This window comes from Phodopus roborovskii, unplaced genomic scaffold (assembly GCF_943737965.1).
Source record: "Phodopus roborovskii unplaced genomic scaffold, PHOROB, whole genome shotgun sequence".
In the NCBI taxonomy this organism is placed as follows: Eukaryota; Metazoa; Chordata; class Mammalia; order Rodentia; family Cricetidae; genus Phodopus; species Phodopus roborovskii.
In genome coordinates this window covers 30,794,783-30,938,961 of record NW_026126433.1, presented here as the reverse complement: position 1 = coordinate 30,938,961, position 144,179 = coordinate 30,794,783, and the positions used below count along the sequence as shown (strand labels likewise).

At 36.0% G+C, this 144,179-nt stretch overlaps 1 protein-coding gene and 1 non-coding gene across 3 annotated transcripts; both read right to left on the bottom strand.

Annotated features, from left to right (window-relative positions):
- Window positions 1-28,073: 28,073 nt before the first annotated feature.
- On the bottom strand, window positions 28,074-143,590 carry Cop1 (COP1 E3 ubiquitin ligase). Of its 2 annotated transcripts, none has more exons than XM_051186062.1 (20): window positions 142,896-143,590; window positions 137,568-137,627; window positions 131,013-131,113; window positions 125,632-125,696; window positions 124,819-124,938; window positions 122,514-122,582; window positions 107,439-107,498; window positions 106,091-106,167; window positions 105,748-105,805; window positions 96,602-96,716; window positions 92,395-92,530; window positions 70,051-70,194; window positions 66,623-66,731; window positions 66,235-66,316; window positions 58,214-58,330; window positions 49,884-50,001; window positions 47,908-48,032; window positions 46,473-46,633; window positions 30,424-30,468; window positions 28,074-28,580 (listed from the first exon to the last, which is right to left on the bottom strand). In XM_051186062.1, the coding sequence occupies exons 1-20, from the start codon at window positions 143,324-143,326 to the stop codon at window positions 28,563-28,565; spliced, it is 2,211 nt and encodes a 736-aa protein (XP_051042019.1). In that variant the 5' UTR covers window positions 143,327-143,590; the 3' UTR covers window positions 28,074-28,562. The 2 variants fall into 2 exon arrangements, with proteins under 2 accessions (XP_051042019.1, XP_051042018.1); XM_051186061.1 differs by having other exon boundaries at window positions 28,075-28,580; window positions 125,620-125,696.
- LOC127223786 (small Cajal body-specific RNA 3) lies at window positions 41,934-42,073 on the bottom strand. Its single transcript, XR_007834665.1, has one exon. It is a non-coding gene; the product is annotated as a small Cajal body-specific RNA 3 (non-coding RNA).
- Window positions 143,591-144,179: the final 589 nt, after the last annotated feature.

The window sequence follows — 144,179 nt, the reverse complement described above, 5'->3', positions numbered from 1 at the left end:
TTGGGGCAACTTTTCATTGCAGTGGTGGAGGCAAATAAACCCACAGTGTCCTGCTGTCCAGCAGAAGGGGTAAAATGTAAGTGATGGAGACATGAGTAGGGTGGCACTATGAAAACGTTTGTCAATAAAGAAGGAATGGGAACCACAAACAAGCCAGACTATTGCCAAGGCTATTGATTGCCCTCCACAAACTGATAGTAAGGCTCTGTTGTTGAAGATGACACCTACACAACTCATTAAACACAGAGAAATCAAACTGGTGCCTATCTAGAGCCTATGAACTAATATTCATGGTACTGGAAGGTACTCTGCACACTACCAAAGGAGAAACATAAACACCTACCCAGCTCCAAACCCTCTTATCTACAAGTGGGGATAGAAGACACCAAGGAAACAAAGCCTTCTAGATACATCAGGGCTGAAAGGAACTCACAGAGACAGAAGCAGCATGCACAGAGCCTGAGACTGGGTCCCAAGACTGGAAGGGGAAATGGACACAATCCCCCATTCTTTACCTAAAAGCTAACTCCAGTTGATAACTGCTGGCAAAGAAAAATTAGAGTTTTTGCTAATGGAGTCTCACAGGTTTTACAAAGCACTCTTAAGGGCAGTATATGGCACTTAAGTGCTGGCCCAGCAGTATATGGCTAACACAAGGTGAACTCTATGGTATTTGGAAGATTCTTTGTTTCACAGGTTTTATCAGGGCATTTTGTTTTAAGTCTTACAGGTCTTTTGTGTATATATTATGGTTTCCAGTGTTGTATTTTTATGGAATTTACATGTATGCAAATGTGTGTATTTCTGTGTCTATATATGTTCTTGACTTTTCTTTGGCTCTTTTTCTCTTGTTAGTATTTTTTTCCTCTTCTAGTTTGTTTTATCTTATTTTATTGTTATTTTTTAGATGCCTGTTTGTTTTCTAGCAGGAGAAAGGAAGGATATGGATTTGGATGGAAGAAAAAGTGATGAGGACTTATCTTCACATAGATCTAACAAGTGGTAAAAGGGAAGGCAGATGTAGAGAGACCAGGTGACACCTTAGGACCATACCCTCTATGGTTTTGACAATACAAACCAATTATTAATTTTGGTCACATCTATGGTCTTAAAATACCCAACAGGATAGTACAAGACTAAAATGATTTTTGTTTGTTTAACAGCTCAAGGGATTACATTGTACAACAGTTTAGGGAAATCACAATCAATAGATTTCCTGTATCCATCCTCATTCCTAACCAGAGTTCACACACCGCAGCAGTGTTCTTGTAGGTGTAGGACCCATGTTCTCCTAATGGTTTTCTTTTCTTCCCCAGTACCCATTACTGTACTTGACACTCAGAAGATAGCCAAGAAAGTTGTTGGAATGAGAGCATGTGTCCTCTCGGATCAAAGGATGAGAAGCAGAATGCCAGAGGGCTGTAGCTCTGGATTCTCCCATGCTCTCTGTGCCTTGGACCCTAGCACAATGTGGCAGGGGCCATGAGAGGAATTTCTTATCACACAACCACCAAGTTTGTTTCCCCATTTGTGCACACACAGAGGCAGGAATACACTAACATGTGTTTGCTCATGTGCCCCCCCACACACACACAAATGCACACACTTGTTTCAGAAAATCATTCACTAACTGACATGACCAGTAGTATCTTGAAGATCAGCCAGGCCATTTTACAGATGACAATGGACAGTCATTCATTAAAAATCATTAGAGGACATTATCCTCAAATAATGACAGTTTCTGGAAGAGCAGAGCAACACAGCCTGCCCTCCAGGGATGGGGATGAGTAGCAGAGAAGCATGCTGGTGAGCTCCATTTGCAAGGACTGTATGTATCTTTGTTCATAGATTATAGCCTTCATCTGATGTGGTGGTTTATGATGGGGTCATTAGGGGCTAAATAGTTCAAGTGAGTGGAGGCTTTGCAAGTGAGTTAAAAACAAACCACCACCATATCACTCTCATTTCAGCCTAGATAGGTGAATGCCCACCTATCCTGGGTTTTCTAAAGGGTCTCTGATTGCTTCACTCCTGGCTTTGCAACCAGAGTCCCCACACAGGCTCTGAGGACCACCTGGATCTGCCTTCCACTTCTCAGCCTGGCATTACCCAAGCAGCACCTTTTTTTGTCTCCAGCCTACTTCCTATGCTTCTAAGACTGGAAGGTCCCATTATGAGGCCACACACACACACACACACACACACACACAGAGAGAGAGAGAGAGAGAGAGAGAGAGAGAGAGAGAGAAGAGCATTCAGTCATCCATCTACCCCAATCCCCTACATGCCTGTCTAGCTCATTAGGCAGAATAGCAGATTACCAGCAATAATAGTGATCGGTTATATAGAATAGCCTGAGTGATCTTCTGACTTCCTCTCATGCAGAAAGGGGCATGTCTGAAATAGTTCATAATTTTTAAAAAGAGTTGCTTGAGCTTTTATTAGTAGATGTTCATTTGTGACATAGTTCACAAACTTAATGCCTCCTAAAGTGGTTGAGAAAGTTGTAAAGAATTTCTGTATCCTGGGGACAAACAGGATACAGTGGAGCTACATTAAGATATTTAAATACAAACATTCAAACACTAGGTGTTGGTAACAAAAAGAATAAATAGTGCTGCCTTGGGGAATGAACAATTTACCAATGAAGGTGTGAAAGTTCAGTGAGGGATGTCTCCTCTCCCACAGTGTACAATTCAAGTTAAGTATTACTAGAACTGTAGAATAACAAATCACCAAAGCCTTCTTAAAGGCTGAAAATCAAAGTACTTTTTGGATCACAACTCTGGATTTCCAAGATGCATATATTGTCTTTTTGTTTGTCTAGGTGTGAGCTCCTTGCAGGCAGGACTGCGGAGTGTACATTTTTCTCCTGCCCTCTGTGGTTTGATGACTAAGCCTATGAAATAAACCTGAGTGTAAAACTGATGGGAGAAAAGATATGTCAACCCATGTACATGGGGCCACCCCATGAAGGAGAAGCAAATATTCACAATCCAGAGAGGTCTATGGATTCCTCTGGAGAGCAGAGGAAAATATGAGCCAGAGGGAACAGAAAGTGACTTCTGATCAGGATAATCCAGCCTTTTGAAGAGGTGACAGTCTGTGACAAAGTCTGTCTAGGCATTTCTACCTCCAACCTTTGCTCCTATGATGGATTTTCTTCAGTGAGATGAGCAATCCAGGGAGGAGCTGCAATACCCTTGAGCTCCACTTGGAGGAGGGTCTGGCTTCAGGCAGATCAGCAAATCAGAGGAGTCCTCTATGTACACTGCTGCTTCCCAAGTGCCCTCTGGCTATAGCCACCACACCAAATCATTCTTTGAAATGTCATTTTGTTGGGATAGGCTAGGATGTAGGGGATTAGGAGAGGAAAAATAATCTCCAAGAGGCAACTTAAACCCTCAGCCAGCACCCCTCAAAGTGCTTAGTTAAAAAACAAACCCCAAGAGCAGCTGGGGTCCATATTACACTCTCTGCAAAGTTTAGTGGTAGACTAATAACACTAAACATAATTAACTACACTTTTCAGAGGAAGTGAACCGGCAGAAGTCCAGTGCGGTGTGAGGTGAAGGTGGACAGAAACTGCCGAAGGGAGAAAGACACATCAGGGGTGGGGGAAGAGGCCTGGGGGGAAGGGAACAGAGAATCTATAAAACAAGTTTTGTTTAGAGAAATACCATAATGAAATCCATGATCTTGTAGTTCAGTCAAAAATATATTAACAAGAGGGGATAGCAGAACACAAGTGATATGGAGAGAATAATAGGAACTAAAGGTTTAGGTGGATGGGGACGGGTAGGTGAAGGAAAGGAGAGGCAAATGGGTTAAACAAAACTAAGAGTATAGAAAGAACATTATGAGATTACACTAGTTTTAAAGCTAATTAAAAGTATAATTTTTAAAAGGGGGTTTGAAGAGAAGTACTCCACATTAGTGAACAATGATGCTCCCAGAAGACATAGGTTATTAAATGAAAATCTCATTGCCAGACACAGGCTATCTCCCTATGAGTTATTAGTCAGACGGCATCCAGAGAAAAGAAAAAACAATACAGCCTATTGCACTGGTCTTGGTTGCTCACCATAACTAGAAGGTAAGGCCTTACTTTTGAAGATATTATACACTGGTTGCAGGTCATAGAGAAATCTGTCTTGAATTGGCCAGGATATTCTCCCTGTTGGCTAGTTTTCATAGTGCCAGAAGATGCTATACAGGCTGTTGGGGGGGGGGCATCAATGGTCTTAACCAGCCTAGGGCCCCACATACCACAATACTGACCTGCCAAGCAAGAAGTGCTCATGGGTGCTGTAGTGACTCATGATTGTGGGGTAAACAACTACTTCCTTGATTAGATTTAAAGCCTGTTCCACAGGAGGGAATTCATTCCTGGTGCTGTAAACGTGCTCAGAATTCCAGGATAGGGAGGTCCTAGGTCCTAGGGGAGGATACATTGATGTTATTTTTCTTTACTGTCATGTTATCAGTCTTCTAAATATTTGTGCTAATATCCATGGATTTGTGCTTCTCCCAACCTTAGTCAGTGAGGCTTCTTACATAGTTGGTAATGGTTAGTGCAGTGTTTAAGGTGCTGAGAATGAGTGACTATGACTCCTCAGCCATAGATTGGTTGTTGCATCTCTGCCCCCTTCCAAGACTCAAGGAGCATCAAGGAAGAGGGGGTGGAAAGAATATAAGAGCCAAAAGATGGGAAGGGGTGTTGTGAATACTGTCTTCTGGACATGGTATACAGGAATCACAGCAGCTGGAAGTCTATGCGAGACGTCTACAAGATCAAGACAATTAAAATTCTTGCATGGAGGCTGGAGAGAAGATGACTCAACAGTTAAGAACACACTCTGCTCTTTCAGAGGACCTGGGTTCAATTTCCAGATCTCACATGGTGACTAACTCCAGTCCCAGGAGAATCTGTTGCCACTCTTCTGACTTCTGCTGGCATCAGGCATACAAGTAGTACACGGACATGCATGCAGATAAATACTCATACATAGAAATAAATTTTAATTTCAGCATGGAGGAGATGAAGAATCCTGAGGCCCCACTCCTATCTGGGTCAGTTGATGATTTCTAGGTGGAGGGAGAATCATCTTTCTTTAAGAGAGGGAACACTGTTCACTTCCACACCCCTCAGTGGATGGCCACACATCCATGTATATAAGGACACCACTAATTCTATACATTAAAAATTAATAGTAAATAAGGGGGTTGGAGAGATCATTTAATGGTTAAGATCCCTGGTTTCTCTTATAGAAAGACAAGGGCTCAATTCTCAGCACCCACAGGGAAGCTCACAACTGGTAAATCCAGTTCCAAAGGATCTGATGCCCTCTTCTGACTTCCATGGCACCAAGCATGTATGTGGTACATAGACATGAATGTGATCAAACATTCATACACATGAAATAAAATAAAATATTTAAAAAATAAATACAGAGGATTGAAGTTAGAAGAAAGATGTGAGGGTTTGAATCTAGAAGGAGTTGGAGGAGGGAGAGTATGGGGGACATTGTATACAGGGATGAAAATTTTAAGTAATAACTACAAATAACTTTTTAAAGAGAAAAAGTGTAGCTAAGCAAGCAAACAGAACAAACTCAGTTGTCTTCTCCCTGGTTGGCCTGGGGAGATGGAGTACAATTCCACACTGAAGGCTCAGGTCATACAGAGAAGAATGCAGTTTTCACACCTACCTTGACAAAGCCTTAAGGAACAAAGAGGCGGGACAGCCACTTCATGATTTTCTCCAGGGTTGACTCTGCAGCTGTGTCTGCATAGCTGGAGTAAAGCTCTGATGGTGTTTCCTGTGCTCTGGCTCCACCTTTGGGAAGGGGCTCTAGGGCAGACCTTCTTACACTTTCTCTTCCTGTGACTCCTTTCCACCCAAGAAGTTCTTGTGTGATCTTGGGTATGACAGGTATATGAATACATAGATACAAACCGAATGCTTACTCTCAACATTAGCAATAAAAAGATTCTAAGACAGTTCTTTGACATATATGTCTTTTCATCCTTATTAAAGATAAAAGCAATTTTTTTTACCAATGAGGTGAATGTGTTTTAATATTTTGACAAAGAATTAATCATTGGTGCAGAAAATGTGCTTTGTATAAACATGTAGTGCAAAGGGGCAAAAATATGTTTGCAGCCATTTCAGAAATTTTGTCATAGGCCCAGACCAAAACTATTTAATGAGTTTTTATTTTAAAAAAATACAGTCAGCATTTTAAAAATTTTGAAACAGCATCTGACTCCATAGTCAAGGCTGTCCTGGAGCTCACTAAGTATCCTAAACTGACCTCAGACTTACTGTGATCCCCCTGCCTCAGTTTCCCAAGTGCTGAGATTATAGACAAACTTAGTGGATTCTGAAGTCAAACGTTCTAACACTGTACAATTTAAAGATTGACTAGCTGGACACCTGCATGGTAAGACATGACGGTGGGAAAAAATAAACTACTTTTTATAATTAAATCACTATGTTTCTATACGAGCTGTAAAGTATTTGTATAGTTAAAATAAACACACCATAATCTTGTGTGTGATCTGAGGTGTCTCAGCCTGGATTCATTATATGGCATGGTGCAAATGCACAGTGCATATTGTGTTTAGTACCTTGACTTTAGTGGAGTTGTGTGATGCAACATGGGTGATCACAGCCTGAAACACCTCAGATTCATTATGAATTCGACTTTGATTTATTTTTTATCTTCTTTCAGTCAGAAACTGTTTACTGTTTCTACAACCCCATGGAGTTGACTAATGTGGGGCCTACCATGGGCACTGCTATCCCTGGGGAAGTAGTCTTGGGGTGTGTAAGACAGCAGGCCGAGCAAGCCACTAGGAACAAACCAATAAGCTGCATTGCTTCATGGTCTTTGCTCAGTCCCTGCTGCCAGGTTCCTGTGCTGGCTTCCTTTCATGATGGACCATGATCAGGATGTGGAAGCCAAATAAACCTTTTGTCCCCAAATTGGTTGCTTTTGGTCATGGTGTTTTATTGCTGAGCATTAACTAAAAGATACTCTATAGCATATTTTGCATTATTAATTTTTTTACGGTGTTAGTGATCAACGGCAACCTGAGGCTTTGCACATTCTAGACAAATCATTCCATCACTTATGCTTCCAGCACTCCTAAGCTCTACACAGAGGTCCTTGAGGGTCTGAGAAGCAGGACTAAAAAGTCATTGCCAGGGTGGCTGCTTGGGCCAAACCTCACAAAAAGGACAGATACCCAATGCTGTGAGCACTACAGCCCCACTGGATTGCCAGGTGGCCATTCAATGCAAGCATCAAGGAACGGACAGAGAGAATTCCTGACTATCTCAGGAACCTCAGCTGAGCTTGGTCCCTTCTGACCATGGGGCCTTCTCTAGTCACTGTCCTTCCTTCCACTTCATTCATTCATTCATTCATTCATTCATTCATCTGTGTCCAATGCTGCCTTCATTTCTCCAGCCTCCAATATTCTGAACCTCATACTTATTTATAGCATGCTTAGGATACATCTCACTCATATTTGGTTCCAGAATAAACTCTGTTTTGTGAGGTGAATCTTTGCTCACAATATCCGTGAATGAACATATAGAGTCGTGTCCTTTCTACTCTTAGGAATGCACTATCAGCCAGTGCCTCATGGGTGGCACTAGACATATGGCACTGTTCCCATGTCCACCAAGGCACAGAGTTGTCCTATTTTTCTGCATTTGTATATAAAATGTAGTCAGCAGCTGCTTGTAAAATTGGGCAACTCACCTCCTGACAAACCACTGTTCCATACAGTGTGCCATGACTTAGGGTAGAGCACAGTCTGATTTCAAGCATCATGCCCAATGACACAGACTCCTGTTATCCCAAACAACATGTTCCATTGTAGAAACAGTTCCATGAAGTTTTTGTGCTAACAGAAAAAAGGAAATCAGAAGTCATGGCATTTTAAACATCAGGTAGGTGGGGAACATCAAATTAGAGAAGTCTCTGTTCTAAATAGGCCTTAGATGATGTCCTTTAGTGACATTTGTAGCCACTGGTCTGGTGAGCACATGGGACATGTTTATATATTTCAAATGATTTATTGAATAATCACAAAGATATTAAGTCACACAGAGCCAGAGATTCTCTTCTCTTGAATAGAAAATGTTTTTCCTTTATGGGCTATTATTGTTACCTTAACATTCCATCTTCTGAAGAGAGAACCCTAAAATCATTTAAGGGCCAGATCGGAGATCAGAGCTATTAATCATGCCTGGCATACCCACCTCTGGCAAAGGCAAGGCTGCCAACAGGCCCAAAGGCATTTTTGGCCCTTAGACATTAAAAAGAAAACAAGCAAGCAAACAACGATAATAAAATCCAAACAAACACTGCTTACTTTTTCTTTGACGTCTTTTACCCTAAACTGCCTAGATAATTTCTACTTCTTGTTTTCATCATGACCCCTCAGTCAATGCTTTCCCATCTATTTTTGTGGAAACTGACTTCAACTCTGACCTCCTAATGTTGTAAAGTATCCACCAGAGAAGATCATTTGGACATGGCTTTAAGTCAATAGAAAGTCTTTATTAGTCCAGAGACTATATTGGGCGTTTGGGACCCAAGTGTAGTCCCAAGCCTTTCTCAGTACATGTTTTTAAAACCAAAAACTATATCTTGTGTTTACATACCTCAGTTAATAAGAACAGCTAACCAGGAGTGGAACTACAGAAGCCAAAAATCAAGGTCAGTACATTTAGGGAGCTTCCATAACTATGGACTCTGATGGATTATGTCTTTGTTCTCATTTTGGCAGGTTCTCATTTTGCTGTCTACGTGCTGAGTTTCAAGGCATGAGCGGTACTTCCATCATGGCATTAGTTGTGGCAAGGTCTGGGGGCTCATTAAACTGAGGAAGACATGACAGGCTGAGGCTCCTGCCAGCAACTAGACAGGGGCAGACTACCACAGGCTGGGATAGGTGACAACCTGGAATTCTCAATAGGAAAATGTTACCCTAGAAGCAGCTGATTATTTAGCTCATTTTCTGGAATTTCCAGAACCTGATCTGGTGCTGGGTGCTAAGCCCACAGTGGCTGTGAACTCGTTTCACATGGTATGGCAAGGATTACATGGTAATAATAGTCCTTCTAGGCGGCTGTGTTTAGGAAGGATAGTTAGAGACACTTCACAGTAAATACTGGTTATGAGTCCAGACTTAGGGACCACATTGACTTAGTTCCTCTTTAAGGAGATGAGGGCACATACTTTACAGAGCTTTTTGAATTACAGTGTAATATGCACACAAAGAATTGAGCATGACCCAGTTACACATTGTGCAACTTAATTAAGGCCTCACACTCTGAACAAATCTGATTCATCTGTGATTTTTTTTTTTGTTGCAGCTGTTTTGGGGAATTAAATAAAAATAATGCATACAGAACATTCAACACATGCTTGGCATGTAGCTAATCTCAGTAAATATTAATGATTATGTAAATGTAAGGCTTTGCCCTCTGTCTGAAGTATAGGGCATAGGCCCCAGATCCATACCTTGTAACTAGCCCGCTATTCACCTCTCTAGTTTTAGAATGCTGAAACAGGAGAAGAGGAAGCCTGGTAGTTGCTTATTTGCCTGAATCAGAGCAAATGTTCTTTAAAGGTCTCTGCAAATACCTGTTTGTTCTTCAAGCCTCAAGGCTCTGTCACTCCTGAAGAGCACAATCAGCCCATGAGTGCTCTCTTATTCTGCAATGGATTAAACTGTGGCCATGGCAGGCACTTGATGCTTAGCTATAGGAAGCAGCCTGTATCCAGACTCCTAAAGCTGTTCAGGCTAGACCAATGTCAGCAGCTGCACACTTGTACAGGACCCAAAAAGGTTAGCAGAGTTCACGAACCACCCAGAACTAAGGCTGAAGCTCAACACGTGGCTAAAGCTGAGCCGCTGAGCTCCCACAGTCTATAAATAACCCTACCTAACTTATTCGTCTTGGGCTTCTGTGTAGCCACCATCTCTCTCACTTCCCCTTCAAAGGGGAAGTGTGCATGGTCAGGAGAAGGAGGTGTTAGGGGAGATGAGGGAAAACATGTTCTGTTCTTTTTCATAAAGGGAGGGGACAGGACTTGAATTCAGACACGAGCATGCTGCTTGCTGAGTAGAGGCATACACAAATCTTCTGAAGCTCTGTGAGAGTTCATGTGTGGGGCAACATGTGCAGGAATAAATGTATGCCTGCCATGCCCGTGCAGCCAGAGTACCGGAGCTTGGTGGAGGGTGTTGGGATTGAAACACTTAACAGACCACCACAAGAAGTTAAGATGAAGTTTCTGCCCTTTATTACAGAGAGTAATAATAGGCTTATATACCCAAGCCAGGGGATGGGCTAAGCATAGGAGGAAATCATGCACCACCCACACCTGGGGTCAAGACACGAGCACTGCACACCAGAAAGTTATGAGAACAACCTTGTTTGATCAACCTTGAGAGCATGGGAGTTCTGCAGCTGGGTGGAGAGGAACAGAGCTGTAAGGGACAAGTACTTAAATTTCCCAACAGTTCCTCCCGTTTTATTTTTTCAATCCCTGTCTTAGGTCACCTGGGGAACAAATACCTTACCCATCATGGGGAAATGCTCTCATCATTCCTTGTCTTAGACGGCATTGATCCGCTAGAAGTTGCCCGTCATTGGTTATTGCTTCTCCAGCATCTGTAGCCATACCTAGGCTGATTCAGGTTATACTGCCAAGGCCATGAGTGCCTGTTGGGTGACACTTGCCTGTCTATTGTACTGGTTGCAGAATCCAGATGCAGGTACGGATACCCAGGACCCTGAGTAGGGATAACGCAATAGACCCCAAACAGTGCTGTACCCATTCCCCAACATGGGACACGAAATTTCACCAATCACTAGCTTTTACAGGATCCACATGAGTGGCATTAATCACCTTAATAGCATGGCTCAACTGGGTAGTGAAATTGACAAAGGTAACATTCCAGCAGAAGCATTAACAACATTTCCAGGAGTCACACAAACAGAATGATAGTAAGACAATTGTTGATGAATCTCTAAAATCCCCTTTTCAGTCACTTTTCTCTGTAAACAATATTTGGGAATTTGGGTGTCGTTCTTTCAAAACTGTCATGGCACTGTCATGGGGACTCCTAAGAAGATGCAGAAATCCTGGCTGTAGTCTGCAAGGCTGCCTTGTCCCAGCTGTTTTGAATGTTGGATCACCTGGGACACTGTTTCAGGTGTTCTTGCTTGATCAAACCATGTTAGTTTGGAAGGAATCCACAGCTTTTCATTTTCTGTGGAAACAAAAATAGAAATCCTTTTCCCCAGTAACCTGTCCTTGGACTTAAAATTTGAAGTCAAGACATTTTTAAAATATATAAATTGGATTAATTTAGCAGCATTGATAATCAAGTGTATTGTAGCAATTGAGTAATTCAAAGTCAATGCAATAGCATACAGTATCCAGACCCTTTGTGTGCTTTCCATCTTCACATGGCTTTTTTATTATTCTATTTCTTTTACTTTTATTTTTTAATTTTTTGAGACAGGGTTTCTCTGTGTTACTTGTGCTGCCCTGGAATTTATTCTGTACACCAGGTTCACCTCGAAATCACAGAGATCTGCTTGTCTCTGTCTCCTGAGCACTGGAATTAAAGGCGTGTGCCATCACACCCAGCTCCTCTTTTGTACGTACTTTGTTTACCCCAGTACTCTCCTGCCAGCTACAGAGCGACCCCGTCCACCATTCCTCACTTTCCAGATCTTGGTGGAACCTCCACTTCGCACACCCTCGAGGCCAGAGTACCATGCTTAGTAGAGGGTAAAATGAAGAGGAAGCTGTTACCCTTTATTACAGAGAGTAATAGGCTTATGTACCCAAGCCATGGGATGGGCTAAGCATAGGATGAAATCATGCACCACCCACACCTGGGGTCAAGACACGGGCACTGCACACCAGAAAGTTATAAGAACAACCTTGTTTGATCAACCTTGAGAGCACCGGAGTTCTGCAGCTGGGTGGGGAGGAATAGAGCTGTAAGGGACAAGTACTTAAATTTCCCAACATATACCAGCTATGAGATCTGCATAACTAACTGGGATTCAGAACCCCAAGAACCATGTGGCAAAGTTTAAGTTCTGCTGTGATGGTGGTGGTGGTGCAGGGAAGGTGGGGGCATGCTATGGAACAGTAGAAGGTGTTTAACTTGGGCCAAGCCTATTAATAGAAAACTGTACCTGGTTGGAACTGGGGTTTTCCTAGCGTGTATCTGAGAGTCCACTGTGTGTCAGGTGGTAAAGGCTCAAATGTGGGTGAGAGTGGCAGCGGTCCAATTGTGGAGTTAAGGAGCACATTTTATGAGGATCTTGAAAATAATGCCATGAAAAGCAAGTATCTGAACAACAGGGAGAGAGAAGACAAATACCTGCCAGGTGAAGGTGAATAAGTGGTCATGTCCCTTTTTTCTATAGGACCTTTCTTTGCCTGATAATTGAGAGGAAATAAAAGATAGCATGCATGGGTTTTGATTGTAGAAACATTATTATTTTTCCACACAGACCCAATCACATAGAACCTCATGAGGAAAGGCAAGAGGCATTGGGTCTGCAGCAACTCTCTAAGGAGGTGTGGCAAGAAAGCCATCAGCCAAGACTTGGAACTATGGAAACTTTGGGTGACCTGGTTCACTCCAAGAAAGATGAAATGCCTAATGTGAAGGATGAACAAAAGGAGCTCACCAAGATTGTTTTGTGAAATTAGCATAACCTGGATACTGACAGAACAGAGTACAGAACAGCACATTCCTCAAATTCAGACTAGCACATTGCTTCTGGGTCATCTATGGTTTGGATGGCTGTGATAATTAATCCCAACTGTGAAGTAGAAACTATCTAGAACTACCTGGGAGATAGACCTCTGGACATGCTTATAGGGAGAATAACTTGATTAGGTTAATTTAGATAGGAAGACCAGCCATGTTGAGTATCACTGTTCCCTGGGCTGAGATTTTGGGCTATATAAAAAGAGAAGGAGAAGGAAGAGAAGGAGGAGGAGATGGAGGAAAAGGAGGAGGAGAAGAAGAAAAGATCTAAACACACCATCAATGCCTCTCTGCTTCATGATTATAGATGCAATGCAACCAGCTGCCTCAAACTCCCGATGCTGTCTGTGATTTTTCCATCACGGTGGACTGCAAAATAATTCTTTTTCCTATATGTGCTTTTGTCATGGTATCTTATCACAGCAACAGAAAGTAACCAAGAAAATAGCATTGGATAGGGTAGAGACAAGAGATAGGGTGTCTGTAAAATAAGATATGGTTGACTGGTTTTGACACCACCCTATATGCTATCTAGAGGATTCACACTATTTTCATGGAAAAATATAAGATACAGTGACACTTGAGAACAGAGTTGTTAATGCCTTGGAAGAGTGCTGGTAAAATGGAATTAAGCACAAAATCTTCCCCAGTAGAGAAATTATCTTTGCAAAAGTAATAAGAAAGCAAGACTTTGATGGTTGGTCAAATAACAATTTCACCAAGTGTGTCACACATATCAGACAGTCTAGTAGGGGATTGCCAGGACAGAGAAGTGTCCTGTCCTCCATGTAGCCAAGCAGGTGCAACCCACTGCATTAATGTTCTCAAGTAAACCAGCTCTAGTTTTAAAGAATGAACACTTGGCCACCTATAAGCACAGAGCTTGTCCTAACTTGATTTTGGTGGTTGAGGACACATGTTTTATTTTCTCCAGAGGATTCAGAAGCTTCCTACAGTTTTTATGGTGGGAATTGTGTTGCATATTGAGCGGAGTGCCCACTGAAGGTAGGCTGGCTTTTGTTGGCCTTTTTTGTTTGTTTGGTTGTTGTTAGGTTTTTGTTTTGTTTTGTTTTTTCCTACTGTGATAAATATTCTAGAGGGGAAATAGTGTGAAGGTTTATTTTAGCTCATAGTTTTTTTAGTGATTGTAATCCAAACTGGCTGTATCCTTTGCTTTGAATCCAAATCAAGGCAAAATAACATGGCAACAGGAGGGGTAGTAGGAGAGGCTGGCCATCTCGTATCCAGAAAGCAGAGAGCAACTGAATGGAAAGCCATATTTCAAGGAAACATCCCAAAGAACTACTTCCTCCAACTATATCCTACTTCCTTCTTTCTACCAATTCCCAATAATGCCACCATACTGTAAATCCATCAAGGAATCAATCTGTTGATTAGGTCAGAGCCGTGAGCATCCAACCACTTCTCAAACGCCCATCATGTGACAGCCAAGTCTTTAAAATATGCATTTCAGATTCAAGCCATAATAGTCTCTTAGCTTTCCAGCATGATCCTTAAGATAACTGGAATAAGTACTGCTGTGCTAGAATGGACTAAGCAGTCATAAGAACAATGACACACTTCTCTTTCTAGTTTGATTTGATGCCAATTAGCCACTTTGGATACTTAAGTTTTGGGTCTTTTGTGAGAACCATAATCTAGTCCTGTGGCGTTGGCTTGGCATGGAAGCCATGATTCCAGTGACCTGTCTTTGTCTCTGATAGCTATGAAGGTCATCTGCAGCACTTGAAAGGGTCCCTCTTGGCAAGGTGACAGCATTCTTTTCTCAGTAAAACTTTCAGGTAGGCAAAGTCTCCCTATGGCTAAGTATGGCTGGCTTCCTCTGGCCGTTCTTTCAGACCTTTATAAAGTATAGATTTAAGACTCAGTGTTTCTATTGGAAAAGACCCCTTCACATACTGAACAAAATTATGAGAACATTTAGTTATGTCTGACAAGCTATGATTGCATTCAAATTCATAGGCCTGCCAAATGTAAGTTCCAAAGAAAAGAGCATAGGGTTCATCCTAATTCTATTTACATACTTACTTATTTACTTACTTATTTCAGTGCCAAGGATCAAACCCAGGTGCGAAGTGAACACTTTAAGCCCTGATACATGCTATTCTATTTTTTAATAGGTATACTGGTTAAGCACTTGGTCAGTTTCTGTTTCTGTTTATATTATTCACTTTCCCCATTTTGGTTCACTTTTTCTACTTGTCCAAAAGATTGAGTTTGTGTGCCAATATTTTCAGAAATTCTAGACAATAGCATAGTGAGAACTGTGTACAGGGTGAGAACATTCTCCATTGCTGAGCTCAGCTCCTGAAAGGGAACACCTTCCAGTTGCACGGATGTCACACACACAATCCTCACATTTCTTCTGCAGACATTCCTTCTTTGACATCAAATGTCACAGGTCCCTGGCAGGCCAATAGAAAGAGCTTCCTGGACTGACCTTGGAGTAGCCTGAAGAAGATTCTGCTAGCAGACTCCATTTGTTGATATTTTTATAATTATTCATTCTTCCTCCCTCCGCCTTCCCTCCATCCCTCCTCCTACACTCTCTCCCTTCCTCCCTCCTCTTCTTTTCCTCCTTCCCTCCTTCCCACCCTTCCTCCCTCTATCTCTCAAGTGCTGCCATCACAGATATGCACTACTATATTTGGCTTTGTTCTATTGCTTGTACAAGGCATGTTTTTGCAAGTGACCAAATGCTTGTTTTGTTTGAAATTGAGCTTTCAAGTTTGGAGACTACTGCATTTTTGTGACAGCTTTTGTAGTAATGCCAGAGTATCTGACCAGGTAGTTCAAGGACCCCAAAGGACTCTAACAAGGCAGCTATCAACTTAATAGGAGGTTTTAGCATTCTTGTCTACCAGCCCTTTTTCAAATTAAAAAATAAATGCCCTATTGTATGATAATCGCCAAACACAAATTTGCAATCAAAGTACATAGATTGAGGAACCACAGCTCTAGTAACCAGTGTTAACTCAGCTATTTGTGCCAATTTCATTCTGGTTAAAGAACCAATCTATACAATGTCAGAAGTCATTGTACAGATTAAGGTTTGTGTTGGCCACTGTTATCTTGGGTGAATAACCCATCAGGTGCGAACCCAGCATCTTCTATTATTATTGTACAACCACGATCATCTGTTTAATGAGGCTTGGGAGCTTATATCTCTAAGTATGATATTAAGATTGGATAACATTGTGTGTTGATAGTTAGCTCAAAACTGCACTGAGAAATGGTGGGTTATGTAATTGTCAGAATGCTGGCACTGCAGGTCAAGCTTGTCAATAAGTGTCTGAAAATGAGAATAAAGGCCTGTTTGACAAGATGCTAGGCCATGCCATCTCTGAACCACAGGGATGAACGGTGGTATTCCCAGCACTCATCACTGTGGTATCTACAACTGAAAACCAGCCACTAGTCAGTAATCCAGTGCTGACTTTCAAGTCAACATGCCACCTTTGTTTTCATGACAAGAAAAGTAGAAAGGCTTTCAGAATGCCCAAATGAAGGTGAGGCTGTTTAATTGTATCAGATCCTAAGGACCAAAGCAGAAGGTCTGCAAAATTACACAGTAGCATGTCAGAGATCACTGGAGGATCTGCACACTGGGCAGCAGTTCAGATTTGTTGTCTAATACCATCTAATCCCCAATTACCTGGGTCGTAAGGTTTGTTTGTTTGTTTTTTGTATTTGGCCATTTTATGTGCAAAATCAGCTGACTCCTGGAATGCTGCACTGTGTAGCCTCCAGATAGCAGTAGATGCCCTAATATTTTATTTCAGCTTGGCAATGCTGCAATTTGTCTAATGAGGCTTTACAACCAGGCAAAAGAAGGAATCGTAATAAGGCCAGAACATCAATTTTTGCATTGCATTTGTGTGTGTGTGTGTGTGTGTGTGTGTGTGTGTGTGTGTGTGTGTGTCTGAGACTCCCAGTAAATTGCCATTCATATTGTATGACCGTACATTCCTCTGGTGGAACAAATTTCCTATAAATGACTAGAGAAAGTAGTAGGCACATCTGGAAACTCTCAAGTTCTATGCTGCAAATATTGACCTCTTTCATAAGTAAAAACAAATAAAAATTCAGACTCAGCTACTAGAGGGACAGGATTAAAAAGTAGATGACTGACTACAGAGAAATATCAGGTGGCTGTACCTGGGTCAGACTGTTGAAGGGTTAGTGGATAAAGTACTTGATGGGATAATAAATATGTCTATTTTTCCAATAGCTTATGAAGATTTATGTCTTTCTTCTTTACTGAATTTTTTTACACAATATTTTAATATTACACAATAATATTAAATGTCTATTTTCTACATTATTCCTTGTCTTCTCAGCTCTTATATAATCAGCTTCATTCTTTGTAGTTGAGCTCTTGATAAAGAACTCAGAGGCCATGGCTTGTCTTTCTTGTAAGTGGTTATTGGTCTTACATCTTTACTTAATCTAGTGTCATCAGTTTGTAGGGTCCTGAACAATATGGTAATTTATGAAATTTTAATTAATGGCTAGTTTTATTTTTGAGTGCTTTGCTGGCTTGGTGTGATTGACACTTTTTGGCATACCCCTATCTTTTCTGGATGGTACACAGTAAATAATTCAGGTCCTGCTTTCAGGGAACCAACTCTAGGAATACATCCCTTGAAAAACAGAATATGGTTGCCCAGCAAAGTCATAGGAGCATTAGGGGAAATTAGAGATCACACCCCTCAGTTCCACACAGCACCTACCTCTATGGGATCAAAGAGGATCAACTGGAAACACAGCTTCTACTGATGGTTGGCCAGATTTGGGGAGGGGGGAATTTCCTAAAGAACTTCACGATAAGCAATGCCAATGTCTACCAGGAAAGACAATGCTAGGCAAGGCTGAGTGTAAGTCATAAAAGTTTTACCACTTCCCAAAATGACTTCATCAGGCTGTTAATTTTGAGTTCCTTGCTAAGTGTTCTCTAGCTGTGTGTTTCTTCTTGCTGGGCTTTCCTAACTGCTTGTTTCTGAAATCACATCCTCCAGCCTCTTTCTACAGATTTCCCTCCAGTGTTCTGGTATTTGTAATGACACACAGTTCTCTTCTTTTGCTGTCTTCAGTCTTGCCAGGGTAGGGCTTATTCTCTTAGAAAATACACAGCAGGTGTATTTATTGTTGCCTGTCGGTCTCTAACTTACTTCTAAACTTAATAGTTGTTCCAAGTCTGTCCTTGCAGTCCTAAACTGTTCCCTCAATCTGGGCTTGGATAGTTGGAAAGAGGACCAGATAAAGTTATCAAGTCTACAGCATGATTTTTACCTGCCCTGGACATATGCTAGCTAACACGGAGAAGCCCCAAGTAGCTGCTGGCAGAAAGTTCTCAAGGGCTGCTGTTAGCACTGGCTCTCAATGGATCTCTGAAGCAGTGTGGTGTTGACTCCTTTTAATCCCTTCTATAGTAGGTGGTGAGCTAGTTTGTGACAAGCTTGGTTAGCAAACAAGTGAAATCTTTGGGCTGTAGAACTCTCTCAAAGGCTAGCACATATCCCTGTGTGTACATTGTAATTTGGAAACAACGATTCTAGCACTGATGCTCAAAAGAGAGGACTGACAGCACTTTTTAGTTAGTTTGTCCTGTCTTAACCTTAGTATCTGGGGAGAGCAAAATAAACTTCACATGTCTTCATAGCAGTTCATTTTGAAAATCCGAGCCAGATGCCAACTGAAGCTAGACACTTAGCTTCCTAGAGGAATTGGAGTAGGCATGCCATGTTCTGTGAGGTTTGTTTCAGGCTCCCAGTTCTTTTAGAAAGTGTGGATGAGTTAAGAGACAGGAGATGGGCTTACATGGTTATTGTAGGTATTCACTACATCTGAAAAGACAAAAAAACTGAAAGAAGGGTTTGTGGATAAAGTGGAAATGGAGGAAGAAGTCTTTTTTTTTTTTTCAATTTCAAAAGGGAGGAGGCTCTTTACTCTTAGTTTGTATGTCCTATTACACTAGAGAAATAGTTGTTCTTCCTGTTTTCCTCTCTGTGAATGAATGAATCAGGATCAGAGTCTGAGTTCTCAAACGGATCTAAAGGGATGATCTATGTAGGCCTCAACTTCAGTTGAATGCAGAATCTTTTAGACCCTTAGTTGGCCAGTTATCTCTGATGATATTCAAGGATAGAGATGTTCGTAACCACAGGAGTTCCTTTCAGTGTTGTAACAGCATGATAGGTTCTGAATACTTTCTTTTGATATTTTAAGTATCCAAAGTTATCAACAGATAGGTAACTTGTAATCAGTCATAAGATATCTCCTAGTCTTTTGGCAGTAACTACTTTCTTGGTACCTGTTCAAGTAGTCAATTTAAAATAGCAGATGAGCCAATTTTTAAAACCCACTGAAATTCCATATCCTTTATACAACCCACTTAACAATTCAGTAAATATGTCTTTTAAACAATCTATGTGTGATCTTGGCTTTTTCTTTTTTGTTTGTTTTTTTAGACAAGGTTTCTCTGTATTGCCTCTCCTGAAACTAGCTCTGCAGACCAGGCTGACCTCAAATTCACAGAACTCCACCTGCCTCTGCCTCCCGAGTGCTGGGATTAAAGGCATGCACCACCACCGCCCAGCCTTTTTCACTCATTTATAAACATCACAATGCTTACTTTTTAGAGTTCTTATATTATACACAGATTATCTTTCATGTGTGTACATCTGCCTAAAGCTTCATGAAGGGATCATGCTTTCTGCCTCTTGGTACTTTCTACAATTTCCAGTCCAGTATCTAGAATGTAGTCAAGGTTAGGTGTATTAATTATTTTTGCATAGCTGTGACAAAATGCTTAGGAAATAGTAGGATAAAGGGTTTGTTTTGGTCCATGTTTTCAGGGGATTTAGTACATAGCTCTTGGCTCTAGGACTATGGTAAAGCAGTGTCATGAAGTAGGAGCATGTGGGGCAGGCAGTTCACTTCCAAGCAGACAAGAAGCAGAGTGCCGAGAGAACCAGCCATAAGCTTCAAAGGCATGCCCCCCCCCGCCCCCGATCTATTTTTTCCAAGTAGGCTCCACGTCTCCAAATTTCTGTTCCCTAAAATGGCACCACTATCTATGGATAAAGGATTCAACACATGAACCTATTGGGTACAGTTTCTACTGAAATCATGACTCTAGGCTTAGTGGGAAGGGGGAAAAGTGATGCTACAGATTCTAGTTCACTCTTGGAAAACAAAACAAACCGCCCTAACAATTAGAACCTTCCTCTAAAAATATTCCCGGAACCAATGTCTCTCAAGGAACTATTAGTAGTTAGAAAGAGTCTGAAAGACTACTATTCATTGTATCACATGGGAATTTCTAAAATCAAATAGGATAATTGGTTCACTGGTGGCTTTCAATAAAGTTTGGGATTGGTCTTTGTTAATCCAAAAGGTAAGAAGGGGATTACCTACTGAGATATTGTGAGATTGAAGTCACAAGGGCTGGTTTGTCTACTCAAATTCTTAACCCTATTATCCCACCCTTCAGAGACATGGAATTAATATCAAGGTTCCCTTGAGATTCAGATTGCCATGCATAGTTAAATGAACACTGGTAGCCACTAGACTGTCTAACTTACCAAGAAGAGGTGTGAGAGGGACACACTTCTGTTGCAATGCTATCAGACCACTAGAAGCACACAGGAGTGGAAAGGTAAGGACACTTCCCATGGATCCAAACTCTAGGTTCCAGTTGTGGCTTCAGGGTGAGTAATGCTAAGAGTTTCCCTGACAATCAAACTCTTCTTTCATATAGCTAAAATTTGTCTCCCCTTTTTCATTCTAGTCTTGCTACTGGTGATCAATGTGGGTGCTGCCGCTTTTCAGTCCATCACCACTGAGTGTGTGGAAAAGGAGCATGTGAGAAATGGCATTTTCCTAAAGTATCTTTTGATTGTAGCTATGAAGACGGCTCTGAGAGGTTAGTCCACACAGATATAGGCTCATAACATGCCAAGAACATAAGATGTGCTGGTTAGTTTTATGTCAACTCGACACAAGCCAGACTCCTTTTAAAAGAGGGAATCTCAATTGATAAAATGCCCCCACCAGATTGTGGTACATTTTCTTGGTGGACAGTGTGGGAGTGTCTTACTCAATGTGGGTAGTGTTACCCGGGGCTGTTGGTCCTGGGTTCTATAAGAAAGCAGTCTAAGCAAGCCATGAGAGCAAGTCAGTAAATAGTTCTCTATGGTCTGACTTCAGGTTTCTGCCTTGAGCTCCTGCCCTCACTTCCCTGGTACAAACTGTAAGGTGATATAAGTCCTTTGCTCTCCATGTTGCTCTTGGTCATGGTGTTTTATCACAACAATGGAAGTCCCAAGATACAATGAATAAAGCCATTCCATAGTTCTGGAATAGCTGCTCTAACTTTCGACTTTCCACTTTGAAAAAGTAGCTTGACACTTTATTCTTCATAAGAACAAACTGAAGTGGTTAAAGTTTTGATACACAAGTGCGAATGTTGCCCAGTGTTCATGGAGTGCTTTTCAATTTTCAAAACTGCCAGCAGCCTTCCCAGAGAAAATACATTACTGCCTGCACAGAAAAGTGCTGAAGTTCAGTAGCACACAGGCAGCACAGCCTATGCTAGGAATAGAAGGATGCCTTTTTCCAGGAAGCCACAGAGCTGAAGCATCTCCTGGGACAGGCCCATGCAGAATTAGGAAGTACAAGTGATGATTTAAGAAAAATATATACACGTTCACTAAAGTCTCCCCAAATGAAAAATATAGGGGAAAGTGGGATAATCTAACAGTGGTTAATTTAGGGGAAAGTAAGGTATGTTGATTCAAAATTTCATTGAGTAAATTTACAAAGCATTTTAAACACTGTCATAAAATGAGTGTGAATCATTCATAGGATTCAGTCATAGCAAGGAAACATTAGGTTCCAAGTCTTTCTTAAGTGCTAAGTGCTCAAGAAACATTTCATGCTCAGGAAAAGAATTTCAATACTAGAGTAAGAGGGGAAAGAAGGGGGTGGGGTGGGGTAGGAAGCCAGCCTTGAAAAATATTCTGCTCCCACATATTCATCTTTAGTGAATATCATCTCAGCCCCTGAATTCTGAGGTCTGTTAGTGGGCATACCTTTCAAAGTACATCCACCTAACAAAATACCCCACTGTCTACCAAGCTTCAGCAGGAAGTACACCTAAGCAAAGGATACCAATACTATACATGTGTACTTCTGTGGGAACTAAGCATTACCCATGAAGGCTTTCCTATGGTAGAAATGTTCCATTATGGAAAGAGTATCATTTTACAGAAATATTTTTGTGTCCCCCCAAATAATGAGATACTCAGTGGAGATTATGTTTTCCTGCACTGCTCTGTAGTCAGCACCTAGAACAGAGGTCAGCAAGCTATATCATGGAAGCCAAATACAGTTTGTAGCTTTTTGTATGGATCATAAGTAAGTTTTACATATTTTAATGTCTGATAAGTATAAATTCTGTGATCCAATATAAAATGAATTCCAGTCTGATTTTATTGGAACACAACTAAATTTGTTTGCTTACATTTGTCTAGGGATGCTTTTACATGTTACAACAGCAACACCAAGCAGACTTTGGAGCCCATGAAGTCTAAAATAGTTGGCCATTTACTGAGATTGCTGACTCCTGGCACAGAACACATTGTGTCAGACAGTAGATACTAAGGTCTTTATTGGATGAAGGAACCCACCAGAACCAACAGTAGCATGGCTATATCTTGTTTTATAAGCAACTGCCATGTCCATTACAGACTTCTTGCTGAGGTGCCACCCAAAAGAGAATTAGGGATAGACAGAAAATATGATCCCCATCCTCTGGCAGCCCACTATTCACAAGGGCATAAACTTTACATACACATTGGTATACACACCAACCACCTAGACCGATGACATACTGCCTATGAGTAGAACTCAATAAAAGAAACTAAATTTTACCTCACTTTTTCTGGAATGAAATGTTCTTTATGTTACATAAAACCAAGTATTAATATTTACATTTTGAGCTAAGCAAGATTGTTCTTGCTTAGCCTCTTTCAAAAGTCTTGGGGCTGAAACAACTGCTTAGCAGTTGAGAACAGTGGTTGGTCTACTGGAGGTGGACCTGCTTTTAGTTCCCAGCATCGACATGGAGGGTCACAACTGTCATTCCAGTTCTAGAGGATTTTATGCCTTCTTCTGGCCTCCACAGACATGTATGCAGACAATCCTCCGTGCAGATAAAATTTACTAATAAACTTTAAAAATGGAAGTTTCCCTTGTTTCTTAAAAAGAAAAAGAAAAAAGAAAAAAGGAAGAAAGAAAATCTAAGATCAGAGTAGGCAGTAACAGCACAGGGGCAAACGTCAGTGTGTATGAGGAAACACTGAAATGTCTATCAGGCCAAATTTGGGAGCCCGAACTTTGATTTTGTGGGTCCTCCTCCTCACTTCCAACTCCAGAGCTTTCAGTTTGAAGGAATACAAAGTTTGATTCTAAAACTGATAAAATACAAATGATACAGAGAAGTGTCAGGCCAAAGACATACACAAATTGGAAGGGTCTCGATTCTCTAGTTGAGGATGTAACAACTGCAGGTAGTATACTGTCATTCATATTTGAGTTAAAACCTAAAACATAAGGATGACTATGGACTTTGTATATAGTAATCTTGCTAAGAGTGATTGCAAGTTTCACTCCCAGGAAGGAAAATTTGCAAATAGGGATACACTTTATTAGCCCCATGGCTTTTGCTGCTTCTTTTCAAAGTCACAGATGGACAGTTGCTGATTTCCTCTGCAATTCATTGTGCATGTAGGCTGTAACTCCCATTGCTCTGTTGCATTCTGCTTTGTCTATGATAATCTTCATACTAAAACAACAAAACCCAAAAACTTTAAATTGTTTTGTTTTAGATGTGGTGTGAGTTTGTATGCATGTGAATGTGTACAGGAATACATGTGCATGCATGTGTGTATAGGTACTCAGGTGGGTGTATGACAGAGGATGCTACGCACACTCCTTGTTTTTCATTTTCTTTACTTAGGTAGGGTGTTGCTAACCCCAGAGTTTGCCATAGATAGCCAGGTTTCCCTGGGGAACCTCGTGTCTGCCTACCAATTAGGGTCACAGGCTGGGTGCTATACTGACAGCTGTTGGTGGGTTCTGAGGGTTTAAACTTTGGTTCTCACATTTGTGAGGTAAGCATTGTTTCCTAACAAGCCAATTCCCCAACCTAAAACTCTAAACACTGATTTTTAAAAAAACAAACAGACAAACAAAAAACCAAGTTTAATGTGGACATGATACTAGAACCCTTTATATCATGTACCCAGTGTGGCTTACTTATATCTCATATTATGATGGCAATTTGTTATAATCAGTACACCAGTATAGAACTATTTATATCACATAAAATTCATACTTGCTTTGTGTTGTAGGATATTGGATGACACTGTGTGAAGATGTGTTGCTGTTTTACCTTACCTGCCTAAGGCACCTTCTGATTGGTTTAATAAAGAACTGAATGACCAACAGGAAGGCAGAAGAGGATAGGCAGAACTTCTGGGCAGGAACACTGGGAAGAATCTGAGAGGCAGGGGATTCACCAGAGAGCCATGGAGGTAGTCTGACATGTGGTACTGAGGAGAGCTAACAAGTCACATGGCAGAATGTGTAATATAAACACGTTAATTTAAGTTTTAAGAGCTAATTGGGAACAAACCTATGCTAAGGCAAAGCTTTTATAATTTAATAATTTTCTGTGCCATTATTTAACACTTCATAGGAAGTCCTGTTACAGATTTGAATTTTCCTGTATTTTTATGTAATGTTCCTTTCAGTTTCAGAATACCATCCAAGACAGCACAGAACATTTACCCAGTCTCTTTATTCACCTTGTAGATGTGACAGTTTCTTTGACTCTGCTTTGATGGTTCTGACAGTTTGAGAGTGACTGTCAGTTATTTAGTAAGATATGACTCAAGGAGGGCTTATCTGATGTCTTTCTCATTCACATTATGACTACAGAGTAAACGCACCATTTCATTTATATTCTATCAACAGCATATACTATCAACATGACATCTTTGATGTTGGACTTGATTAGATGATTAAAGTAGTCTTGTGAGAGTCTCCATTGTAGTAACTTTTATCTCCTTAACCACAATATACTTCTGGGGAGGAAATCATACTCAAATAATATCTTGAGGCAGTATATTCACAAACTGGAATTCTGCTTCTTCTTTTTTACTGACAGCAACATGGCTTCACCATTTATTCCATACATGTGATTGCATCTCAGTGTTTACTGTTATTCACTTGTTCCAGTTTTGGCCCAGAGTTCCATTTCCTTAAAATCCACTCCCCTTAAATTCTTACGACTTTTACTTGCATTTTAAGATTCATCTGGGATTTTTATCTCTTGAGACAGAAATTCCTGACAACTACCTCTCCTCAATCCTTCATCTTCCACCAGGTTAGGTTGTATGCTTTCCCACAGAACACACAAAAGTTCATGTCTGTCATATTTTCTGCCTAGGTACCTGTCTGTCTCAGTGGACAATATGCTACAATAAGTTATTCAGGAATGTAGGACAATTTTCACAGAAAGCAGAAGCTCAACAGGTGTCTCTGGAAATGAGTCCACATTCATCTAACATCCAACAGAAGATGCATAGATGCCACCACACTAACTGTTCTGTGAGGAAGTGCAAGGCATTACTACTACAAGTCATGTAACACAATGAGCTCAGGGGAAGCTTAGCTAAAAGTTCATGAGCACAGTGAATCCAAGTGATTCACTGCTGACTTGGCATAACACAATCCCCTGATGAAATAAACTCGCTAGGGTAAGTTCTTTTCATTAAAATCAACTCCAATAGCTAATTTTGAGGTAGCAAATTTTATCTTTAATTCAAGCTCCTGTTAACTTTCAAATAGTTTCCTAAGTTTTTGTCTCCACTGATTCATTTACCATAAATCGGATCACATCATTCTCATCAATTGCTTTATAACAAAATCCAAAATCTCAAACATGTCCTAAAAATATCAGAGTTGGGCAACTCTATTCAAACTCATCCTGTATTCTCTCCTCCTTGCCTGGTAACAGTCCAGAAAAACAAATCTTTCTAAAAGTTGTAGCTGAGTCCCATAATTTTCCCCACCCCAGTTTCTTGAGATGGGATTTCATTTCAGGTAGTCCAGGCTTGCCTAGAATTTGCTATGAAGCTAAGGATGATCCTGAATTCCTAATCTTCCTGCCTCCACCTCCCAAATGCTAAGATGACAGGAGTGTGTCACCATATTTGGCATCAGTCTCTTAATATTTTGAATACTTGGTAGGCCAATCTTTTAACAAGAACTTTATAAAACAATTCAAATTTTAATGTTCCCTGTGCATGAACTTATGCATAGAAATGTATGCTTGGGAATAAAGACAAGCTCTGTGAGAAACCCTACAAAACCACTGAAATGAAGATTAAAGTTAAACATATCTTGGCAATTTATTCTTAAGATTTTTAAAAATATACATGTGTTCTCTCATCATAATTTGTATTGTATTTTTACAAGGAATAGCATTATTATTTAGATCTTGATGCCCTACAGAGGCAAACTCAAATTTAGAAAGCTTTATAATTTTCAAGAAAAAAAAATGAAGGGGCTAAGGATGTAGTTCAGATGAGAAAGGTATAAAGCCTTAGGTTTTATTCCCCAGGACTTAAAACTAGGAAGGATGCCATATGATTTTAACCCAGCACCCAGAGGGGATGTGGGATTTTCAGAAGCTAAAAGTTACTTGTGACTACAGAGTGAAATTGTTTGGTCTAGGCTTCATCGTAACTCATATTCCCTGGTACTGTGGTAATAAGTAGTTGTGAGAAGTGTTTGGTTCCTTGGAATCAATGGGTGTTCTACAAGAAGAGCAGTGCTCTTGGTCACTGAGCCATCTCTCTAGCCCCCAGATAGTAGTAGTCTTTTCTCTTAGACTTGGGGTTAAAGATTTAGCAGGTTTTAAATATCAGAAATCATGTAAGATGCAATTCTCTTGAAGCTGTGAAACTAATAAATTTCACCGTTTGAGGAAAAGTCATTTGACAATAAAGCCTTGCCTAAACTAGTGTAAGATTCATTTTCCTCTTTACTAACCAATCATATAATGTGAACACGCATGCCCTGCTGTAGAACTGTGTGTTGGATCATGGAATACCGCTGTAGTTATGTTGGGGATGCTATTTAATATAGTTACATGTATCCAGTGAATTTTCTGATATCCAAAAGATTCTAAATTCCAAGAGGTACTTGACTTCAGTAATTTCACAGAAAAAAAATGTAAGCTTACTTAGGCTTTAGTTACCTTTAGCTGAGGAATCTACTGGGAGGAGTGTATTCTTCATGCATATCTGTATCTAACAAGCTTTTCTACAAGTGTTTTATGAAATGTGTGGACAATTTTGCTTGAACCATTGTTGCTGAAAAGTATTCAGACTTTGAGTAGTTCTCCATGTTACTTTTGCTCAACCCAATGGTCTGCAATGTGAAAATGATTTATAAACTAACTAGACAAATTAGGAGGTCACATGGCTTGAAAACTAGGGGTACCAGAGCATACAGATTTAATTCTAAGTCAGGGGCTTGCAGATAAAGAGCTGCAGGTAGAGAATGGGAACTCCACCTATTTTCCAGTCATGCTCATTTGTCCACACACCTATGGCTATTTTCCTGCTGCACTGGTGGAGATCAGTAGTTGTAACAGAGACCACATGACCAGCAAAGCCAAAACTATTTCCTATCTGTCCCTTTACAGAAAAGATCAGCTGACCGGTACAATTTGACAGGTCAGTTAGAACAAAAGCTGACTTGGCTTTATCTCAGGCTTACTGCTGACAAAGCATGCAGTTGTAAGGACTTCCCTTTCTACCACATCTCAGTAAGTCAAACTCTTAGATCTTTGACCAGATATGGAGGACCCAAAAGATCGGATGATGATAATCTCATCAGCATGTACAGAAAGGAATTCTTACTCTTTTTTTTTTTTTTTTTTTTTTTTTTAATGTAAACCTTAATCTCACTGGAAGGAATCCATTCATTTTACCTTTTGTTCATGTTAATACGTGCAATTCTGAAGGGGTTGGGAAAAAACAACTTTAAAATTACATTTTTTCTTTCTTTTAAAATATGATTTATTTTCACTTTAATGCGTGAACGTTTTGCCTGGATGTCTGTGTGTGCACCACATGCATAGTTGGTGCTCCAAGAGGCCAGACGAAGATGTCAGATCTCCCACTGGAGTTACAGGTAGCTTCAAGGTGCTGGGAACAGATCTTTGTAGGAGCAGCCAGTGCTCTTATTCACTGAGCCTCTCCCCAGCCAGAACATTCTCTACAGCCCACATGTGCAGTAGATTCTCACCACGCCTGATAAAGGCATTCCCAGCTCAGTTGTGGCTCAATATACTTTTATTATTTTTTATTTATTTTTATTTAAAAGAATTTGTTTCCCTATCACAAAAATTAGCCACACAGCCAACAGCAAAGTTCATAGTTACACTGATGGCGGAGAATTCTCTGGGTATTCCCAATGTCCCAATGGCGTAAAAGGAAAAGATACTCAGAACAAATCTAAAACCCAGGATGACTTTGGAAAGACATCACATGCCATTTCCTTTCTTTTCTCATCATCAGGTGCAGATGGCTTTCAGGAGGATCAAACACGATTTGACTTCAGGAAACCCTTTACACCAACTCTAGCACCTAATGGGTGAAACACAAGAAGAGTTTTGAGAGCAGTTTTAAAACAAAGAGTTTAATGACACTTTACTGTATGCACTACTGGAAAACCAAATAAAAATACCTACTAACTGGTATAATGCCAAAGAACTGAAGGAACAAGATCATTCCTTCTTTCAATTCAAGCACTGTATGAAAAATTTCAAATTAGTTATTGTACCAATTGGGAGCCTTTAAGGTAAGAAACTCATGGGTACAAATGGGCTGAGGTGAAGCATGCACAGAATATATTTGGAGCATCAGTTTATAACTTAATACATTCTCAAGGAAAAGTATTGTTTAGGATTTTAATATTTCTTTTAATAAGCACTCAGTCGACAATACTAAGGCAAATCTAGAGATCAAAATACTTGGCTAGAATTTTAATGTTAAGTTATTATCATGCCATTAAAGTAACCTGTGATGGTGTTAAAATCAAATGTGAGGAAACAAGAAAGGAAATGGCTAAAAAAGGACTGAGAACATAAAGGTGTCTGTGAGACTGTCAAGGACTGTTCTATGGACACTTTAATTTTAGGAGATAAAGACCTTAAAGATGTAACCCTTCATCTTTTGCTTGAACTTCACAATGCTTTTTTGTATGTACACCGTAGTACATTAGGTAGAGTCCTCTAGACATGACAAGCCAATGCTGAAAAAAAAATCTTGTTTGGTTCTAAGAGTCTATGGGATTCTACTGTAGCCTTGGAGTTACTATAGGGATGCTAATATTTCCATTTGCTCCCTATGTCTGGGCTGCTGATTAAGGTGTTCCATTTTCACTCCATGCCTTGATAAGAGGCTATGAAACTGAGATTAGCTACTTCAATCAAATTCCAAGACCTAATGTCTTGCTCGAGGCCTCCAGAAAAGAACTAATGTTGATCAGTGCAAAGGCCTAGTTTTTATTAAAGTTGTGGCTCCTCTTTAGAAAAGTATTACAAAGACTACCTGCCTGAGAAAAGCGACTGTCATATGAATCAGCCTGACCAGCTACTGGTGCAATTCTGTTTTGAGTTTGTTGGATTTACTCCTTCGATGCTTCAGGCAACTGTGCATTTATGACTTAAAGGATATAGACACTTCATAAAAAAACTGCTTTCTGAAGTTTCCAGAAGATTATATAGAAAGAAGAGGTTCTCTCTGAGAACGTGTTAGCCATACGTTTTTAAAAACTTCCATCCAAACAAGGTCTTGTTTAGAAAAAGTTCACTGCTTAGCTCAGCATTTATTTACATAAATAATACATTATGCCCAAAAGCTAAATACTAAGTTATAATTAATGAAAATTTGATTTTCTTGAACCAGAAACTAAAAATGAAAGCACATGGAAAACTGTAAGTCGTGACTCAGACTATGCTCTCTGGTTCATATAGACTTTCAGATTATAGAACACTAAAATTTCCTCTCTATCCTGACTACCTACCACCTTAGCAAGGAGAGATAAAAAAAAAAAAAAAAAAAAAAAAAAAAAAACTATCTTTTTTATCAAAGAGAAGAAAGAGAAACATGAGGAAGAAGTAGAGGTGAAGGCAGCAAACACATAAACACTCATGTCCTGCCACAGATAGACTGTCTACTGAATACCCTGTGTATGGCTGTGCTGGTCCCATCTGACAATTTATCAATCGATTTAGCCCTCATCTCCAAACAAGCATGATCATTTCCATAACTATGAGCTACCTATTTCTTTCAATGTCAATTAAGTCATTTCTGAGGACTGATACCCCTAATTTAAAATGATTGTGAAGGCTCATATTTCCAAGAACCTGCTGCAGTTTAAAAAAATGGATCTGAGTTTAAAATGGGGGATTATGGAATGTCTTACCTTAATTGTACCCTGGCTGTTAGCAGCAATCAGCACATTGGACTCCTAGCAAAAACAATAAGAGAGTTAGGAACAGAAGAATTTCTAGAGGGCAGTTGAAGAATAAGTTCTTCTTCACCTTTCTTCCCCTACTTCACCCTAAATACCAAGGGAATTTAAAGTGCTTTTAGCATATATAAAGGTAATCTGAGAAAAAGTAAGCATCTTGTTTCTCTAGAACAGTCTCCATTATTGAGTCTTTACCATAAAATACAAATGTCAATAGAGTACAAATCTCCATTGGTAGATATCTACAACCAGGGAAATAGGACACAGGAATATTCATCTTACAGACGGAAGCTCCTTTCATTTTCTTCCAGTAAGACAGTCCACTAGTTAACCTGTGTGTTAGTAACAGTTTTACAATAACCTCAATGAGAATTTATGTCACAAAGTACTTACATGTTTTAAGCTTTGGGGTGGGGGAGGGACCCTATTTTGTTTGGGAAGCATAAAAGAGTAGGAAGAAAAACAATTTCAGGGGTCAGACAAATCTCCAGAGAGCATGGAGCACTAGAACGCGGAGATACATGGAAGTCTTGTTCACAAGGACAGACAGCTAAGAGGTGGACAGATTTAAGACTATAATACAAACCTAGACTAATAGACAAAATCTAAATGACAGGTATGAGAAAACAGATAAAATTGCCATGCTTTACTGAAGACTGGGATCTACCTGAATATCCTTTACTTAAAGCTTCCTGACCAAAATGTAAGTAGAAATAAACCTTCAATCTGTGTAAGAATGTCACAGTGGTCAAGCTGAGTGATTACTTTAGTTTCCTTGAAATGACACAAGAAATTTGTGTCTTATAAATATATATTTCTTTTTTAAGCTTTCCTTTATTTTTAGAGAAAGCTGTCTGAAAACTAATCATTTTGTTACTACCCCTTTCTTTGTTTTGTTTTTTTTGAGACAGATTTTCTCTATGTAGCTTTGGAGTCTGTCCAGAAACTCGCTCTGTAGACCAGATTGGCCTCAAACTCAGAGATCCACCTGCCTCTGCCTCCCAAGTGCTGGGATTAAAGGCATTATGTCACCACTTTGTTACTACTTTTGCATGAGCAAATAAATAATCTGTTCTATTGTCAAAGATTATTCAGAGAATTAATGTCATAGATTCCATGGTCATACTTATATCAAGAGGAATGAGATGTGAGAATGAGCATTGCTAATCTATTGCTAGTTGGATGTTTTTTCTTGCAATGGTAAGATAAAGAATGAGGACTAACAGTTATTTCAGACATTTTCTTTGGGTGATTACACACTGGGACTTTAATACAGTATCTATGCTTTCACACTGAGTATTTGAAGTGAAAGGACCAGGAAGCAAATGAGATTTATCTACTCTTTCATTTATTTCAATTAGAAAGATTAAAGTAGGCAGACTTTCTTTACCTGCCTCAGAAAACACTGAAACAAAAGCTGTGTGTGTGATACCAAAGAGTACCTTTAGAGTACCAGGCTTGCAAAGGTAAGAAGAAATAAAGCAAAAAATAACTCCAATCAATTGGTTGCTAGTTAAGAAGGGATAAGACTCCATACTTTCCAAGAAGGCTACTGCTAGAAACAGGTACCATACATAAGGTGCTATGGAAACATGATACAGAACAAAATAAAAGTTTGTAGATCTAGCATCAGTTCTTTCCTTCATTTTGGTTCTAGTGACTTATTAATGTAAAGTGGGAAGGCAGAAGGTGAAAATGAGGACTGACTTTGCAGCTAGCACAGAACCCTTTCCTGCCAATGCACTGAGACTACAAATTGTGTAATTCAATCATCTGATTCCTAGGGGAAGAAACATGGGAAAGTATGACATATACAGATCGGGTATTCTTATCTGTAACAAACTCAAATATAAAAATATAATTCCTTGGGCTGGAGAGATGGCTCAGAGGTTAGGAGCACTAGCTGCTCCTCAAGAAGTCCCGAGTTCAATTCCCAGCAACCACACTGTGGCTCACATTTATAATCTGATGCCCTTTGCAGGGCAAAACATTGTATACATAATAAATAAATGCATCTTATAAAAATAAAAATACCATTCCTTATATTTCTGTACATCTTATACACATAGCCTTTTAGTGTGCCTGCATTTATATTGTAACCTGTAACATAAAATTATTAAATTTTCTACCTGTGGTAGCATGTTATTGAAAAATTTTATCATTTGCATTAGGATCCTACAATACAGAATTTTAGAGTCAATGTATAAATAAGGCAATTTATCTAATGGCCACACAAGAGGAGTGTGAAGTCTGCAGCACACTAGATCACAGAATAAGATAACTGATAACTACCTGTCGTGCACAAGCACATCTTGTTTGCGATCTTAGGACTATCATTTATAGATGATGTAACTGTTGTAACTAGAAGTTACACCTCTGTCTGTGGAGACAGATAAATATACAACCTATTAAAAATGAACTGAGTAGCTCAAATAGTCTTTCAGGATTGGCATATACAAAGCCCAGTTTCCTAAGAATTCTTATACACACTCAAAACTATTCAAAGTAGAAAAAAATGAAATTTAAAGAGCAACATCATCACATCTTAATAACCCTTCCTCTAAAGACCATACAAAGGAGTGATTTAGTACTAGATTTTTTTCTTTCAATCTAACAGAAAAATAAAACCAGAAACTTTACTTCTGTTATTAGAGGTTATTACTTAAAAGCTATGAACAAGCCAAGCCATATTTGCATTTTGGATAACTGGCATTTGCTCACTGTAATTATATTCTTGCTAGGTGGAACTTTTTACTTGTTAAGTAAAAATGAGAGAAATTCTCATTATTATTATTATTATTATTTTAATGAGTAGTTTACTGAAAAACTCTCCTCAAAGATAGCTAATACATTGTGCCCACTTTTTCTCCATCTGAAGATTAAGAAAATACCATAAAAAACTTAGCATGGCATTTTATAAAAAACAGAAATCACATATACCAAATTTGTCATATAGCCAATGCAGTATTGTCTCTATAATAATGTTTAACAAAACCATTGTTAAAATCCTGAGTAATCTGATAAAAAATAAATATCTGCTTAGCTTAAGTTTAAGAATTTGTTCCTAGAGAGATATAATTATTTGAAATGTGAATACATTTTATTATGTAATAGGCACATATGTAAGCACAGACACATACATACAATATGCATAAACAAACACAAGTATTATTTCTGGCCAGGATACAGTAAACAAGTGGGATTTGTTCTCCTACTGTGAACAAAATATATATGGCACAATTGGAGTATAGATAATATTATACTCTAATCCCAGAGAAAAGAAACCAATACTTTGAGTTTCCAATACCCTGGGTCTTTCTGATAAAGAGGAATCTAAATATAGCACAGAGAAATCTAAGAAGATGGGGGCTCACTGAATTGGGAAAACAAAGATTGATGTTCAGGGTACCAAGAGGATGGGATGACCCACAAATGGACTAGAATTTGTATGCAAAATATCACAAAGGAGGAAACTGTAAAGAAGCAGTGCTTCAGTAACTTGCCTCAGTGTTGGTTTCCTTTGATTCTACATATGAATAATAAACTTTTATTTTATAGTGAAACACAGGGTCAGGAAAATAACAGTAATTTTAAAAAGCAAAACTACTGCTAATCCATATTATCAAATCCCAGAGTTCACTAAGTTCAAAGTTTTGAACAGCATACAGAAAAACGACAGCACACTGAACAATCCCATTTTTCTGTATTTAAGTTTTACTAGGGCACAGCTATGCTTATTTATTCACATTTGTCTCCAGCTTCCCTTGAATGTAGTGGCAGAGTCCTGGCCTACAAAGTCTGAAACATTGGCTTTCCAGTTCTTTATAGAGAGGTGTTAACTGTCTCTTTAGATTTAAAGCTTAAAGAAAAAGAAAAGATCAACAGAATCAAGGTCACCTGAAAAAAATTTAACTTTCTAATAAAACAAATTGCAACACTTAAAAGAACTTAAGAAAAACATGCATTATATACAACAGAAGAAAAGCACAGAAACAAATAGACACAGTAATGACTAGGACAATGAAAATGGGAACATTAAAAGTTGGATGTCATAATTACATTCAAGTAGACAAGAGAAACACAGAAGTCTAAGAACCAAAAGAAACATACAGTATTGGAAATGGGAAAACTCCTGGAAGAACACAACAGTGAAGATAAGGCAAAAAGGAGAAGGAGCACTAACTGTGGCAAGACAGAAACAAACAATTATAACCAAGTCCAGGGGAAAGCTGGTGAAAATCCAGAGATCAGCATTTCACTGCACATGTATAACTGGAATCCCAAGTACAGAAGGGGAACATATGAAGATATGTGACAAGAAATTTGTATTATTTGAAAGCAAAGATAAAAGATAAGCTAATATCAGGAATGAAGGAAGATATATAACTAGATATTCCAGGCACTAAAATAATAAATCATTATGAATAACTTATGCCAATAAGATCGACAAGTAATAACATTAATAAATTATATGCAAAATACAAAATAGCTCCATATGGCAGAAGGAAAAGATGGTGACTAAGGAGTGAGGAACATTTTCAAACTCAGTTTATGACTGAAACAAAACCACGGAAAAGTTTTGGAAATAAAATGAGCCAATTGTCTTTATAAGTAGATTTTAAAAATCTTAAAAATATCACTAGTAAGGGAATTAATCTCTATATAAAAGAAGATATTAGGGGCCTGGGATAGCTCAACAGGGGATGGTGCTTGGCTTCAGGAACCTGAGGCCCTGAGCACTGTTTCTGAACCCAACATTTTAGAACAGAACTCCCACAAGTTGTACTTGCTACAATCTGAATGTGAAATCAAAGTACAATTTTAAAAAAACTTAAAATGTAATAAAAATGTAAAAGCGACATTACATATAGGTAGGACTTATCCCAGCATTAACTTGGTTTCTAATATTGACAAATCAATGATAGGCCAGGGTCTAGTTCTCTGACAGACTACAGGAAGCTTATTAGCATTTACTCAAGACCTGGGCTCAAATCCAGGCATAAAAAAAAAAAAAAAAAATTCTAAAATAAAGAATACAATTCATTACACTGAGAGAAAAATACATTTAATACAAAATTCATCTGAATTTATCGCTAACAATAAAAATTTTATTCAAGGTGGTAAATTATCTGTGAATAAACATGTAAGTTATGAAAGCACCACACCTCACATACCAAAAACAATAAATCAGAAAAAAGCAAAACTACCCTCACTTGCAAATTACTTGTCTATCTATATAGAAAATCCTAATGTATATTAATAAACTTTATCTACTGGAACTATTATGTTGACTCTTGCAGTGTACAACATCATTTACAAGAAAATCTGTTTTTCTACAAATGAGTTAGCATTTACAAAATCTTACTTAAAGAAGCACCTAAAACAATTATTCACTTACAGATAAAGACCTATTATTAAAAATTATGAAATAATTCTGTGAGTTTCTTAAAATCAACCTACATATATCTATGTGTATGGGTCAGATAATATTTAAAGTATTAGTTATTTTTTAAATGAGCTGAAATTCTACAGACTTTTAAAGTAGAAATTTAAAGGTTGATCCTAGCATGTCACCAAGAAGAGGAACTGTAACAGATAGTAAAATGGAAAGCACAGAAACAGGTCACTATGTGATCGTGCAAATTTTCAAAAGAACTTGGCAAGAATAATTAATATTACAAAGAGTACTGAAACAACCATTGTTTACTGCTCCATTGTTAGTGTGAACCTAGAAGAATAGATCCTAAAAACGAGGTGTATTAAAGTCTCACACAATGACCAACTTTATTCAGAGCATCAGACAATTGATATTCAAGGTTACAATCATATGATAGGCAACATGTAGCAGGCACAGAGGCACATAAACAAATAACAAGAGCCAGCTGCAATGAATAATCAAAAGTAAATTCACTGTTAACTGCTATGCATAGATGGGCACCAAAGCACATTCCAAGAACAATTTCTTGATTTTAAAGAAACTGAGGCCACAGGACTTATTTTTTTTTTTTTTTCTTTTTTCTCACAAGCCCCAGAATTCCCCTCACATGACTCCATTCTTAGACTGTGTTGTGACAAACTATATTTATGGAAAACAATTGTATGTCTGCTGAAATCATATGATTGAAAAACCTTTCAATCTTTACATCGTATCACCCTAGAAATTAATTATAATGAATCAAACTCATAAATGTACAAAAAAGGAAAAAAAAACACACCAAAATATAGGAATAATAAAAGAAGAAACAGAAAAACAATGGTTGAGTTTGAAAATATTAGAATGCACCCCCCCCCCCACACACACACAGTGGCTGGTAAGTGGATCACACCCCAGTACAAGTTCATACATCCAAGAATATATGGGCAGCACAAACTGGACTTGATGGGTTAAAAAAAATAAAACAAGAAGAGGGCACCAAAGTTGGATGGCTAGAGTATGGGGTCGGGGTGGAGCTGAGTGGAGCTGGAGGAGAAGAGATTATGATCAAAACACACTGCACAAAATTCTCAAACAACTAATAGAAAAACGATTTTATATACTGAGTTTAAAAGAGGACAACTTGAACCATAATTTATGACTATCCTCATAAAAATGTTGACAAACTTATCAACATTTAAAATAGCTTAAATACTTATCCGAATCAATAAATTAAACTAATAATGCCAAATGTGGGCAAGGATAATGAACAAGCAAGTGATCATGAATGAAATCAAGAATGAAAAAATTATACAATAACTTTGGAAAAAGATTTTAAAGTTTTTTTACAAAGTTAACTGCAAACCTATCCTATGATATAGCAATTCTACCCTGTAGATGTGTATGTAAAAGAAAGAATACTAAACCATATAGTTATTCTTCAAAACAGTTCACACGAGAAATAGGCTTTATATGCAAAATGGGTGAACACATACATAACTTTTGGAATAGTTATAAATCAAAATGTTGCTTAGATTAAAAAACAAAAACTATATATACAAGGAATGACAACAATAAAACAGGCTGAAGAAGCCAAACAAAGAGAAAGAATACACATAATTTGTTAATTCTATTATAGGAAATAAGGAAACCAAAAGTCAGGAATCAGCTTGTGGAAACTAATAAATACATCAATATTGGCTTCTATCTTATTGAACTAGTCATCTTGTCATGTACCTAGGAGAAATGGATCTTAGGAAAGCATTTAACAAGTACAAGAGAGCCTCAACTCTCTTCACTACATATAGACATCTTCTAAATTTTATGCATCTATACATAGTCATTTCAAATCACACAAAGGCACACATGTACAGGCCTTGCAAAATTTCCTTCCATGTATTGACTGCTTTCAATAAAAGAAAGGGTCTGGCTAGAGAAGTGGTAGGAAGTGGCATTCCTCAGTGTACATAATTTTGCTGGGCTAAATGTTCTGTTCTGTGAGATCTGGGAGAATGGAGTTTCTTCATCCAAAGGGAGTAAGACTATCCCATTACATTCCAATCACTTACTTCCTTCCCACTTAACATGTCCTTGCTTAAGATCATCTAGGATAATATTAAATGATGATGGTTATTATTTGACTGACAGGATGAACCATTATACCTGTTTCCTTTTTTTTTTTTTTTAATTCAAACAAATATCTAGTCTCTTAACAGACCTAACAAAGAGTTAGGAAAGAGTTTACATTGTTGATCAAAGGGACTTTTAGTTTCAGTTGATTTGCTATAGCTTCATTTCTGAGATTAAACTTTGTAATTAAGAGCCTTCTGTCTGTGGATTGTGGGTAGTGTGGGTAGCTGACCAGAGATTTAATTTAGGCCATTTCTCAGTAAATCGGGAAATTGACATTTCGGTTGGACTGGTTTGCCAGTAAGCCCTTGGGATCTGGGTACACTCATGCTTGTATAGGAAGCACTTTACCCAATGAGTCATCTCTTCAGCTCAAAATGAGACTTTTCAGAATCATCAATGAAAATATTTAACAGTCATATTTTTTTTTCTTTTTATTTTCTCTGTATGGTTCCTGCCATGTCTGTGCACCATGTGTGTGCATTGCCTGAGGAAGCCAGAAAAGGCATTGAATGTCCTAGAACTGAAGTTACAGATATTTGGTAACCACCATGTAAGTGCTGGGAAGGGAATCAAAGCTGTGTCATCTGAAGAGCAACCAGTGTTCTTACCTGCTCAATCACCTCTCCATCCCGTTTTTTTTTTTTTTTTTTTTGTTTTGTTTTGTTTTGTTTTAAATAATCATTTAAAAAAAAAAATAAGAATCTTTTTCTGTACATACATCTCATTATAAGTGCTGAATATTTCCTAGTAACTTTATTGGCAGATATGAAAAAGTATAGTAATTACTTAGATGAAAATAATGCATGAATCTGAACCTCAAATCTTTATGTTATTCTAATGAAGTTATAAATAAACACATAAAACATCATATATGAAAATCAGCATTAAAAACTGGCATGAGTGATTATCCATGGGAAAATGGTCATTTAACACACAGAGGTTGGTCTAGGAATACTTTATATTTTTTATAGGATTTCTTCTAAGAAGTTTCAACATTCTGAAAAAAAATTTCAAAAATGTGTTCAATCAGTTCAAAATAGCCAAAACTTGTATGACTGTTATTTTAGTGCATTTCCCTGCCTCTGTCCTGGGAACTGAACTCAGGGCCTGTGTTTGCTAAGTAAACTCTTATCACAGGGCTCAGTCACATGCCTGTTATTTTTAAACATGTCTATGCAGTCAGATGAATATAAACATATACTGTCAGGGAAAGAAAAGTTCTATCCAAACCAGAACCCACCTTCACTAGAATCAACAGTTTCTCTCCTTTCCTTCCTGTTCTCCATTTACTCCTGTTAAGATTTAACCTTCAGATTTGGGTCCTCAAAGTTCCTTATGTTCACGATAAGAATGTTACTAATAAGCTGTCCTTAGTGGTGACCAGTAAGAAGTTTAAAAGACACAGGTCCCAATCAAATATATAAAAACTACATATTATACATTATTATCTCCAGATTTAGCATGTTGTTAGTCCTTGGCCACCAAAGTAGTTATAGCCAATCTTAAAGCATAACAATATAGACAGGTTGTGTAATCAATGATATTGGCACAGTGTGCAATATCATGGGGATAAGCTGGTTCTTATAATTATCCCCTGGTTAGACAGATTTTATCTAATAGCTTTTAGGGAGGTTTGTGGACGAGAAAAATCAAAAGAGGCATATATCGTGTAAAAAGTGTGAAGATATATGTACACATGCAGTTATACACAGAAACAAACTGATGGCATGCAGCTAGCTGATACAAAAAAAGACATTCTAAAGGGTTTAAATAATAAAGGAATAACAAATGTCCTGACCTTGTTTGAATCATATCTCTGATATAGTTCTGTAAACATAAATTTAAGATAGTTGGTTACAAACTATATGCCTTTTCTTTGACCTTTACCTATGCAATATTTATGTCACTCTTTTAGTCAGGTCATTTATAGAAAAGGATTTTGGATCTAGATTAGAATTTATTATGCTAAAAATCAAGGAAAATAAATATACTGACTAGAAAACTTCAATATTGCTCTCTGAAATGAAGAACAAACTACACTATTGAAGATGGAATTTCTGTTCTGCCCAGTCCCGCAGCCGTTTAGTCCCAAATAAATACAGAGGCTTTTATAAATTATAAAGTTTTGGCCAATGTGTCAGGCTTCTTATTGGCTAGCTGTCTCTTAATTATTAACCCATTTCTATTTAACTATGTATTGTCATGAGGCTGTGGCTTCCCTGTAATGCTCTGGCATGTTACTCCTTTGGTTGTTACATGGTGTCTATAAAGGCTCCTCCCTGCTTTTCTCATCCCAGAATTCTCCTAGTCTGGTAGCCCCGTCTGTACTTTCTGCCTGGCTCCTGGCCAATCAACATTTATTCATCAACCAATAAGAGAAACATACATTCACAGCATTCAGAAGGACATCCCTGTCAGACTATGGATTCTTAACGGGCCTAGAAAAAAAAAAAAAAAAATCAGCAAACTGTTTCAACAAATGCCTCATGCAAACTTTGCTCAAAGAAACAAATATGGGAAGTTCAGAACCACAAACAAGGATCTTTCCACAATTAATTACAAATAAAACCAGCTGGGGCTGCTCACAGCTGGGGTTGCTCATACAACACTCTGGTGTTATGGGCCACTCCTTTCCTCCTGCCTTTCTCCCCCAAAACAGAATAAAACAACCAAGACTTCAAACTTTCTTTATAGACTCAAAGAGTATATAACTATATTTTTGCTTTTTTATTCAACATAGGGATTCACTCTAGCCCAGGCTGGCATTAGACTAATGACAATTCTCCTGCATTGGCTTTTCAAATGCTTGGATTACTGATTCACCATGTGTAGCAAGACATCATTTTTTAATAAAAGAACTTCATGAAAGTTACTTTCAATAGCTCCTTTGCATATAAAATGTTGATTAAATAGCTGATAACTTTGGGTTGATTAATCCAATCTAATCCCTAGAATAATAGTAATTCTACATACAATATACATCCTATTTGTAAGTTCTTCAAATAAATAAGCCAATTGTAACATCTATTTTCAAAAACCATCAACTAACCTGTAATCCCTGTACTTGAATAACAGAGGCAGTAGTTCAAGGCTAATGTGAGTGACAAGAAACCTTGCTTCAAAGAGAATTTAAAAAAAGTGGGGGGAGGGCAAAACATGTCCAAACAAATTTCATAAAATGCTTCAAAATGGCTGAACTATCTTTACTTGGTTTCCTTTTTTGTTTGCTTCTATAATCTAGTACACTCAATTTGCTGAAGGGTCCAGGAATAGAAATGTAGGTTCCAAAAATAGGAATATAGAAATAGAAAATTGTAAGTCTAAAGGAAATGGTAGCTGACAGTCACCAGCCCTGTCAACATATAGGGATTAACTTTTAACAATGAGTTTCTTTGCTTTATGACTGAGAGCCCTGTCTGCAACTAAAGGTTAGTTTCACCCCCACCCCCGCTGCAACTTTTAATAACACTTTGTATATGAATTTCAGTTTCAGGCAGTGTCAGGAAAGTGCAGAGTTTCTGTAAACACCATTAGAGATGCAAGCAAGAAACAAAAGACTAATACAAACACTAATTTAGCTGAAAACCTTGTTAGTGGGAACTGTAAAAAGCAATTTGTATCTAAGCTTTACCTTGAGATTGTAAAAATTCTTTTGTCCATACCTATAAAAGAGAAGCTCAGAAACCGTCCCAATTGATTGCCAGTTTCAGAAGCCTGAACTCTTAACTATGGTCCCAACTTTTGTGCTTTTTCTTTAATGGTGATTTTCTTTTAATTTTGTCTTTGGAATAAAGCTTGCTTCTGCTTTCATAGACTATGGTGGTCTCTCCCCATTTTTGCACACTCATGGTCCCAACAAGCAGAGATATTTGAACAAAATAATAAGGAAAACAACATTGAGAGTGTAATTTAGAAAGTTGTATGGAGGGGAACGATCAGACTTAGCCAGCTGTCCTAAGTCAGAGAGAGACCTCCATGTTCATGTAGGATTGCTGCCTTCTGCAGACAAAAGATATTTTCTCTTTTGTCTACGTGGTTGACTATGCAGCTTCCACTTTTAGTGTGTTTTATTATTAATATTATATCTGGGAAAGTCTTTTATATTCTAATTTTCTTTATGTACTTTTATATTATTTCAATTTCTAACTGCTTTCTCATTTAGATACACCTTTAATACACTGAAACATGCTAAATGAAAAGAAAAATCAGGATCTCAGTAACAGAAAAGAACCATTAAAAAGGAATATTTTTCAAACAAAGGCAAAGTGGTTTCTAGTCAGGGAGAAAAACTCTTTAAAAGTACATACAGGAAAGGAGAATGGAGAGACACAGACATACACTCACCCCCACCACAGTCACTCCAATGTCAAATGGCGCACATCACTTAACTATCCTTGCTACTAAAGGTATCTACAGACACCTTAAAGTTCATCACAGCCAAAATCTCATACCTGACAATATCCTGAATAAGCTTGAGAACACTACATTCATAATAATACTATGACAAGGAAAATGATTGTATATTGCTGATGAATATAAAAAATTTCTTAGAGAACTATGCTTATTTTAAAAAATTGTCTTATTTATTTATATGCATATATATTTTGCCTGAGTGTTTATGTGTGCCATGTGCCTGCAGAGGACAGAAGAACATGTTGGTTTCTGCAACAGGATATACAGGCAGTTGTAAGCTGCTATGTGGATATTGGAAATTGAATCTGGTCCTCTGCAAGAGCTGTGTTTTTACTTGCTGTTCCGGGACAAAAATGTTTTTACTTTATTTTAAAATCTCTGCTTTTGGCTAAGCTTGTACTGAAACTTTCACTAGAAATTCACTTTCATATGAAACTAAATGGATGATTACTCCTATGAATTAAGAGGCTAAATTATCCTTGGTGAATAAAGATACTTTTGCCATTAAATGATTACACATGGAATGAGGAGTAGAATACAAATAGCAAAATTAGGAAGTGGCATCAGGAGACAGGGTTTAAGACCCAGCAGCACATAAATGGGAAGAAATATCTAAGGGACATCTTCAATTTTTCTAATATGTACTTTAGCATAAATAATACAAAAAGTGCCTTAAAGCTCTTAATAGTCAATCTGTAGGAAATGAATGTTAAAAATTAGAAGGCTGTGCAACGACATCAAGACAGCTAGAAAGGTCACACTTCTATTTTATAGCCCCCCCCCTCCCAGCTCCAGATAACTGTAAATTCATGACATTATGTAAGCATATCTGTTAAGTATTTTAGAGAACAGAATTCACAGGCAAACCTGGAGAGCTGGGAGCCTGTGAGGACAGATTTGAAGCATTTGCTTATACTAGCGTGGAAACAGCTGAATATGACAGTATGTTTAAGGAAATACTAATGGTAGCATGTGGGCCAACTTGAGCTGGTTCTGGAGCTGCAGGCATTAAAGAGAGAGGGCTGTGTATTCTCTTGTCGGCTTTCTTCTATGACCCTTATGTCAGGGGACAAAAGGAAGAAGAGTGAGAAATCTTTCTATGTGCTGTTGTTTTGGGGAAGACAAACACTGCTAAAATGACACTCAGGCATTCTTTCCCCAATTTTCCTACAGAATAGAAAGAACAGTCTACAGAGAAAGAGTTGGTAGAGTGCAAAAACTGTAGTCTGAAGGCACTGATGCAAACATCCTACAGCTGGGAAACTTCCTTTGGCTTCATGGCATGCATGTGTGACAGTTGGCTCAGCACTACATTTTGAAGAAAGTTGAGATGTCCAGGAAACTGAAGTCTAAGCATATCAAATCCTCTAGCTTTGCTTGCTTAGTTGTGTTTTTACTTTTTAAGACACATGTTCCTAGTAGCTCTACTACAGGAACCACCTTTGAAAATGGAACACTTATACTTTACAGTTGTTTAAAAACAAACAGGCCACTTTGGTTTCTTATTAACGGGATGAAACTATTCCCTTCACTTGGGTCTAGGGAAATGTCTAATGGAGAACTTTTGACACCAGAACACAAAAAACTCTGCCTTCAGATTGTGCTAACAGGGTCATTTCTTGAATGTGTGTCTTAGGAAAAGGCAGGCCATTTAACTATGTATACATAGATTATGAATTGCTTCACTTGAAAAATGCAAGCAATCAACCACTGACAACCTCCAATTCATGTTTTGCCTCAAATCACCAACATACTTCTTAAATACCCAAGGCCTATCACCTTTAGTGAGGCAGAGTTGAGCTTGGAATATCCCTGCACTGAGAAGGCAGAGGTGGGAAGATCTCTGAATCTGAGGCCAGGCTGTTCTACAGATCTGAATTTTAGGACAGGCAAGTTTAAGCAGTAAATGAAACCACTGAAAACTGTAAGTTGGTGAAGATGTAAATTAAAAGAAGAAGCCATGTTCCAGCTCCAGGAAGCAGCAGAGCTTGGCATCTTTGGCCACGTGGTCCTGCCTTTAGAATCAAGGATGGAAGAAAGGGGTTATAGAATCTCCTTCCTACACCAAGGAAAGTCACTGAGGCCAGACATGTGTCAGGGATATCCCTGAATGGAGGCCTAGACAGGCCACCGTGTGAAGCTGTGAAGGCAGGAGAGGCTGACCAAGTCAGGGGACCAACAAGTTAGGCAGACAGAGCTTAGTGAGAAGTTTTATTAGAAAGGGAAAGGAAGGGGGAAGGAAAGAGAAAATGAAACACAGAGACAGAGAGGGCAGAAGAAGACAGGAAAAGTCCTGTCTGCCCCAGGGGAACAGCTGGGAAACAGCCTAGGTGGGCAGGGGTCTTTCTTTTAAAGGGGTGTTTTACACCTTTGTGCAGACTATGTAGTCATGGAACCCTGGGCTGAGTGCATTCTGTTAGGTGACATAATTAGGCCAGCATAATGCCTGAACCCTTACAGTCTCTTTATAGCAATAAAATCCTAAGACAACTAAGTGATTTAAAACATTTTTTTTTATCTAATAATTTACAAGTTTAATTTAAAAAAATCTGACATAATACTACAGAGCTTAAACCTACATAGATCATTTTCTTCTCTTATCCTTATTCCATAAATACATTTTTATTTTCTTTAAAATTCACTACTTTACTTGGTAAAGCTTCTAGTTCACAACTTAAGACATACTTCAGCTTAGGCCTACACATTTGCATGAATATCATTCTGTTCCCTTTCCATGTTTGGCCCTCCTGAAAGACGTTCTAGGGTGACAACATATACAAAGTTGTTTCCAATAACATACCCACCATCTAAATCATTCTTAAAGATGTATTTGAGACTCACACACACTTGTTAGACCTTTCAGAAATATGAACAAGTGGTGGGCAAATTATTAATTTGCTTCTTTGTTCATCACAGATTTGCTTAGATGTCTCACTGTGAAAATTATGTCCCATTAAGAAAACTCTCTTGATGTGTCCAGGTTTTCAACATTTTAAGAACCTTTTTGAGGACTGCAAAGGGTTCTGCTGTTCAGGGTTCTTCTTTGTTCTGCAATGTCCTGTTTTAATGCCTCTTTTTTCAGTCATGTTTAGCAAATGACATTAATTTCTGAAATCTAGGATAAACTGAGATTACTACCATACACAGAGCTTGCACCAACAAACACATAATCATGTAATGCATAAGACTGCATGTACTATATTATAACTTTCCTAATTCTACATAGTGAGAATGCTTATACAAATTACAGCCTATTATTATTATCAAACCTGGAAATTGAGTCATAAAGTTTTAAAAAAGACACCAATATTGATTACATCAAATGAAACTGCACATGGAACTCAAATACTTTAAATTATTTGTCAGACTAAAATTAGGGGCTACTATTTAGTGAAAGAATTAATTTTTAACATGTACAAGGCCCAGAGATCAATTCACAGACCCTAAACACAAGCTACAATAACAAAATACTCCTGCTCCCTAATCAAGCACCTGAAAAGCTTAAAAAGAAAAAGATGACACTAACAACTGTATGCTTAAATCAAAATAGTAAAAAAATGGAAAAGTCTTTACTCTAAAATGTATAAGGAAATAAAAAATTTGAGGGTATGATTTTTATGATCCAACAGTAGAACTTTTTTTTGTAAATAAATTCTGTAGAGTAATTCTACCCTGAATAGTATTGAATTAAGAATACATCAGCCAAGCCCCTTTTTTGAACAGATACTGAATGTGATCATTAAGGAGAGTAAGACAGATGGTACTCTGGAGGAATTTCTAGTCTTTAAAAAGAGATGATTGAAGTATGCACATATGTGCTAGGTATATGAGAGATTCATCATCAAGACATTGCTTCACTGGTAATGTTTCAATTAGTATCTAAAACACCCATTTTTTCTGTTGATAAAATGCCAGACAAAAAGAGAAAACACCTACCATTTACCTAGCTATACCTTAAAATCTAAAACATAAAGAACAATCAATGCTATGTATTCATAAACATTATGAAGTGCCATTGTTAAAAATATACATGAAAACTTACCCCATCTGATAGTGCCCGCCAACACACAGCACTGACAAATTCATTTGTATCATCTTCTTTCCGGTCTTTGTCCAGAACACTCTTGACTGTATCAAATTTAAATGTCAGCAAAGTCTTAGAAAGTCCTTTATAGTACAGGTAGAGGGAGTTGTTCTCACTTCCTGAAAAGAAAAAATAAAGGCACATTTTTAAATGGGAGAACCTGAAATTAGAATACATACATACATACACACACACACTCTCTCTCTCACTTGGGGCAGTCTTCCTATGTAGCCCCAGATTGTCCTTAAACTCACAACTATCTTCCTCTGCTTCTCAAATGCTGGGATCATAAGTGTATGATACCACAGTCAGCTAGAATACCATTCTTTCTATAACCCTTACACTCTGTGCTAGAAACTGAATCTAAGGCCTTTGGCTATAGTGAACTATATTTCTAGCTCTAGTTCCGGAACACAACACTTAGTAATTATTAGTCCAAGTTTTAGCAAAGAGACTATCTTTTATGTTCAAACTAGAAAGACAAGATCACAAGACCAATTAATTAGGAACTATTTGAGAAGGGATTTTTAACAAAACTATGTGATATAAAAATGTTTATAGTTCTAAAACTAAAATGTTTTAAATTAAAAAAAAAAAAGAACACCTCCATAGCAGAGGTCTATACATTCAAAAAGTTGTTATAAACAAGAGTCTTGAACTACATTTTGAAATGTAGTTACAATTTACAGAGGAAAATAAAAGTTGTAGTACTTAACAAAGACCAATCTGAATAGCATAAACAACTCAATTCTCCATTTCCCCATACAGCATGACCCTATCAGATGAGAAGTCAAACTGACACATTTCAGAGTCTTCCAAGGATAATTGAGCAGGTTATCTACTTTGGTGGCACTCAAGTTCATACATTAGGAGATAATACAATTTACTGAATAAGGGGCATATCATTTAAAAGTGTTAACAAAAGTTCATTAACTCTGTTAGATCATTTGAATAATAATAAATTGATTTTTCCACTTCTGATTTAAATTTTTATGTATTATATTTAATAAAAAAACAACACTAACATATTCATCCAACCCAAACACACTGCTTAATGAAAAGGATACTAGGCAGGGTGAAATGGATATGAGGCTTCTGAAAAGGTATCTTCTGAAACACTAGTAGCAGAAATTACTAGTTTCTAAACTCTATATAATAACATAGTTATGGCATGTTTAAAATTACTAGAAAGCAATTAAAAATCTTTGGCATTACTATGAATATAGGGCATGTATGCAGAAAAGAAAAACTAATGATCTCCAGTATGACTGGTGGAAAGAATTCCGTCCTAAGCATCAAATGATGCTACCTTCTGAGAGCACAATCAGTTTTTCACTGAAAACTATCATGACATGTCTTTGCAAAGTTTCTTTAAGAATATAATTTCACTTACCACAAGCTATATAATCTCCATTGGAAGCAAGTCCTACAAAGTTTTTTTCATTAATATGACCCTTGAAGGAACGCAAACAATATGGTTTCCCCACATTCCACAGTTTTAGTTGGCTGTCTGTTGAGCTGAGATAAACACAAACAGGAGTAAATTTTAGATTTCTCGGTATGAAACTCATCACTACTAGAAATTAAAAAGCAATCCAGTTTTGTGGTTAAGAATGCAGACTTTGGTGCCTGTGTGTCTGAGTCTTGTGTTCTCGTTGGCTTCAATGTTTCAACAGTTAAATATGATATATGATGATCTACTTTACAGAATTAAATGTACCCAACACTTAAAACCAAATTCACTTAACTTGCTTTCAATAATGCTTGGGATATAGGAAGTATAAGCAGTAACAATACTAATAGAAATGTTGCATCATCAATAAATAATGACTTTTTGCAATAAAAGATACTTTTATTTTGGGGAGACACTCATTTTTTTTGTGTTGCTGGTATAGCAGACATAAACTATTTTCCTGCCATCCCTACATAAGAGATATGGTTGGAAAGTACATACATAGTGTATTTTGCTGAAAGAGTATATGGATCTCATTTCTTACCCAAAACTTATTTTATTTAAATAAAACCCACTGGTAGTTTTTTAATAGACATTTTTAGGAAAGCTATTATTTTGCAAACTGCTTTCCTGTACTGAACTGCATCCTTTATACTTTTTGTTAAGGAACTGAGTCTATATTTATACTTAATGAGCAGACACTATGATACAGATTTTTCCACATATTATTTTATTTAAAGGTTTAAAAACTTAGTGTTACATTAGCTCCATTTGGAAATGAGGAAACTGAAACTAAGATTCAGAAGGTTATAATTCTATATAGCCACGATCCAAACTATTTTATTTGAGCTCTTTTAGAAATGTGCTTTTAATTTAATCTGTTTTATTCCACAGTATAGCAATGATTGTCCTTTTATGTTTCAGTTTAAAGTATACTTCATTTAAGTCATTTACTACTTATTATAGTTAGCCTAAGGATGGAATACTCTTTAACTACCACTCAATTTAAGCTTGTGAACTCTTAACCCAAGTAACTCCCTTGGAAAGCTCAGTTATGAATAATTTTTCTCCTCTTTTGAAACTGAACTAAAATCACCTTGCCAAATCACCAAATTCACACTTAGAGCCATCAGTGTGAAGGTGGGATGCAAATTTCAAGGCACTGGCATAAGCATTCTTCTAAGAGAGACAAAGAACTAAGTAAAAAGAGAAGAGAGCAAGAAACCAAGTTTGAGAAGAGATACATGCACACATGTGTGTATAACTTAAGAATGGATATTTGCTAGGTCATAAGAGAATATGGAATTACCCATGTTATTAGAAAAGTTATGTAGTTTCACAATGGAATTCACTTTATATGACTGAGATTTTATTACCATCAAAAGAATAACTAAAAGATTTTACAAAGGACATTTGCTTATTATAAACAGACACACTTAAAATTACCTTTAAAACACATTTTACTGTGAAACTGATGTTAGTATAAAATCAACCAATTATTTAAAATGAAAAGTCATCCTAATACTACATTGAAAGCTGACATATAAATAAAACAAGCTGACATATAAATAAAACATACTGGTTGACTTTAATCAAATAAATTATTTTTCTTTCTATTTCATCAACCATGCAGGTTAACTTTTTGGGAGAAGCAGTAACAGAAATCAAATTTGAAGCTCCAATGTTAATTAACTTAATAGAGCACTTAAGAGGGCCTATCAGAAAATAATATAATATTTTATTCACAAGTAACATAAAAATGAACAATGAAGGTAAGATTCATGCATTTTAATAGAAGATATGGAAATCTTTTATTTGAGAAACATGATATAATTCAAAGTCATTCTTTGCATATACCTACAACATCAATGATGAGACCTCTACTAAGCTCGCCCTCCAAGGGGAGTAATACTCACGCAGAGACAATTTCTTCACCACTAACAAACTTGGCATATGAGACTGCTTTTCTGTGTCCCTTGAATACCATTATTGGCTGTTTAGTGTTACGGAGATCGTAGTAGTGAACACAGTGATCTAAAATAAAACAAAGAAAAATGTAGTAATTGAAGGAAAGGGAGGCAAAACAACTGAACTGGACTTGGTGATTTCATCAAAGCAAAGTGGTGGCTGAGTAAGAGCGATCCTCTAACTTACTAATATTATTTTGAAGGCCTGTTTATGAAAACTACCCTCACAAGAGGTAAGGTGCCCAAGAGAGAGAGCTCAGTATCTTTTTCAAGACAAACCGAAGCAGTCTATAAAACACAAAGGCAACAATAAAAAGAAAAGAGCTGTCCACAAACTCTTCCTATCTCTAAGTAACACAGCATAAAAAGAATTCACTAGCTATGGAAGAAAAAATAAAATAGTTTTAGACCTAAAATTTAGAGCCCAGTATTAGGTCATGAAGATGCAATTCAGTGTCTGACAGAGCCCTAACCATAAACTTGATTCCCCAAGCCAGTCCTCAAGTATCAAAACTTTGGGTGAAGCTGGCCTGGAATCAACAAGCTGCCTAGTCTACCACCTCTTCCCTGACTCTGGATAATGCAGTGCTCCATCCCCTGGGGCTAGCGGGAAAAACCACACAACACTACTAGGCCACTGAGACCCAGCAAGCATTTTGTCTTTAAAAGAAAAGAAGAAAAAAAAAAAAAAAAACAAACAAACAAAAACAAAAAAGCATCTGAACTCACCTTGGTGCTAGGAAGGAAGGGACCTGTGCCACAGAAAAAATAATCTGTACTCTGACCAGCATCATCAGTGTCTGACTTAGCTACCTGAGGCTCCAAGTATATCAGAACAGCAGATAGGCACACCACCAGGATCCTATGTCCAGTCTTGTGGGCTTTAAAAATAACTCTATACTGAGTGTGTTCCTGAACCCAGTGCCCAACAGAACATGAACAGAGCCATTATAACTTGGAATTAAAGTACTTGCCAACTCAGTGCCTAAGAACATAGGTTCTAGTTTGTCTATGATCACTATATAGAGGAAAAGATAGGTGTCTTCGCAGAGGCTGTAGGTTGAGGAAGAGGCACCTGGAACTACCAGAAAGAGGCTCCTGCAATGAACTTTTTCTAGTTAGTTACTCTTCCTGTATCTTCCATAGCACATATACAGGCGAAGGAAAGAGAAAATCTTTGTTTTGGGGGACTCTTTCTAGTACTGAAACAGCAGCACTGAATGTACACTCAGGAAAAATAATAGCTTATTGAAAATACCTGGGAGGATAAATACAATGCCAAATCACAATGCTCAATCTTTTCATGTAAACACATTACTGGATGTGAATATGCACCAACAACATTCATGGAACTGTCAGAGAGTGAAAACAGTTGGTAGATATGGATACTCAGATGATCTTACTTACATAGCTGTAGGCAGGTAATTAAAGGACAGAGCAACCAAACAATAATGATACGGTGTAACTACATTCTACTGACCCGAGGCTTTCTACAACTCTAAAGTTAAGCACAGTTTAAAACTGAAAAAAATATAAAGATATTCCACACAAATGGAATTAAAAAATAAAAATAACTACATTTATGTAAGAGACTAAATCAAAGCATCGAAAAGGGCAGGTGGGCCACTATATAAAGGGGCCAAATTAAAGAGGAAATGATTCTTAGCACCAATGTACCCATTATCAAAGCAAACAAACAAATAAGGAAAACAGTAGGTTTGAGGAGAGATTTCAATACAGTAACAGAGGAGTACAATGCTGGCTTTCAGCCACAGACAGGAAATCCATAATTATTAATACTCTGGATCTGAATACTCATCTATAGCATGTGCCCTCCACCACGAGGAAGTATGGGTTCTTTTTGATAACATATGGAGGATTGTCTAAGATAATATGGTTGGACATGGGAAAAAAAGTCTCAGTACATTTTAAAATACTGAGATATTGAATATCCACTATGGTTTTCAATTGAGAGTTGAATAAAACAAGATATCAGTAACAAAATTTTGAACATTATGTATAATTAATGGTAGTTAACAACTTTGAACAACCAATGTAATGAAGAAATTAAAAAGAAAAACTTAAATTTCTCAAAACAAAAAATTAAAATACAATATGCCTACACTGTGAGAATACAGCAAAAACAGTAGAAAGGGAAATTATGGCAATAAATGCACACTTCAAAAAAGCAGAGCAAATAAGTGCTGCTCTTCTAGAGGACCTGAATTTGTTTCTCAGCACACAGATAACATGGTTCCTGGCCACTAGTAAGCCCTGCTCCAAGAGATCTGATGCCCTCTTCTGGTCTTAATGAGCTCATATAAACATGACATACATTCAGAAAGATACAGAAACAAAACAAAACAAAAAAAGCAACAATAATAGAAACCCTAGAAAGTGAGGACAGCTCAGTTGGGGTAAAGGAATTTGCCACCAAGCCTGACAACATGGATTTGGACTCTAAAATTCAGGAGGTGGAGGGAACTGATTAGGGCAAGTAGTTCTCTGACTTCTACTTGTATATTCCACATTACAGACACACACATACATGTGTATACAAATTAAGTAAGTAAACATAAAAAGGGTCAGAAAGGTCTCAGAAAACAACCTATCACTGCACTTTAAAGAATTAGATGAACAAATTAAGCCGATTTCTCCAATTAGAAGAAATAGAGATCAGAACAGAAACAAGTGTGTGTGTGTGTGTGTGTGTGTGTGTGTGTGTGTGAGAGAGAGAGAGAGAGAGAGAGAGAGAGAGATACATGAAACAAGTAGGCAACTTTCCAAAAAAGCTATAGAAAAATCAATTAACTCTTTAGTTAGACTAAGAAAAAAGAGAAGACTCAAAATAGAAAGGAGAAAATGAAATATCACCAACATCACAAGAACAGACACCCACATACCAACAATTTAAATGACCTAGATGCAATGTACATATTCCTGGACACATGAATATTACCAAGACTGAATTATGAACAGGAAACCTAACAGATTGTGGTGACATCTTGCTTATACAAATAAGATTGTGTGAAGATCAGAGGATGGAGTTTGCCACTAGCTAACCATAGAGGTCTGGAAGTCTGTACAGACAAACAGGAAGTGAGATGGTTGAGCAGAGAAGGGTTATAAGCTGGAAGAAACAGTAACTCCCTTTCTTTTCCACTGGGAAGCTAATGAAGTAAAGGTAGCTGTGGCTTGCTCCTTCTCCTCTGATCTCTCAGCATTTTTCTCTGTATTTGATTCTGGGTTTTTTATTATTTAGACAATTAAGAAGCCCATTTACAACAGATCAATAATAAATAACAAAAAAATCAGTAATATAAGGTCTCCTATAAAAGTCCAGCTTCACTGCTGAATTCAATCCAACATTTAAAGAATGTAAGTTCCCAAAATATTAAACAAGCAACTCTTCCAAACTAATCCCACAAGATTAGAATTATTCTCACCAAAATCAGACAGGACAACAAAGAATCAAAACCTCAGATCAATATCCTTGATAAGCACTCATCAACTAAATCCAATAGCACATTAAGAATGTTATTCACTATCATTAGTTATCATCACCCAGAAATGGAAACATGACTCACATAGACAGATCAATGAAGATGAAACTCTATAAAGTGAAGTATAAAAAAGTAGATAACATATTGATATAATTCAATAGGTCTTTATGATAACACTAAATAAAGAAGGCAGAAAAGAAATATAGTTCAACATAACAAATGCCATACATATGAAACCAACAGCAGGATCAGTAGAAGAGAATTTATCTATATACAGAAGGTATTAAGAGTACCCTGGGAAGCCTTATTCATAGAGTACCCTGATCCCACCAAGATGATGTACAAGTCACAGTGACAGGATCTAGAAAGAGCTACTCAAAATGCATCCATATCCAAGAAGTAAAGAACAATAAACATGCTAGTGTGTGCTTTCTCCAGGTATCAACATAACCCAGGGTCCTCTGTCTAGGGAGCAGTCCTTCCCATAGTCAAGATGGGTCTTCTCACATCCATTAATGCAACAGGCAATCTTACCCAGGCATGTCCAGAGGTTCAGCTTAAAAAGAATAGGAGCTTAGTGCCATTATAATTTGGTAGAGAGAGTACATACCTGTTAACAAACAAAACCCAGGTTCCTAAGAAAACAATTCCTAAGAAAACACAAACTTGGTATGGAAGTATATGCCTGCGATCACATCATTTGGATAACAAAGACAAAAAAATTACTGAAATTTTCAGCTACACAGCAAGTTCCAAGACTAGGCTAGAATATTAGGTTCTATCTAAAAAGATGAATGGGGGTTATATGTAACCAAAATATGACCTAATAACAAGTTCAGCTAACTAGTGTTCTCTCTCTCTCTCTACACACACACACACACACTTTGTGTGCATTGGTGTTTTGCCTGGGTGTAAGTTTCGGGGGGGTGTGTCAGGATTCCTAGAACAGAAGTCACACACAGTTGTAAGCTGCCACATGGGTGCAGGGAATCAAACCCAGGTTCTGTGGAAAAACAGTCAGTACTCTTTTTGCACTGAGCCTTATCTTCAGACCGCAGATAACTAGTTATTAACACAGGAATTGATGCATGACCTCTTGTTCAACACTCATATGGTAAGCTAAACTGTGAAACAAAATAAATCCTTCCTTAAGATGCTTTTGACAAGAATATTTTATAATGACAGAAAAAATATTTGACAGTATTTCTATATGGCCTACCCTCTCCTACCAACTTTTACCACTTCCTGACATCCTAAACTTCAATGGTGTGGATATAAAACTCATTTTATCTCCAGGAGCCATTTGTTGTTTCCAATTTTGGGCTACATGGAATAAAGCTTCCTTGAGTGTCTCTGTTCAACTGATTTTGTGTTTGTAATTCCAATACCACAGTGTCTTATTAGTTCACTTTATCTCTATAGTAAGACTCAAGGGAGGGGCGTGGATGTTTCTCAAAAGTGGCTTTTACTACAGAAGCTAACAATCAAATTATATAACATCTATAAAGATGTTACTGAACTTTTCTTTTCACTGAACAGTTCTTTTCACTGAACTTGTGATAAACACAGACAAATCAGTCTGCAGAGAATTAATATCTCTGGCACAGTCACTATTCATTAGTATAGTATACATTTCCATTATTTAATGCTTATTAGTATTGTCAATGAACCCTGTCCTAAAGCAAAGTCTGAATGTTGTAAATCCATAGAGAAATTTCCTTGGGCCATTTTTAGTTCCCTTAATAGCCAATCCCTGGTCACTTGAGTCTGACCAAACAAACTATCAAAGTAAAATACCTTGGATGTTATTAACAGACCACTACACCCCACCAATCCTAAAAACCAAAATGTCATCAGATAGCATCTGAACCCAATAGCAGCTATTTCTCCATTTGTCTGTAACTTTCCTGGCCTGATGTTTTCACCAATGTAGTTGAAAAATACCTTAATATATAATTTTTTTGTTTTGTTCTACATTTATAAAAATGCCACAAAACTGCAACTATGTTGGAACTTGGTATTTGGGGCAAACTCAGTGTGTCAGGACCATGGTAACTCTTATTGGGTTTCAAATATACATTCTCTCTCTCTCTCTCTCTCTCTCTTTTTTTTTTTTTTTTTGGTTGTTGTTACTTCATTTACTTAGTATTTTGACTAAGTATGAAATTCTGGGATAACATACTTTTCCTAACTTTTAAGTACTTATTTTTGTGGTGATGCCACTAATTTCTTGGTCTCATGTACTTGTTGACACCAAGTCAGCTGTTAATTTTTACCGTGTTCTGGACGTATTTTTGTCAGTATCAAAGTTTTTGCTTTTAATAGTAAGCATTATACCAACCTGTAAATGAATGATGCTGACCACATGGTAAACGCTAATTTTTTTCCTATTTTCTATTATGAGCATATTTAATACTATACTTTATCTTCTAGCAAATTAAACAATGCAAAAAAGGAATTCACAATTTGTTTTAGTTTGTATAAAGTACCACCCTATACAAATATATATCCCAAGATATATACAATAAAACAATTACGGAAATTAGAAGAGACAAATATAAAATTGATTTATAGTCACAGGAGAGCTAAAGAAAAAAAATGACTTACACATTTAAAACTACAAATATTAAGAAGATAATAAGCATGGCAAATAATTAAAAGGAGGGGAACAATATTAGAGAAATACAGCTTGAGGATATGACTGCAATACTAGGAATAAAATCAGGTTTCATTGGAATAATTCTATCTATTATGCTCAAGCCAAGGCTATTCAACAAAAACAAACAATTCTGAATGAGAAAAGCATAACTCTTGATGCTAACAGATTAAACCAAGATCTAGTGAATTGATGCTGAAAGACACTGAATAAAATATTAGATGTGTGCTGAATGAAACAAACAGCAGTAAAATTAATGTATTTAATTTCAACAGACTAGTATATAAAAATAGATGTTCTAAGTAACAAAACAATTACAGCCCATACAACTAAATGAAATGGACAGGGACCAAAGTCACTAGTAATCACAGCACTTTCCTTGGCTTTTTACTGAGGTACAGACAGCAATGAATCACTGCAAAAGAAGTACACCTAACATTTTTGGCTGATGTAACTGAACAACTACAAAAAGCTACTATATTTACAAAGAAAAATAAATATAATGTCTATTGGCAAGGCAAATAGCATAAGTTTCTGTCCATATTTGTAAAAAGTAGTACAACAGAGAGCTGAACTACTATTGTACTTAAAATCACAACAAAATTATATATATATATATATATATATCTCACACGCACACGCGCGCGCGCGCGCACACACACACACACACACACACACACACACACACACACACACGAATGAAAGCTGATCAGAAAAATTCCAGACCCTATAGGAAGCAAACTATAAAATTTCACTTACAAAAATCAATCCAAATCAAAGTAAATACATTACATGGAATTATATGGAGACATATACAATAAAATGCTTCCAAAACTATTAAACATGTGTAACTATAACTAATTATTATTAATTACTTTTATAATAATTTTGATGATCTGGAAAAATATGAACATTAAAGCTTACATAGAAAAGTAAACAAGAAAATTAGGTATGAAAAGCAATGAGAATTTATACCAGAGAAAAATATTCGAAGATGTATACATCTAGCATGTACAAATTAAGCATCAATAAGAGAATCTAATGATAAGTAATAGCCAATGGCTAAAGATAACTTGTAATACAAGTTAGTCAACTTGCTCAAGATAACACTTATGGTTAAAGAAAAAAAACAGTAAATAAACAGGGAAGTGAGAGATTTATAGAAACAAATAGCACTAGTAATGACAAGCTTTAAAACATGCTTTCTTTGCTTCAATGTTATTGTTCTCATTACAGGGTGCCAGCTTACCTTTAAAAAATAGGAAAAATAGGAAGGAACTTTCACGTTAAATTATGTATTTACTTTTTTTTTGGGGGGGGGGTTTCAAGACAAGGTTTCTCTGTATTGCTTTGAAGCCTGCTCTGGAACTAGCTCTATAGACCAGGCTGTCTTCGAACTCACAGAAATCTGCCTGTCTCTACCTCCTGCTGGGATTAAAGGCATGCATCACCAACACCTGGCTTAGGTATTTACTTTTTAAGTAAGGAGTCAAGAAGGAAAAAAAAATAAAACCACCAAAACAAAATTAAGAATAGGATGAGCATGTGACTTATTCTGCAATTCATGGCCCTCTCAAAATGAAAACAGCTACTACTAGTAATGTGACAGTGTAACAAGTGTAAAATAGAACTGCAAAATACTTCAAATGATTTGTTGCTATGGCCAGAGCATGGGAGGGAGGGAGGGAGGGAGGGAGGGAGAGAGGCAGGCTACATAGCATGTACTTCATGATAAATGATTGGCATGTTCATTCCCCTTAGGTGAGTGCTTTATGCACAGCAAGAATTGAATAAAGTCAGAGGAATTAATAGGCTTCTTTAAAACTTCCTAATCCTCTAAAGTACAGTTGTTTATTAAACACTATTCTGTTAGTCTCTTAAGAAAAATATATGCAAACTTCAGCACACAGCAAAAATACACATGCCCTCTCTATTATTAAAGATACGTGAAAGAATAATACATTTAGGTACAACGAGAAATGAGTAATAATGATATACATCTCATTAAAACATAACAATAAGAAAAAAATTAAGATTACAAAGGTAGTTAATTCATTTTCAAATGTACTTCTAGACACAAGAATAAACTGAAAGAAGAGAAATCTACTTTTACTTCTTACCTGCACAGCCAAAAGCCAAATGGTATCTGGAGGAGGGGCTGAATTTCACACAGCACACATTAGCCTTTGCCTCAATGCTTGCCACAGAATTGTCTAAATTGGTAGACCACAGCTTCACTAAGGTAATGAGGATGAAAACAAAGAAACAATACACTGAGCAAATGTTTCTTTAACTTGACAAGTGTTATCAGTAACTTTTGTTTCAACACGAAACATTTTTATTAAAAAAATTTAAGTTGAATAGCCATGTAGCAGAACAATTCTTAAATCTGAGAGCATACTTTCAGTGTTAAAATCAACAGATATGAGCAGTGATTTCACAAAGATAGGTAACAAAACAAGCATTCCAGAGCTAGATGGTGGGTCCAATATATATGAATTAATTTCAATATTCTATAGTGAAGTTAAGAACACATATTTTGATAAAAATCATACATTTTCACATGAAAGAAATTATGTTAAGATAAAAGCATCTCCTAAAACACTTCAGAACTTCAAATGTAGATAGATCTGGGCTGGTGTCAATCTCTATCAAAGAAGCAACTTCTTTACTTTGGAAAGTAATCAATGGAGAGGTGCATAACTGGTCAGATACCGAGACTCAGAGGTGAGCAGTAAGTGGGACATTTATATTACCTTCACCCTTACCCTCACCCCCAATGTCAACACTACAAGGAAGGCTTAGGGAACACCTTCGAAGAAGAAAGAACGTAAGTGCTGACAGATGGGGAGGAGTGCTGTGAAATGCTGACCTCTGGCCATGGAAGGCATGGTAGCACAATCATGTGGTTACCCACACAAAACCTGTAACAGTAAACTAGCCAAATTCTCGTATGGATATGATAGATGATCTCTTTGCCCTGGCCCATATTGAAGAGCAATAGGAGTGGATAGTTGCAGGGAAAGGAAGAATCACTATTGGTACTGTTAGGTCTACCATGCTCCAGTGTGTGGCTTCATATCCATAAGCATGCATGCAACTAGACTTAGTAGGTTATCAAAAGAGCAGAGATGTGATGGCTCACACGTTTAACCACAGTGCTTGGAAGGCACAGGCAGGCAGATCTCTCTGAGTTCAAGCCCAGCCTATTTTCATAGTTTCAGGCCAGCTAGGGCTACTTTTGTCACACACAAATGCTTGCACGTATGCACGCACGCACACTCTACCAACAATAACAACAGATATGAAGTGGGAGGAGGGGGGGTGTTGTGGGGAATATGTTGTTGGCAGTTGGAAGGGAGAAATGGGGGAAGGGATATGTACATGTATGAAAACATTTTAAATTAAGAAAAATTAAGGATATTTATAGAGTAATAGTTTCCAATAAATAATTTCATGATTATTTTAAAATTTATGTAAATTTTAGTTTTCTGTGGTTTAAGGAGACATAAATAATAAAAATGAAAACCCCTGGTTATATTTTAAAGTTCTTTCTTTATATATGATATAGTCTATTCTAGTGGAATAACTAGAATTTATGATTAATTTGGAATCCAACTAGAGCACAGCTGATCTTAAGCAGAAAATGGAGCTGTTATTTTATAAAAGCATCAAAGCAAATAAGATTTTAAACAATGAAAATATATGAGAACAAATATAATTCACAAAACAGAATTTTAAGGCACAAGTTGCCATCCTGGTTGAATATTAGAATAAATATCAAGCATTAAAAGTAGGGGGAAAGTTTTACTAACTGTCTTTATCCATCTTTTGATCTGTTTCAATGTCTATTCCAGGAACATTTCTCAGATGGTACCCAGATAACAGAGATTTTGTTTTTACTTTTAAAAAAATGTCCCCAAGTGATTCCAACATGTATTTGGAGTTGTCTGAAGACTACTGACAAAGTTACCTCTCAAAAGGAGTAACTAAAAATGGTTTGCAGAAAATTCAAGTAGAAATCACAATTTGTAATTATCTTGCTCCAGTAAGAATGATTATAAAAAGGATAGAAGGTAAAAAATGTTGGCTGGGCTGTGGAGAAAGGAACTACCATGATTCAGTAACCCCAATACTAGGTATATATCCAATAAAAGTAAAATGTATTTACTGAGAAACCTGCACTCACACATTTACTGCAACACTTTATAATGGTCAAGATATAGAAATAAGCTATTTGTTCATCAGATACTCTAGTCTATCCACTTGGCAGAGATGCAGATTAATGCATCTTTCAACTCTCATCTGAAAAGCTTCTATTAGCTGCAAAGGTGATTAACAAAGAGAACCACACTAGCCGAGGTGCAGAGAAAAAGAACCATCAGAATACTCAGCCCAAAATGGAACATCAATACTCCATCTTCTCCTCAGAATGCTTAAGTAAGAGGAGGCACAAAGACTGTAAGACCCAGAAATGTGAATGAATACAGGAAAAAGAGTGTCCTCCAGATACAACCAAGAACGCTGTATTATGAATTCACAGCAGTTATGATTGTATACAAAGCCCCATGCAATCCCACCATGGAAAGGGGAGGTGGACATGAAGTTCCACCCTTAGAGTAAGAGCTACTGGCGATTAAGAGAGTGTCAGTCTTCTTTGAGTGTAGGTAAACTAAGCTCCACTGGAAGATCAGATAACCATGAATATACAGACTGTACAAGATGAGACTTGCTGAAAAAAGAAAAAGAAGACACAAAGTTGGGTAAGGAGGTGGAGGTATATCTGGAAGAAGTCAAATAAGTTGGTGAATATAACAAACTTATTGTATGAAATTCTCAAAAACCTAAAAATTAACATAAAAAAACAAGACTCAAAGCCATTAAATCAACACAGGTATGTATCTACATATGTTTTCCTTTGGCTCTAATAAAGAATGTAAAATGACTGCTGGGAAAAATCATATAGTAATGAAGGAGGATTAAAAACAAACTTATTATGAATTTTATCTGGTTATCTCTGAGGAACAAATTTGTTATATAACATTAAGTATTCTATACCAGTTTTATTTTTTATGTTATTGGGTAAAGGAATGGTTTTCCTCTAGTATCATCTGATTCTTCAGCTCAATCAAAATTAATAAAAATTTTAAAAGCCCATTACCCTGCAAAATGAAGCTTATTATCTAGTAATCTGTAATATTTAAGCTAATCAATTCCGTAAATTTGGTTTTTAAAACAGTATTTAAAAAACAGAATACATACTATATTTACATAATAAAACAGAAAAAAATACTCTTGAATAAAACTGACAATGCTGTTTACCAAAACTACCATAAAACCTAACCTCTCATAAGAGACATAGGGATTATTTTGAAAATAATCCAGGGTTTCTGTGATCACTGTTTTTAATAAGCTTTACAAGAACAGGCTCATGCTCTTGATTTGTACTTTCCACAGCTGGCATTACACTGCAGCAATAGGGGGGATTATGTACAGCTTACAATATTCACTATGTGAACTTTCAGAGGAGAAAAGTTAAATCAATGACAAGGTATTGTCAAACTAAGAGGAACACAGATGAGTGTCACAAAGGTGCCATTAATTCACAGGCATGTTTTGTTTCCATTAAGTGTTACCTGTTTATAGAGCAAAATACATTAAAACGTTTACTTTGATGAACAAAAAGAATCTATGGAAAATTTTAGAAAAATTGAACTATACAAGGGAGTCAGTGAACTACAAAATAGTAATAACTCAATCTGAAGAATAAAAACACTGACAAGAAAATAGTTTAAAAGACTCATAAAATAAAATGGAAAGGTAAAGTATTATTACAAATAGCTATAACGAAGAAATTTCTGCTGGGTGGTGGTGGTACACGCCTTTAGTCCCAGCACTCAGGAGGCAGGGGCAGGCAGATCTCTGTGACTTCGAGACCAACCTGGTGTACAAGAGCTTTGGACAGCCTCCAAAGCCACAGGGAAACCCTGTCTTGAATCCCCACCACCACCACCATCACCCCCCCCCCAAAAAAAAAAAAAAAAAAAAAAAACAGAAAAGAAAAAAATAGAAGAGATTTCTGATTCATATTCAATGGTGTAGTTCTCTGAAGACTACTAAGAGGCTTAAAGAATGGTATTATGTATTAATAAAGGGGTCATTCACCAACTTGTACCAAACTTCAATTGGCTTTTGCTCTTGTGGTAACAGTTTCAAAATAAATGAAGGCAATCACCTCTACTTTATGTGACATACCAAGACTCAACTATTTTTTAAGGTTTATTTTATTAAATTATGTGTAGGTATATACATGGGCCTGGGTGAATATAAGTACACGAAATGAATGTAGGAGCCTGTGGATACTAGAAAAAGATATCCTATCCCCTGGAACTAAAATAACAGATGCTTCTGGATTGTCATATGGGTGCTTAGAACCAAATATAACCCTCTGCAAGAGAAGCAAATACTCTTGCAGAGTATTTGTTGAGTCATCTCTCTAGTCCAATTATGTTTTAATACTGCATATAACTTGGGGTTTTGCTTTCAAATAACCAAGCAGAGTCATTCAGCCCCATATACTTTAAATTTCCCCATCTTCTGCCCTAGAATACACAGAGATTAATGAAGTATGTACATCAAGACTGCTTTGTAGTTTCTTATAGAGTCACTGGCATGCTACCCTCCTAGGCAATTACTGCAGGTTCTACTGGCATATGTGAGACTTCAAAAAGAGATTATTTGACACAATGCAAAAAAATTTATTGACTTATTACTGAAAAGTAGAAAAAATTATCTAACAATTGTAGTTACTTCTTTGAATAATAAAAATGAGACACATTTTTATTTTCAGCTAGCTGCTTTTAGTTCACGTTGAGGCCAGAGTCGTTAGAGCCTCTGGAAATATCCCCTGAGCACTTAACCCCTTAACCCCTGAGCCATCTCCAGAAACAATGCCTGTCAATTCAAAGATTTATTTTTATATCTATCTTCATATAAATAAAAAGCCTATGGTTTGCAAGAAGAAATGAAAGAAAAACTATTACATAGAACATAGAAATAAATTAGACTTCATGTTTCTATCTTAAAATGCATAAAATAAGGAGACCAAGAAGAAAATAAACAGCATCAGGATAAGGCAAAACACAACACTACCTAGTGTGCCCTAGATGACAACTTACTGAACTCTCTCTACAGGAGCCAGAGTAGAGATTCTTCTCAATGCCTTTGAAATATTTACCAAGGTAGTTCATAAACTGGACCACAAAGTGAACAAATTTAAAGGAATTAAAATTATATAAAATGTTTTGTACCTATATTGTTATATCAGCAGATTTTTGAAATTTTTAAGTCTGAAAAATGTAAAATATTTTATGATGGTCCATAGCATAAAACAAAAACAAACAAAAAAAACAAACCCCAAAAAACAAAAACACAAAACAAAGAAAGCAAAACACATACAATTAGAAATTAAAACTAAAATGAAATGTTAATACATGAAATTTTAGGATGAGCTACAGCAGTATTAGAAGAAATACATGAAAAAAACAACAAAGATCAGAAAAAAGGTCACAAGTTAAGAGACACGGATTAAAATAGGATAAAAATAATTAAACAGCAATACAAAAATATTAATGAATAAAACTCAAATAAGTTTGAACATCTTCCCTATGAATACCCAGCAAAGTGTTTTGCAGAAATAAAGTAAAATGTATGTAGACTGTCAATGCACCTCAAACAGCCAAAATGGTCTTGAAAAGGTTCAAAGATGGCTAATTCATTCTTTTTTATTTCAAAATAGCACTACAATTATTAAAACAATAAAGATATGCATAAAAACCAATGATACACTATAAAAAGACAAGGCCCAAACCCATGAATGTATAGTGTAATTGTTTTTCATTAAGGGTTCCAAACCAGTTCAATGAGGAAAGAATAATCTTTTCAGTAAGATACATTAGAAATTCAGGATGTTTGTGTGTAAAACATGGCTGTACCTTTAAATCGTGTACAGATTAAAATGATCAAAGACATAATTGTTAGACAGACTGGAAAACTCATGGAAAAAATACAAGAGGAATGTCACACAACAATAAGTTTGGCAGTGATTTCTTGAATATGCTAAAGGCATATACAACAAAAGCAAAAGTTAAACAAACTGGACTTTGTAACAATAATAAAAACAATGTACCAAATTTCTATCAAAGGTCAAGTACACACCACACATGTGGTTAATACCCAGAACATAAAGATAATCTCATTTCAACCAAAAACACAGGAAGAAAAATGAGAATTTTGACTTTAAAGGGGTAGTGGGGTAGACATATAATTCAACAAATATAGCTCAATAGCTAACATACCATACACATATAAAAAAGATGTCCAATTATTCAACAGTAGAGAAAACTGATATTAAAACTATATTGAATCAGTCCATTATACCCACTTTAAGATCTTAATTATCTATATATTTAAAAAACAAAAAACAAAAAAAACAAACAAACAAACAAACAAAAACCCCAAAGGCAAAAAAGATGAAGGGAGGCAGGCAAAGGAGGAAGTGGGTGAATGAAAGAAGGAAAAGACGAAGAAAAAGGAGTGCTGGGAATAAAGGAATAGAGAGGGTTGCAGTCAGTTGGGCAGGTAGACAGGCAAATCAAGACTAAAAGGCTAAGGAGATACAACTGCTGACAAGTATGTGGAGAAATCATAATGCTTGGCCATTATATATTGGATCTTAAATGGTATAGATAACATGGTGATTGTTCCAGAAAAAATTAACCATAGATTACCATATGATAGAGCAATTTCACTTCTAAAAACAACTAAAAGAAATTAAATGAATATATATCCATACATATACTCATATAGACAGGAATATTGTCCACAACAGTTAAAGGGGGTATTATATATAAAAAGAGGGAAGAAAAAAGCAGAATATGTGAAATAAAGGCTCCAATGCCAGGGTTATATTATTTTCAGTAATAGGACTGTGTTTGTATGTGTACATATATGTGCAGATGCCTATGGAGGCTTGAAGAAGGAATCCGGTCCTCTGGAGTTGGGAATACAAGTATAGACAGGCTTGTGTGGATAACTCACAAGCCAACATAGGCGTGGACTCCATAGGAGGTCTCCAATTTTCCAACTGAGAAGTATCAGAGAAATACAGAGATTTGTTCAATTATAGCATAAAAACTAGGATGAAAACTGAATGTCAAAATATATTCTTTTGCTTATTTAGTTACACAGATACTAAAGTAATACAGTATAAAATAGTATAATTCAGAAACTGGAATACAATTATCTTCTAACCTTATGTTTCACAAATAATTGTGTTAAAAGAATAAAAACTCACTATCACCTTTTCAATACAGCCATGGCTGAATCAGTTAAAAATTTCCACAGTAATTAGTTTTTATTTGCATTTAAATTTTTGGGGGGCACGGTCCCCTTTAAATCTGTGTATAAAGCTGAGTTTACTGGCATTTATTATCATAGGTCACAAAAACACATCCAAAGACCATTGGTATACTTGATTTAAAAGTCAGCTAATTTGCTCACATCTCCATAGAAAGGAAAAAACTATTACTAGACAAAGAAGAAAAGCAGAAAAGGCCAATTAAGCTAGCAAAAGAGATACATACAAACTTGCCTTGAAAATATTACAACACCACAAGGATTTAGAATATATTGAACATTTAATATAATTTTAAATGGAAAAATTTCTAAATGCTTCAAGGAATAAAGTTTACTAGATAGTATATGTAAAAAAAAAAAAAAACTTGGTAAAGATGACAGTAGGTGTTGGACACATGATTAAGTGGTTAATAGCACTTGCTATATAATCATGAAAAGTATAGGTTTAACCCAAGTATCTACAAACACACACCATAAAGGAAATAACTATATTTAGGAAGTTGCCAGCAATTCAGATATATTTGTGTGGCACAAACACAAAAACATTTTTATGAAGATGTAGTGCATTCATTTTTCCTTCACTCAGAAGGGAAAACTGATTTCTTGCTCAAATTATTTTTGACTCACAAAGAACTGGACAGGAGTTTCAATAAATAATTTACATAGCAGTGCATAGAAGGAGTTCTTGGGAGTGGGAACTTCTGAGGGAAAATAGGAATAGTACCTTTTGCATCATCAGAACCTGAAGCCAAAAGTTTAGGATCCATCAAATTAAAGTCAACACTCCAACACCTCTTTTCATGTTCCTTGATATAGAACAAAGAAAAAAATTATTGATATGGGCTAGTGGCACAGACTGCAGTCAAATGAAAAGCAAAGACATTGGTGGAAAGCCTCACACTTAACTAAAATTAATGCTTCGGTAAATGTATTTGATACTTTCTTAAATACGAGATATCTCTTAGAAAAGCATTTGGTACTACCAGTTATTAAGTAATTATGAAAGTTCTAAATAATGATTGAAAATTTTAAATTATAAAGCACATGAGTACAATACCTTTATTATAAAAACAAAAGAATTGTCTTAACATATAATCAGTTTTCATATTTACCTGATAGACCTTTGACCTCTGTCCTGTGAATCCATCCCACAGAATAACAGTGCCTTCATAATCACTGCTGGCTAGCAGATTCTTATGGTAACTACTCCAACTGATACAGCTGAATGAAAGAGAAAGCTAAAACTTTAAGATGTAAATAAGTAATAATGGAGCATAATGAATTCCAATGTGTCCAGGAGGATGAACACACTTCAAAATGGTTGATACATCACTTGATAACCATTCAGAAAGAGATGGTAGTAATACCAACATTTTCTAATTGACAGCAAACTATCCAATGCTGAAGTTCCCACTTTTTACTCTGATATAAAGTGTATGATAGATGTGAGACAAGAGCTACTACTGTTCTCTGCTACACGTGACAAGAATAGCTATAAATGACAATGATAAATGCCCAAGTGGCTCAGAGAATGTTACAGCAGAATAACAGGTAAGAAAGATTGTTGAGACAAACCATATTAGGTTAAATAAATGAGTTTGAATTGGATATCTGAACATTCAGCAAGTCTTAACCAATAAAACTTATGACTGAAATTCCAATTTAAATCACCCAATAGATTCAGTTTTAACATTCATGATTTTAGCTAGTCTCTAAAAGCTTGCATCTAAAGCAGTAAGCTGTTGTTGAGACACATTCAATTTTAAATTGAGCAATACAATGTGTATATGACTGAACAAGGTACTAAGAAAAACAGGTAACACCCAAGAAAGTATTTTTTTCTCCAGTGAATTTATGGCAAATTTTAGGGGTTGGGAGATGATTTGCATTTTAAAAATATACTGTTTTCTATTACAGATTCAGACAGACCTGTACTTCAATTCCAGATCTGCCATTTAACAGCTGCAGCTCTGGTTAACTTAGTGTATTTCAAAAGTGGTAAAAACAAATTAACAACTAACTCTGTTATGTTGTGCTTAGGTACAACTCTCTAGGTTTTCAGCTCTCTAGGTTTTGGCCTTGAGCATTTTTGGTTATTTACTGTAATATGCCATAAAGTACTATGCATTTGTATATGTGTCATGACAGAGGAGGTAGTAGCACATTTAAACTCTAATTATGTTTTCCTCAAGGGAACAATAACTAAGAATACTTGTCATGAGCCACGTATTTATTACTGTGACATTTTAAAGTACAATTTTATATAAGTAATAATACTATAATGGCCACATGCTATAAATAAGTATAAAGGGGTTACAGGACACACTCCCTCGATCTGCAGCTCTCTACATATTAGCTAGATCATACCAGGCAAGCTATTTAACTTTATTTTTAGCACCCTTCAGGTATAAATGTGGCAATAATGGTAACCATCTCAGATAACTGTTAAAAGCTCTCAAGGCAATGCCTAGCACATGAACATTTAATAAATTCATTTTTGCAATATATTCTTTACTTGGAAGGCAGACTATAACAGATTCTCAAGTATGGGTGCCACTGATGAACGGGCAGGTTCACAAAACTGTAGTGGACGAATTAGGAAATGAAAAGAACATAATACTAGTTTATCACTAACATCATTAAAATGTACATATAAACACATATACCTTGAATTCAACTACTTTAACCTAAAACATCCCTGAATCCAAAACATTAATAACACCAAATCTACTGGCTAAATATACACAAACCCTGTTTCATACCAATGTATGTGAAGCATCCAGGGTAAATTAAGTCAATGCTTAGTTAGGTTCACATCTTATCTTCAAGATGTCTCACAATGTATATGGATGAAAAGATAAATCAGAAACATTCTAGTCCCGAACATTTCAGATAAAGTATATTTAAAACAGTGTGTATGTACTCATCAAAGAAAGAAAGGTACATGGATGACTGATTTCTTTCGAGTCTACACTATTAATCACGTGCTCTTAAGAACTTCTAGGGAATTTGCTAAATTTGTTTGCAGCTTTATTATGACGGAGGGAAATTACAGGTTTGCAGACCTTTGTCATCTCTCTTTGGGATGCACCGGAATATACTTGAAAACTTTTTCATTTTTTTTTTTAAACACCTGACTAGAAGATGTGAATGATGATTTCTAACGTCTGACAATATAAGCCTAGCAAATAAGTTAGAAGATTAGAAATAGAAAACAAAAATTTAATTACAAGTAAGCCTTTGTTCATAATTTGATTAGACTTGGCTATTTGAATTGAGTACATATTCATATACATATATACATAAAATTGAAACTGAGCCAATAGAAACTCAGTATGGTCTGATTTTGTTTAATGGCTATAGGGATAGCCACTGTTTTGGAAACTAGATTGCCTGTACTCAAGTGACAGCTCATAATCCTGTCTTTTCTACTTTGTTTTGTTATGTCTAGTGAGTTCTTTTTAATTTTTTTATGATGCAGATTTAGAGGACTGGGGTGATTTGCTTACTAACTCCTGTGTAAGATTTTTCATATACAAAAAAATTATTGCCAAATTTGCTATATAGTTTCCAATCCCATTTAGAAGTATAGTATTTATTAATTGAAAGTATTTGTCTGCATTTGGTATATAGTCTCGTGTGTTATATAATGGCAGGTCAAGATAAAATGGTAGTAATTAAAGGCCATGAGCTGCAATGGCTGAAGTGACCTGTGACAAAGGCACAGGCAGATTGGCGTCTTATAGCCCTGGGGCCATTTGAATGGGTGCAGCCTCGTCTGTAAATGTATGTATTACCCATGGAAGCATGGAGGGTAAGCCTTTAGGTCAGTTTTAAAATGGCCTTATATAAATTTGATGTTTTAAAAAGAAACTCAGGGAAGGTACTAAAACAAAATCTCTAATTTGACTTTTGTGGTTTTGTTTTATTGGGATACTTTTATAAAGGGTAATAATGTTGAAATCCTTTGATAATTGTATGATCTTTCTTAATTATTCATCATGGCCTTTTATTTTACAAGTTTCTGAATTACCATTTTAAAAAAACTGCTAGGGAAATCTATTTCTTCAATGAGAATAGGGGAAAGGAAAAATAAAAGGAAAGGGCAAGAAAACAAAGGAAAATTATGGTTACTGAATTTGATATTCCTAGGAAACATGTTAGTTCAATGCTGTTATGAATTATAATCTTTACTGAATTAAATTTAAATACTATTCTTTCAAAGAAAAGCAAAATAATTGTGTGTGACAATCTTAAAACTAAAAACAGCTATAATATTTACAGATATTATGGGGATTATAACTAGTGTCAGATACTGTTCATAGGTAAAAGTAAATGATAATTCCCACAAAAAGAACACAAACATCTACTGGAAAGAAATTATTCTGCTTTAAAACAAAGCATCTCTCTATATACAATCACACCATATACTCTGAATGAGTAAGTAGTCTCATGGGAGAAGTAAAATATTTCATACTTATCATTAACATGGACAGCAGCTATCTACATACTACTTTGTGGAAACAAAAAAGATAAATACCTGATTTTGGAATTGCAGGTCATTTCATTCTCAGGGTAATGAATATCTACTGCATCCTGGATGACTGTGCCATATTCATAGACTTTAATCTTCTTTGTTACCCCAGCAATTGCAAAATAGTCACAATCCCGGTCAAATTCAATACTAAAGGGGAAGGGAAAACACTCATCTGTGAGACCATATAGCCAACCTTGTGATGTTAAATGTAGCAACATTTCAGAATTTTTAAGTTTTTTTTTTTTTCTTTTCTCCTTTTTGCCCAGTGCTGGAGCTTGAACTCAGGGTATAAATACAAACTAGGCAAGCAGAATACTACTGAGCTACATCCTTGGCTGTCATTTTCTATTTCTAAGAACTTCTATTTCCATAGGTAAAACAGTTTCTTGAAATACCTTTCATTTTCACTAGGCCACATATCCAGAGTAAGTCATCAGGACATCAAATTAGAAGATTGAGGGAACTGTATAGATATGTAACTGACAAGATGAACTTTAGTTTCTAGACATCTGGCATATTTTCCAGTTTTTCCTTTAATAACCACATTACATGTATGGAAACCTTTAATGGTTTGAAATCTATACAAGCAGAATTACTGAAGCAACTGGGTGGTGAAAAAGGGACAGTATATTAATAAAAACAGAGCAACTAAATTATTATTACTTCCCCCTAAGTCCATTTCTTATTCACAAAACAAATCCTGTCTGTCTGAATTACAAAATGCCAATGCACATTCCTTATTACACATATAGGGGAAACTCTTTAAAAAACAAACAAACAAACAAAAACAAAACAAAAACAAAAAAACACCTCTGTTCCTTCTAGAGGATTTAGGGGATCCACACCTCTTTTGTAACTTCTCCTAAATACAAATTCTAAAATAAACTCCTTCAATGCAAAATACAAAATTTTATACACTCCTATCATACAAGCTAGAAATCTAATTTGCCCTAATGCAAGTAAAAATTGAAATGAACCACCAAATTCAATACTTCTCAATATGAATTAAGTGTCCTTCTTAGAGGTGTAGCTGCAATTCTAGAGAATACAGACAAATTCTTACTGATCTATAATTACAAATTCTCCTAAAAACTAACTGTATGAGGAAAAATTACTATTATCATCATTTTAGAATACTGAGGATAAGAGTGAAGTAATCTGCTCAAAGTTAGCTGGCTTTTAAGTGGTTTGAGATGATATTCAGTTATCATGTAATCTGGCTTCAGAGTTGAGGCTACTAATTATTAGGCTAAATTCCAAATCACACCTCTTATATGCAAGTCAAACTATAAAGAATAAAGGTTCAAGACACAAACTCTAATAATTTATTATGTCTTTTCTGTACCTACATATCTCCTTCCACCAATAAGTATAATGAATAAACTAGGTACTCATTAAATACATATACATACAATTGCATTAAATACGTATATAAATACAAATACTTATACTATGTATAGAGTATTTAGGTGTATTACCTAAATGATATATTTTAATGGATTACTTGTGTAATACTCCTGCAGAACTTACTAGTTAATAATTTAATAGGAAGCGTGCTAAGCTGATGATTAAGAAAAATATACATTAAAATCTTATTAAATATCCACTGGAATACTTTTCTAAATTATAGTTTCAAATCATTAATTTCTAAGTTTTACAAAATTTTCAGCTAAGTGACAGCAACTATAGTACAATTTAGCTAATAACGCTCCCCAAAATATACTTACATAACAATGAAAAAGATTTAATGGTAAAATAATATTAACTGAATCTCTGTCTCAGCTATCATTTCCTGTATTATGAATTCTACACCATAATTATATTGATGACAAGTTGAAATCTACACACACACACACACCACTTAAGAAATGCTACTTGTGCTGCTTAGTTTTATGTCATCTTAATCCAAGCCATAGTTAATTTGAAAAAGTATCAATTGATAAAATAACCCCACAACATTGGCCTGTAGGCAAGCCTGAAGTACACTTTCTTAAACAGTGATTGAAGTGGGAGGCCTTAACCCAATTAAATTCTACCCTGGGCTGTTGGTCCTGAGTGCACTAAGAATGCATGCTGAGGAGAGCAGGCCATCAAACAGCATTCATTCTTATGCCCATCTTCCCCAGCTAAGGTCTGTACAAGTGAACTGGAGCCAACTTCCTTTTCACCAGGGTCACCTACAGTTCCCAGAAATCGTGCTTCAGGATGCTAACCCACAGTGCCTCCTACTCCCCTTCTTCTGCTGAAGCCCAAGTACTCCCTGAACCAGGCACCCAGAGAAAGAGAGTTTTATCTCCATCACACTATGACTTAGTCCTCTCCTGAACACTGTAACTGCTGCAAGGATGCAACTTGAATCAAATAAACTGAATCAACAAATGTGCAAGTCTCAAAAGAGAAACAATATGAAAAAAAACAGACATATCCAAAAATTATTAATTCCATAATAATGGAGCCTACTGAAATTGTCCTAGATCTTCTATACAAAGAACTGCAAAAATACAAGAATCTTCAAACAAAGGAGATGTAAATATAGTTCAAGAGAACAAAAACAAAAAGAAATCAACCTAAGACATGAAAATAGAACTCAAGAGAAAGAATTGCTACAGAAACTCCAAAATGAAATAATACTGAGAATGAAAAAACCTAATTAGCCAAGTAAAAAAATCTCACTAATAAAATGTTCATACAACACAGAAATCAGGGCTAGAAAATAAGGTATCAGTTAGTAAAGGTCAATGATAAATTTTTAAAAACTGAATAAAATGATAGACAGTAATGAGAAAACATGAAAAGACTTAACCTTTGAATTACAAGGACAGGAGAACAATAATTCAGTAAAGCATAGAGAATATTTTCAGTAAAATCATAGAAAATTTCCCAAACTCAGAGAAAGAGATGCCCACCCAGGTTAAAGAGGCTTACAGGACTCCAAAAACTCCCCATAACCCAAAATAAACATTAAAAACATAAAATTAAAAGAAAAAAAAATGTTCTAAGAAAGAAGGGTCAAGTCACTGACAAAGTCAAGCCCATCAGAATAACATCTGAATATTCAACTGAAAAATTTAAAATCAGTGGTCCTGGAAAGTTCTCAAAGATAATTACTCTCAACCTAGAATATTATACCCAGCAAAACCACCTATTAAAAAAGGAAAAATAAAACCTTGCCATGAAAAAAAAAACAAAAAACAAAAAACAAAAAACAGACTAAGGAAGTTATGAGCACTACTCCAACATTATCAGAGGATGTTGGAAGGGAATAGTTCAATCTGAAGACAGGGTAAAACCAAAAAGAACACAAAGAACAAGCAACTCTAGAACAGTTAATGAAAAGAGGTCAGAAAAACCACAAAAAAAGAATCAACACACATCTTTCAGTAAATCTTAACACAAGCCAGTCACCTAGGAAGAGGGACTCTCAATCTATACAATGTCTTCCTCATAATGGTGTATAGACAAGCCTGTGAAGCCATCTTTTTGTGTGCGGTTGGGTGAACAGCTCAGGCCATGGCAGGCGGTGCCACCCATGGTTGGGTAGTCCTCAGTTGAACAAGAAAGCAGGCTGAGAGAGCCAGTAAGCAGCACTCCTCTAGGGTCCTGCTCCAGTTCCTATTATGCTTAAGCTCCTCCTGCCCTGGCATCTGTCTCTCAATGAAGGACTGGGATGGCAATGTATAAGCTTTGACTTAATTGAAAACCCTTCCTCCCCACATTGCTCTTGGTTATGTAGTTTATCACTGCAACAGAAAGCAAACTAACATCAAGTGAATGGAACTAAGAAACAAGTTAGTATCTGACAAAACAGTAAGAAGAGATAAGGAGCATCACTTCATACACAGTAAGAGAACAATCCAGAAATCGTCATTATGAATGATGAGATTTGGACCCAAAAAGACAAATGTCACATGCTGTATCTCCCATGTAGATGCTAGCTCTGAATCTTTCTTTATATATAGGTATTTAAGTTGGAATACCCACAGAAGTGAAGAAAACTAGTAAGGTATCATGAAGGGAGGATTCAAGTGAAGGGGAACAAAATGCAGGTGGTATGATGGGGGGGGGGGGAACTAACGAAACAGAAAATGTTACATGATGTGGGACAGAAGGTCAGGTTAGAGGATGGAGTATGGGAAAGACAACTGTGGTGGTTTAAGGATCAGGTATTTGAACACTTGGTTTCCAGTTAGTGGTGCTATGACAGCACCTTGCTCAAGGAAATACATCACTGGGGACAAGTTTCAAATTCTCAAAGCCTTTCTCTACTTCCAGCTTGCTCTCTGTGCTCCTTGCTTATAGCTTTCTGATGTTGCTGCTCCCCTAACCATGACATTCTTATCATTCTGGAAGTGTAAGACAATATAAACTCTTCTTTTTGTAGGATGCTGTGGTTATTGTACTTTATCATAGCAAAAGAAAAGTAACTAAAATACAATGACTAACACCAAAAACAGTTGACAAAACCATGTGGATACCTGCCTATATAGACATGTAACAAAAATTTAATTGAAATTACCTTGTAAGGAGAAGTAGGAAAGATGCTGTTCCCAGATACCATAGATTTAATAACAAGCCAGGGTCAAGTATGAATTACCTCTTTTCAAGTTTTTGGACACTCAAGTCCTATATAACCTCACTCCAAAACATCACAAGATATTTCAAATGCTCTTGTTTACTTTCTAGGACTTGTAAATTTCCACTGGGAAATACTGAAGATACCATATACTGGAGTAAATGGACATGGAAAAAGCAAATCAGATATTGATGCTTCACCCCTATGGCTAGAGTATCACAGTACAGGCAGAGGAACAAATAATCAACAATCTTACTTAGGCCAGCTTCAATGATGATAGGTTTGACAAGAATATCCTCACTGAGGCAAAAGTGGTATGCATGTTTTGAGTAGCCAATGACTTTCTCAGTATATTTAAAGCCCCAAACCTGTGATGGGTTATGTTACAGACCTGAGGGGAAAACACAATACTAAGTCCTTATCTTTCTATCCATAGAATAGTGTATCTCTCAACCCCCATCAAAGTTTGTTTGGTCATTCCTCTGTCTGCCAATAAATGGTAGTAAATATAGAGACTCAACTTGGTCAACTTGAAGAGCATAACAGACTTTGGAGTGCTCAGCTCTAAATGGGACATCCATATCAGAATTCCTTCTCTACAGGGCTCAGAGATTAGCATGGAAGAGGGTCAGAAACACTGTAAGAGCCAGGAGATATCTACAGCAAAATAGTATTCGCCAGACACAACATGAATTGCACACACATACAGCAGTGGTAACTGAATGCATTATATCTACACAAGAACAAGACAGCTCCTGAGTAGAATTGTTCCCCACTTACCCTCCCCCCCCCCCGAGGGATCTAACCTCTAAGAGACTACCTATGCTTCAGTGGATAGCTCTACAACCATGCACACAAATGAAGCACTAAGTGGACTTGGTGGGTTTGTTTTGCAAAGAATTTAAAGCAAAACCCCACAAAGTTTGGAAGGGAAAGTGGTGAGAAGGCACACAAGAGGAATTTCAGGTTGAGAGGATGGAAGGTGGATCTGATATAAAATACAAATTATATATACGAGTGAAACTGTCATTAATAAAAAACTCAATTTCAACGTATTTGTTATTTATTTCCAAACATACTTTTTTCCTTTGAAAAATAGTATTACTAGAGACGTACTTAAAACATGGAAATAAATTGCATTTTCTTTCATATTTTGCAATTTTCAATTGTTTTAGAACATGATTTATTTCAACAGTTGAAAACTATAATTACACTATAAGAAACTGACATATCCTTTGTCAAAAGGGCCATAAGTCAAGAGATTAAGTAGCAAGGCAATAGAGCATAAAGCACAGCTGATTAATGCATCTTGGCAGTACAATGTGGCACAAGCAATGCAAAGTTGTATGTGCCCAAGCAGTTAAGTCTGTCACTAAGTCTCAGTTTGTTATATCTTTATGCAATTATAAAACAAGTATTAACAAACAAGATTAATATCCCCACACACTTGAACCTAATTTATCAGAAGAAAACACAGGAAGAACAGTTGTTGAAAATCTCATTTACCAGAATAGTTTGCCTCAAGAGTCACGGGGAGCTATAATTTCAAAGACACAGATACAAACTTACAAAGTGATTACAACAAAAAAGACATTGCCAGAGAGAACAAACACAGGCAAAAACCAATTTAAAACTGGTATTATTCAATGGACTTTCTCCAGGCAGTAAGTGAAAGCTCCTAGTTATAACACCGAGTATTAAGCATTATTTTAAAGACTAAAGTTAAACTCCAAATGTCTACTATCATTTGGTATAGGTTATATCAAGTAATTAAAATCCAAGAGGCCCAACTTCTGACTTTACTCTCAGTCATCACTCCAAACTACCATTTTAATGAGAATAAATGGGTTGTTTTTTTAAAAAACAAACAACAAAAAACCATATCCTTAGGTGAAAAAAATACCACAGAATAAAAACCTACACTAGTATACATATAATAATTTTTAAAAAATTAACCTTAGAAAATAAATAAATTAGAAGCGGGAAAAAGAATGAGATAGCCTTATAGGAATTTCAATTAACAGGAAAGATTACACAATAAAGTGAATGACATATATAAGACAAACAAACACAGCAATTCAGAAGGTATTGGTAATTTAGGCTCACCAGAAAAGCAGACTGATGCATGAATATTCTTACCTATCAAATATCTCAATGGCCTAGATACAATGTTTCAGAAAACTACAGAAATAAAGAAATAAGTACCAGATGTGCACTAATGCTAACTCAGGCTACAATATAGCTCCTTATCAAATGTAATCCTATTTTTAGCTTTTCTAATCATATATATGTATGTTATATATGTATACATACATACACACACATATATACACACATAATCCTATATATAAATAAATATATATTTATTTTAATTATGGTATGCATATGTATATGTGTGTGGTGTCTGTGTGTGTGCGCATGCATGTATGTGTGCTTTATGTGTACCATGTGCTTTGAAATGTCCAAGGAAAGCATTTGCTCTCTGGAAATAGATACAGGTAGCTATGAGTGACCAGATGTAGGTGACAGAAACTGAACCTGGGACCTCTGCACAAGTAGAAAGTGCTCTTAACAGCTGAACCATGACTTCAGTTCCTCTAATCTATTTTAAAAAAAAGAATTAGAATAAATTTCTCAAACCAGATTGGTGACATACACCTTTACTATTGTATAAAGCACCAATTTTAATACTGTAAGATCCATTACAATGTAATTTGAATATTGTCTTAAAATTTAATTTTTTAAAAATACCCCTCAATGTATAAAGAAAGGGGAGGAAAAACAAGTTTCCATTTCAGTCTTGTCAAATATATAATCAACTACCCTACCTATAAACAATTGGTAGGTTCAATCTGTATGTATACTATCTGAGGTTTCATAAACATAAATATGTAAGATTTTGTACTCTTTAAAATCAAGTAGATGAGATGAGACAATGCTACTTTACACCATGGTATCTAGTAGTATTTTTTGGAAATCACTGTAGATCTGTGTATTTTAGAGCCACCTTATTTCATTGTGGTGGTTGCACAAAATTCAATTGTAAGAATGTATTTCAGGTCACTAAACACCATTTAAGTTTGATTTTGTTGTTACTGTCTTTGTTCTTTTGTCAGAGTTTGAAATAGGGTCTCATGTAGCACTGTAAATGAGGATGACCTTGAACTCTTTATCTTTCTGCCATACCTCCCAAATGCTAGGTCTTCTATAGTTAAATTTTGTTGAACTTTGTCACAGACTAGAAACTGACCTGATTCTGCATCTCAAAAAATATTTATTTTTTATTTTCTCTCACAGCTTTTTATGAATAGAAATATTTAAAACTAAAACCCCAGTCTATCAGTTACTTTTCTATTGCTGTGATGAAAGGCTATGACCAAGATAATTAGAAAAGTACATATTCACCTTTACAGTTCCAGAGGTCTAAGAGTAGACATTCAGAGCTTACATTTTTAAACTCAAGAGAAAGCAGAAGAGAATGAGCTGGGGATGATATAAAGTTTGAAATGTCAAAACCTGCCTCCAGCGACAACTTTCCCTTAGCAAGGCTATACCTTCTCAGCCCATTCAAACAGTGCCACCAACTGTGGACCAAGCATTCAAGTACCCAAGACGATAGGACATCTTATTCAAACCACCACACTCACTTCTTATGTGTGGAGGGGAGGGGAGTGACAGAAGTGATTGAAATATAGTTTTTCAGGTTGAAGTAAACTTTATTTTCAGTTTTTACAGTTACAAGTTTTAAAAAGCTACACCCAAACACAGATTTGTTTGGATACACTATGAAAATATTTCCCTTTAGATTTCATCTATTTATAATTATCAATCACAGTCATTTTCTTTTATACCTGTCATTTTGTGATATATACTGTTTAAACTATATTTTTAACAAATAAGATCTTTGGCCATTTCTTACCAGTAACCAAAAATATTCTTCATGACTTACTATAGTCTTTATTCTGAGCATGGTATAGTTATTTTTATCTACACACTTTCCTCTTTGACATCTATTGATCACAATTATTATACTTTATACTTCCATGTTATTTATAGTTCTTTCAATCTTGTGCCTGTGGAAAGCTATACACAGATCTGAGCACAGAACAAACTTGACACTTAAAGGCAAATTACTCTAGCATTATTTCTACTATAGAACATTTTGAACGTATTCATTACCTTTATTATTATTTTTTTAACCTTCCTAACACATGTATAACTTATGAAACTAAGAAATGATTCAAAACACATACTTGCTGGGTAAATCACCTATTTTTTTTTTTTAATATTTAAGAATTTCAAGTATATCAAACTCTCCTATATAATGTGACAAATAATAAGACTCATATATAACAACTTAGAACTAATGTCCATCCTTTCAGGAACATGGCATCACTTCTTATCAGGGCCTATACATGACTTTTAGTAACATCAATTATTGGAATTCAAATGCTTATAAACTCAAGAACATGGCAGACATAGCAAGAACATAAGCTATAGCAGGGTTCATTTTGCTAGCTGCTTCTACAAAGAATAACATCTCAGGCTATTGCAAGCTGTGGAGCTTTAAATCCTAATTTACCAAAACAGGTAGTGTCTTTGTGCTTAGGATGTCTTTATATGTACTCATGGATCTTTGCTGTTTTGATCATGCCAATTCTAAGGAACAACTCAGTTTGCTGTATTCTTTAAGCAAACTACTTTTCACAGTAAAAATCCTGCTCTGGATTTTTACAATTTTGAAAAGTATTCACTAGATGGTCATGTGCTTCGTCTCTTTAAAGGGCATTTCCCACAACATTCATTTATAGATTTTTACCCTTTCTTTCTGACTTTCTTATTAAATTTTCTTTTTATTTTTTATTAAAATCTTATTAAAATTTCCTATTAAAGTTAATAAAATCTACCAAAGCAAAAAATATATATATTTTGTCATCTCCCCCCCACCAATACTATAACCTTTTATCCTACTGGAACTGTGTATTTAGTATGATTAAGATTAAATTGAGAGCAAAGATGAAAGAAAAAAATTTCAATTCTATACTTCCGAAACAGAAGTAGAAAATATTTCTCAGTAGTATTCTTTCTGCCTCCCGAATGTTGGTATTAAAGGCGTGTGCCACCAATGCCCAACAGCAGATTCTACCTTTTTAGGACAAACCTAAGAAAAATATTTTTTCTTTCATGGGATGATGTCATGAGATCATAATATATCTATATTAGGTCACTATACATAATTGCTATTAAGTATGTTTGGGGGGCGTAATATGTATTCATTTTATTTCAGCAACATTGGTGTTCTGGTAAGACTTTACTTATGCGGACCTAGGTAAAGAGCTCAGTTAGTACAGTGCCTTCCTAGGCATGCAGCAATTCCTGGGTTCCATGTCAGCAATGCATAAAAAAGGGGTTAGTACATGCCTATAATTCCAGCACTCAAAATGGAGGCTTGAGGGTCAGAAGTCAAAAGATCATCCTTAGTCACACATCAAGTTCGAGATCCTACCTTATCTAAAAACAATAAAAAGTCACATAATGAACATTTTTGGAAACTGAAATTGGAATTTCATATAAATCTCACACCACAAAATAGTACTCATCTTATTTTCAAGTGTAAAAATTATTTTTGTTTGTGGACTACCAAACATCGGGCAATGAGTTGGAACTGTCTAGCAGGTATTTGCTGACCATTATTCTGACTTAATGGACATAATCCATTGAGAGGTACTAAACTAATGCTACATTTTAAAGTCACTATTTTTAACTGATTATTTTATCAATTGGTTCATTTTGCCTTTAGTTCCACAATCCACAAAAATCTTTAAAACAAAAACAAAAGCAAAAAAAAAAAAAAAAAAAACAAAAAAAAAAAAAAAAAAACCAATTACTTTCCACAACATTTACTCTGACACTCCCTCTGGCTAACAGCAAATAGCTGGAACAAATACATGACCTGACAGACTATAATGAAACACTAATATAAATGCCAAGTGCTTAGTGTGGTAAAATGTTTTTCTCCTTGTGGCAATTAAAACTCAAGCTGCACCCTGAAACCCTTGAAGATCAATGCAGTGATAATCAACTCTGACTCAGTAAAGCTTATATGAAGTCATAAACTACATTCATTTAATTAGTGGTTCTCAAGACACCTTTGAGAGTTGAATGACTCAGAGGAGTTGCCTGAGACAACCAGAAAAGATAGATATTTACAGTATGATTCACAGCAGTAACAAGCTTACATTTATGAAGTAGGAACAAAAATATTTTGTGGTTGGAGGTCATTTCAACAAGAAGAACTGTATTAAAGCGTCACAGCATTAGGAAGGTAGGGAATCAATTAAATCGAGTGGTAAACTCACCAGTCCTAAACTACCTCTTCATTCTATGAACAGTAAAATGGTATCATGTGTGGGTGCTATATACCAGCAATCTTTTATAAAATGACAATAATTTCTGAAATTAAAAGTTAATCAAATCACCCCTCATCCTTGGCCCTGCTGGGCCCACTGCTCAGGGTGAGCATTTGGCCAGAGCACAGGTCCAACACCCACTCCATCCATTTGGAACTTACAGGGTTGGCTCTGCCAATACTGAACCCGCCTATTGATGCAGGACCATCTTGAGCCTGCCCTCACCCAATTTTTAAGCCCCTACACCTGCCCTCTGCCTGAGGTGAGTCTGCAACAAACCCATGCCGAATCACCCCCAACCCTTTCCTGGGAAATCCCTGGGTTAGCTCAGCATCTCGTTGCCCCCTATAACCTTGGGCTGAGTGGTAGAGTCCTGGTAATCCAGACCATCCACCACCCAGAACCTTCCTTCCCCTCATCCTTGGCCCTGCTGGGCCCGCTGCTCGGGATGAGCATTTGGCCAGAGAACGGGACCAATATCCCCACCATCTCCTTGGAACTTCCTGGGTAGACTCTGTGCATACTGGACAGCCCCTCCACGCAGGACCGTCTTGAGCCTGCCCTCACCTAACATTTGGGGCCCTTCACCTGCCTTTTGCCTCAGTGCTTGAGACCATCCTGGGCCTACCTACCCAACATCATTGGCCCTGCTGTGGCCTCTGCTTGAGAGACCTCCAAGGTAGCTTGGATCATACAGATTTACAGAAATTTAACTCCTGACCCACCTAAACCCACTGGGAGTGCAGGGTAGAGAGAGACTAAACCTGCACCCACTGGAAGAAGCAATGGGAAGACTACAATACAAGAAAACACCCAACAGTATGACACCACCAGCATCTAGGGATTCTACAACAGCTAGACCTGAACACACCAAAGAAGATTGAAGCAGAAGAGAAAAATTAAAAAATAACTTCATAAAAATGATAGAGGACCTCAAAGACAATATGAGAAAATCCCTTAAAGAAATGGAAGAAAAAACAAAAAATTGGAAGAAATCGAGGAAAAGACCAAGCAAAAAATATAAGAAATGACCAAATCTCTTTAAAAAAAAGCAAAGAAGAAGTAGATGCCAGAAAATAACAATCTGAGGGCTGAAATCAATAAAGTAGAAACTAGGAAAATAATACAAAGAATCAATATAACAAAGATTGGGTTCTTCAAGAAAAATCAACAAGATAGACAAACCCTTATCCAAACTAACCAAAAACCAGAGAGAGAACATGCAAATCAGCAAAATCAGACATGAAAAGGGAACATAACAACAGACACTGAGGAAATCCAGACACACTTCAGGTCATACTTTGAAAACCCGTACTCCACAAAATTAGAAAATTCAAAGGAAATAGGCAAATTTCTGGACAGACACTTGACAAATTTAAATCAGGAACAGATAAGCAATTTACATAGACCTATAACACCTAATGATATAGAATCAGACATCAAAAGCCTCCCAACAAAAAAAGCACAGGGCAAGATGGCGTCAGTGTAGAATTATACAAGAAATTCAAAGAAGAGCTAATACCAATCAATACTCCTCAAATTGTTCCACACAATAGAAGCAGAAGGTTCATTACCAAATTCTTTACGAGTCTACAATTAGTTGGTACCCAAGCCACACAAAGACTCAACTAAAAAAGAAAACTACAGACCAATATCCCTCATGAACATTGATGCAAAACTACTCAAATAAAATACTGGCATATTCAATCCAATACCACCAAAGAAATCATCCACCAAGACCAGGTAGGCTTCATCCAGGGCATGCAGGGATGGTTCAATATACAAAAATCTATCAATATGATTCACCACGTAAACAAATTTAAAAAAATCCAAAACCCTTTCATGATAAAGGTCTTGGAAAGATCAAGGATAACAGGAACATACCTAAACAAAATAAAAGCAACATACAGTAAACCAACAGCCAACATCAAACTAAAATGTAGAGAAGCTTAAGGCGATTCCTATAAAATTAGGGACAAGACAAGGCTGTCCACTCTCTTCATATCTCTACAATATTGTATTCGAAGTTCTAGCTATAGCAATAACACAAAAAACAGGAGATCAAGAGGATACAAGGAAGAAGTCAAACTGTCATATTTGCACATGATATGATAGTTTCCATAAGTGACCTGAAAAACTCTACCAGGGATTGCCTAGAGCTGATTAACACCTTCAGCAAATTGGCATGATACGAGATTAACTCAAAAAAAAAAAAAAAAAAAAAAAAAAACCCAAACCAAAACAAACAAACAAACAAACAAAAAAAAAAAAAGCAGCCCCACTATATACAGAGGATAAAGGGGCTGAGAAAGAAATCTGAGAAACATCACCTTTTACAATAGCCACAAACATAAAATACCTTGGGGTAACGTTAACCAAACAAATGAAAGATCTATATAACAAGAACTTTGTGTCTTTAAAGAAAGAAATTAGAGAAGATACCAGAAAATGGAAAGATCTCCTATGCTCTTGGAAAGGTAGGATCGACAATGTAAAAATAGCAATCTTGCGAAAAGCAATCTACACATTCAATAAAATCCTCATCAAAATCCCAGAACAATAATTCACTGACCTTGAAAGGATAAATCTCAACTTTATATGAAAAAACAAAAGAACCAGGATAGCCAAATCAACTCTGTACAATAAAGGAACCCCAGGAGGCATTACCATCCCTGACTTCAAGCTCTAATATAGAGCTATAGTACTGAAAACAGCTTGGTATTGGCACAAAAATAGACTAACAATGGATTCAAATAAAAAAATCCTGATATTATTCCACACACCTAAAAGCACCTGATTTTTGACAAAACACCTAAAATTATGCAATGGAAGGAGGAAAGCATCTTCAAGAAATGGTGCTGGCAAAACTGGATTATGGTATGTAGAAGACTGCAGATAGACCCATGTCTATCGCCATGCACATAACTCAAGTCCAAATGGACAAAAGACCTCAACATAAATATAGCCACACTGAACCTCTTAGATGAGAAAGTGAGAGGTACCCTTGAAGGAACTGGTACAGGAGACTGCTTCCTAAACATAACATCAGTAGCACAGACACTGAGATCGACAATAAATGGGACCTCCTCAAACTGAGAAGCTTCTGTAAGGCAAAGGACACAGTCAACCAGACCAAAAGGCAGTCCACAGAGTGGGAAAAGATGTTCACCAACCCCACATCTGACAGAAGCCTGATCTCCAAAATATTCAAAGAACTCAAGAAACTAGTTACCAAAACACCAAATAAGCCAATTAAAAAGTGGGGTACAGGACTGAATAGAGAATTCTCAATAGAGGAATCCAAAATGGCTGAAAGACACTTAAGAAAGTGCTCAGCATCCTTACCCATCAGTGAAATGCAAATCAAAACAACTCTGAGATACCATCTTACTCCTGCCAGAATGGCTAAAATCAGAAACACCAAATGACAGCTTATGCTGGAGAGGATGTGGAGAAAGGGGAACACCTCTCCACTGCTAGTGGGAGTGCAAACTTGTAAAGCCATTTTGGAGATCAGTATGGAGGTTCCTCAGGAAAATGGGAATCAGTCTACCACAGGACCTAGCAATTTTACTCAAAGGGATATCCCCAAATGATCCACAAACATGCAACAAAGACATCTGTTCAACTGTGTTCATAGCAGCATTATTTATAATAACAAGAGCCTGTAAGCAACCTAGATGCCCCTCAACTGAAGAATGGATAAAAAAGATGTACATTTACACAATGGAATACTACTCATTGGAAAAAAACAATGGACTGTTGAAATTCGCAGGCAAATGGATGGAACTAGAAGAAACCATCCTGAGTGAGGTAACCCAGTCACAAAAAGAGGAACATGTTATGTACTCACTCATATATGGATTTTAGACAGAGCCAAGGATCACCAGCCCACAATTCACACCACAAGAGAAACTGGGGTACAAGGAGGAACATATGAGATTCATACAAGGTTCCTCACAGTAGGGGAAAGGAAAAGAACTCCTGAGCATATTGTGAATTGGGGGTGAGTGGGAGAAAGAGTTAGAAGAAAGAGAAGGGAAGGAGAGGAGAACATGTGCAACCAGGAACATTGTGTCTGGGAAGGAATAGATGAGATCAAGAAAAGAGATACCATAAGAGGGAGCCATTATAGATTTGAAGAGAAAACTGACTCTAGAGAAATATCCAGAGACCTACAAGGATGACCCCAACTAACAATCTGAGCAATAGTAGAGAGGCTACCTTAAATGCCCTTCCCTGATAATCAAATTGATAACTAACTTCTTATATGCCATCCTAGAACCTTCATCTAGTAGCTGTTGGAAACAGACACAAACACCCACAGCTAAACACTAAGCCGAATTTCTGGAATCCAGTTATATAGAGGGAGGAACAATAAGCAAAGGAGTCAAGACCAGGATACTGAAAACCATAGAGACAGCTGACCTGAAAAAAAGGGGGAGCTCATGGGCCCCCAGCATTGGAAACCAGCATTGGACCCGGTCAGACCCCCTGAACATGGGTCTCAAGTTAGAAGGCCTGGGCAGTCTGACCTCTGACAGAGGAACCAGGATGTATCCCTGGTGCAGGGAAGGACTTTGGGAGCATATTCCTCATGGAGGGATACTCCCTTAACCTAGAGGAAGGAGGGAGGGGCTAGACCCTACTCCAAATGACTTGATAGATTTTGATGATTCCTCCTGGAAGACCTCACCCTCCCTGTGGAGTGGGTGGGGAATGGGAAGGGAGGACAAGGGGGAGTATGGTAAGATGGGAGGAAGAGGGAAGTGGAATTGATATGTAATTAATTAAAAAATATATAGTATAAAAAAGAAACTTTTCCCCATAAAACAAATCATTCTCTTGTTTTCATTTGTTATTATAAAGAAGCAGAAATAAATGACAGATGCCAGATGAAAAAAATTTAATAAAATCTACCAAAGCAGAAAAAAGCCAAAATATATTTTGTCCCCCTGATACTATGACCTTTTATCCTACTGGAACTGTATATTTAGTAAGATTAGGATTAAATTGAGAGAAATAATGAAAGAAAGAAATTTCAATTCTATACTTCTGACACAGAAGTAGGAAAATATTTCTCAGCAGTGTTCTTAAGTAGTATTTACAAATATTAAATGCAAATGTCACTGCTACTATTCTTCACACAAAATACAACTATGATATAAAGAATCTTTCATACAACTGATGATTAAATCTAAAGCAAATATCACCTAGAAATATTTCTTCATGAATACTAAAAATAGTCATATTAAAAATAGTATACCCCTAATATTAGTTAATAAGGCAGTTGTAACAAAAAACTGGGTATGGGAGATAGCTATTAAGTTCTTATATATATGCATGAGGTCCGAACGAACACACACACACACACACACACACACACACACACACACACACACACACACACCACACATTTGCACTATGCACACAGGGAGAAACAATTAACCCACTTCATATTTCCCATTAAGGGAAAGAGATAATGCACTAAAGAAACACATAAGAAAAATAGACTTCTCAGCCAAATCCTTTTACACAATCAATGGGAGGAAATTGCAATGAAAATAGCTCTTATTCTAAAACTTAAATTGAAATGCAAAGGGAAGTTTTACGTTTTAAATGAAAAACCAATATAACTTTGAAACATAAGACAGAGGGTGGGGCTAAAGCTCAGTGGCACAATAAGTGACTACCAGGTACAATATTGTAGATTATATCCACAGTACCAGAATAAAAAGTGACTAAAATATTTAAGACTTTTATTTCCTGACTTCATGCTTTACTTTCTTAATTAAAGTAACCAAGACAGAGCATACTGGCCTATGAACAAAGTCATGGGCCTCATAAAGTCCATGGGAAAATAATGAATTGTAATACCTTTTGAAAGACTACTGACAGCTGGTGCATGCTTTTAATCCCAACATTTGCGAAGCAGAGATAGACAGATCTCTATGAGTTCAAGGACATCCTGGTCTGCAAGTGAGTGCCAAAACAGGCTGAAAAGATACACAAAGAAACCCTGTCTAAGAAAACAAAAACAAAACAAACAAAAAGTACTACTGACATCAGTCTTCTTAGTTTATATAACTGACACTTATCCAAGAATGGAACATGTTTTGCAGATCATTGAGGATAGTAAGACTAGGCTTATATAACAAAAGAGTTAAGATAGCTACAGCTGGTTAGTTGATTTTGAACAAAAATGTCAAACAGATTATTTCTAACAAAAGACACTTGAAACAGACATCCATACTGAGCGGAAAATGTGGATCTCAACATCTACATAAAAGTTAAGGCCTACATGTAAAAGGTAAAAACTAGCTGAGCATGGGGTATACATGCACTAGTAGAGGTACTGGGATATACATGCACTCTTAGTACTCAAGAAGAAAGTTTAATCAAGAAATTCAAGGCCAGCCTGGTTTACAAAGAAACCATCTCCAACTACCACCACCATACCCTGTTTCTTCTCTCCTTCCTCCACCATCACCCTAAATAGACACTAAAAAAGATATATTAACTGAAATCAGAAAATACATAGATAAAATGTTCATAACTCTAAGGGGCACTGTTTACATAAGAAAAAAAATTGATGAATCAAAATTTACTACCTGTATTCTTGGAAAGACACTATTAAGACAATAAGAATATCTTGAATAATGATAGCAATACATGGTTTGAAAAAGAACAATTTCCTTTACTGAAGTTCATTGGTGATATAAAGACAGCTAAATCACCTAAGTCAAATTTTTGTCCAACTTAAGAGTTATGTGTTTACATATTAAAAAACTGTTCTGAAATGCAGTAAATGGCCCATGGTCCCCTAAGCAACCACTCTGAAAATGGGTCTAGGAATGGCTTTTATAAGCTCTATAGCAGATTATCAAACACTGTTCTAAAGGCTATATTTCTTTTGAAAAGATATCGACTACTGTTAACAGTTAATTAGCACCTTAATATTGATGGGATAAAAATGCTAGAGTTATTTCAAGATCTCATTTCATCTCAATTAAATAAGAATAACTGAATTTATTTCTAGTGAGGGTAGATAAAAACAAGCAAACAAAAACCCCTCAATGGCAGGAAAAGTTTACTCATTCAAAGTGGTCCTCCTTATTCTCATCTCAGATTAGGAGTTACACTCAAAGCACTTATAAAACCCATCTCCTATAGAGACCATATGCACAAGAGAAATATATGTTTTTTATTTATTTTTTTTACTGTATTTCTCTCCTGTTTTTTATCCAGAGAAATCAAAATTAAATTTTACCTTCCTCTAAACTTGTTATGTACAAACATACTAGCCTTCAACAATAATTTCTATAATGCTACATTTTTTTTTTTAAGAAATTACCTTTTGACTTAGTGGTAATTTTTTCTTTTTCTTTTGTTGTTTTGTTTTTAAGTCTCACTATAGAGCCAGGCTGACCCAAACTCAAAGCAGACTTGAAGAGCTTCCCTTCAGAGGAAAACTTAAAAAGCCACAGTACAAAGTAGCCAAGTTACCAATAACCAAAAGTACTTTCCTTGAAACAGGCAGTGATTTTCTATAGTCAGCCATTCACTCAGCAAATACTCATCACTAAGTACCAACTGTGGGTCAGAGCTAGGAATATATCAGGAATTCAGATAGGTAAGAGCCCTTACTAATAAAACTGTTGGCAAAAAACACAATTTTAATATACTGCTTTAGAACTTTGGCCCCCGGAAAGATTCTTGAAGGAAATGTTGTCCTCTGCATTCCTATTCACCTCATTTCACCCAACCCAACAAAGCTAACACGATTTCCTGAAAAGCAGAAATAAACTCTGATCAAAACAGAAAGAACTTTGGTAGGAACCCTTAAAATTTATCTCTTCTTCAGAAATCAAGTTAAAGATTTCCTGGAGATCTACTAAGTAAAATTAAAAGTCACAAGAATTCTATAAACAGCACATTAAAATTTACCCTAACTCTGGATCAACACTGGCTGCCATAGCAAAATCAATATTTGTAAATATCTACTGTAAAACAAAGTTTAATTTTAGTAGTTTCAATAACCAGTGGAACTCCACAGTGTAAACATACTACACTGTGTCAATCCTTAACAGATTACATTTTTCCTAACTTCAGCTTCCTTCCTACAAAATAGAGAAGCTTACTCTAAAGGGGTGGGTTACAAGTGCAAGTAAAATAGTTACAATTTTCTTTAAAAAAAAAAAAAAAAACAACTGTAGTGTTTAATAACTTATAGTAATTAAAACCAATAAATGATTTACAACAGTTTTAACTTGAGTAAATATAGGGCAAATGCTAAAACCAACTAAATGATATAAAATTGTTAATAGTTTCATGTATACTCTAGTCCTGGTTCTCAACCTATACATTAGAATTCTTGTGGGGGGGAGTGTAGAATGACCATTTCACAGGGGTAGCCTAAGACCATCAGAAAGCACAGATATTTATATTAACAATATATAACAGATGCAAAATTATAGTTAGATACAGCAGAGAAAATAATTTTATGATTGGGGTCATCACAACATGAGAAACAGTATTAAAGGATTGCAGTATTAGGGAGTTTGACAACCTCTGTACTATAGGAATGTGAAATTTAAACCAGAAATTCATAATTAGCACTACTACTACATGCTGAATTATTTTAAAAGATACAATTTCAAGCCAATCCTCTCTGGTAGAAAACAAAATGTAAAATATTATAAAACTGCTACATTTAAAGAAAAGTAGGAAGCATTTTCCCATCACTGGTTACTATTAATTCAGGATCATATAATAAACAGGATAATGAACCTGTATAAGCAACCAATTTCTGACTTTGTCAATTATGTAACAGCAGAGTTAGTGTAAACAAATGCTGCCACCTTGTGGACTAATGGACCTAGTATTAAAGCAAACAAGTAGAGGAGTATATGGTGTAGTGCTTTTTTTTTTCTCAGTTAAGTGTCACTGCAACAAGATGATCAACACGACACATATAATTTTGATGAGAGTGGCAATTTGTTCTAGCTAATACTGTTTTTCTGTGGTTTTTAGCTCTCTTTCTGAAAGTCTTTAACTTTACTAATTAAAAGGAATCCAACCTTGGAATGAATTTATTACCAATGTTTAAATATCAGAAGAGCAAAAAGGTCACCAAAATTATTAATGTTTCAAAGCACCTTCATTTTGGACTTCATCATCCTTTCTTGCTTCCTATTATTTTTCACCTATCTTGTTTGCATAACAAACTTCCAAATTTGGAAATTTTTCATTAAATGTTAATTTAATTGAGAAAAAATAGTAAAGGCTAACCATGCTACATTAACCATCACATCTATTTAAATTTGTAAAATTTAAAATATGTAAATGTACCTGACTTCACTTCTAATGTCTAGTATGTCAAGTCTGAAATTCTTCCTACTTTTATGCTTCTTCTATTTTAGAATATAAAATGCTTTGATATGAATGTCTTGATATAAAATTACATAACTACTTTTGTTAATTTGGGAATATATTAAATTGAAAAAACAAGGTTTTAAAAATGTTAAGGATACATTCCTCTTGAAATGGACTGACTATAAGTCTTATATCCCTAACTAAAGGGCTTCTATTTTTACAATGTGCTGTTTAAGAAAGTTTGATCTTGTTTTTAACTGAAAAGGAAAATACCACACAGGACATATTAACAATGGTAAGGAACATTGACTGGAATCACGTCAGGGCCCTAATATTTTTAGCATATATAAAGTCATATCAAGTCAGTATTACAATTTTTTTTGGGGGGGGGGGGAGACACAGAAAGAGAGGCGGAGGAGGGAGGGAGAGGGGAAGGGGAGAGGAAGGGAAGAGCATGTAGCTCAGGCTGGGCTGAAATTTTCTCTACAGAACTAGTTAGCCTCAATCTCACATGAGATCTGCCTCCAGAATGCTGGGGTTTAAGACAAGTGCCATGACACCAGGCCCTCCTTTCATAGATTTTAATTTTGCACTTGAACCACACTTCTGAAGCATCTAGCAGCCTATGTCATACATTCTTATCAGTAGTTAGGAATTTATGTAATAACATTAACCTGTTACTATACGATATATTGGTTTATACTACCACATAGCATAAAGACATGAAAGTAATATTGTGAGGTCTCCTGAACATAATCATCTACATATAGCAGCTTCATGAGTATACATTTAGTTAGATGATAACAGGTAATCAATGACATTTTGTTAGATATATTATGCAATTAAATGAAGTTCAAATTTCACTGCAACTGCAAATTCTACTCACCCAAGAAAAACTAAAATCCCAAAAGAAATCAAAGTACGGATTTTTTTTTTTTCTTTATTACAAGCAGCTAGAAAGTTCTGGAAGACTTCCTGCAATTGTGTCTTTAATGGCTCAGAGCTTAGGATTAATCTTCAAACATGTACAAAAAAGCTCTAGTCTTCCATGTGAAAAGCATGCAAAGTTTTAGTAATATTCACAAGTTAAAATTTGACCAGGGTAGAAGAGTAGGTTAATAGTAGATCAATAAGTCAACAGGTCAAATTGTTCATCTGTTTAAAAATGTCTTTAAAGTCTATTTATTCTTGTAAGTTTGAACATAGACAACAATGTGTAGATGCCAAGGGATTACTGAAAATGGGCTAGTAGTTTTTTCAGTGCCCACTGTTTTGAGAAATGGAAAACTGTGTATAGTAGTGAAATTTGTGTGTGATTGTAAGCAAATGCAAGTTTGTAGGTGAACTATGTGCATGAGTCAGAGAACAATTTTGGATGCCATTTGTCAGGTACTGTCTACCTAGAACTTGTCAAAATGGCAGTAAGCTTCAAGATCTGACTCAATAGCATTGACATAATAAGTAATGCCTAGCTTTTGTTTCACACAGGTTCTCCTGCTTTTGAAGCAATCCTTGGCTGTGTTATATTACCAGCCACAGAATATATTTTTAAAAGTATACTGTCAGTTTGTGCTTTGTATATTTAGATTGTCTACAGCTCTCTCTCTCTCTCTCAAGTTGCCAAATTATATACTAATTATAGAAACTATACAATACACTTTGATCATATTCATATCTTCCATGGAAGCTTCACTGGAGAATCAAACATAACATTCAGGAAAGAAATATGCCAGCTCTATCCACTTGCAAAACAAAAGGAAGGACATAAAGAGTACTGTCTGTCATTACCCAGACAACAAAATGAAGAGAAGCTGTAGCCTTCGGTCAAATGGGTACTACTGAGCATTCCAATTTGCTAAATCCTAGTAAAGAGAAGACAATCTAGCTCACAAATTCCAAATTTCAGAGATGTTATAGCTGCTTCTCAAATTATTAGGTTTTCTTATATTTTAATAAAAGAACACAGTAAGAAGCGGGCCAAACACTTACCTAGATACTATGCTGGAACCATTATAGAGATCACTAGCATATGACAATGTGGCCAATGGTCTTACAGAGTTGTATCGAGTAAACTTGGATAGACATTCCTGAAATTCATCTAACTGGCTTGCAGTTCTACTGTCATCTGTATCAAAAAAATGATATTAAGTAAATGAATGACACTATAAAAGAAGAACAATGCCCTGATATTAAAGAATATCCTTTAAATAACAAATATTTTTGAAGATTCTAAAGATCTGCAAGCTCAAATATACTAGGTGATCTTACAACATTAATAAAAGTGGTCTACAAAGTCACTAAAACACCTTTCTATGCCAGTAAGAATGTAAAGGCAATCACTGCTACTCTAGTTTTAGCACTGATTTCAAGGAAAAATAAAACATTTTTTTTAAGACTTTCTAGTGAACAAAAGTAAAATCATTCATTAAAATCAAATTCCTATTATCAATTCTGACAGTAATGGCTGGAGGAAGTTATACATGAGAATGAGTTTTGTTAGTTTAAAAAATGTTTATGGGGTTGTACATTTATCCCACATGTACGGACAAAGCATAATTATTAATACACATTGGGAAAAAGATTTGAAATTAACAAATGTGCTGAGATAACTCATGTTTTAAGTCCTATTCTGAGAAGTACAGAAGGGCACTGTATAAATTACTGATTCTCAAAGGGAACAGTTATGACATCCAATAGAACACCAAAGTCCAAAGCTAAACCATTTGAGATTTAAATCTGAACATTAACTTACAAAATAGCTGGCAACTTATCTATTCTCTAATACAAAGGTATGCTTGCACTAATACACAGATAAAATAGTTTTTTCAAGGCTGCTGAAAATCTGTATTTATAAACTTTCCCCCAAAGAGCTGAAAATACAAACCAAAATAAACAAAAAATGTCAACACATGATTATTACATTAGCTCCCTAAACACCAACATTTGAAATGAATTATTTAATGCTATCTTCTCACAACTTCCTTTTTTTCTCACATATTTGCATAGAGCATTTAACATAAACTTCATGATTTCACTTATTACATACTATATGAAGTAATAGTAGGCATAATGAAATTAAGATGCAAAAAGGTACCACACAACAAAAACAATGTTTTTAAAAAATTATCTTGAAAACTTACACATGATGAATTTATCTAATACTTAAAATAAAAACAAAGTTATCTGAAGAAATAAATCTGTTATCAATGCTTCATAAATGCTAAAGATGTAGGCAGTCAGTAGAAATAGTCTAGACTAAAAGGGTCCAAGTTAGTAGTGTTTTTATTCTAAAAACAATACAAGAACAACCAAGTTAGCTTGTGACAAAGATGCTATTCCACAAAAATTACAGTGGCAAAGTTCAGCACAAAATAAAAAAAAAAAAAAAAAAAAAAAAAAAAAAAACATGGGTTATGAAGCAGACAGCCACCAAAATCAACTACTATAGAATGTTATGGATATAACATTATTTTTATTTGTAACCCTATTATTGTGAGCTAAGTTCTGGCAAGACAGTTCTTTATTCATTCAGAAAATTTTTGAATATTAAACTTTTTTCACATTTTGCCTTCAATTCCTATTAAGTATATAATCACAGGCATTCAAGAACGTATCCTCTGTTGAAGACCACATTTGTTTCTAGTGTACATGTATTCCTAGCTAGCATTTAAGCTAATTAATATATACAGCATTTTATAAGAAAAGGGGGGGGGGCTAGAGAGATGGCTCAGCATTAAAAGCACTTGTTGGACATGTTCTGGGTTTGGCTCCTAGCATCCACGTGGTGTTTTACAATCATTTATAGTTCCAGTTAGAGAGGATCTGAAGTTCTCTACTGACCTCCACAGCTACCAGGCACACAAATAATATACAGATGATATGCATTCAGTAAAAAACATTCATATATGTAATGTAAAACAATACAAATAAATCTATAGAAAGTTGTTATTTCAGTATCAAAGCATATACCAATTCTTTTTCACATATCTGGTTATAAAGTTTTGATTTTGTCTGCTTGGCTGTTTTATGGTCAACAGATATACATATATCAACATATCACCTCTGCATCTTATAGTTTAGAGAAGTGTTTTCAATGCCTCACTTCCTTTTAATGACTTTTCATTTACATCCTATTTTAAGTATAATTATTTTTTAATAATTAACCTGTAATATTCAGAACTGCAAAAAGGATAGAGGTAGAAAATAAAGTTCAATCAATATTTTATGAACTCCACTGAGTACAAGTGAAGGCTTCCTCCTTACTGTCAAATAAACCTCATTTTAAGTAGTATAGTTAAGGACAGTCAATGTGCAAATCCAGCATAACTTAAGATTTCTAAACACTAGAGACAACATGTTTTAAATATGATACAGACATTAATAAAAATCTATCTAAGTTTGCCTTCTGTTGTGAACTTAGTTTCCTCTCCTATAAATCTACATCTTCTACAACAAATTACCTAGTTATCACTTTTACTATTTATAGCAAGCATATCTGTGTTGCCAGCGACTTAAACAAAATTCTGTATCAAGCTCTTTGTCATCTTCACCTCAAAGAAATTATCTCACCACTTACCCTATGGTTTACCATCCTCCGCATCAAAATAGCAAGTAATGTTTAAAGAATCAACAGGAATTCCCTGCCCGTCAAGATATAGGTATCAGACAATTAATTCTAACCACTCCTTATTGTAGTATACATTCATAAACTATTATAGACACTTGCTTGATAAAGGACTTAAACCCTTGGCAGTGAATGCAATATTTTCACACATTAAAAAAAAGGTCTTCATTAATCTCAAATCAATTATGCTTAACAACAAATTTTAGCATTTCCTTAAATGTGTGTATGTGTGTGTCTAGGATGCACTTCCTCACTGCAGGCAACAACACCATGCTTATTTTTACTTTTTAAATATAGTACTGGGGATCAAATTCAGGGGATCAAATTCAGGATCTCCTATACACCAGGCAAGCATTCTACCAATTGAGCCACAATCTCAGCCTACATGAATTAATATTTTTTTCTCCATCACCAATTATAAGACAAATTTATCAAAAGATCCAAACAGCATGTAAACTATTTACATAAAATATAAAGTGTTCATTCTCAGTTTTCAATAACCAATATACTACCAGATAATTTGCCCCTTGGTATTTTCATTTACTGCAGATATAGCACTAATGGAATCAATTAGTTGGGCACCTAACATGTATTAAGCACCGTGTTCTATACACCTTGCCTGTAACTATTACTTATTTTTATTTATGTGGGTATGTGTGCTTGTGCCACATGGGCATGCGTGTTCATGTGTGTGTACGCACATATGTGTATGTGTGTTTGTGTATGTGTTGGTATCCAAAAGAGACAAGAAGGAGTCAGATCCTGTGATGCTGAAATTACAAGCAGGCTACTAATGTGAGAACTGGGAACTGAACTTGGGTCCTCTGGAAAAAAACAGCAAGTACTCTATGCCATCTCTCTAGTCCCTCACCTGTAACTCTTTGAATACCTGTAGGTTTATTACTAATATTCACCCTTCACAGATTAGTAAAGATGTTGAGAAAGGTTGAAGAACTGACTTATTAGGCACCTAAAATTAAAAATATGTTGTCATGTGCATATGGTCCGGTGTTATTTTGAATGTTTCTAATTTTTTTTTAAAACAATCTTTCACTTAGTCCTCACTTAGAACATTAACTTATGTCTTTTCATTTTCACTTGAGCTTAGATTCTTCACACTCAGTTGTATCAATGGTCACTGCACATTTATAGCACATTGTACATATGAAATTATTAGCTACCTGTTGCTTTTGCCTTCAGTTTTATAACATCATACTTTATGGTAAATAAAAGAAATTCTTCCATCTTTTGTTCTCAGCACAAACAATAGTGCTTAAAACTCGCTAATGTTGAATATAAGCTAATTAAATAGAACTTGTTTTTTCACATTTTTCTTTCAAACTTTATATAGCTTGCTCTAGAAAGATTAAACATTACTGAATGAGAAATAAAGATTGCCAGTAGAAAACAACATTCTTCAAGATCTCGAAGACACTCCACAGTATGGATAAGACTGTCAAAAACACATAATTTGTTTTGCCGTTAGAACTTCCCATAAATCTAGCATTTGAACCTGGAAATACATCTGAAGGACGGTTTTCAGAGTTTTTAAGAGAAATCCTGGACATGTACCTGAGATACGAGACATCCTTGTAGAAAAATAACACTGCTCTAAGTCTTCAAAATGAGCAGTGAGTCGCTTTCGTCTGGATGCTAATGTGCTGTTATACCAAGGTTGTTTCTTTGTCTAAGGTGATAAGAAAAGACACTTACAATTCCATACAATCCACATTCTTACACAGAATAGCCAAATGCGTATTTATGAACTTTCAAATGTGCATTATAATAAAGTGACCACAAATGGTGAAAAGCTATAATTCTCAGATCACTCTTATTAATTTTTCTTTTCAAGTAAATACAGGGGGGGAAAACTCTCATAGAATGATGAAAAAAAATGAAACATTCATGTTATTATTTCTTCTATGAACTATTCTTCTATACCAAAGCTTTCTGGATTCTCCTCTCTGGCCCTCAAGAAGATCATAAAAAAATAGCCTTTATTGAGTCTGGACACTTGCGTACACTTTTCGTATTCTGTGGTGAAACAGGAAATATGTATGAAGCACACATGAGCAATCAAGGATCAAATCCAGGGTCTCAAGCAGAGACTCTAATACTAAATAATATATAAATATTCCTCCTGACCCCCCACAAAGCTTCTTTATGTAGCTAAATAGAGTGATACAAAAGTTCACAGGCTAAAATGAACTAGATATCTTCACAAAAGACTGAAGAACAAAGAGTACTATGGTGGAGAACCAGGAGGAAGCTGGAGGTATAGCCTATAAGACATTAAAAGTTACTTTAAAAAGATACCCCAAGAAATAAATTACACTTTCCAAAAGGCCAGTGTCATGGAGAGCTCTAATAGTTCACAGGTAATGGAAAGATACACAACAAGCACAAGTTAGCAGTGATTCTGTGCCTGTCCTGTACCATTAGGTAGTTTTTGGGGTCCCTGCCCCCCTTTCTTATAAAGGTCATTATTACCATAAATGGGGGCTCATGCAGCATTTAAGAAGCTAAAGCTGGAGAACTGCTCTGAATCTGAGGCCAGAATGAGCTATGCCAGTTAGTTTCGGGACAGCCTGAATAACAGTTCTAAGACAGACAGACAGACAGACAGACAGACAGAGAGAGACACATCCCAGTATTTAAAAAAAGGATACTGAAGTTTTTAAAATTGGTTTTCAATGGTAATTTCTTAATTTTGCTCAAAATACAGAATTTATACAAAAACTCTAAAGCAAAAACAACAGATAATTATATTATAAAATACCTATACTATATAAAGATCATTATGGCTTTTCTTAATCATGTCAGCATTTTAAAATTCTATTTCACCTATTAAATTATTTTTTAAGAGTATAACAACTCACTCTATAACTGCAGGAGAACATTTTAAATTATTTTACTATGGCTGGGCATGTTTATGTTCCAGAATTTACTAGACTACAACCCATTTTTTTAAAATTTTTTTATGATATATGTGACTGTGAGGGTATATAATACATGTGCCACTGTCTATGCAGGCCAGAGAGAAGGGCACTGGAAACAATTGGAGTGACAAGTAGCTGTGAGCCACCCGACATGTACTGGGAACTGATATCAGGCCCTCTGGAAGAGCAAGCAGCAAGTGTTTGTATTGCTAAGCCATCTCTATGGCCCCAGTGTGTCATCTTTATGTAATACTTCAAATCATGTCTTAGAAGGGATTCCCATGTGTATAATTATTCAATCAAATGTTTCTAGCAATTGCCACATGTATATAGAAGACTACCAACTTCTCCATTTTCTTCTCTACTTCTCCTACACATACACATGCATGCATGAATAGGAATACAAATGCAGCCATGCAAAAATAAGAACACAGTCATGTGATACTTAAGAATGTTTTGATCCATAATAGGCTGGTTCCATAATGCTAGGAGCAGAAGAGCTTCTACTGTGATGAGACTATAACACACAACTCCCATGTTTGAACACTGTTGATTATTAACAAACCTCTTGTGTTGCCAATTGTGTAAGTGTACACCACAGGTAATTGTTTGCAGTACATAATATTAACTAATGAAAGTATAAAATAGCATTTTTTACTTGTGGGGAAAGCCACACTTATTTTAAAGACTGACTAATTAGAATCTTGTAACAGTAAAAAGTTGAACTTTGGTAAATTTGGAGTCAAAATTATCTTTTGACTATTTTTATTTAGTTCCGTTAATAGCTACCTACTGTATCTTGCTTATATAGTGTCACCTATTCTATCTTGTTTAGACCAGTTTCCATCATCAGGCACTTTTAGAATGCATAAACTTAGCAGATGGCTAGCTTTTTCCAAGCCCAAAACTAAGAATGTTACCACACAGCATCTGAAAGCCATTACCAGAAGTTTTCTAGATTTGGTACCATAACTAATCAAATGTTCCTATTTATGTTATTTAGTACATACACTGATTTATGACATTCTTTTGTTCTGTAACATAAAAAAGTTTGTGTAACTGCTTCCTCAAAGGAACATCTTTGTCCACAGGGCATGATCATTCATATATGGTACACAATAAATTCTCCTATTCCCTCTGCTCTAAGAATTGTCTCACAATTAGGCATGCATGGTATCTCATGCCTTTAATCCTAGCACTTTGAAGGCGGAATTAAGTGGATCTTTGTGAGTTTTGAGTCTGCTTGGTCAATGTACTAAGTTCCAGATCAGCAGGACCTGGATAGAGAAACCCTGTCTCAAAAACCAACTGATGATGATGATAAGGATGATGATGATAACAACAATAATACTATTTCATGATGACAGCATTAAACAACTCTGTTCCTAGATTATGTACTTTGTCTACCATACATTTTTGATAGTTTGGAATCCATTCCGACTTGTATACACTAAGTGCACTATAAAAGGTTTGATGGAAAGCAGACTCATCCATCCTCTCTTTATTGACAACTGGCTACACTTGTAAAAGTGTAGTGACTGACCTACAACACTGAAGTTTGTGTAAGTACATTCTATGATGCGCATACAGTAACAATAAACTAATGATGCATGTACCCTCCTCATCATAAATGATTTATGATTAGGTTTCTCGTTCTGAGTTCTCTGAAGCCAGTAAAAACCATCAGTGGATTTCTTTGGAACCATGTATTTGTCTCTTATTGTTGGGGACCATCACCATCCTCACTACCTCAGGCCTCTGAAATAGAAAATTACTGCCTCTTAAGAATTAAGTAAAATGTTCAGCAGAGCATTCCTAGATACAGGCTTGTGGTTTTACAACCAGTTAAACAATAGCACAGGATATTCTTCCTGTTGCAGTTTTACAGCCAGTTAAAGAATAGCTCAGGATATTCCTGCTGCTACGGCTTTGCAGCCAGTTAAAGACTAGTCCAAGGCATTCTTTCTACTGACCCTTTCATCCTGCCCAGTAGCAAACCCCCGCTCACATCCTGCCCATGGTCCTATATAAGCCTCCCCTGAGAAAATAAAATTTGACAGCTAGCTCAGAATACTGTCTTGCTGTCATCCTTTTTTTGTATCCCTTGTTCTTCGATTCCTCTAGGTGTTTCCCGGTTCGTCGCTGACTGCCTGCAGGTCGGGGCATCTTATTACAAAATTAAGAATCATGTCAGATGACATGAACATGGGTATTTTTTATGTCTTTAACCATGTCTTTTAGCAGCATTAACTCTATTTAGAATCTGCATTAAAAAAGTTATCAGTATCACAGTCATTTCTTTTTCTCTTAACAATTTATAGCAAGTAAGATAATTTATACACTATACTGAAGGTGTTTCCCAGCATGGGTCTAGATTTTTTTGTGGCCCTTTATAAGTATGTTGACTTATTTCATCACTTCTGTTTAATCAATTATGTATTTGATCTGGACTCTTTTAGCAAGTACATACAAGTAAATAGAAGGCACATTTCTATAAAGTGTTTTCCTAGTTATCACAACATATAGTTAATAATTCTTTACACCACTTCATAAACTCTATTAGCACACGTTATTAATGATATTTTCATTAGATTGTTGATTTGTATTTTGCTCCTTTAGTTACAGTATCCTTTTATGTTGATTGAGTAAATACTTTCTTCATATTAACCACCAATTCTTTCATCAAAAGAATTTTAATTAAGCCAATTGATCACATCCTTTGTATACTTAAAAAAGTACTACTGAGAATTTGTTAGCAGGAACCAATTAAATTAATAATTGAGCCTATCTAAATTGCCTTGTGACTGCTTTATTTTATTGTATTTTTAAAATTACACATTTAAAACTGCTACTCTTATTAATCTATACTAACCTAATTTATCCTATCTCGTGATAATAACTAACTTCGTTTGTCCTACGTGAGTTCTTCTATGAAAATCTCATTTTCATACTTTTATAATATTGTAGACTCCTTCAGTAAAAACATTGACTGTTTTTTGGGCATTTATTTCTGGAACTATTTAATGATTCAGAGTAATCACAGAAATCTATAGTTTGTCTTCCAAATTACAACAGTATATTCTATCTAAGATTCTAATCACAGAGTGCAGATGGCATGACATACCTTGTTTTAGAATCAATTCATTTTGCTAAGCTTTCCAGAGATAAAATAAAAAATCGTTTTAATGAAGGACACTAAGTACTCAAAAGAAAACTCAAAGTCTTTACACTTACACAAACCAGAGGAAAATCATGTCCACAGTACTCTATGCAACACACATTCCTGGCTTCATTCTATCTCCAATCATGGTTCTATCAAATAGCTTATTTATTTGTTGTTCCCGCTGTTAGAGCTTATACCCAAATTTAAAACTCTCTGTTTTCACTCAGAAGTCATCTTTATTTTACTATTGTCTTTCCAACTAGATTAGAAACTTGCTTAATATAGAAATGTTTGTGTTTTGATTTTGTTTGATGATGTGTCTTCAGACCCTATTATAGGGCTCTGTAAATACCAGCTAGCTAAAATACAAACAAACAAACAAACAAAAAAAAATGATTGAATGAGTGATTCTTTAACTATATACTGTCTGAGTAATATGCTTGGCTTAAAATATCAGCTCTCTCCTCTTACTAGCTACACTTTCTTGGTCAATCTCTTTAGATGTTCTATGTACCAGTTTCCTTCTTAAAAAATATGTGATATGTTTTAAGTATTTAAGTTACAGTATTAATAACTGGGAAGTAGCCATGAAAACCAATTAGAAAATAAATCTTACCTAATTATTTCCTTTAGTTTCTAATTGCTTTCCCCCCTTAACATACATTCTAATTCTTTATAACACTGCACAAGATACAACAGGCCCTTCACATTAGTAAGTTCAGATAAAAGAAAATCTGTACTGAATAGCTATAGACCTTTAAAAAGGGGGGGGGGTTTATTCCCTAAACAACACACTACAGTAACTAATAACGCTTTTATGATATATTAACTATTATAAGTAATCTAAAGATAGTCCAAAGTACATGGGATGATATACATAGGTATAAACACATATTACACCACTTTAGAAAAGGGACTTGGATATCCAGAAAGAAAGCCACAGGAAGAAAGCATGTGTATGGAAAGCCTGGGATGACTGAGTACACTGACATTCCGGGAAGAACACCTTTTATAAATGTGAAAACAGTATCAATCACTTAGATTTCTCCTTGAGCTCTACTTCAATCTGTACTTTGTTTTTGCTATCTTCTTCAGCTCATTATCTGCCAAGTTTATGCTAATCAGTGATTGTTGATCCCTTTGTATCAACTTATGTTAGTTTTGTCTCATATACTGTTATGACTAAGAGAAAAGCCAAGAGTGATTCATACCTGCAATCCTAGCGCTCAGAAGGCTGAGCAGAAATTATTCCAAGTATGAAAACATATGAGATCCATGAAAGATCATGCCTCAAATACCAATAACAATAGAGTGAAAGGTGAGAATTGAGAATTCATTAACTGCAGTCTAAGAAACTCTAGTAGGATTTACTCTCCAATAGCGCCCTCCCTTCTAAAAGGATGGATTCTGCTGGGAAGTACAAAATTTTGAGCATTCATTTATTCTACCCACAGAAATTTAGAAATCATCTCTTTTTAATTTATTTTTCTCTCCTTTTAAATCATTTGCAGGAACAGACTGACAACAGTTTTTTGAAGCAAAGCACCAGATACTGACATGAAGTTGCAAGATCTGGTATTTGCCCTGTTGGGTTTCAGTCTTGCTTTGTTCCACTTTTTCCTTGGTATGTCCTTATCCTTCCCTAATGCAATGAGAATGTACACTCTGTGTCATTGTATGTAGGATGCATATAATTTGTGGGTTTTGTTTTAATTTTACAAGAGGTTACAAATCAGATCGGTTAAAGAGATGAGAAGACAATTGAGACTTTTGAACAATCTTGAAACTGTTAAAGACTATGGTAAGAAGTAGAATATGGAAGATTGAAGGAGAAATATCTCTTATAGCCTCACAGATCTGAACACTTGGGTCCCCAGTGGGTGGTTCATTTTAGGGAAGTTTGGAGCCCTTAGGAGGTATGGCTGTATTGGAACAAGAATATCACTGGTGGTGTGTTTTATAGCTTGGGTCCACTTCCTCTAGACAGATGGAAACAATCTCTCTGCTACCTGACTGGCATGTTATCTCCACCATAATGAACTCTATTCCCTGGAACTGTAAGCTACAATAAATCCTGTTCTGGCTCAAAGTTGATTTTAGTCAGGCATTATTATCAACATGACTTTTTATTGTTGAAAACTGGGAAGATACTAATACAATACCCCAGGGCATCAGAAGCTTTTTGACTCATACTGGTAATGATATATAAAATGAAGAAAGTCATAAAAATTCTCAACTTATGAAAGGAGTTATATACTGATAAATATTAACAAAATGCATTTAGTACTTCTAGCCTACTAAACAGTAAAGTTTAACAAAACAATCCCTTAGAGCACTTGCTATTTACCCCACTGACTGCCTAAAAGGAAACTGCCGTCTGCTGTGCCGGCCCAGCACCACTGTAGACTACTGTATACTGTATATGGCTTGCTGAGAAGGGATCACAGCTCAGGTTCACATGGTTTTATCTGACTGTGAATTTCTTTTACACTATCTTACAGAGTTAAAAATGACAACTTTCAACATAGGAAAACAGCTACTTTTACTCTTTTTTTTTTTTTTTTTTTTTTTTTTTTTTTTCCCTACTAGATTCTATATTATCTTTTTCCTAGTTCCTGGAATTTGACAGAAAATCCAAAACCATGTTATATAACGAGTATAATAAAGACCTTTTCTTTGTCCTCCATCTAAACCTTCCACATCCCTCTAGTCACAGACATGTCTAATTATAGTGCCAAAACAAAGCAAGAGTTGGCTTAGTAAGAGTAACAAAAACAATCTACAGGATTAAGGCTCAAAAAAAAAAAAAAAAAAAATAGGAGCATTCAAGAAAGTAAAGTTTCATTTAGCATCAAAGCAAAACTGTTATGTGGAATAAATTCTCTCATAATAAACCTTACCTATACCAGAAGTAAGCTGGGGTATAAACAGCTAAATGGTAAATTGCTTGCTTAAATCAGCATGTAAGATGCAAATAAACAAAAAGCCAGAAGGGGAACAAGCAGAAGACAGTGAGGTGTACTGGGTAGAGGCAGGAGTCACTCACATTACTTTGGATGGTGAAGCAACAGTCATTCATATTACTTAGGATATAGTGTGCTTGTTATTTTCTGTAGTCTGCAAAGCAATTTTGGTTTCATACGTGCTTGATAAATTATGGAATGATGTATTTTGTTTAGCTGACTTTATCAAAGTCATAGGATGGCCTTGTCTGATATTTAGAATGTGAAATTATATTCAAAAGGAAAGTACCAAGACCTTGTTACAAACACTAAACCAGTTGGTTCCCAGATTCAGGACTGGCCTTTCTTGCTTAAGTTATTATAGTCTTTGAGGCTTTAAATTTCTACTAAGATACCTGGTAATAAATGATAAGAAACACCTGAATTAGGTGTTTCAATAAATATAGAGATACAAGCCACTCTATGAACTTTATACTATAAAAAAAGTTGTATTACTATAATATATATTTTTTTTTAAAACTAAGGTGGTAGAAAAGTTTAGCAGTAGAACACATGCCTAACAGGCACACAGCCCTGGATGCAATCTTGGTAATGCCAAAATCAGAACAAAAAAGGGTTTAACAAAGAAGGTCAACACAAGCATGCAAATTAAGATGATGATAATGTAACAAGCAGTTTCAAAACTATCAAACAGGTAGTCATCCTAGTTCATAGAAAGAATAAATTGGAAAGCTCTAGGTTCGAAGAGCTTTTCATTTACTTAAGATAACCTTTCCATAGAAAATATATGAATAAATGAGCATTAAAAACACTTTCTCTACAGATACTGGACCTAAATAGCATACTCTTACTGCTCATTTCCAGAATTTTACAATTACATTGTGATTACAAAATACAGCATCTTTATTTTTAAAGAAAGATATACTGAATAATCATGGGTAAAGAATATATGTCTATACCTTAAACAACCCAGAGGGAAAAAAACTGTAAAATGTAACTAAAATATACTTTAAAAAGCATATATAGGTAAAAAAAGAAATGAATGAGAATGTGATAAAAATTTTTAATAGTTGGACAAACTCTTTGAAATACATAGAGGAATTCTTTTTAGAAAGAAGTCTTACTAATTTTCCTTGAATCTGAAATTATTTGAATATAAAGGGCTTTTTGCTATTGTGTTTTTCTTTAAATACATAGCAGAACGCAAAAACTAAGACTAACAAATATCATCAATTCCCCAGTCAAACATGGAAAGAATAAAAGAATCATGCAATTAATTCAGACAGATAAGACAAGACTAGTGTTTATTTTATTCAAGTCTCTAGTCCATATAACTGTCTGCTTAATGCTTTAACATAATAATATGCAATGAATCAATAAATAACACCTTTCATATCTCTGAGACAAGTAATACCTGACAATATTTTCTTCCTCTTAAGGTCTGATATTAATCACATTAAAAACACTTGTTAAAAATTCTTAACACTGAAAAGCAAATAAACAATGATTCTGTTATAAACAAAAAAGTTAAGCCTACTAAAAGCATTATGTCATTATCAAAGAATATTTTAGTAAACTACTTTTTTTTTTAAACAATGTAGATGATTCCACTCATAGCAACCACCAAAACATACTGCTAAATGTGTAACTTACCTGAGAAGTCCCACTGAAACCTGAAGGTTGGCTGTATTCTGTAGAATCAATAATACTACTGCAAAATGAAGAAAGAATATAACTTCAGTACTTATATTATTTTAGTAACAGGAAAAGTTGATCTAAAATGTACAATTTATAAACCCAATATTTATAATTTTATGTAAACATGTATTGCCAATCATTTAATTAGACATCAAAGGGCCCTTTCAGGTCTTCAAATACACACCTACACCCCCCCACACACACACGCAGACTCTGCATTAAAAAGGCTCCTACGAACTAGAGTACCATGAACACATAATACAAAATCCCACACAATTACTAATGTGAAGCTTTGTACCTGTGTGATGGAGAAGGAGCTTCAAACTGAGGCACTGTGCTATCTTCACTAACAGGAGAGTACAAGCCACTCATTTCCTAAAATTGTAATTATTTAAGTTATCATACACACCCAAAATAGAAAATGTATAAATCAAAAAAGCATATGCATTATATTCTGTTCTAGCCCCATATTCTCATCGGTCTCTTTCTGTGTTCAACCACAAACTTCTCAAGGATTTCGTTCCATTGAGTAAAAAAAGCAAAGTCAATCTGAAATTAAGAAGGAAGCTTTTCCTAGCGTTAAAGGACTACTAAGACATTAAATACTATTCTAACTAATGAAAGCAACAGAAAAAGTAAAAAGGAAGTATACCAAAGAGGAACACAGTGTATTTTGTACAGTGAGCTGACTATTCATGCAGGTGATGCTCTATTAATGTATATTAAGATAAATAAAATGGTATAGTCACTGGATTATAACATTCAAATCTTCAAAGTAAATGACAGAAACTGGAATATATCTGTCACTCTCTAAGAGTAATCTATAAATAATAAAAGTAATAATTCTTGAATCAAATACTGACTTTGTTTAAAAATGACATAAATTATAATTTTTGTTTATTATCAACCCATAGGAAAAGGGGCTTGCCACATGATCACATAAATCACATCTGTGTATCTCACTAACTGGCCTCCCTTTTTCTTTGTTATATTTTGATTAATGGAAAAAACAGCAAATTTGAAAATATAACTAAAGGCACATAAAGAGATACTTATTTCTGGCTTAGTTAAAAAAAATAGCTAAAAAGGTAATATAAATACAACAAATCAGAAATATTATAAGGATACTGAGTTCCCAATAATTACTATAATGCTCATTATCCTTTGAAATGTTTTATATGTCAGCAAGAGGAAATTATGTGTATGAATAATTAAAGCACACACTAAATTTAAATGTAGACAAAAATGTAGTGACTTCAACTCACAATGGCCTATGAATCTCCCAATGAATTTCTATAAGTAATTTGTATTTTATTATGAACTCCAACAATACTGACAATGGATTAACATCACTTTTAATTGACATCAGTAGTATATAATAGATGTGGTAGATAATAAAAGAATGAGATAAGTTTTTAAAAAAATAATGAAGGGTTAGTAGGAAATGATTTAAATTAATCTGATTGCAAACAGAAACTTAAGCAAATTTGTTCCATTTAATCAATAATTATAACAAAAAGTCAATATAAACTTATTATAATTTATCTTCAAAAAAGTATTGAGACTTAGTCCCCCTGTACCAGCTGAACTGTCAATTAAGATTAAGATAAAACTATGAATAATGTGAGAAAGTCTTGATTTCTTACTTCCACTCTTTTAATATCTTCTTCCAAAACACTTAGTTCCTTCTGGATCTGTTCCAATTGCTGTAGATTAAAGAAAGGAAGAAAAAAATCTAATCTAAATCACATTTTCAGCACCATGATAAAAAAAATGAGCCTTAGATTTGGTTAAAAGAAAAAAGGATACTAAACTGACCACTAAGAGTAAATAAAGGGACTAAAAGAAAAAAAAAATCATGAATCTAAACATGTCTATGGCAACAAAAAGTTATGTTTATTTATAATAAAAATATGAAAATAAAAATAACAATAAAGTGATTTAAAAATAAAAGATATCCAAAATGGTTTTACATTTCTTCATTTAGTTGACCTTTTTTTTTAAAGGCACATGTTGTAACCCTCTTTATTAGTGTAACGGTGGTTGAATCACTGTAATTTTAGTCATTGTAACTTTACATTGAAATTTACATTTCATGACTTTTAAAAACATTTAAGCGTTTAGTTTTTCATATTGTTTCCATTGCATCATAACCACTTGCAAGTCATTAAAATGTAAGCATTTGAATCATAATATTCAATTATATACTAAACATTCCTTTCTTATCAGAGATTTAAGATGTTTGAAAATATCATAAACCTAGAACATAAGTGTCTTAAATATTATCATTTTCATTGTATTAAAAGGTTATTTTAGATGTTAAGAGATGATAAAAATATGAATTAATCAATAGAAATGGTCATTAAAATTTTCATTATATACCAAGCTGCTTTCCAGAAACTCTATTCTACCCAGAGTAATCATAATTGGCTGTTTTACTTTAACTCAAATGTATTGAACCATTTAAAACTATGAAACAGTAACAGATAATTGCATGATACTGATTGCCATATTTGAAGCAGATACTACATCTATTAGGAAAATGAGGCACAGAGTAACTAGGTAATTTGTTGAAGACTATTCAGTGGTAAGCAGGAGAACTGAAATTACAATCAAAGCAGCTTTTTTGCTGTAGGTGGTAAGCTTCAACCACGGCAACACTTTCTCAAGACAACAGCACGCTACAGCTTAGTCCTTAAAGCTGGTAGGAAAGCATTTTTCATGGTCTGTTAGTATGAGTATCATCTACTGCAGCAAGATAAGCACAGTGAGTACTATCTAAATGATAAACGTTTGATTCAAATGTTTGTCACCTTAGCACATTGTACTTAGTACAGTACCATGGAGGCAATCTTCACAAGCAGGATCCAAGTGGAATTAGATCTTAAATCCAAATGGAGCCTTAAAGGACTTAATTATTAGAATTTTACAATAGGTAAACACAAAATAGAAAGAATAAATAAGAACAATTGATAAGGCTATAAAGAAAGGAAATAGTAAAAGGAGTTCAAGGTACATTTGCCTAATACCAACCTAATCAAAACAGATGAATCAAAGACTGGACAGTAGAGAAAGCTAACATTAAAGAGGCACATTAACTAAGAATTAATTAAGTAAGACACATTAACTAGAAGGAGACAAAAGTCAGATTTAGCCACCAAATCCAGATAGAAGATATATTCATCAGAAAAATCAATGGTTACAAAACAGTGATTAATATTACCAAATGTTTTTAACTAAACATTGCATCATCTTTAAGAAAACCTTACTCATTCACAGCATTTCTATCAATTAAAACACTATTTAGTGTCTTGCCCGAAGACAGTAACTGACAACTTGGAATTCTTTCAAATAAAGGTTGTTCAAGTGGCCATTTTTTTTAATGCCCTAGATTCATAGAGTACACACAAACCTTCAACTTCCTCTACATTCATTCCATTGCTATTTCCAACAATCTGACCTCCACTCTGACATAAAAAGTACTCGAGCTCAGCTCACAGGAGAGGCACACAGTTAAATATCTATCATCCTTTTTAGCCGTCTGTAAACATCCCAGTTATTCCTCACCATTGCTGAGGTTTTGTTTTACAAACATTTAAAATTCCAATGGTTCTGGCTTCTAAGTCATCAAAGCATTCTCATGGTCACCTCTTTGATATTCTAATTTAGTTCTTTTGAAATGAATTACTCCTAAATATCTTTATTAAAAATTATGTTATTCTGAAGGTTCTTATTAAAATGAATATTAAAAACAGTTAAAATAAAAATCATAGATAATCCACATTTTGGTAATTAACACAGCCAGGATAAAATCAGTAATCTTTGTATTAAAACTTGAAATATGAGAGAAATTCTAATGTCATCCAAAAATGCCACAATAGCCAATTCTTTGTCTCATCTTTCTAGTGTCCCAATATACCTATTTTAATACTTAAAAGCTGCTATATACTTAAGATAAAATTACAAAAAAAAAAAAATGGCCAATATCAAATAATTTATACTCTTAAAATCAAGATTTCATCAGGGCTAGAGAGATGGCTCAGTAGCTAAAGCAGTTGCTGTTCTTTCAAGTACCTGGGTTGGATTACTAACACCCACATGGCAGTTTACAACCATATGTTAACTTCAGTTCCAGGGGATCCCTTGCCTTCTTCTGGCCTCCACAAGTACCAGGCATGTGTTATACACAGATATACACACAGTCAAAACGTCCATGCACACAAAATAAAAAAATAAAAATTAAATACTTTTAATCCCAGAACTTGGGAAGCAGAGGCAGATAATCACTATGAGTTTGAGGCCAGCCTGGTCTACAGAGAGAGAGTTCCAGGACAGTTAAGGCTGTTACAAATAGACCCTATCTCCAAAAACAAAAACTCAAGAATTTTACAAGAATCTATTTTAAATGGAACAACTAACTAGGGTACAGCACTATCCTACTGGTATTAAAACTAATTTTAGATGTCAGACAAGAAATTAAAATGGAATAGAAGTCTGAAGGAGAGGAAATGCTTAGAAATTACATATTAGATTCAGGGCATTTCCATCTCAAGATATTGACACAAGATATTATATTTTAGTACTAGTACATAGAAGACAAAGAATAAACACCTAAAAGAAGAACTGTGCTAAATTTAGCATACAGGCATCATAACTACTAGAATAAGACAGAGAAGTCCAAGTCTGTTGAAGTCCATAAAAGTGAAGTTCCTATAAATGAAAATCACTCAGAACTTGAGAATGATAAATTCAATCAAATTTGACTTAATAAAAATACAGAGTCTGAAGCAACTAAAATAGTAAACAACAATGGTAATTCAGAACATATTCCTAACACATCAGTAGCATGTACTTCCTGAACAGTGTGAAAATACAAAGAAGAAATACTTAAAAAACACAAAGAAAAAAAAAAAATCTTGGAATCATTATAAAAGAGTTTGCTGGGTGGTGGTGGCGCATGCCTTTCGTCCAAGCAATCTGGAGGCAGAGGCAGGCATATCTCAAAAAACAAAACAAAAAAAGTTTGAAATTGAAGACTATCACTAACAACAGCTTTGGAATAGGCAAGAATCTTTCTCACTTCACTAAATTTTTACTACTGGTTTGATAAAATAAATATTAAGCTCACTATGTAAATTCAATTATATAGCATTATTACTTACAATAAATTACACACAAGTAATCTAAAACAAACAAAAGAATATACTATTAGAGAGGAGGCTGTTAATCAAGAGAAAACAGCAAAGCTCAGTTTATACTAATTCTAAAAGAGAAACTGCCAAGAGCAAAACATGTAACCAAAGTGTAAAGAAAGTCAAAACCCTTATTGTTCTATATAATAATAATAATAAAGATACATACTTTATATCTAATGGCAGTCTTAACATTAAGACTTCATTCAGCCCTCCTACAGAATCTTTTTTAAGCCAAGAAACAAATAAAACAAAAAATAAACAAAGAAGTAAATGAACAAACCAGGGGAAACAAGATAGCTTATTTAAAAGAAAATGTAAATGAATGGTAACACCAATGCATGACAGTAAGAGAGAAATTGTTAGGGGCTGGAGAGGTGTCTCAGTAGGTAAGGTGATTGCATGCATGATCACATGGCAATGTGATCAGAATCCTAGTACCTACTAAAATGAAGGGCAGTCATGGCAAGTTGCCTATAATCCCAGGTGTTGGAGACAGATCCAGGGGAAGCCATGAGCAAGCTGGCTAGGCAGACAAGCTGAGTCATGATTGTAAGGTCCAATCAAAGATCCTACCTCATAGAAAGCAACTGAGGAAGACACTTGACAATAGCATCTGACTTCTAGTATGTATGTATGTATGTATGTATGTATGTACGTACGTACACACACGTACACACACACACACACACACATGTCAACAACCCACAAACTAGTTTGTACATGCATACTCAATAAGACACAAATTATTATAAATTAGAGCAACTACTGGGGGGAGATATCTAAAACTAGATGTACTAAAAACAAACAAACATTCAAATGGCCAAGAACATGCCTATAATCCCAGCACGTAGAAGATGGAAGCTAGAGAATCAGAAGTTCAAGGTCATCCTTGGCTTGTTGAAGGCCAGCCTAATTAATCCACATACAGCTTAAAATAAACAAATAAAAAACTCACCTACCCTAAAACAAAATAAACAAAAACAGTACAAATAAAAGAGGAATTTTGAGAAACTAGTGAAGAAATCATGTGGAGAAAAATATATTAACAGGACAATGAGAGGGTTCAGTGGGAAAAAATACTCAGAAGGAAAAAATACTCAGAAAAGAACTGAGTTCATTCTCTGGAACCCAAAGTAGGAGAGAATACACTCTTGGAGGTTGTCCTCTGACCTTCACACCCATGAAAGTAGTCATGTGGCACGCTCCTATACATACAATTGTAACAGGAACAAATGTTTTTTTTTTTTTTTATTTAATATAATAAATGTTTTAAAGGATAAGCACAAAACAATAAAGTAACACGTTTAATTGGTGTTTACAATAGTTCCACACTAGGTCTAAATATAATAAAGACAAAGTATTTTTTTAAACTGGGGATTAGTTGGTAAATGTATACCTTAATAATAATAGCACAAGAACCTCTGTTTAAACCCTAGAATTTGTGTTTAAAAGCTGGGTGGGGTGGTCCATGATTATAATCCCAGCACTGAGGAAGCTGAGGCAGCCTGGACAGCCAGCTTACTTTACTTGGCAGGTTCTAGGTCAGTGTGGTTGTTGTCTGGCTTCCAGACGTACAAATATGCACACCTGCATGCACATGAAAGCATACTGCAGCTATATACAATCAGGGATATAACTGTTCTAGAATCAATGACAGGATGACAAAGATTCAGTAAAAAAGTAAAAAAAAAAAAAAAAAAAAAAAAAAGTCAACATACATTAACAAGTTTACACTATACCTGATAAGTTCAGAACTTACTACCAGATGACAAATATTATATGCAAAGAAATTAAATCATTTTCAAGGAATGAACCTAACAAAGAAAGCAAAGAAAACATCTATAAAAAAAGCTATGAAACACTGAAGAGAGAAATTGTAGGAGACATTAGAAGGTAGAAGTAGCTCTCACGTTCAGGGATCAGCAAAATTAATATTGTAAACATGAAAACATGACAGTATCACTAACAAAATTTATAGATTCAATGTAATCTCCTATAAAATTCCAGTGATACTCTTACAGAAATAGAAAAATAAAATCCTAAAGTTCAAAAAAAAGAAAAAAAAGCCACAAAAACCTCAATTCTGACCAAAAGAAACAAGTTAGATACAATAACACATAATTTCAAATTATACAATAGTGCAACAATGAAGAAAACCAAATGGTTACCACACAAAAAAGGGTAAGACTAGAATAAAGGATCTAAAAATGTCAAGTAACTACATCCACAGAATTCTAAACAACGGGTACAAAACACATCTTGAGCAACCGTGGAAAGGCTACCATAAATGCCCTTCCCTGATAGTGAGATCAGCAAATAACTTATCCACCATCATGGAGCCCTCATCTAGTACCTGTTGGAAACAGAAGCAAACACCCATACCTAACACTGAGTCAAACTAGAATCCAGATGCAGAGGGAGAGGACAAGACCAGGTTGCTGAAACATATAGAGACAGCTGACCTGAACAAGGAGGAGCTAATGGGCCCCCAGACTGATAGCTGGGAATCCAGCATGGGACTGACTCAGACCTCCTGAATATGGGTCTCAGCCAGAAGGACTGAGCAGTCTAAGGGACCTCAGACAGTGGAACCAGGATATATTCCTGGTGCACAAAAGGACCTTGCGGACATATCCCCCATGAAGGGATAACTGCCTTAACCTAGAGACAGGAGACAAGTCCTAGTCCCTACTTCAAATGACTTGACAGATTTACATGACCCCACCTGGATGGCATAACCCTACATTTGGAACGGGGGTGGGGGGTGGGAGGGTGGAGAAATGGGAGGGAAGGGTGGTCAGGGTGCATGTGAGGGGGCAGAGAGGTTAAGAAGGAGGGAGGAAGCAGGAACTGGGATCGACATGTAAAATAAAAAATAAAAAAAAAACACACATCTTGAGGAAAAGCAGTCTGTCTGGCAAATGATGGCATGAAAATTGGATACACACATGTAAAATAATGAAAATAGATTTCCACCACTTGCCCAGTGTTTCAAAACAAACAAACAAAAAACCAATTCAAATACCTTACTGTAAGACCTGACATGGCCAGGTGGTGGTGGTATACACTTTTAATCCCAGCACTCAGGAATTAGAGATAGGTTGATCTCTGTGATTTCGAGATCAGCCTGGTCTACTGTGAGAGTTCTAGGACAGGCTCGAAAGCTACAGAGAAACCCTTTATCAACCCCCCCCCACCACCAAAAAAAGAGATCTGAAAAAGTAAGCATAAAGAACTAGCACAGACAAGGACATTCTGAATGAAGTGTTCCAACAAGAATCACCAAGTGAAGCTAAAACAAAGTAAAAGCTTCTGCATTGAGAAGGAGAGGGAGGACCTAGTTCCTACTCCAAATTACTTGGCAGATTCTGTTGACCCCTCCTAGAAGGCATCACCTTCCCTGTAGAGTTGGTGGGGGGATGGAAGGGTAGTCAGGGGGCATGGGAGAGAGGGAGGGATAGGAAACTGAGATCAATTGTAAAATAAGGAAATATAAATAAAAGATTCTTTAGCAAAAAAAAAAAAAAAAAAAAAAAACTTCTGCACAAATTAAAGGTGTGCCTAAAGCTATAGAGTGACCTCAAGGGCAACCTGGCCAAATAAGTGAAAACTTAAAAAAAAAAAAAAAAAAAAAAAAAAGGAAAAGAGGAAAAAGAAAGAAAACAAGCTAGCCTGTAGCCTGGAGATTTAGCTCTCAGTAGTATCAGTAGTAGACCTCCATCCTGCCTAGCATGCATTAAGTCTATAAGTTTAATCTTTAGTAACAAAAGGAAAAAAAGAAAAATCCTTGAAGACTACTAGGGAGCTATCCCAAACTGAAGGGTAATGGAACATAAACACAATCAAACTATATCACATGCATATTTGAAGATGTCACAATAAAACTTTGGTGGTACACACCCTTAATTTCAGCACTCAGGAGGCAGAGGCAGGCGGATCTCTGTGAGTTCTAGGCCAGACAGGTGCCAGGATAGGCTCCAAAGTTACACAAAGAAACCTTGTCTTGAAAAACCAAACCAAACCAAACCCTTATTATCTTGTGCAATTAATGTATGCTAATACAGTATAGAGTACAAACCTGAGATCCCCGTATTCTAAAGGCTCAGGCAGTAAAATTGAGAATTCAAAGCCAGCCCAAGCTACACAGTACTGTTTGAGGCCAGCCTGGGCCTCAATACAGCAAGACCCTCTCTCAAAAAAGGAGGAATTAAAATTAAAACATTAAGTCAGGGTGTTTTTGTTTTGGGACAACTAAACCATCAAATGAGAAAAAAAATAAAAATCTTCATATTCAAGTAATGCTTATGTCTAAGTACTAAAAACAGTCCACACATAAATTACAATTCAAAAACATTTGATGTAGCTTAAAAAAAAAGTACAACCACAAACCCCTGTATAACAAAGTCTATATAATTATAAAGCACATACAGAGCAGTATGTGAGAAACACACAAGTAGCAAGGGAGTGATAATAAAGAATAGAAACAAAACAGAGCACAGCATAAACAAAGTCAAAAGCTGATTCTTAGAATAAAATTGATATATTCCTGGAAAGAAGAAATCAAGGGGAAAAGAAGAACAATAATGCTATAACTAATATCAGAAATGAAAGGTTACTAAGTTTTGACAACAATAAAAAATTGAGAACAAACTTACATCAAAAGTTCATGGTAGAGAACTTCTCAGAAAAGAACATATAAAAAGCAACCAATACACATCTGAATCAGCATGTAACAGTTTAACTGAATCAATAATCTGAAATCTATTAAAAACAAATTAGATCTAGAAGGCTTTTCTAGTTAGATTCTAAACACAGACAAAAAGAAATGCATCACAGACTTCATTAATTCTGCTTTCCTCAAAAGAACCAGAAGAGTGTACACATCCCAAGTCACCTTTGCTAAGTTGCACAAGATCTGTGTAACAAAAAACAACACTTTACCATCTCACCAAAGAACATTGACACAAAAAACTTTATAAATACTAACAATCCAAATCACACATAGGGGTACACAAAAGCATACATTTTGCTTTACACAGAGCTGAATTCAAGTAAAAGGATAAACTATCCTGGTGGAGTATCCTAGAATGCAAAACATTCTATAAAAGATGACCCTGAGACAATCTTGATAGCTGGTCACTACAGGCACATAGCTAAACCTATTATTTATCCAGATTAACAGAATGAAAAAAGATAAATGCTACAATTATCTCAGATGTACAAAATTCCTGAAGTATACTGAATCCCATTCATAACTGAAGAAAAGGAAATCCTCTTACTCAGGGGGATAGAAATGTTATTTCCTTGGATGATTAAAAGCAAACAAAAACCCTAAGGGGGGGGAGAGGGGAATAACCTACAGAAAACTCCATACCTAATGGTGACACGTCGAATGATTTCACTTTGTGATCAGCATCAAGACTAGGATGCTCAGCTATCACCACTTCTATTCATCACTGTACCGGATGTCCTAGCCAGCAGAGTAAGACAAGAAAAATAAATAAAAGATATAAGGATCATAGAGAAAGACATTGAATTGTTAATTGCAGATTATGGTGTGTACATAGAAAACAAAAGAATCTACAAATAAGAATTAATGAAAGTCTAACAAGGCTTCTGGGGACTAAGAATATGTAAGGCAGCTGAATTTCTATGTATCAGCAATAATAATAAAATTAAATTAAAGATATACCTATATTTGCACTGAAAGGTAGCTTTGGAAAGTATCAAAAATTTTAAAAATGGTTTAAAACATAAAGTATATAGAAATACCATGTTCATGGGTTCAAAGGCACAATGACATATATTCTTCCCAATTTTCTATAAAATCAATGTAATCCCCGTAAAAACCTCAGCAGGTTTAACATGGAAATGTATTAGCTGATTCAAACATGTGTAAGGAAATGGAGAGCCATAAACACATAAGAGTTTCTTCAAGAAAAGCAGTTACTTTAGGTTCTAGTATATATTATGGTACTTCCCAAAGCATAGACAAGTATGGGAGTAGAAAAAGAAAGCCTAAAGGCATATATATGTATGTACATATGAACACAAAAAGAATGAAGGTGAGTACCTTCACAATAATGGGGCAAAGAACGTATTTTTAATAAAAACTGCCTGGGCAGCTGTGGATCCATGTAAAAAAAATCTCTAAACACTACATTATATATAAAAATTTCCAAGTAAAGCAAAATTCAAAATGTGAATTATAATATAACAAAGTTTCAATTAAAAGACAGTACGGGAAAATAGTTCCATAATCACAGGGATTCTTTACCTAGCACCAAAAAAAAAAAAGAATTTTGGCAGTATTAAAGTTAGAAACTTCTGTCCATCAAACCGCACAAATAAGACAACTGTGATAGACTATTTATTATCTTAAGGTGTATGACTTTTGTTTATGCTGCATTTGTTTAACTCAGTGAAGCTGTGATTCTTTGCCTGTCTAAAACAACTGGTGGTCCTAATAAAGAGCTGAACAGCCAATAGCAATGCAGGAGCAATGATAGGTAGGGCTGGCAGGCAGAGTATAAATAAAAGGAGCAAAGAAAAAACACGGAGAGGAGGACATCAAGGGCCAACCACCCAGCATCCAGCCACCCAAGGAGTAAGAGTGAAAGTAAGACATACAGAAATAAGAAAAGGAAAAGGCCCAGAGACAAAAAGTAGACAGGATAATTACAGTTAAGGAAACCTGGCTAGAATAAGCCAAGCTAAGGCTGGGCAGTCAGAAATAAGTCTCTGTGGGTGATTTATTTAGGAGCTGGGTAGTGGGCGCCTCAAAAAGACAAAAGAGAAAAAACAGACAACAGAAAAAAAGTATCCTAAATAGAAGGAAACATGAGCTTTGTATTAGACAGATCAATATAACAAAGATTTTATATCAAAACAATATATAAGTACTAAGCCACAAGAAATAATGGAAAAGCTACAACAAATATTATGTTAGCAGTACTTTAGAAACACATAAAAAATAATCCACAGAACCAGTAAACATAATACCATGTGTTCAATGTGTTAGTCAAGGGAAATTCAAATTCAAACTCCAAGGAGATAGCAATGCCTAGAGGAAAAATTTTTAGTTTCTAAACTAGGAAAAGTCACTGATAACTTCTGGCAAGAATAACATACAATACAAACACCCATACAGAATATGCAATCCAAGGAGTACTGCTTGGAAAACATTTTAGCATTGTCTCTTTAATGTGAGAATATACATACTCTATGACTGACTGATTCCCTTCAAACATTTATCTCATAAAATTAAATATTATAATATATACATATGTAGAACACCAGCATTATTTATAAACAGCCGCAAGTGAAAAGAACACAAATGTCCACCAACAATTATCTTATGAAAATAATATATACTTATTCAATGGACACTATGAAATAAAGTCAGTTAATGTCCTGGTTAGTTTGTTGTCAACCAGACAAGATAGAATCATTTGGGAAGAGGGACTCTCAATTGTGAAAATTTCCCCACCAGATTAGCTTTTGGGGGTATTTTCTTGATTAATGGTTGATATGGCAGGGCCCAGCTAACAGTGTTTCCCCTGGGCAGGTGGTCCTGCGTCATATAAAAAAGCAGGCTGAGAAAACCATGGGGAACTAGGCAGTAAGAGAACTCCTCCATAGCCTCTGCTTCCTGACATAAGCTCCTGTTCTGACTTCCCTTAGTGACAAAAGGTGACTTGAGGCTTAGTAGCCGAAATAAACCCTTTCCTACCCTAGTTGCTTTTCATCAGTGTTTTTTATCACAGCAATAGAAACTAATTCAGACAGTTAACTAGCCATTTTTATCCATATAAGGTGAGCCATAGAAGGCATGAGCAGATTACATACTGTACAAACACATTTACATGAAGCTCAAAAATAAAGACCTATCAATGCTTAAGCAGCAAAAACATTCAAGAAAGGCAAGAGAAGTTAATGCCATAAAGATCAGGATGTTAGCAAGCAGGAAAAGGAAAAAGCAATCTGAAAAGGAGGCAGGGTGCTTCTGAAATCCCAGCAATGCTTCTATGTTTTGTTGTGTAATCAAGAAGAGTTGTGTACATGCTATTCCATTCTAACGCATAAATAAACTTGACTGATAACAATTTTCCAAGTTTCATTTCATATAAAATGGTTAAAATTGAATTCATTTAAATTCCAACTGAAATAAACTATTTAATAAAGAGGATCCAAAAATTGCCAGAGAAGTCTACCTCAAAAATAAATCAAGTGACATATTAAACAATGACTACACCTGCTTTACCTGGAACTCAAAATTCTTCTACCACTTTATGAAAAAGACTAACATAATAATCTAAATACAGGTGTTAAATGCTATGATAGGCAGGCTCTAAAACGGCTGCTGAAGATTCTCTCCTCTCAATATTCATATCTATACAGGTAATTCCCTCTTAACTTCAGAATAGAAAAATGTTTTTTTGTTTGTTTTTGTCTTGTTTTGTTTAGACAGGGTTTCTCTGTGTAGTTTTGGAGCCTCTCCTGGAACTAGTTCTGTAGACCAGACTGGCCTGGAACTCACAGAGACCCATCTGCCTCTGCCTCTGGTGATGTAAAAATTAAGTATCAGACCTGTGGGATGGCTCAAGGGATAAAGGTACAGATATCCAATCGATTATCTCAGCTTGATCTCTAGAACACAGCACAGTACATTCCCTCATGCTGTCTTCTGACCTGTGTAAGCTACCCCTTCCTAACACAGCTGCACAAAATAAATAAAAATATAGTAATTTTTTTAGACTTTAATAAATTAGCTCCTCAGTCATTTGTAATAACTAAAACTAAAATAACCAAATTCAATCAATCACAGATACACACACACACACACACACACAAAGCTACCTACAAAATATATAGTACAAGAGGACATCAATCTCAAAGGATTATTAGACTCCTAAAGGGCCCCAGCAAAATTCCCCAAGTAGTTTAATGACAAAAATAGAAAACCAGTACACAGAGCTATATGATTCAATGAAATAACAGAGATACTATTACTAGAAAATACCAGCTACCAGAGAAAAGACCAATTAGACTCATTAATATAGTTACCATTGAAAAACAATTCTCCTTTCCAGTTATCACAGTTTTTACATTTTATGTCAGTTTCTGATCAAAAGTTTTTGTAGACCAATATTCATACAATGAACAACCTAACTAGAACTGTTCCACAAATAAGGGCAGATACACTTCCTGACAAACATGATGAAAACACGGTCTCTCTACAGAACAATGACTGGACAGATTGAGATTTCCTGAGCTTAGGATCCCTTAGCTGTAACACAAATCCATTAGATGTACTAATCTAAGTAGGTCCACCTTCACACTGCCCTTGTAGGGTCTGAGAGTCAGAGCAGACTCGTTCAAAGATGAAGCTGAGGCAGCCCAACATTTCATGAGTAATGAAGTCTTTTATCTCAACCCAATAATATCAAGTCTTTGGCCAGCATCCATTAAACTGTGGTAGTGCTAACTTCTTGGTTTGCTAGTGAGGGTCAAAGTCTCAGCCCTTTCTGGGTTTTATAGCTATAAATGTTTTAATTATTAATACTTGAAACTATACTAAAAAAGGAACTCTATAACAAATGAAAACCTTAAATGTCTCAATATATAGAAAATTATCATACATTTCATTTAACTCTCATCCTGATGGCTGGGTTATTCACTGTATTGATGAATTTATTCATCAAGTACTTTACAAGTATCAACTACTTTACAATGAGCCAAATATTTATAAGAAATTATAAGTCTAAGACAAAAATATGTAAAATGACTGCAACATAATTTCATGCACCCTGTTTAATAAGTAAGGTAGGTAAGAAACATGAAAATTAATCAGTTTTTCAGAGAATTTTCCATCACAGGAACAGGGGACATGGGGGCTCACAGTATACACACTGCATTTTAAAAAAATCCACATATTAAACACTTTCAGTTTTGTTATTTGTAGTAATCCAACATCATATGGGACTTGCTAGAAATGCATTGTCAGGGTCAAAAGACTCCCTTCAGTTAAAAAAAAAAAAAAAAAAAAAGAAAGAAAGAAAGAAAAAAAGACTGCATTTTGATAAGCTTTTAAGGTCATTACATGAGCTCAGTAGCTACAGAGATGGCTGTTAAGAGCACTTGCTCCTCTCGTAGAGGACCTGGGTTCAGTTTCTAGCACCCAAGTGGCTCACAACTATCTGTGAATTCAGTTCTAGTGAGGCCCATCCTCCTCTTCTGACCTCCTCAGGCACCAGGTACACTAGTGGTACACTCACATAAACATACATGCAGGCAAACACAAATAAAAACTAACTGTAAAGAAGCACTGTGCTATAAAATAATTTAAACAAATGAATAACTGACCATTACTGTCTCTCCCACCAAAATGACCTACAGACAAGTAAATCTTAAACATGTAATAAAGATACTGTTTCTGATAACATACAAAATAAAATTCCAAGAAAGTCAGGATAAAAAGTGTAGTCACTAACCAGCATATTCCAAATCTTAACAAAGCCAGAAGTTAGTAACAAGACAAGATGAATAGCCAAAAGGAAAACTACTAAGATAATATAAAATTCTAAAATTATGTATTATCACACTAAAAACATTACTAATAATTTTTATTTTCAAGTTAATATGCTAGAACATAGTATTTAGTACGTTACATATTTTAATAAGTAAAGGTACCTTTTAAAGACAGCTCTTAAATGTGAAATGTTAGAAGTTTGTGAAAAAAAAAATTCAGTTTTTTTTTTTTTTGTATGCCACCAAGAGCACGGAATTGATATTATCTATGTTTGTGAAATGGCAGAGGAAATGTGTATGCAACTAAATTAGAACTTTCTGGTTATGAATCAGTGAATACAAAATTGTCTTTTAGGTATCCTTTATGACTTAAGACTTTGCAAATAGGTTTTAATTATTTTTTTCCACATGCATTTTCCCCCCCATAGCAAAAAACTGCAACTTTTCAAGATTTAAATTTCCCTGTTTTCTGATGAAAATTCATGATGGTTCTATTTTCTACGTTTTAGAACTTTGAGATGAATCACTATGATCAGTTGGCAGTGCTATCTATATGCAAGAGTTTCACCTTATATTTAGTGTACCACTAACCTATATTCCTAGTCACTACAGTAAGATCCACTGAAAACTGTGCCGTGTACCTACAAAAAGTGATCTTGAAAATACTGGATTGTGCTGGACACGGTGGCATACACCTTTAATTCCAGCACTCAGGATACTAAGGCAAGCAGATTTCTATGGGTCCAAGGCCAGCCTGGTCTAGATTCCATATAGTGAGATCTTGCCTAAAAACCAAAACAAAATTAAAAAAACAAAACACAATATAACAAAAACAGAAGAAAAGTTTTTTAAAACAACAAAGCTAAAGAAAGCTTCCCTCCAAATTAAATGCTTTTAAAGTAAAATATTTAAACATGTTTCAACCTAAAATGCTTATATATTATAGAAACAAAGAATAACAGAAACTAAACATAAAGTAAACATGAAATAACATACCTCTCTCTTATTTCTCCTTGCAACCTTCAGGAATTCCATAAGGATCTGTAGTTGAGCTGCATGTGATTCCTACAATATAAAGTTTTAATTTTCCTTAACAAATATAACAAGCTCACAGTTTTCATTAACAAACTGTATAACCAGTATTATAGATTTACTTGTAAGTTTACTACTTCTGTCCAATCACTTTTCCCATCTGCTAATTGAAATTTCAAAACCCAAGCTACTTTTCATAAAAAGTAACAAAAAAAAAAAATTGATGTTCTGCATGTGTCAAAACAAAACAACACGTGTAGGTAATGGCTTCTTTTCCCCAACCAAACTCAGTATCAAGGCAAATGGACCTAATATAGTTTCTGAACATGAAAATGATTCCAAATAGAATCTCATTTGCTATGATAAGCATTAATAAATACTAAGCTATTTATCCATTCAGAAATATAGGCTCTTATAAGATTAGGCCTATTACCATTCATGGGGGTGGGGTGGTGAGGGGGCTATGGTCGGAAGCCTCTGTCCTGTCAAGAAGAAGAGGCTCTGTCAGTAGAGCAGATGCCCTTGAGAATCCCTCTAAGTAACCCTTATTTAGAACTGGGTGGAACAGTTTCTTTGATATGAAGCTGGCCTCTACTTGGGATAAACACGAATACACAGCCAGGAAAAGTCATGCAACACCTACTCACACAGACATGAGAATTAATATAAATATAGTTTGGCAAAGTTTGATTAAAAAAATAATCAAATCTTTGAAAACACACGCTCACACATAAAAATAAAAACTATAAAGCAAGTACCCCAAACTAGGAACTGAAATGAAAATTGTACTGATAATTGATCATTATGATTTGGTGGGTATTCTAAAATCCACAAAATGAACTAAAGAATTCTAGATGAGTACAATAAATATATGTCAAGACCTAAAAATGATTAACAAAATCTTTATTTACCTGACTAAGCAATAGAATTATTTGAACTCTTTTTTGGGGGGGAGGGGGGTTGAGACAGGATTTCTCTGTAGCTTTGAAGCCTGATCTGGAACTCACTCTGTAGACAAGGCTGTCCTTGAACTACAGACATCTGCCTGCCTCTGTCTCCTGAGTGTTGGAATTAAAGGTGTGCACCACCACAGCCAGGCTGTTTGAAGACTCTTGATAAGATCTAAAAATTCTAATACTGCATTTTACAAAATTTCTGGCCAAGACACAGATGCTACACAATAAACTCACAGCAGCAGTGGCTGCCAGACAAGACCTCCAGAAGACTGAGCAATCATCATAGGTGGGGCGGAACTCATGAGACACCACCCTCTTGGGGAAACAAAGGTTGCTAGAGGGAGATTCATATTTCACAGTGGAGCAGACTCTGGTAAATTCCCTTGCTCAAGTAAATGTTCCTTCACCCCTGTGCACCTATTTAAATGCTATGAACCCCTTTCAAACACACACAAAAAGACATCAAAGCAAGAGGGGATTTATTAGGAAGGTGGAGTTTGATAGGAGGGGATAGAAAGTAAAAGGATACTGGGGAAGAAAATGATCAAAGTACATTATACATATGCACACCTGTGTGAATGGAAATTATGAAAATACATTTTTAAAAAAGAACAAAACCAAAAAAGAAAAAAGGTACTAGATTATGCTTAACAAAGACCTAGATAATAAAAACAAGAAACTGCCACAGGAGGGAGGAAGAAGAGCTAATTTTCTCCTGAGGCAGTGAAGGGAGATCCAGCTGAGCTAAGTAGGAAGGACTCACTAACTCCACCTGCTTCTTTATCTCAGTAATTATTAGTGTGTACGTGTGAGTATGCGTTGTATACCTGCATGTGTGGAGGTCAGAGGACAATTTTTTACAGTCAATTCTCCTTCCATTATGGGATCCAGAGATAGAAGAATTCTGGTCATCAGGTTTGATGGCATGGGCTTTTACTCTCTGAGCTATCTTGCCAATCCTCCACCTGCTTCATAAACAGTCTAATAATCTTATGCCCAACTCATATTAACCCTGACACCTGATACTCCCAACCCCAGAGCCTCTGCTTCACAATATACAGAGTGTTAAGTTCTTAGCTTTACATCACTTTTGGGACAGTGTACCCTTTTGTCAAATTTGAAAATCAATTACCCTATATTCACCTGCTTTACACAAAACAGACTGGAAAAATAACTTATCACATGTGTTTAGTCGAAGAAAAAAAGAATCAGTATTGACAATGCCCTATTATTTCCAAACCTTTCTGGGTATTTAACATTGCATAACAGATCATGGTTTAAGACAAAGTATCTTTCGATTAGGGTGCACTTACAGCTTCCAGTTGTTTCTTCTTCTGCACCAGTAATTCCAACATAAGGTTGACATTGGCCAAATCAAGGTTATCCTGATCAGTTCCTAGCAAATCTTGAAATATTTGCCACCTGTGCCCATTCTAAAATTAAAAAGAACATGGTACCTTAACAACACTGCTTTAGATTCTAAAAGAAACATTTAAGAAGTACTTTCTGAAGTGTTTTGTTATATCAAAAGTAAACTGTACTTCTATAACTAACTTCTCCACAACTAGCAGAGCTACAATTGAAGTACTAGCTGTACTTTGAATGAATATAGCTAACAGGTATAGAAGGCACAAGAAAGATATCCTCTGAAATATTAATCAAAACATGTGGATTTTCAGGTAAAATATTAGCTTCAGCACAACTACGTCAATAATTTGGGGTTAACTCTTTTAGTTAGGAAACTTTGAACAGCTTATTCAAAAGACGTTGGCATATGACCCATCACATGTTAGATTCAAGTAAACCCTATCTAAGGTGATATCATCAGGCCCTTCAAATGATGGTCAGTCTAGTAAAGTATTACAGATAATACAGTTACGAAAATTGTTATTTACTTATTTGAGTAAAGTACTGTTAAATAAGCTTGCTTTAAGAAAAGTCAATTCTTTACAAGGTATTAATATCTATTATCAAATAAAATGAATTTAGTAGAAATAGGAGTAAGGGGGGGGATACGAATATTGCACTTATCTGTTACATACAAAGCCCTGGACCCAATCACCACTATCATAAAACAAACAAAAATATAAATAGTAATAAGAGCTGAAACATACGGTGCTACTCACTGAGTGGTCCAATTTGAACCTCTTTTCCTCAAATCTTTGCTTCTGTTTGAGAATGAGCTCATTCACTGAAAACAAAAATAAAAAAGCACACAGTTTGTATTCTTGTTATATTATCTTCTACTTGTTCTGTTTACGTGGATTTTATCTTTACAGAGTCCCAATTTTAAAGAAATATGAAGGAGAAATTTGTTAGCTTTCTATTATACTTTGAATTAGGAATTTTTTTCTATACTTATTTCAGGAAATTCTTTGTAATTAATATATTGTTACAGGAAATTATTTAATATATACCCCATTTTTATGTTTCTTAATAATAATACTATTGGTATCTGGAGACAGCATATTTCATTGTGTTAAAACATTTAAGTGCATTCTATGAGACAAACGTTCATTTTTGCTTTATTATAAATTTTTATAAACACCTTGGAAGATGCTAATAATTACATACTTAAAACCATGTCATCCTTCCTAGTAACATGATTATTTTTCAAATCTCAGACTGCCACATAACTTTCAGAGATGCCAAATCTCGTCTCAACCATGGTGTGATTAATCTAAGCCAAACTAGTCACTTTGTTTTCAGACAAATCACAGTTTGATTTTGCCTTTTATTCTTCCCTTGAGACAGAGTTTCTCTGTATTGCTTTGCAGCCTGTCCTGGAACTCGCTCTTTAGACCAGGCTGGCCTAGAACTCACAGAGATCTGGCCGCCTCTGTCTCCCAAGTGCTTGGATTAAAGGCGCCACCAATACCTGGCTGATTTTGGCTTCTGAAACAAGGTCTTACTATGTACCAAGCCTGACTGGGATTCCTGATGCTCCTATCTCAGCCAGAGTTATAGGGTGCCACACAGAGCCTGGAGACACACAAATTCCTAATCATTGTGAGATGTGCTCCTTCAGATGGGAAGGGGGAAAAATTCTCTCCCTGTCTCCAGAAGGAGATGGTATCTGAACCTTCTTAAAGCCATTTTGAACTTCTGAAGTAGCTATGCAAAAGACCAAGGCATAGCCCCATGAAAAAAAGAAAATTAACATTATCAATGAAGTGCTGAATTATTAGTTCTGGAAAATCTCTGTAAACAAATGCAATTTGAACAACTGGGACTTTTAACTTGTATTTGGGGTGTGTTTGTTTATATATATATATATATATATATATATATTTATTTATTTATTTGTGTTCGCTCTTACAAAAATACTGATAACAAAACAGCAGAGAAATGGTGCTAGAAATTATCTGGGTGACAAATGGAACAAGACAGAGTTGGTACCCAAGACGAAATGCTGAATATGGTCCACTATACAAATAAATCAATTAGACCAAACCCACCTTAGGTTTGAAGCTTCAAAACTGAATGAAATGATCCATAGCCTCAAATAACTCAAACTAGCAAAAGTGATACATATGATGTAGTAGTTATAATAAAATGGGATAACCAAATATACTATCATTGACATAGACTTACAAAGTACATAAGCCATAAAAAGTTCAAACAAGAACAGAGCCAAAATATGTACAGACTCTCTAGATATAAAGATGAATGAAAAAATACAGATAAAAGTGTGTATTGACATGAGTATGATCAATTCATGAAACATCAGGATAGTTTTGTAAAGGTTAACAGGGCTAAGAATTAGAAGCAGAAAATATTAACATATCAGTATGATTCTAAAAAGTAGGCAAAAAGAACTTCACAAAATCATTACAATCTACAAAGGTGATTGAGAATTTGAACTAACACAATGGAGAATGAAAAATTAAGAACAATAGAGTAGGTATGGAGGCACTAGTGGTCAATAAACTCTGCCTCAATTACAGAAGACCAACTTCAGTCCCTAGCAGCCACACAGTAACTTAAGACAACCATCAATGACTTTGTCTGGCCTCCTTAGCATATACTTGGTAAACATAAATATATACAAGCAAAACAGGTCATACACATATAAAAATAAGCCAATATTTTAAAAAGACTAAGCCAGAATATAGTGTCTCAGTTACATTAACTTATTAGCATTTGAGTAAGAACTGTGACTTGACAGTTAAAATAATATGTATCTTAAAGTGTCACATACTACTTTAATTCTTATCAACACTATAATATCAAGTTTTTGAAAGTTAAAAATTGCAAAATAGTTTTAGAAAATGAAGGTTAAAGTGAAAAAAGAAAATACATTAATTGGTATGAAGTAGTATAGCATAAATATTATAGAAAAACTATATTTCAAGTAAAAAAAAAGGAAAAATAGGCATGGTGGTATAGGTTTATAAACGCTGTAGCATCTGGGAGGATTGCATGGTAAAATTACATGTTCAAAGGCAAATTGAACTGTACAGAAAAGCTGTGTCTCAAACATTTTTGGTAAGGAAATAATGTAATTAAACAAAATAATCTTTAAACACTCAATTTTTGTTTAGGAATGCTCTGCATGTATACCTGCACACCAGAAGAGGGCATCAGATCCCATTCATTATACATGGTTCTGAGCCACAATGTGTGAATTGAACTTGGGACCCGTGGAAGGGCAGTCAAGTGCTCTTAACCACTGAGCTATTCTCTAGGCCAGACTTTTTGTGAAGATACTGAAAACAATGATTATTTTACCCTTATACTTCATAGAAGGTACTATGCATAATACTGGAACAGGAGAGCAACTACCAATCTTACAGCACTGTGAACCAACTGGTACAACAGTGAGACAACCATTATGGTAGTCAACAGCCACTTTCTGACTGGATTTAATGCCCAGTCTACACCACTGCCAGGCCAAAGCCTGTGACAGGACAGGTCATAAGCCCAAGGGGAAAATCTACTATTATTATTCTCCTAAATAGACACAGTATTAAATTTAATTGTCAACTAGTAGAAGGCCATAAACCTAAAAATATATGAACAACACAAACTGGACTTGATGGGTATATAAAAGAAAGAGGACACAAGGCTAAGTTGACAGGGAAAGGGGGGGCATGGATTTGAAAGGACCTGGGAGAAGGGTGAATATGGTCAAAATACAGTATATGAAATTTTCAAAGAACCAATAATTATTTTAATTTTATACCTTTAAATAAAAAGCATTTAGCTATGATATAAAAAGAACTGATCTTTCTTCTTTTTTTTCTTATGTATACTTTACTTCTTGCAGCATTTCTTTAATAAAATTTAGTTTTCACTTTTAAAAGTCTGTTATTACTTTATCTAAGTTACTCAGTGTCTTCATCTAAAAAATAATCATAATACTGTATCTTAAGAATGGCATAAAGACTAAATTAAGCCATATCCATAAAGTATATAATAGAGTGCCTAGCAGGCATTCTGATTTCCTAAGTATGAGTATATGTAAGTATGGGAGAGACATAATAGATAAATAGGAAGAGGTGGACAGGGTAGGGAGAGAGGGAAGGAGAGAATGAGAAGCAGGAGGGAGAGAAGAAGAGGGTGAGTAAGAGAGAAAGAGAAAAACAGACTTGCAGAGAGGTGCAGAGTCTGCCTGTGCAGCCAGGGCTTAGAACCAAACTAAAAATCCCCTACTTCATCCTCTGAAATGCTGGGAGATTACAGGAGTTCACCACCACAAGTCTAAAGATAGATTTCCAGTTTGTAAATAAGAGGTAGCTTCATAGCAAAACTAAAAAGAGTAAAATTATTAACATGGAAACACACACACACATTGGGGGGGGGCAGGGGAGAAAGTAGGGATAAAGTAAAAACTAAACCCTGAAAATGGGGATTGTACCTGAAGACTTAGGGGAGGGAAAAGGGGAATTCTGGGTGTACTAAGGGTGTTTTAGGTTTTGTAAGAATTTCCTTCCTTTTCAAATCTGAGTAAATTCTACTTTGTATTTTATCTACTTAGCATTCTAGGGTCCATCTCATGGCTCCTGTGAACACTGACACTATGAATGTGCATACACAAATACTTCTGCAGAGCTCAGCTTCTACTTGCTCCTGGTATCTACTTAGAGGAAACTGTTGGATCATGGAAAGTTGGTTGTTTTCAAAAAACACCATACAAACATTACACACACAGCATTTCCCTATCTTTGCAATTCTTACTAGCAGCCACCTCAATGAGTATATTATCTGTGGGTTTTTTTTTAATTCCCTTTTTCATATTCTTTAGTTTTTGTTTTACTTTTGTTGATTTACTACAAAGGATACCTTAAAGGATAGAAATAAAGAACCAAGTCTAGACTGTCACAGGGTAAGATAGGTGGGGAAGGACATGGAGTTGCCTCTCTTTACAGGCATGCCACTCCTCTAGTACCTCCACATGTTCAGCGACATGTGCATCTCTGCACCAGACATGGTTCTGGTTTCTTACAGAGGCTTCATTAAGTTACAGGAACTGATTAAATCAATGGCCATTGGGTATCAACTCACCCTTCAGTTCCTGTCATCTCCCTGTTGATGAAGGTGGGCTTGAAGTTACAAACCTCTACAAAGTAGTTAGCCCCCTGAGTAACCTGGAATCTTCCAGACATCAGACTCATCATTTTACTTTTTCATAGAACTAGAATACTCTACTTGGAACTAGTCATCCTCATGAATTATTTGCACATAAAATATTAGTGTTAGTATTTCTGCTGTGTTGTAATAGTCCTTATTTTCTTAATTTGTATTGATTTGTAATTTTATGTTAAGAAATTCAGTGTGTAAAACTACTAATAACTTATTTTAAGACAGGTCTGCCTGGACCACACAGGATCTTTCTGTGTTAGTCTCCCAAGTACAGGGTATGAACATATGCCACCACATCCAACTAAAACCATTCATCTTTAAATTCACAATTAGGACAGGACTATATTACTTCCAAGACTTTAGCATTTATAGCTAAAGTTATACAACAGTTCTCACATTTCCATTTCAAATTCCATATTTATATCCTCCTCCTCCTCCAACTGGGAGACATTTCCAGTTCATACACTCATTAACCAGTAATTCACATATTCAAATTGTCTCTTTTCCTATCAGTCAACACTGACCAAGCATATGTTCTCCCTCCCCATCAAACCTGTCCTTTGTTACTTCTCACTGGTAATGTGTCAGAAGAAACATAGAAACATGAAATAAATTCTACATACAAAGACATAATAGGGTTCTAGACCTCAGACAACCTCTTGAAACCTTACATTCTGTCCAAATGTGCACAAACTCTCAAGGGCATGTTGGGGTTTTTTTTTTTTTTTTTTTATGAAACTGAAAAATAACAAGAAATGGTACTAACCATGTATAGAGTCTATGCCATAGCCCAAGAAGATGAAAGCACCCTGGTGAGTAACAGAGAAAAACTTGCTTACTTCTGAGTTGGGATTTCTGAATAAACTATTGTTAGCATATATTTTGTGGAAAGAGAATAATAAAAATAATTTCAAAGACTCACCCAAGAAATTAGGATAGAGATGGTCAATATTGTCCACAACATAATTACACTTGGGACATCTATTATTATTGTCCTCCAAACTCTGATGAATACACTTGTAGCTATTGACATGGGGGGGAAAAACACAAACTTAATTAAAACAATGAAGAAACTGACAAACTGGTCACAAAACATTGTCTATTAGTATTCTCACTTTCAACATAAGTAATATAGTTATATTATATAATTTATTCTCACTTATATATTTATATAACAAACAAAAATACATAAAGCACCTATTGACTGAAAAACAAACTATTTCAGCATGTACTCACTGAACAATATAAACTATTTCAGAACTTATTGAGTGAACAATATATAAGCTATTTCAAAATAAACTCAAAAAATCCTACATGTAGCATCAAATGTAAATGAGGACAAACTAAGTTGTAGGTTATGCATTTATAATATATCCTAGGAAAGCAAATGCCTAAGGTCTAATTAATCTTCAAGTACTGATATCCTTATATTACAGAGTTTTCAAACAAACAAAAACTCTAAGTACTCAAGCAAAGACAAAAACCTAGTCAAGGAAAATGAGAAAATCATCACCTTTGCTATAGTGATTCAAAATCACGTGTTAATTTTTACTAACAGGAATAGAAAAATAAAATATAGTTATAATCTGAACGACATTAATTGTAAATAGCTGAAAGAAATACAACCAGTACAACTTTCCTAAAAGGTATATGTAGGAAAAAATTTTAAGGTTTTATATTCCTTTCAACATGGCAAATTATATTTATAGGAGCTTATCCTAGGGAAAAATATATGCTATCTAATGCAGAGTTATCTAACAACATCATAATAGCAAACTATAAGAGGAGCAACCTAAACTACACATATAAATTGACTAAATCTGTAATTGTCAATTCTGTACAATGGTATACTAGCAACGAAAATCTTACTTTATCTGTGTGTATATCATGTATTGTTTATGAATAAATTATTATAAAATGTTACTTATATATAATATGATTTCATACATACTATAGGAAATGTTTTCTTGTATTTTTGTGGTACATTACTTTTAAAAACTGCTAATTTTATTAGTACTCTACATATGTAATAGTGGGAGGTATATGCAATGGATCAGAGAACAACTTTGTGGAGTAGATTTATTCCTTCCATGTTTACATGGCTTCTGGAGAGCAAACTAAGGTTGATAGTTTACATAGTTTACATAACAAAACAATTTGCACACTGAGTCATCTTGCTATTCAAATAATACTCTAAATATTGTTCAATCTTTCCAAAAATATATCAAAATAACAAAGGGGAAAAAAATCATTATATCATTAACATGTATACATTTTAAATAAACTAAAAACACATTAACAATGTTAGTTAACAGTATTTTTTTCTTTCTTTTCTTTTTTTTTTTTTTTTCCTGGAACGCACTCTATAGACCAGGCTGGCCTCGAATTCACAGAGTTCTGCCTGCCAAGTGCTGGGATTAAAGGAATGAACCACCAATACCCGGCAGTTACCAGGATTTCTGTCTGTAGGTAAGAAATCATTGTAGATGTTAACTCAAATTTCTATAGTAAGTGTGCATTACTTTGACAATCAGAAAAGAATTAATTTCTAAGAAATTAGAAAGGTACTTAATAAAAAATTATTTCTACCACACAAAAACACACCTCTTCTGTCCAGGTTATTAGATATTCACCTTTAAAATTAAGCTGATTTTTTTTTTTTTTTTTTATCTAGCTACCTTCCAATCATGAAGTTTCACTGTTCTACTTTTCTACTACCTTCATGTCACATATGTTACTTTCAAGACAAGCAAGAACAGGAACTTTCTTTGGCACAGCGCAGCAGCCTAAAGCTGGAGTAATTGTCTATCCATAATAAATACAGACTTCAGTATCTACTAAACAAATGACATGAACATAGTTCTAGAAACACTATCATCACATCCTGCAACAACAGTAAGACTATGAATAGCATATTACCACCAGATATGCTCCAAATTTTACTTCCTATATGGACATATCAATAAAGGAAATAACATCAAATGTTTCTGTTTTCATTTTCAATAAAGACACATGATGAGAAACAGAAATACAATAGACAAAATTCAATGTGAAAAAACTTTTCTTAGAAAAAAAGAAAATGAATGATTTTTTTTATCACAAAATAAGTGTAAGAAAAGTTAGGCTTTTATCAATAAATTTAAATAAAGCCAGTTATGAAGGAGGGACCTGAGAGAGGGTATAAAGATGAGAGCTATTGACAGAAGCGGACTACTTTAGATGTTAACAATAAGCTTCCAGTTAAAAAATGAACCAATAATCCAACAAAAACCTAGAGCAGTAGTTCTTAACTTAGGGGCCACAACTCCCTGGGGTCACATATCAGAGATCCTCAATATCAGATATTTATATTTCATAAAGTAGCTAAATTAGTTATAAAGTAGCAGTGAAATAATTTTATGGTTGGTGGTCATCACAACATGAGGAACTGTATTAAAAGGATTACACCATTAGGAAGGTTGAGAACCACTGGTCTAGAGTAGTAAATGCTTGTGTAGTACTAGTAGAATGCTTGTGTAACACTAGTAAGGCCCTGGTGAACAAATTCCAACAACACAAAAATAAATAAAAAATATAAATGAAACAGAAAAAAATTATAAAATCAGAAATCAAAAATTATTATATTATCTATTAGAAAACATCTCAATTTCTGTGAAATCCACTACATGCCATATGAGCTGATTTCACTTTACACAAAATTTAATTTAAATTAGAAACAAACTTATTTTATATATCAATTCCAGTTTCCTCTCCCTCCCATCCTCCCATGTCCCCCACTGATCCCCTACCCCATCCCCAGGGAGGGTGAGACCTTGCATGGGGGATCATTAAACTCTGTCATGTCACTTGGGACAGGGCCTCAGCCCTCCCCCATGTATCTAGGCTAAGAGAGTATCCCTCCATGGGGAATGGGCTCCCAAAGTTCATTCATATACTAGGGATAAATACTGGTTCCACTGCCAGAGGACCCATAGACTGCCCAGGCCTCCTAACTGACATCCATGTTCGGGGGCCTGGTTCGGCCCTATGCTGGTTCCCCAGCTATCACACTGGGGCCAATGAGCTTCCATTTGCAGGTTAGCTGTTTCTGTAGGTTTCCCCAGCATGTTCTTGACCCATCTGCTCATCATTCCTCCCTCTCTACAACTGGATTCCAGGAGTTTGGCTCAAGTGCTTAGCTGAGGGTGTTTGCTTTTGCTTCCATCAGCCACTGGATGAAGGCTCTAGGAAAGCATTTAAGGTAGTCATCAATCACATTATAGGGAAAGGGCATTTAAGGTAGCCTTTCTACTATTACTTAGATTCTTAGTTGGGGTCATCCTTGTGGATCTCTAGACATTTCCCTAGTGCCAGATTTCTCCTTAAACCTTTAATGGCTCCCTCTATTAAGGTATCTCTTTGTTTGCTCTCCACTATTTTTCCTCTGACTCAATCCTTCCTGATTCCTCATGTTCTAGCTGATATCCATTCTTTCCCTTCAAGAAAGGAAGGAGAGAAAAAAAAAAAAAAAAGCCCTGGGACAGAGCCAAAAAGAATTGTCCTTGCTAATAAAAGTGCAAGTGATTAATTGATTTTTCATTCTGGACTTGAAATTATCAATTTATACTGGAAAAAAAGTTTTTAAGGTATATTAGCAATTTACATACCACTATATAAAACTTAACTGTAGACGACCATCAACCCTCTTCCTCTAACTCATTAAAGGCAAATACTCATTTTGCTTTTATGTGTGCTTTTAAAGTCTAGTATGACAACCTGAGTTGGAAATCAATAAACATTGAATGCATGAAGAAACAGATGAAAAAAGAATGTAACATACACATTCTGCTACTTTCTGTGCTATATAAAAAAGGACTAGGGATGAAGAGAGGTATTGGGGACAGAAAAAAGAGGTAAAAGGGAAGTGCAAACATAATATATAAGTATAAAATTTCCAAATAGCCAAATTAATCGATAAAAAATTAAAAATAAGTCATGTGAGTAGAAAAGATCTGGTGGGGAGGGGATAAGTATATAATAGGGAGGGTGTTATGATGAAAGTACATTATTTATGTATGAATTGTGAAAGAATAAATAAAATTTCAAAGAAAATTGAAAAATAACATGGCAAAGAATTCTGAAACAACAACAAAAAAATGTAATCCTAAACAGTGAAAACTTCTGACAAAGGAGAAAAAAATGACTGAGAGAGACATTAACATTCGGTAACACATCATTCTATGATAAAAGTTGCTTTTCTAAGCCAAGAATATATAGAGCTATAATTTTATTTTAATGAAGGACATAAATAATACAAATTAAGTAAGCTAGTTTAATCTAAAGTCAACTAACCTTGAAGAAACATCATACTCCAGATCAAAGGCCTCACTCGCTGATAATTCAAGAATATCTACATGCCAAATGTCATGCCCATCCATTTTCAACATAAAATTACAGGCACAACTTCCAATATGGACTAAAGAAATATTAAGGTTAATCTTACATGCTAACATGATCCACAAATAATTCATGAAGATGGCTGATCCGAAGTAGAATGTCCCACTTCTAAAGGAAAAAACAAATAAAACAAAACAAAAGGTGTCTGATGTCTGGGAGATTCCAAGTTGCTCAGGGGCTTACTACTTTGTAGAGGTTTGTAACTTCAAGCCCACCTTCATCAACAGGGAGATGACAGGAACTGAAGGGTGAGTTGATACCCAATGGCCATTGATTTAATCAGTTCCTGTAACTTAATGAAGCCTCTGTAAGAAACCAGAACCATGTCTGGTGCAGAGATGCACATGTCGCTGAACATGTGGAGGTACTAGAGGAGTGGCATGCCTGTAAAGAGAGGCAACTCCATGTCCTTCCCCACCTATCTTACCCTGTGACAGTCTAGACTTGGTTCTTTATTTCTATCCTTTAAGGTATCCTTTGGTAAAACAAAAATAAAATAAAATAAAATAAAATAAAAGTAGAGTCCTGCAGAAGTATTTCTATATGCATACTGTAACAATGTAAATCAAAGTTCTCCTCAGAGTTCATAAACCTATGGCAGTGGCATCTGGCATTGAGTGGGGGAAGTGGAGAGGTCCATCTTTGCCAAGAGAAGTGTATCATTGGTTGGAGGGCTTCAAGTGTTCATAGTCTCTCCCTACTTGCTGTTCCCTCTCCCTTCTTTGAATCTGCATTTGAAGATATGAGCTCTCAGCTTCCTGATTCTGCCACCACGCCTGCTGCTTGCTGTCATGCCTCCCCAACACAATGTATTCCCATCCCTCTGGATTGGGAAACTCTTGACTTTTCCATCTATAAGCTGCTTCTGGTCAAGTGTTTTATCACAGCAACCGAAAAATAATCAATACACACATTCATAGCAGCATTATTCACAGGAACCAGGAGGTTGAATCAACCTAATCTTCATAGATGGTTGAATGGATAAACAAAAAGTCACCCGTATATACAACAGAATACTATTCAAACTTAAAAAGGTTAATTGTGTCACAACAGAACACTGAAGAATGCAAAGGACATTATGTGAAGTAATTTACACAGAAAGATAGACATGATCTGTGGAGGTTTAAAAGAAAAATAGCCCAAAGGGGACACATGGCTTATTGGAGTGGGTAAGGCCTTGTTAGAGGAAGTGTGTCGCTGTGGGGATGGGCTTTGAAGTTTCCTATGCTCAGGACACATGCCAGTATCTTCCTGTTGCCAGGAAGATACAGGGCTCTCAGCTACAGTCTACCTTTATGCAGCCATGCCCCTGCCTGAGGATATTTGACTGACCCTCTAAAACTATAAACCAGCCACTCCAATTAGATGTTTTTCCTTCTTAAGAGTTGCCATGGTCATGGTCACAGCAATAAAAACCCTAACTAATGCATGATCTAAGTACACATATATGGATATCTAGAACTGGCAAACTTACACAAACAGAAGGTAGAATAGTGGCTTTGGGGGTCTGCAGAGATGGAAAGTGAAACATTGTTTTAAAATACAGTTTCAATTTTGCCAAAAGAACAAGTCCTAGAGACTAAACAACAATGAATATAAATAGCACAAAGTAAGTTTACATATCAAGATTGTAAATTCTTATTTTGCAATTAAAAATTTAAATACATGAATGTAACACAATATAGTTTAAAGACAATCTGTGAAGTATTAACAGAGAGCATAGGACTTTTTAATCCACTCCATCCTTTTCCTATGTTTGTGCCCACTTATTTTATGGATCTTCCCACCATACTTCCAAGTGAGTAACTAGTATCTCATGCTTAATAACTGATTACCCACCTTGATATCCAAAAACACCACCATTTCTGCTAACATAATAAAGATTTTCAAGCCTACATTTCATAGATGTCATGTACTAAACACATTTGAAATCTTGACCTGTCAAACCTGTAAAGACCTATTAGTTAAAGAAACAATGTAAAATTAGTTTAAAGAATAACTTCTTGTCAGTTATACTTATATTGAATGAAGATCACCTTACCAAAAACTGTGACCACATTTTGTCATGTATGCCTCCTCAATCATATCAAAGCAGATGGGACTACAAAGAAAAGAGAAAAAAAAAAAACAATCACCAATAAATGTTCATTAAGGCAGAGTACTGCACATTGGGAAGGGCTCGTGACAAAGTCAATGAAATCAAATTTAATATATGATAGGAGTTAAATATTCTAATTTTCTCAACAGAAATTTACAGGACTATTAGTAAAAGTAAAATACTCAAACTGACCCAGAAAGCAAAATTCTAAAATAAGTGCAGTGGATACACTTCAATTATTCAAACATTAACCTAGCCTATATATGATGTCCTAATGTGAGTTACATTTTAACTCTAAGTCTCCTCTTCCTATAGAGGATCAAAACAATACTCAACATCCCAGCATTCTTTGCAGTTAAGATTGGCCATAAAGAGTATGATTAATGGATACAGGGTTATAGGTAGAACAAGTAACTTGAATGTTGCATATCATAATATGATAAGTATAGTTAACAAAAGAAACTAAACCTTTTTAATTGGCTAGTACACTATATTTTCAATGATAAATGCCCAAGGTGACAGACATACCAAATTGTCATTACACATACACATGTACTGAAAAGCTGCACTCTAAGTATACAAAATAACTATGTGTCAACTAAAATAAAAGATAAAGGGTGTTGGGATGGCTCAGCTGGCAAAACATTTGCTTTACAAGCAAGAAGACCTGGTTCCATTCTCGAACCCATGTAAATGTGTGTGATTTGTAATCCAGAGTCAGGGAGGCAGAAATGGAATATCTGGGGCACCCTGGATGGCTGGTCTAGTAAAATTGGTGAACTCCCAGCAAGAAGACTGTTTCAAATAAGGTGAACAACAATCCTAAAGATGATATTCAGTTCTCTGGTGTGCTCCTAGTCACACATGTGTGTGAACACACATACATACATACATACATACATTCATATACACACACACACACACACACACACACACCTCCCTTTAGAAAGATTCCTAGGGAAAATATATTTTCAATAATTATCTTCTTTGTGTACATGTGTCCACCCAAACAAATTTTGGATATGTTCCCAGCCAAAACAGAATGCTATACTTCTCTCTCTAGACTTACACAAATTTTGCCTTACATCATCCATGTGAATTATATCTAAAAACCAAATCAGGGGCTCTTACAAATGCTTATGTTTTAGTATTTAAGTTTACTGATTAAACTTCCCTCAGTCCAACTGTACAAGATCAGGAATAAAATGAAGAGGGAGCTATAATTCAAACCCTAGGTATCCAACAGAAATCCTAGAAGAGTTAGTGGAAGTAGAGCCTATCAGGCTTTAGTAAAGAATTAGTTCTTGAAACTTGCCTTCAAAGTGCTGCTTAATTTTAATTTCAAAATATTAGAAAGAGCAAACTGGTCTTCAAGTTAATAATGTCTACCACCAAAGACAGAGAGAGAGAGAGAGAGAGAGAGAGAGAGAGAGAGAGAGAGAGAATGCATGCTAGGGATTAGACCTATGGTGTCTTGCTAGACACCCAAGTGAAAATATAACCTATGAACAAGAGGAATAACAGTCAATAAAGAAGAGAGACTGATTACAAAGGAATGTCTTAACAAGTATTCCTAAAACTGCCAGTGGCTACAGGGAACCATAACACAATATTGCCACTAGCAGACCTTCACTTAAAGGCTGATCCTTGACTCTACAGCTACAAAAATTTCAAGATAAGCTAGGGTTAAGCAAAGCTAGTGAGTTTACTAAATATAAATAATTGCTTAGAGAGCCATATAGGAAAAGGACAATATCATCTAATAACACAGGTGCAGGATTCTCTAGAGAATTCTGCTTGAGTATGCCATTACAGCAGCTATGTATATGATCCTGTAGCTTTCTAAGTTACATTCTTCAAAGGATATAATTTATAAGTTTTAAAGGTTAGGTAAGACTTAAATTTTAAGTTTAAAAATTAAGAATTATGAACTACTTTATATTTCTTTACTTTCTATACTTCTAAAGAACTCCATTTTGGTTTTATTTAATTAGAGTTGATATAGTAAAACTCAAGGCTGCAAGTAAATACAGTTCATATACAGTGTTTAACACCCTTGCATGCAATGTCTGTAGGAAAACACACTATCTTTCTAGGCAATTTTGACACTGTAAGTTGATGTTGAAGTTTCATGGCTCTCAGTCAGCAAGAAAAGCACACTAAATTCCAGGGTTAATGGGACTTCTCATGTCATCTTATTTTTCCCTGACATTTTATCTTGAAAATTACCCACAACTTAATACTGTCAATCTTTTGTAAGACATATAAGACTACAGCTATAAATATCTAAAATGTCAATCAATCCTACAATTAAATGTAAACTTATTTTTAAATATGATAAAGCTAAGAGTGTTCTCAAGAAATGTTTGTGGAAGGGGTCATGTCTTCACCTACTGCCTCCCACTCCAGCCTCCCATTGTGATTGTCTTAGACTAGGGACAGCAGGGGGAGGAGTGGCTAAGGAGAAAAACATTATGAAAGAAAACAGCTTCTTACCTCTAAGCATGCCCATTTAAGAACCACTGGATAGTATGCCAAAACTCTCAGAGCTCAAGCTTTCTAACCACATAAAGGGAAGTACTGACCTGAGACTTCAGTTATTTCTCACTTGTCCCTTAGCTATCCCACTAAAACAGCAGGTGAAAGTCACTTTACCCGTCTTATAGTAAAATATATCTCCTTAAAACTACTCTAAGGATAAAATGAAATGTAAAATATAAACATACCTTTTAAAAGGCATTATCAATGAGTAAGAAATTATTTGGACTCAAACCTCATGTTGATATAAACACAGTATAGAAAAAGACAAAAACACCTAGAATAAAAGGGGTTGCTAAGACTACCTAATACATACCCTACTGCAAGAGTCTGATCAAAATTAAATAAAGTTTAAAAAGTGCAAAATATGCTCACTGATTAACTTTTTGAATAGTCAATCTCACCAGAATGAAAAATAACGAATTGAGATTCTTAGTGAAATATTCAGAATTTTAACTAAAAATATTCATTGGACATTAATACCTGTACAACATAGGATAAGAGAGTAGGATGAATTCTTTTTATTTATTTTATGAATTTGTATGAGTGCTTTGCCTACAAGTATGTCTGTGTACCACCTACATGCCTGGTACCTATGGGGCCCAGAGAAGGGATTAGATCCCCTGGAAATGAAGTTACAGATAGTTGTAAGCTGCCATGTGGGTGCTGAGAATCAGACCCCAGCCTTCTGGAAGAGCAAGTGCTTTTAACCAATGAAGTCTCCTCTCAAGCCCCTAGGCTTAATGAACTTTTTATACAACCAGGTGATGAACTAATAATAATCATTTAGTCTCACTCCTTAGCTGCTTAGCTTTAACTGTCAACACAATCTAGGACCCCCTGGAAAGTGTCAACCAAGGGACCTTCTAGATCAAGTTGACCATAGGCGTGCCTGTAGGAGGTTTTCTCCAGTCTTAACTGGTGTTAAGAGGACCCAAGCCCACTGTGGGCAGCAGCATCTGGTTTGGAGTCCTGAACTGTAGACAGAGAAGTGGAGAAAGCCAGCTGAGTCACAGGCAAGAAAGCTGGCAGCATGGAACATTCCTCTCCTTGCTTGACTGTGGATGTGACTCCTTTAAGCTCCTGCATTGATCTCTCCACAATAATGAACTGTAACTGAAACTGTACACCAAATAAACCTTTTCTTCACTAAGTTGCTTGTAGTCAAGGTATTTGTCACAGCAACAAAGATGAAACTAGGACATACCTAATAACAAAACCAAGTGCCAGCTGCTCCTATTCACCTACAGTTCCCTTCACCATAGCCTGTATTACTCTCAGACACAGGGTACAACAATCAATGTCTAAATTATATATTGAATAACTTAATCATACTGATTTCTCACTTTTTATACCTTTTAAATGACCTAAGGACATTTAAGGCAAGTTTGTTTTCTTTTTTGAAAACTGAAACACAAATAATGGCTAAAAATTAAATTCTACAAGCTGCCTATTAGTTTTACCAGCTTCTACCTTATCACTCGACAGTACTGATTGGACAAGAATGCAAACACCTCAGCCAGGCAGGCAGTGGTAGAACACAGCTTTAATCTCAGCTCTTGGGAGGGCAAAGACAGGCAGATCTCTGAGTTCAAGGCCAACTTGGTCTACAGACTGAGTTCCAAAACAACCAGGGCTACACAGAGAACCCTGTCTCAAAAACAAACCAAGAATGCAGACATCTCTTAGATCCAACCATAAACGGTTTAAATTGTATACAAATAATCACTACCATTTGTGTTTCAACAAGTGTTTACTTTTGAATCTAAACAAAAGCAAAAATACAAACTATATTCCTGAAGAAGCAAGAAAGTGTATCCAATATCTTTCTCAATGGTTACAATCTCTAGCCCTATCATATTTAATAACACCATACAAGACCAACTCTAAAGTGCACCAACTTCCCCAAGAATAGTCTGTACAAGCCAGCTTCCTACACCATAAATATTAAGTCAATCAAGTCCCTTTACAAGAAAAGCCCAGCATTCAAGATGCTAGGTGTGATGCAAAGACTACACAAGCGTTTCTCAAGTCAGAGATTCCAGTATATATACACAGCATTGTAACAGTGCTATGAAGCACTGGAGCACTATTTAATAAAAGTGTTTCCCTCAACTATTGAGTTGAAACGTGGAATTGGTAGTGAACAAATTTTGACTACATTATTTCCAACAATAGAATTGCAAATGCCCTACCCATTCAAATAGTAGACATTTACACATTCCCATGCCCAATGGGTATTTAAAAAGGTCACTCTGTAAAACACCACAACAGTATTTCGAGCAACATCTACTGTATTTACAAAACAGAGTTGACCAGCAATTCTATTCCTCAGAATCTTCAGTAGTCTTCTCTCTCTAAAAATGTAATTCATATGAACTACTCCAGACTGATGCCTAATCCACTAAATGGCCAAAAACATTCAAGATCCAAACTCCGAGCCCAAATATTTCCTGTTCTACATAACCACTTACTGGACTTCCACCTCTATCCTTAGGCAGTCCCTTAACACGCCTTCAGTTCCCGGACACCAGCACCCACATCAGCGTAACCCCATTTTATCACTTCGCCTCGGGATCCCAGTCCACCTCCACCTCCCAACCATACTCGACTGGGCTCGAATCCCAGCACCACCAAGCTAGGCTCTCCAACAGGCCTCCCCACACCGGACCCTGCCAGCTTCAGCATCACACACTCGTGGTCGAGCGTGCAAGGCCAGTTCTGCAAACCCACCAGACGAAGTCGTTGCTTTTGTCCTCGTAGGAGTTGTGGATCCCGTTGCAGAGCGGGGCTAGCAGCGGTCGCTTCCTACTGCTGCTGCTGCTGCTGCTGCTGCTGCCCAGGCTGGAGCTGCTCCCTCCGACCCCGGCGCTGGGCCTGGCCGTGCAGCTGAGCCGGGAAAGGCCCGCGGACACCGCCCCGCCGCCGCTCGCGCTGCCGGACACCGCGGCCGCCACTAGCACAGGCCGCCCCGGGCCGCCGAGGCCGCCCGAGCCCGCGGCCGGAGCCGCCCCGCCAGACACCAGCGCCGCCGCAGAGGCCACCGCGGAAGGCGGCGACGGAGACGAGGATAAGGACGAGGAGGCGGAAGTCACCGAAGAGGCCGCCGAGGAACCGGGGCTTGTTCCAGCGGAACCCGAGCCTGCCTGGCGGCTACCTGACATCGTGCCTCCCTCCCTCCCTCCCTCCTCCCTCGGGCCTGCGCTCTGAGGCGAGGGCCCGGACGGACCGCGACCCTCCGCCGCCCCCGGCGCTCAGCCCCCGAGCATCCTGAGGACGCGCCGGGAGGTGGGCCGGGGGAACAATAAAGTTAGGCTCTCCACCGCCGCCCCACCGCCGCGTCCTACGCGAGGGGGCGGGGGAAACTATCTCATCAGAGGAGCCATTACTGCCGAGGAAGACGCCTGGGTAGCCAACCCGAGGCGGCCGTGCTTGCGCACGAGCGGCGGAAGGGGCGGGGCACCGGGCAGCTGCGCACGCAGCGGCCGGCGCTGAGCAGTGCCCAGAGGCCTAGCGTCTGGTTTTGCGTGCGGGAAGCCGTGTCCGTTCCTGATTCTGCAGAGGGATGGCCATTTTAATAGAGTCAAAGGGAGGAAGGGAGAAATAGCCGGCTTGGTCTGAAGGACCATGAACACTAGAAAAGCGACTGCTTACGCGTCCCCTGAGCGGACGCTGACGGACTGCTCTGCTAAACCTGAAGCTGACAGTCCGGTGCCGTGGTTTTCTGCGCATGCGTGCGAGCGGGCACGCTTGCTGCTCCAGAGTGGGAAATAGTTCGCTCCTTTATGTCTCCTGAAGCTTCGCGTTGTTGCCCGATGGTATGGCAGGTGGCAGGGATGTAATTTGTGTTTCTGCTTTTGTTAGCTTCAGAAGTCCTATAAAAAGAAGTAGTGGGCCAGCCAGGGTAGTGAAAAGGGTTATGAGCCATGGGTTTCAAATATTTTACGGAACCAGAAATTATTCCACTCATGTTCCCCTTGTCACGTATCTAAATTATCTCTAATATTTGATAAAGTC

Coding starts and splice junctions, on each gene's coding strand:
- Cop1 (XM_051186061.1), bottom strand. CDS start 143,326: ATGTCAGGTAGCCGCCAGGCAGGCTCGGGTTCCGCTGGAACAAGCCCC. Junction 92,531..96,601: donor AAGGATGTCTCGTATCTCAG/GTACATGTCCAG, acceptor TTTTTGATACAG/ATGACAGTAGAACTGCAAGC. Junction 58,331..66,234: donor AGGTTCTGATGATGCAAAAG/GTACTATTCCTA, acceptor TCATTACCTTAG/TGAAGCTGTGGTCTACCAAT.